Source organism: Melampsora larici-populina (assembly GCF_000204055.1).
Source record: "Melampsora larici-populina 98AG31 unplaced genomic scaffold MELLAscaffold_36, whole genome shotgun sequence".
Classification (NCBI taxonomy): Eukaryota; Fungi; Basidiomycota; class Pucciniomycetes; order Pucciniales; family Melampsoraceae; genus Melampsora; species Melampsora laricis-populina.
The window spans coordinates 800,103-915,102 of record NW_006768800.1 but is presented as its reverse complement, the minus strand read 5'-3'; the positions used below and the strand labels follow the sequence as shown (position 1 = coordinate 915,102).

At 41.2% G+C, this 115,000-nt stretch overlaps 19 protein-coding genes across 19 annotated transcripts; 12 read left to right on the top strand and 7 right to left on the bottom strand.

Moving 5' to 3' along the window:
* Positions 1-13,783: 13,783 nt before the first annotated feature.
* On the top strand, positions 13,784-18,364 carry MELLADRAFT_109471 (uncharacterized protein; the record flags this gene model as incomplete). Its single annotated transcript, XM_007413376.1, has 2 exons — positions 13,784-14,161; positions 18,098-18,364. The coding sequence occupies 2 exons, from the start codon at positions 13,784-13,786 to the stop codon at positions 18,362-18,364; spliced, it is 645 nt and encodes a 214-aa protein (XP_007413438.1).
* A 3,238-nt stretch (positions 18,365-21,602) lies between these two features.
* MELLADRAFT_72610 (uncharacterized protein) lies at positions 21,603-23,110 on the bottom strand (the record flags this gene model as incomplete). Its single annotated transcript, XM_007413370.1, has 2 exons — positions 21,603-22,620; positions 22,704-23,110. 2 exons carry the CDS (start codon positions 23,040-23,042, stop codon positions 22,357-22,359), a joined length of 603 nt encoding a protein of 200 aa, XP_007413432.1.
* A 1,495-nt stretch (positions 23,111-24,605) lies between these two features.
* Positions 24,606-27,501, top strand: MELLADRAFT_65752 (uncharacterized protein; the record flags this gene model as incomplete). Its single annotated transcript, XM_007413377.1, has 15 exons — positions 24,606-24,699; positions 24,783-24,795; positions 24,862-24,961; positions 25,033-25,075; positions 25,141-25,158; positions 25,385-25,438; positions 25,503-25,609; positions 25,678-26,051; positions 26,147-26,163; positions 26,232-26,297; positions 26,371-26,465; positions 26,570-26,629; positions 26,717-26,774; positions 26,868-27,173; positions 27,266-27,501. The coding sequence occupies 15 exons, from the start codon at positions 24,606-24,608 to the stop codon at positions 27,499-27,501; spliced, it is 1,641 nt and encodes a 546-aa protein (XP_007413439.1).
* A 583-nt stretch (positions 27,502-28,084) lies between these two features.
* On the bottom strand, positions 28,085-29,773 carry MELLADRAFT_49575 (uncharacterized protein; the record flags this gene model as incomplete). Its single annotated transcript, XM_007413369.1, has 4 exons — positions 28,085-28,751; positions 28,848-29,119; positions 29,183-29,547; positions 29,644-29,773. 4 exons carry the CDS (start codon positions 29,771-29,773, stop codon positions 28,292-28,294), a joined length of 1,227 nt encoding a protein of 408 aa, XP_007413431.1.
* Positions 29,774-30,705: 932 nt separating this feature from the next.
* On the top strand, positions 30,706-32,821 carry MELLADRAFT_90334 (uncharacterized protein; the record flags this gene model as incomplete). The annotated part of the gene is made up of 8 exons (XM_007413378.1): positions 30,706-31,035; positions 31,162-31,193; positions 31,275-31,387; positions 31,438-31,588; positions 31,658-32,144; positions 32,253-32,419; positions 32,485-32,740; positions 32,813-32,821. The coding sequence occupies 8 exons, from the start codon at positions 30,706-30,708 to the stop codon at positions 32,819-32,821; spliced, it is 1,545 nt and encodes a 514-aa protein (XP_007413440.1).
* An 8,563-nt stretch (positions 32,822-41,384) lies between these two features.
* Positions 41,385-44,204, bottom strand: MELLADRAFT_90333 (uncharacterized protein; the record flags this gene model as incomplete). Its single annotated transcript, XM_007413368.1, has 3 exons — positions 41,385-41,561; positions 41,633-42,780; positions 42,878-44,204. 3 exons carry the CDS (start codon positions 44,202-44,204, stop codon positions 41,385-41,387), a joined length of 2,652 nt encoding a protein of 883 aa, XP_007413430.1.
* Positions 44,205-45,099: 895 nt separating this feature from the next.
* Positions 45,100-47,624, bottom strand: MELLADRAFT_72609 (uncharacterized protein; the record flags this gene model as incomplete). The annotated part of the gene is made up of 11 exons (XM_007413367.1): positions 45,100-45,497; positions 45,570-45,747; positions 45,817-45,949; positions 46,018-46,122; positions 46,189-46,728; positions 46,804-46,884; positions 46,970-47,053; positions 47,128-47,226; positions 47,295-47,307; positions 47,377-47,423; positions 47,503-47,624. 11 exons carry the CDS (start codon positions 47,570-47,572, stop codon positions 45,399-45,401), a joined length of 1,449 nt encoding a protein of 482 aa, XP_007413429.1.
* Positions 47,625-61,000: 13,376 nt separating this feature from the next.
* Positions 61,001-62,162, top strand: MELLADRAFT_90330 (uncharacterized protein; the record flags this gene model as incomplete). The annotated part of the gene is made up of 2 exons (XM_007413379.1): positions 61,001-61,136; positions 61,219-62,162. 2 exons carry the CDS (start codon positions 61,001-61,003, stop codon positions 62,160-62,162), a joined length of 1,080 nt encoding a protein of 359 aa, XP_007413441.1.
* A 2,024-nt stretch (positions 62,163-64,186) lies between these two features.
* MELLADRAFT_49568 (uncharacterized protein) lies at positions 64,187-66,243 on the top strand (the record flags this gene model as incomplete). The annotated part of the gene is made up of 3 exons (XM_007413380.1): positions 64,187-64,413; positions 64,481-65,463; positions 65,527-66,243. The coding sequence occupies 3 exons, from the start codon at positions 64,187-64,189 to the stop codon at positions 65,799-65,801; spliced, it is 1,485 nt and encodes a 494-aa protein (XP_007413442.1).
* Positions 66,244-66,729: 486 nt separating this feature from the next.
* Positions 66,730-67,423, top strand: MELLADRAFT_29060 (uncharacterized protein; the record flags this gene model as incomplete). Its single annotated transcript, XM_007413381.1, has 4 exons — positions 66,730-66,824; positions 66,895-66,955; positions 67,052-67,199; positions 67,338-67,423. Coding segments are annotated over 4 exons (390 nt in total), but the record flags the coding sequence as incomplete, so codon positions are not given.
* Positions 67,424-68,808: 1,385 nt separating this feature from the next.
* On the bottom strand, positions 68,809-69,018 carry MELLADRAFT_90327 (uncharacterized protein; the record flags this gene model as incomplete). Its single annotated transcript, XM_007413366.1, has 1 exon — positions 68,809-69,018. One exon carries the CDS (start codon positions 69,016-69,018, stop codon positions 68,809-68,811), a length of 210 nt encoding a protein of 69 aa, XP_007413428.1.
* Positions 69,019-70,156: 1,138 nt separating this feature from the next.
* Positions 70,157-71,473, top strand: MELLADRAFT_90326 (uncharacterized protein; the record flags this gene model as incomplete). Its single annotated transcript, XM_007413382.1, has 5 exons — positions 70,157-70,270; positions 70,476-70,853; positions 70,942-71,004; positions 71,074-71,145; positions 71,246-71,473. The coding sequence occupies 5 exons, from the start codon at positions 70,157-70,159 to the stop codon at positions 71,471-71,473; spliced, it is 855 nt and encodes a 284-aa protein (XP_007413444.1).
* Positions 71,474-87,118: 15,645 nt separating this feature from the next.
* Positions 87,119-89,444, top strand: MELLADRAFT_78613 (uncharacterized protein; the record flags this gene model as incomplete). The annotated part of the gene is made up of 2 exons (XM_007413383.1): positions 87,119-88,558; positions 88,631-89,444. The coding sequence occupies 2 exons, from the start codon at positions 87,119-87,121 to the stop codon at positions 88,844-88,846; spliced, it is 1,656 nt and encodes a 551-aa protein (XP_007413445.1).
* A 434-nt stretch (positions 89,445-89,878) lies between these two features.
* MELLADRAFT_65742 (uncharacterized protein) lies at positions 89,879-90,421 on the top strand (the record flags this gene model as incomplete). The annotated part of the gene is made up of 4 exons (XM_007413384.1): positions 89,879-89,966; positions 90,008-90,054; positions 90,127-90,279; positions 90,341-90,421. 4 exons carry the CDS (start codon positions 89,879-89,881, stop codon positions 90,419-90,421), a joined length of 369 nt encoding a protein of 122 aa, XP_007413446.1.
* Positions 90,422-90,723: 302 nt separating this feature from the next.
* On the top strand, positions 90,724-91,407 carry MELLADRAFT_65741 (uncharacterized protein; the record flags this gene model as incomplete). The annotated part of the gene is made up of 1 exon (XM_007413385.1): positions 90,724-91,407. The coding sequence occupies one exon, from the start codon at positions 90,724-90,726 to the stop codon at positions 91,405-91,407; it is 684 nt and encodes a 227-aa protein (XP_007413447.1).
* Positions 91,408-92,695: 1,288 nt separating this feature from the next.
* Positions 92,696-93,746, top strand: MELLADRAFT_117376 (uncharacterized protein; the record flags this gene model as incomplete). The annotated part of the gene is made up of 1 exon (XM_007413386.1): positions 92,696-93,746. One exon carries the CDS (start codon positions 92,934-92,936, stop codon positions 93,744-93,746), a length of 813 nt encoding a protein of 270 aa, XP_007413448.1.
* Positions 93,747-94,862: 1,116 nt separating this feature from the next.
* MELLADRAFT_78612 (uncharacterized protein) lies at positions 94,863-98,467 on the bottom strand (the record flags this gene model as incomplete). The annotated part of the gene is made up of 3 exons (XM_007413365.1): positions 94,863-95,403; positions 95,491-97,237; positions 97,319-98,467. The coding sequence occupies 3 exons, from the start codon at positions 98,442-98,444 to the stop codon at positions 95,358-95,360; spliced, it is 2,919 nt and encodes a 972-aa protein (XP_007413427.1).
* Positions 98,468-105,861: 7,394 nt separating this feature from the next.
* MELLADRAFT_117373 (uncharacterized protein) lies at positions 105,862-107,784 on the bottom strand (the record flags this gene model as incomplete). Its single annotated transcript, XM_007413364.1, has 2 exons — positions 105,862-105,955; positions 106,056-107,784. One exon carries the CDS (start codon positions 107,748-107,750, stop codon positions 106,152-106,154), a length of 1,599 nt encoding a protein of 532 aa, XP_007413426.1.
* Positions 107,785-109,049: 1,265 nt separating this feature from the next.
* Positions 109,050-109,601, top strand: MELLADRAFT_109455 (uncharacterized protein; the record flags this gene model as incomplete). The annotated part of the gene is made up of 2 exons (XM_007413387.1): positions 109,050-109,154; positions 109,299-109,601. The coding sequence occupies 2 exons, from the start codon at positions 109,050-109,052 to the stop codon at positions 109,599-109,601; spliced, it is 408 nt and encodes a 135-aa protein (XP_007413449.1).
* Positions 109,602-115,000: the final 5,399 nt, after the last annotated feature.

Sequence of the window (115,000 nt, the reverse complement as noted above, 5' to 3'; positions counted from 1 at the left end):
GCAGACTGTTGTTTGGATATGGAGGAAGACCTTGATGTACCTCTTCAGAAGTCAATCCGCCCCAGCTGGCAGAGTGAGACGTATGGCAACTGCACTACAAACATTATTCAACTTCCCCAAGTGGGCAGGAAAAAGTGACTGGGAGTATGATTTGTCATAAAATGATCTATCACTCCACACCTGAGCCATAACACCCACATTACATATGTGTAGCAGGCTCAGTGAATATGTGGTTATCATGTACATACAGTTCTGCTCAGTTATCTGCTCATCAGGATAAGTTATTCATATGTAATACATGCTGTAACTTTTTTGAGATCAAAAAAAGCATTCCAAAGATTGACTACATACACTGACTCAATGTTTTGGTGTAATCTCATCAACTCAACTGCGTGTAACACACTTTCTGTTACTAAGAAATAGCTTCAACAATATTGCCTGAGCACCTACAGAATTATACGTAGTGAATTTTGGGCACAATTTTTTCAAAGTCAAAAAAGTTACATGTGGTATAACATGTGATTTATTTCTGCTGGTGGGCAAAAAACTGAGCAGACCTGTATGTACATGATAGCCAACTATTGACTTAGCTTGCTGCACATATGTAGTGTGGGTGAAATGGCTCAGGTGTGCATTATTAGATTCTTTTATGACAAACCGTACTATTAATCATTTTCCTCTTACAATTTGGGGAAGTTGAATGATGTTTACAGTGCTGGCTTCACCTAGTGGACAGGCTTTACTATGAGCATCAATTGACTTTTATGCAAAGACTACAGGCAACAAGGTGGTTTGACACACACCGTGAGCCAGGGAACGCAATCAACCCTTTGGCTACAGCTTGTACTAAGCTTCCAGAAAGCTGCTATGATAGTTCCTTTTTGATTCAATATGGGGAGGTCCAACAAGTGATGTTGGGGATCCAATCCAACTCTTCACACCTTGATGATGCAGTCACTGTCATTTCTGCACTACTGCCTCCATCCCAAAATTCCTAACTCAATTCTCATTTTTTGTACGGCTTGTGGTGAGTATGCTAGTATTAAATGTGCACCAATTATTGTAATTTGATGATATAGTTTGTTATCTTCTGTGCTCCCTTCACTATTATTTTATTGTTGACCATACATAATTATTGACGTTCACATTGATTGTCTCTCAACTATGCTTCACTAGCTCCCATAAAATTACAGCTGCACAGCCTTATGAGGTTACATTACATCACATATGTGCTATCACCAGGCCAATTGTAGGCTTGAAACCCTGCAGCTTCCTGTCCAATCTCAGGGTGCCGCACCCATGTTTCTTACAGATGCACCTGGAATGTTGTCAAATGTTTGTCATATGGTAGGAGACCAGCGTTGGAAGTTTATCAAGCAGACATCAACTGTCAATCATCGAGTTATGAAGCAGTACCTACAGTCTGACCTGCGCAGCTGCATAACCCGTGATGATACATAGAAAAATCCTGAATCTTGATGATTCATGATAGGTGGCAAGTATGGAAGAACGATTTGGAAATATCTGTCAGACTCTTAGGCAGTCCCCTGAATGAGGTACAGCCATATTTTCATTGTAAATTGTACAAGTGTTTTCAAACAAAGATGGTGCCTTGATCAAACCCCTCTAGAATCAAATTTTAAGTCTTTGGTAACCTAGACTATAATTCCTCCATATCTGTGTCATCATCCAGTGCTTGTACAAATCCATGAATGAATTGCAAAAATCAGTATACATCAGAAACTCATCTTCAACAAAGACTCAACAAATTCATCAATTCAACTGTTGAGATTGTTGGGTGTTGAATATCAAAAGTGCCTGTTTTGTTCTTGATGACCACTAGCTGCCCAAAGACCTTGTTGCACTCAATGACATGATATCCTCCATGCTTGTTGTATAGCACTGAGGTGTTCAGCAAGTCTGGCAACAAATAGTACAGATTTTTGTGTTTGTTTTCATTGTCAGAAAGAGGTATCAATGAATTGACAACAAGTAGTGGATGTTCAGAATTGGGAAGCTTGATAATGTCAGTGATACATCCCTTCCATTTACATGAGTTGTGAAAAATACAAGATGTAGCTATTTCCAGGCGTCTTCTTGTAAGTGCTATGTGGCTTTCTTGAAATGAGGATGCTTGTGGTGACATCAAATTTTGAGCGTCCAGTTTACTCTGCCCCTGTATGACCATTCTTTCAAAGTGTCTCAAAGGTGATAGGACTAAGTTGTTTTTCTATCCACTTTGTCAAGTGCTTCCTGAAGATGTATTTTCCAAGAACTGGATCATTTTCAAACACCACATGATTGTTATTCATCATGGCTTGGAAAAAGCTATGCCTGGAATAGTACTGAAGTAATGACTCGCCCTCCCGTTCTGGTCATGGAAAAAGAATGTCAGCTGATTGTTTATACGACTAAGATTGAGATAGGGACAGACTCTGATTTCAATTTTTTTGTGCAGCAACTAGGCTTCCAATTATCCGCTCCCCTGACCAGCTAGCCATATAAGCAGGTGGCCCAAGAAGTGTTGAGATGGAGCCAATGTGTTCAGCAAAATGCAAGTTAGGCTTTTTCATTATATGAGGCCATCCATCTCCCGGGCTGGCTTGGTGCTGTTCCACCAACTTTGTGAGCTCTGATAAATAATCAGAAGTTGTCTCATATATTTCCACTAAATATTCAATGATTAATTGTTAATTTTCCAACATATTTTCAATAAATGACCAATAAAATCCTGATTTAGTTGGTTGCCCTGGCGTGCCAGTGACCTGTGATTGGGGGCTGTGATTAGGGGGTTTCAAGTTAAGATTTTTTGCGTCTTTTTACGCTACAACAACTTGCCCGTTGTTGTAAAATATGCGTGATTTTTTTTACAGCAGGACACCTTTTTAGGTGTCCCACATTAAAAATATGTTGTTTTACAGAGATTTTTTACAAACAACTTGTCCAAATTTATAAAAATTACGCAAAAAAATGAACATGAGACCCCCTATTGGTGAAGTTACAAACGTTACCGCGCTGCTAACGCAAACAAGTGCAAGATTTGGTTGAGTTAGGTAATTTTTTGCTTAATGTAGCGGTTGTTACCGCACGTTGTAGTATTTAAAGCTCAACAAGAGCTTTACAACACCTAAGAAGGGATAATCTACTACGTGTAATATAGTAGAAGTTGCCTAAAGACTGCCTTCTTCAAGTAAACCAGCACAAGGGCACTTGCTGACCACTTTGTGATAACAGAGAAAAAGATAAAGGCACCAGAGAAATAAAGCAATACTGTTGTGTAGTATTATTCCCAGATTTTAAGCGCAAAAAAGTCCACACACTATGTTATTACTAGCAATACTGTTGTTAAGTATTATTCCCAATTTGACTTATAGTCTTTAACACACGTAAATAAATTTCTCCTTGCTTTGAAGGGGCAGATTTAAGTGATCTTAGTACAAATATAGTAAATAAATGGTGATTTATAACACTACAACAAAGGTATAAGATGCAGAAAGGGGAAAAACAATCCCAAATTCATCAAGGAGTACTTGTATCCACATGTAACAACCTTTACAATAGTCAACAGCTTCAAACACCAGCCAAATCCGCCTAAAGAACCCTAAAAACCATGTAATGACGCAATGTAATGATCTTATTACTAATGTATGATGTAATTTTCACAGCCAAAAGTGACCAATGACGCAATGATTTAATATACAGCACTTCTTAAGATGAATACAGGTGATTTTTTCCTTGTAAACTAGCTGCAGACCAATTTTTAAGATTACAAATTTTTTCAGATGTGGTCCAATTTTGATCTACTATGGTGCATCTTGTAGCCCTCGGGATACTGATCATTTATGACACCCATATGACCTATTTCTGATGAGTGATGAGTAAGATATTTCATTGTGAAGTTAAGGTTTTTGGTGTTACATGTTGACTTGTGACTGTAAATTCGAGAGTCACACCAATTTCCTATTTGCCTTATAACTTTTTACATAAACCTCCGTTACCAATGATTTAAAGTTTGTACATTATGTAATACACTCTTCTGCATTGAATGAGCTATCTACCAACCTAATCTGACGTCATTTGACATATGTATTTAGCTGAAAACCTTCATTTTTGACAAAATTCAATTATTTTCTTCACTTTCCACAGCTGCTACTCCTTTTTTCTTGCTCATGTAATATGACATCATCTCCCACAACCTTAAAAATCCCGGAAAATCCTCTTGGCAACCTTAATTTCCATCACTACCACCATTACATATGTAAACTACACGTATAACCCTTGTTTACCATCTTTGAAAAAATACCTTTCTGCTAATATCTTCTGTTTTCCCTTATCAACCTTCAGTATTAAAATTGTTACTGTATAATAAAGTGTTGTTCTTTCATATTCTAACCTTAATAAACCCATAACTTAATTATCAATATCCTTAAAACCATTTTCCAACCTGTATACCTATTTTATTGAGTTTTTCTTATCTTCTCTTTTTCTGTATTTTTGTAACAACTTTGCAAGTAAACTATAATGATCTTAAGAATATGTTTGAAATGAGATGACATAATATTGAACTAATAAGTCTACATAAGCCTCTAAGAGCTTCAATTGATCTGAAAACCTGCATTTCGAATTTCCTGCTATACTGAAGTTTCCGAATAACTTGATAAAGTAATGATGATTAATTTTCTTGATTGATTTCATAAATAGATCACCACAATGTGACCAAGTTAACAACCGCAAATGAGTGCAGATGCTCATAATGTATGCTCTTTATTAGTGGATAAGCTGTATTCTCAGAATCTCACAAAAGTCTCACTCTCAAAATCTCAGACACAATCCCCAGATTCTCCACTTCTCTGTCCACCAAAAGGTGGTCTGCCTGTGGCTCTGTGGCGTTACAGACTGGGGTGCTACATAATCTCACAACTATTGCTGTGGTGCTGACCAAAAAAAGCAGTGCACCACGGCAGGGATGCAGGAGCAAGTATGAGTTTACTCAGTAAAGTGAGTATTAGGGCAGTTCAAGTTCAAAATTCCAAGCAGTTGAATAAAAGCAGGCAAGCAGGCTTTTTGAGGCGCGAGCATGCCTAAAAAGCCTGCTCGAATTCCTTAAAAGGTTGCAAGTATAAGTTTTGAAGCCTTTGAGACAAAGGCACAAAAGAGTCCAACGGACATTTCTTTTTTTTACCAATGATCAACCATGGAGTCTCCACTGGTAAAGGGATCAGACTCAGACCCAACTTTCTTTCTGAGCTGACAAGGCTCTGAATCTCACCACCACACCCTCATCTTGGCAAAGCGCCTAAAACAAGCCAAATCACACCTTACCTACCTAAAACGTCCTGAATCAGCAATGCCTCAAATGTCAGAAAGAGCAAAGATACTCTGTGACCTCACCAACTTGTGTATCTTTGCACATGCGGATTCAAACCTTTCAATACCTGGAAAAGATGGAGTCGAAGATATCGAAGATTTCGAAACCAATGGCAGCTTGTTCTACCTGGAAAATCCTGAGATGGCTGAACTACATGATGATCTCTTTGATGAAGAAGACAAATGAGCTGAATGCCTCGTATTAGTTTCAAACTTGAGATATCTAGTCCCAAGATCTTGGGCTCCTCTAGAAAGTCCCTTCAATTTGAAGGATATGTTACGCGATTGACGTACGGATTTTCAACAAGCCCTGAGAACATGTCCCGAATGCTTTGACACCCTTCTTGCGTTGATAAGAAACCCACCCGGTTTTCTTTTCAACTAGTCGAAATCCGCCACCATCTGTCAAACATCAATTAGCCATTACCTTGGAGTGTTTAGGCAGCAACGGGAATGGAGCTTCTGTTGGTAGATTTTCTCAAAACTACAAAGTTGGCCGTGGGGCTGTCATTAATTGTACCCTGTAGAACTCCTACGCAGTGTAGCGTAGGCTGAGCCGGAGAGGGGAAGAATCACCACTTGTGAGAGCGGATGAAACTACAGGTGCTGCAAAGCTGCCCTTGTCCTTCAAAAATGATTTCAAGTTTTAAGATGAGGCTTCTCAATTTTACTTCTTTGTCTTTTTAAGGTTTTCTGAAACCTAGTTTACACCACACGGTTGGATGTGCAGCGTTTGGCAGAGTCTAACAATACTACACACCACCCTACACAAGGTGGTAATGCAAGGATATGTGAATTGTGGTTGATTGTTGAATGTTACGCTGGTGTAACACAGCTGTACAGGACTGGAATAAATTCCCGAACCTGACTTGACCTGGCCTCGACTTGGATCAAGAGGCAGGTTTGGCGAAACTTGATGTAAATCACACACAAGTGCAATTATGGTAGTAAAGAGGGGGAAGAGGCTTTGTCGGTGGTGGGGTTTTATCCGGAAGGTATAGTACTTGGACTCGGGGCCAAATTTCGATTTTTGAGGTAATAAAATATAATAATTAAATAAAAATAAGACTCTAACAAAATTTATAAGACTATACACTTCAATCACCGAGCTCAGCGAAAAAAAAGAAAGAAAGCACACAATAACACCTGATAACAATTAAACTCAAGGTAGGAGTAATCTTCTTTGTCTCTTTTATCAAAGAAGTTCTACTACTGAATCAAAGAAAACTATACTCTTATTAAATAACTTTTAGGACTATTTCAAACACACAACACAAACATAGACACTAACAAAAAAACACTCGATAACACACACATAAAACAAAACAGACACACAAGGACACACACGCGACTTGATCAACTGATGGATTGATTCTCCGCCCTTCTCCTCTCAAGTGAAGCCCTCTTTATACCTTTCCTCGATCCCAAACCCCAACTCGATCATTCACATCTCAACTATCTCAACCCCAACCTGTTCTTTTCCTCAGACCGATCATTCTCAAAGTAGTTTTATCATCTCTTCTACTATGTAAGTGTTTTCTCTTCCTTCTCTTATTTGTTTTCTTATATTGTTCATCATCTAATATTGATTGTTAACTTTTCGATCTCCAGCTCTGATTTCATTCTACTTTAATTATGATTTCTCTATAGGGATTGTACCCCAAAATCGATCATCCTATCAATACCATCTTCATCATGCTCTATCCAATTTCGATCTCGAGTTCTGATATCAATTTAGTTTCAACTCTGGACCTCAAAATCGAAGTTTCTATTATCTTTTAATTTCGATTTTGATCTTTTGATGAAGGTATGAACTAAGGTGAGTCTTGGCTTCATCTCTTCATAGATGCGACTACAATCAAATCGATCCCAGCCTCTTTCTAACTACCACCTTCAAACTTTCTCATCAAACTTCCATATCTGATTTGTTTCTTATTTCACATCCCACTAACACTTCCTAATTGTTTTTTTTAGGTATATACCCCAAAATCGATCCTCATGTCAAGTATGTGGACACTCTTCAATTAATGTATAGCTTCACTTCATTCTTAATCTTATTCTTGACACTAACACTACTTGATTTTTGATTTTGGTCTGTGCATTAGGTGTTTATTTAATGCATCTTATTGTCTTATTCAAAGCTTCCTTGTAATTATTTTTGTTTCATATGTATCTTCAAATTTGCCTTGTTATAAGCTGTAATCAAACAATAAAAGCTATAATGAATGAAATGAATGATACTAATAATCTGATTGGAAGTGCCATTGTGAGAGAATGGATTGAATATTGACTCTGTTCTCTATGTGTTTCATCTTATGGAGATCTTTTGTTGATTTGTAAGTTAAAACACAAAACATTGATGTTTATGTGTTGATGATTCAAGTAACTAGAAAAAAATGAGAGTAGTGAATAAAGATGCCGGAATCTCATCAAGATCCTTGAATGATCTAAAGAGTCTTGAGTATATCTCTTGAAAGAAATTCAACTTGTAGATATTTTATAAGATTAAAGATTGAACCCTTCTGACATTTTGATTTCCACAACGCGCTGGGTCATCAAAGCCATTTTAGATTGAGGTAAATCATACCTTTGGTGGCCAAACAGTAAAAGGTGTAAGGCCATCTCTCACGTAATTGATGGTGAAGGCTTCCCGGGATGTGTTGCCTTTGTTGATGGGACAACTATCCCCTTATGTCAAAGACCTGGAGTCGATGGAGAGGTTTTCTTTGATCACAAGCATAGATATTCCATCGACATTCAAATTATTTGTGATTGTGATCAAAGAATCACTTACATCTATGCTGGGTGGCCAGGATTGTGTTGTGATAGTACGGTTTATAACAAATCCAACATTGCCATCAATCCAGAGCGATACTTTGATGAAGGTACATAGTTTTTGAACTCCTATCCAGGTATTTTGCACTCACATATTCCTCTTCATACGCGGCAGGCGAGTACCTCATCGCCAACTCTGCTTATACACCAACCAAGACAGTTGTGCCATCTTACAAAGGCCAAGCTGCAGAGATTGACAGAAATCGTGACTTTAACTGGTGTGTGGCAAAAGTACAAGTATGTAACAAGCACTCCATTGGAGTTTGTAAGCTTTGCTGGGCCTCGCTGCAGTGTTTACGCCTGGCCTTGAACAATCCGGAAGATATGGAACACATTCTTAATTGGATTCAATTCTGTGTGATACTTAGCAACATGCTAGCAAGCTTGGGAAATGTGTGGGATTGTATACAAGACATCATCAATAATGAAATTGACCTGCCGGCTGTCACAAATTTGAATTACATGAGCTTGAATGCTGATGTGGTGGAGCGTGGAAGAGCAATGAGGGAGGTTGTGCCTGATCATGCTGTTGCTTACAGCTGGCAAAGTGGTGTCCTTCCCATGTTCTAATTTGTTTTATTTTCACTTCTGTTTTGATGTTGATGATGCGTGTGAGAATTCTCAATTAAACACAATTTGTTTATTCACTTACTATTTCATTGGTCTAATTGAAACTCACATTTTCTTTAATTTCTCTCACTCTCAAAAGTTCATGCAAATACAAAATTTCATTTACAATCAAAAGTTTTTTTAACTCTACAAACACAATGGCAGAAAGAAAATGTACATTTGTTGTTTTTTAATGAAGTATAAAGTTTTTTTTGTGTTTTCAAGGCTGGTTTTGTGATTAAGCAGAAGATTTTTTTTGACTTTTGAAACTTTTTGCACTGAGTGAAGGAGAAAAAAGTGGAAGTCTATGAAGTAATAACTTGTGCATCATTCTGCGATATCCTCAAATGACAATACTGATCAATTAAATTTACTAGGTGGTGATTTCAGATTAGCTAGCTGGTTTAGATGTTTTAACACAACACACATTTGTTTTGCAGGTGATTGGTCGTTTTTGATGTTTTGACTCGATAAATCTGACCAAATATGAGGTGCAACTAGAAGAGGATAGTGATTCTTTTACAAATTCATGGTTTTGACTTGATTGATTGAAAGCAATTGTTGAAAGCAATGTGATTTCTAGAATTGCCAAGGATTGGTTGATTTTGATAGCACTGGGTTTGAGACTGACAAGTAGTTCAGTAGATTGGATGTGTTGAAGGATTTGATTGAAAGCAATGTGATTTCTAGAATTGCCAAGGATTGGTTGATTTTGATAGCACTGGGTTTGAGACTGACAAGTAGTTCAGTAGATTGGATGTGTTGAAGGATTCGATTGAAAGCAATGTGATTTCTGGAATTGCCAAGGATTGGTTGAGACTGGGTTTGAGACTGACAAGTAGTTCAGTAGATTGGATGTGTTGAAGGATTTGATTTTGACAGGACTGGTTTTGAGACTTGAAGGATGAAATCAAAAGAAAAACGCTACATGATTTGATAAAAGAAACACTACATAAAACATTTGTAAATAAGAAATTGGAACTTTGAAGAAACAAAACAGCATTCGATTCATTGATTCATTTGATTTAATTTGATAATTTCAATTTTGTGTTTGAAGTTTTGATTGAATTGAATTGAATTGAATTGGTGCAAAAATTAACATCATGAATAAATTGAAAACTGGTAAGTGAAATAATAAAATTGACTGATCAATGACGATTGAATGAGAGCTAAAACGTTCAACTGAGCAGTTGAGTCTTGATTTGATGAAATGAATAAAAACATAAAGACATTGATTAAGACAGAATCAAATTAGAAACCTGTTCAAACTGAGATAAAAAAGTATCAAAATCAGAAAACTACATCACCTGGACATTATGAAAAAGAAGGCAAACCTTGGCTATTGGGCTCTTTGGGAGGTATCTTGCTATTGGGCTCATTGGGAAAGATGATTTTCAAGTAATTTAGAACCTCTGCTGGTGTCTTGCCCACTAAAGCAAGATCTTTCGCTAGTTGATTTCTCTCGTGTTGTTTGATGGCAATGGTCTGTGCAGCAGCTATCTCTTTGGCTTCTTTGCGCTCAAGGTAATACTTTTCTCTACTCCAGTCCAATCAGCTTGTTAACTTGAGCTTGGCTTCCTGGTACTTCTTGTCCTCAAAATCATGTCCCCAGTCTGGATTTTCCTTGAGGATTTCCAGCTTCTGTTGGCTTCCACTCTGAAGGGCTGATGCTATAGGATTCTTGAAATCCCGACTTCAAACATTTGCTGGATCAATCAATGGTAGGGGATTCATTCCACAACTGGCCAAAGGTTTAGTAGTAGATTTTATAGTGCGGTTACCCAAAGCAGTGGAGGTGGAAGCTTGTGGAATTGCGGGAAATTGAATCTCGGACAAGTCGGCTGGTTTGGATTTCTTGCTAGGCTGATTATGACGGATAGCAGGAGTGCAGAGTTTACGTGCAATTTCACGTGCAGGTGCTTTGATATCAGTCGATTTCAAAGGTAATTGAGGATTCTTCATTGGCTCAAAAGTTTTAGATCGTTTAGTTTCAGTCTCATCACCACCAGAGTCGTCTAGTGCAAGTTCAGCCGCTGTGAGACCTTTCTCTCTTCGAGACTTGATGAAGGTAATGGAAAGATGAAAAAACAAAGTAGAAAAAAAAAATAGAAACAAATCAAAAAGAGTAGAAAGAGTAGAAATAATCTTACTAATCTACTGTTCCTCTTATGTGAAAGAGGTGGTGGCTCTCTACCTTCAACATCATTGAAGTTGGTACAAGGGGGTGGGAGGCCATCATCAGAGCTAACAGTGTTTGTTTGATGCTTCAAGAGTTGATTATCTTCAGAATCCAAAATCACAACTTTAGAATCCGAAATCACAACTTCAACTCCACAATATTCTTCATCGTTTTCAGATTCTGAGATAACCATTTCCAGTCCACCTGCAAATTCTTCATCTAAGTTTTTGTTGTTGTCATCTTGATCCCATTCGCCATCTTCATCTATCCCCTCTTCAACTTCACCATCATCATCTTCAATAAGGCCACTATCCATAAGGCCAAATGCATTGACATTTCCTTTGTCTTTGAAGATGTTGTCCATCTGGGTGTACCAGGGACACATAAACTCAAGCTTGTTGGGCACAGTCCAAATACCACGCTTATTGTCCTCCTTGGTAGTTCCAAAACCGGTAACTGCACTTTCACGCTTAGCATCCATATATCTTCCTTTCCATTGGTCCACTCGCAGTTTGAGTGGACGACCAGTAAGTCTCATTTTTGTAGTGTCGTGTCAAAGATTGTAACTGTTATTGATGGTACTTGCTAATTCATTTAATATCATTTTTGGAAGCATCAACTGTCCGGTGATCTTTGTTTTGCCGCCACCACCAAAAATTGCATTCCGGAAATTAGGACAATCCAAGTGGGCCAGGATTTCTTCGTAGTTGGCTTTTTGGAGAACTGGGCCTTGGTATGATGTGGATGAAGGGACTAATGGAATTGGTTTAGATTTGGGAGGGGGTTTAGCGCCAGGAGTTTTTGCTACAAGAGGGGCCTGAGTATTTGATGCCGAATTGATTGGTTGGACTGATTGATTTCGTGCTTTGGCGGCCACAAGTGATCTTCAAACTTCGGCAGGTGTAGCCTTGCCCTTGCCTGTGCGTCCACTGGCAGCAAGATCCGCCTCAAGCTGAGCTTTAGTTTGGCGAGGTGTACAGGAAACCTGTGATGTTTCCAATGTCAGCCATGCATATCTGAGATTTGGGAAGATGGGCAGGGAAAACTTACCAAATTATCACGTTCACCTGATGTGGCCATTGTTTGAAGTTGATCAAGATTTTGATTGAATCATATAAGTAAAGATGAAAGTAATCAGATTGGGATTTGGATCAAATCAAATAAGTAAAGATGAAAGTAATCAGATCAAGAGAGAGAGAGACTTGAATCTGATTTGATTGTTTGAAGTTGATCGACATTCAGATTGAATCAAATAAGTAATGACAAAAGTAATCAGATCAAATGAAATGAGTTGATTGAGAATGAGATCAGATTGAATAAAAGTTGATTGAGAATGAGAGGATGATTTGAAGTGGAAGAGCCACGACAAGAATGAGAGGATGATTTGAATAAAAGTTGATTGAGAATGAGAGGATGATTCAAAGTGAAGAGTGGAGGATGCAAAGTGGAAGAGCCAGGATGATTTGAAGTGGAAGAGCAGAGGATGCAAAGTGGAAGAGCCAGGATGATTTGAAGTGGAAGAGCCAGGACGAGAATGAGAGGATGATTTGAAGTGGAAGAGCGGAGGATGTGAAGTGGAAGAGCCAGGATGAGAATGAGAGGATGATTTGAAGTGGAAGGAGAAAGGGTACGAAAGAGAGAGAGAGAGAGAGAGGGTATGAGAGAGGGAGAGGAGGGTATGGGAGAGGGAGAGGAGGGTATGGGAGAAAGAGAGGGCAGGTGAACGTCTTTAAACCTTGTCTCACCTGCCCTCAACCGATTTTTTGTGTATGGGCCAAAAGACTTATAATTTATAAATCACCAAGCCACCTCTAGAGGTGGCTTGGTGGTCTTAAAATATAAGTTTTGTTTTAAGGACATCAAGCATGTCTTAAAACCTAAAAATGTGCCTTAAAAGTCAAACTTGAATTGCCCTATTAGGGGGTGTCAAGTCAATTTATTTAAAACAAAAAACCGTAAAAAAGATTGCCGTCGGAGCATAAACTTAAGTAAATTTTACAAAAACGGGATGAACATAAAGGTGTCCCGTTTTCGTAAAACACATACTTATGACTACAGCGGAAAACCCAAACATAACCCGGAGGTTTTAACCCTCTAAATCTGGTGATAAATCAGACCCGTAAACCACTCAAGCCCCTTTTCTCAATCGCAACCAACTCAATCTATTTGATCGATCGATACCTACACTGTCTACCTCCTTTTACGTTTCAACCATTGTGATCATTAACATCCCAGTTGCTTTGCTTGACCCTGTTTGTTTGACTCCGTTCTACGATTCGGGGTCTCGCGTTCTGCTGGGAGGTTTTTGCTTCTTTGGTTTGATTTGACACATCATACTCGATCACAACCCACTCAATCAAACAGATCGACTCGATCGACTCGATTGATCAATACCTACTCGAACCACACCCTCTTTTACCTTTCAACCATTCAATTCAACTCCTTCCCAGTTGCTTTGCTTGACCCTGTTTGTTTGACTCCGTTCTACGATTCGGGGTCTCGCGTTCTGCTGGGAGGTTTTTGATTGTTTGGTTCGATTCGTTCATCGTGGTTCTTGTGGAAGCTTGTTTGATTTTGCTCTTAGTGTATTGGAACATCATCCATTATCACTCAACTCCCAAACATATCAATTTTGAAATCAACATCGAGGTGAGTTTATATCTTTTTATCCACTGTTATCGACTACTTACCTATGATTCTATGCCATCAGTCAAGATGAAACCTTCATCATCCAAGCCAACTATCACTCGCAATCGTCGCAGTAACGCCGAGGTCAAGGAAGATAACGCCAAAATGCTCGAAGAATTGAATCTCCCGCCTGATACCAGAATAACGACTGCACTCACTCGCAGGTCTAAAGCTCAAAAAGCCAAGAACGTACCGGTTTCAACTCAGAATGTTCCTGTGATAGCAACTTCTGTACTTCCACCACGAGCTCCAGCAACTTCTGTACTTCCACCACGAGCTCCAGCAACTTCTGTACTTCCTCCACAAGCTCCAGCAACTTCTGTACCATCCCAAAACCGAATGAACTACTCCAAATTTCGAGCTCAAAAGCAAGACGAAGCTAAAAACCCCCGATTGGATGATACCGACCTCACTTTTCTCATCGATCATATGAGTGTGCCGGCTAATCATGCCAAGTTGATGGGTTCTGGCCCTAAGACACAGGTTGGTGGTCTTAGCCGTGGTGCTGAATGGAACGCACTGGCTGCAACAATTAACATCAGGCATAATGATCGACTTCGACTCACCACCACATCTAGTTCAGCCAGGTTGAGTATTGATGGGAGCGAATTGGCCAAGAGGTATGGTCGTATCAAAAGCAAATATATTGAAACAAATAAGTACTGGAAGGAAACTGGTAAAGGATTGACCGATCAAGACATCGCTGACGGGTTCATAACAGTCGAACAGAAGCAAGAGGCCCAATGCCCGATGTACAAAGAACTCGATGTTATCTATGGTAGCAAACCAAATGTTACGGCCATATCTAGTTATGACAGCACATCAGCACCTCCACCCAAATCTCGATCACCCAATAATCAAGCATTTCTATCAACTCCTCAACATCAATTGCCTTTACATCGAGAAGAAGCCTTTAATGAATTAAACCGAGATAATTTTTACTCCCCTATACTAAATGAAGATACAGTCGACTCCCTCGAAACCCATATCCCTCTAATCCCATACTTCCGGCTAACCCATAGAAATTTGGGTCCATAAAATTTATGGGCGGGGAAAAGTGGCCCAAAACCCATACCTCCCACTATTCCCTTAACCCATAGTTTTTTTTGGGAAACCTGAGGTCAAAAGCCATAACCAAAATTTGCCAAAGCTGAAAATTTATGAAAAAAATCTGCATCCTTGTGTATTTTTCAGCATAATCAGTCTCAAAATGCTTCCAAAAGACCTTTCACAATTCAGCGTAACAGATATTGAAACCGGTTTCAATGCCCTACAAACAGAGAACAACAAAAGACTCAAGCCTCTCAAGCAACTTATGAGTGAAGGGAAAAAATTGTCGGAGGCGGATGAACAATTCATAGACTGTGCTGGAAACTTAATAGATGAAACACTTGTATTGAGGAAGATCAAAGACAAAGAAAATGTGGCTAAGGCTGCCAGTCAATTCAACAAGGATGAGCTGAACAGACTTGAAGTTTTGATTTTGAAATTCAATCTGACAAAGGAAGCAGTGATTGCCAAAAAACCAAGTAAGCTGTAACCTTCAAGCTGTAATTGAGTTGTTCACTTGCTGAAAAGATGTGTTGTTCAATGTTTTAGGCTCCAAGAAACGTGTAGCTGAGGAAAGTAAAGGCGAAGATACCCCACCAACAAGTAAAAAGAATAAATCAACAAAGTCTCAATCAACTCTGGCTCAGCGAGTTGAAGTCCTTGATTGGTACGAACGGAATGGTTGCAATCAATCTAAGACTGCGCGTCACTTTGCTTCAATCTATCCCAATTTGAATATCAAGCAACCACTTGTTTCAGAATGGGTCCGAGACAAGGACAAGATTCAACAGAATCATGGAGCTGGTCACACTGGATCTCAAAAGAACACAGCCGAGCATCCACAGGTTGATGAAGCACTTCAAGCCTGGGTTCAACAGGCTGTCATTGCAGGCTTAACAATCACAGGCGATGTGATACGAGCCAAGTGGTGTGAATTTGCTAAACTCTTCAAAATCTCTGAACAAGACTGGCTTGCTCTTAGTGAGGGATGGCTCACTCGATTCAAGACTTGGAACGGTTTACGCCACATAAGAAAGCACGGAGAAGCAGGCTCCGTCCTTCCCGATACTGTCGCTGCCAAGCGTCAACGCCTCCAAGAAATTACCAACCTTTACCATCCACGAGATATTTGGAACATGGATGAGACTGGTCTCTTCTACGGGTTGGTTCAAATCTTATCTCTTTAACATATGTATACAGTGTAACGTTGATTGATAACAATCACCTGCTTATGTTTTAGCATGCCCCCAGACAAAGGTCTTGCATTTGGTCCAACATCAGGGGTTAAAGGTGATAAGCGAAGATTGACTTATGCCCTTGCTGCTAGTGCCGAAGGTGAAAAGATTGAACCTTTCATTATTGGCAAGGCAAACAAGCCTGCATGCTTCAACAAGAAAAGTGGCGAGAGTCTTGGTTTTTATTACCGCAACAACACCAAAGCATGGATGACTTTTGAGCTGTTCAGTAGCTGGATAACGAAGTGGGACCAAGATCTTGCGGTTCAAAAACGACACATACTCCTACTAGTTGACAACTTCAGTGGGCATGGAGAGCCTCCCAAGTACAAGCTCACAAACATCCGTTTAGAATTCTTTGCACCCAATTTAACTTCTCATATTCAACCCTTGGATGCTGGAATAATAGCCACATTCAAGTGTCGCTACCAATCAAACTTCATCAACTATTCACTGAAGCGTTATGATTCAGAGGTCCCGATCGCCGAAATCTACAAGATACATCAACTCGATGCAATGAAATTGGCTCAAGATGCTTGGTTCTGTGTCACTGAAAGCACAATATCGAATTGCTTCCGTAAGACTGGGATCATCTCACCTCGAAATCCCGATGGATCGGTAAAGGACGGCCCTACTTGCCTCCAATCAGACTCCGACATGAACCTTTCAAAGGTCTTGGATTCTGAAGCCAAGGCTCTGTTGGCTGAAGATCTCGACCAGCTTGAACAGCTCAACCTTGTTAATCAACGGAATCAAATGTCGATTGCTGAGCTTCTCAATCCTCAGGGAGAGCACTCTAGTGGATTAGAGCAATGGACTGTAGATGAAATATTTGAATCGATAACTCAACGAGACACTAAGGAAGATCACGATACCGCGTCCGATATCATAGAGGTTTCCCCTCCTCGCCCGAGCTACTCCGCCTTCAAACAATCTCTTTCCGTTGTTTCCGAGTATGTTAAGCATGCAGATACATCCGAAGCGAAGTCTTTTGAAGCTGCCATTTGTGCTGCTACCAGACATTTTTGTGTGGTTCATACACGCTCTTTAAAGCAGGCTTTGGTATCTGACTTCTTTAATAAGAAATAACTACAATAGTCTTCAATGTTATTACTGCTGTTGTATCACACAACAATATAGAAATGAATTTTCTGAGCAACTCTTTAAAAAAAAAATCTCCCTCTCAACCCATACTTTGCCTGCTAAACCCAAATCTATGGGTTATGAGGGAGATCCTCCAAAACCATACTCCCATAAAACCCATAGTTTTGGGTTTCCATAAATGGGTATGGGTTTTGAGGGAGTTGACTGTATTTCATTTGGAAGTCTTATTAATTCAAACCAAAACAATCTCACCTCGACTGGACTTCAAGAAGATGTCACAATGAATTCCTTTGATTCAGACCGACTCGATCTAATTGGAACCGATCACGAATCACATCATCTCAATCCTCAGTTCAACCCAGGTGATTTCAAGTCTCAATTCAACAACTCCAACATTTCAATCACCGGTAATTCATTTTAGCTCTCCCTCAGTTGACTTTTGTTATATCTAACAATCTCAATCTCTTTTCCTTTTGTTCAAACCTAGATGAAACCACATTTGATTTTGGTTACAATCAAGCTGGCTTGAATCGAGTGCAAGATCAACTGGATCAATTTAATGAACAATTTGAAGAAAATTGATTTCAAGAAAATCAACTTCAACAAAATCAATTTCAACAAAATCAATTTCAAGAAAATCAATTTCAAGAAAATCAATTAGAAGATAATCAATTTCAAGAAAATCAATTTCAAGAAAATCGATTTAATGAGAATCAATTTAATGAGAATCAATTAGAAGAAAATCAATTTAATGAGAATCAATTTAATGAGAATCAATTAGAAGAAAATCAATTAGAAGAGCAAGATCATCAATTAAAAGATAATCAATTTAATGAAAATAAATCAGAAGAAAATCAATTAAAAGATAATCAATTTAATGAGAATCAATCAGAAGAGAATGAAGTTCAAGATGATCAATTACAAGAAAATAATCCTCAACCAAAGAACCAATCCAAAAAGGCTCGACAAGCAACTTTGAATTTGGCTAAGCGACCTGCAAAGCCTCTACCAACTCTGAATGCAAATGAAGTTAAAAAGAAACAAACCGTCGACAGTGCACTCAAGCAAAGCAATTCCGAGCAATAATTTCTCCAAGGAACAAATTGACCTTGCAAGTATCAAGCAGGACAAACGAGCTCATATTGCAAGTACTTCAGCAGCAGACGCATTAGCATTTGAAAAAGAGAAGTGGGAAACTCAGCAGGTACGCGAAGATGCAAAGAGTGCGTCTGAGGCAGCTCAACTTTTCAAAATTTCTCAGGCAACTCGTGTTCACAAAGATAAGAAAGCACGGTGAGAGGCAATTGAGCGTTGTCGCAAGGAAAAAATGCCTATGGAAGAAATCAAGGAGTACATCGATTTTCTTTTTCCACCTTCTGAAACAGCTTAAAAAACATTTATTACAAAAAGGAACCTCACTCAGCCAAAATGTTTGTATTTAACAAATTTTATTTTCTTTACTCTTATTAAATAAAAATGTACAGTATCTTTTCAAAAAAACAACTTTTTTTCCTTTACTCTTCAGAATTCTTTTACTAAAAAGCACATATTTTTAAAAACTCCTGGTCCTTCAAATTTGTATCAGATTGTCTCGTTCTTGTTTTAGCAATTGTATTGAAGTAATACAGATCAAGTATCAATGTTGTTGAAAGCAACTGCATAATCACGTACTGCCTCTCGTCAAAGGTACCCCAAATCGTCCTGACCAATGCCTGCATTCACATCAAGATGTAAATTTGGTAATCCCACAGGTTCCTCATCCTCTTCGTCATATTCATCTTCCCATGCATCTCCAAGTTGAGCAAGCATATTGTGTAATAGAATACAACATCGGATCCAATCAATGATTGGATCCATATCTTTTTCATCATCTAATCCCAATCGAAGACCTCGCAATGATCCAAAACGCAATTTTAAAATACCAATTGCATGCTCGTTACGAACTCGAGCTTGTGCTACATAAGTATTGAACTTGCAGTTTCGTTCTTGAAGTGCAGCGGCGCCTTTGTAGGTTGCTACAAGTGTGTTGCTGACTCGATATGCCGAGTCAGCAAGCAAATATTCATCTGAACCAGAGGTCAGCTGAGTATTCGAAATCAAAAGTGATTGATTTGACTAACCTTCAGAAAAATGCTGCCCAGGATTGGTAGCAAGATTCATCAAAGAATAGCACTTGTTGTCGTGGCAAGATCCAGGCCAACACGGTATACAGAGCTGTGATCCTTCGATCACAGTCGCAGATAACTTGAGCATTGATAGAGTAGCGTTTCTTGCGGTCAAACCAAGTCTCGCCATCTATCCCAGGTCTTTGATAGAGCGGGAAAGTAGTTCCGTCTATGAATCCTACACAACCAGGAAAGCCTTCCAAGGCCATTACCTGAGAGATTTCCTTTTGCCGGTCACAATCAGGCCATTTGAGATAATCGGCAGCGTACTTGTTGATGGCCTGAATGCACCGGCGTGAGCAATTAACTACCACTCCAGATGAGAGCTTATAAGTTCGGGCTAAACGGCCTAATGAAGCGCCATTTCCTGCACTGCCCAATCGCTCCAAGGTAAGAGTAAGCTGCCTGGCGACAGGCGGTTGTGGATTGTTAGATGTTGAGAAAAAGATCGGGTGACCAATGATCAGATCCAAGATTGCATCATAGCCAGCTCTCGTGGTTCGCATGGCTTGTTTAAACTCAAATGGGCGATCGCGTAGGACATCATTGATATTAAAGTCATCCTCAAATGGCATCTTCCATCGAGGTTTGTGATATCTCATCTCGGTGACCAGCTCTAAAAGGTCTTCAAGCTCATCTTCTGCATTGAAGACAAAGTCAAATATCAAAGCTGAGACTTTGTCATCCGGATAAATTAAACCACCCATTGAAGGGATCATTCGTTGCCCAAATATCACCTCTTGCATTCTGAACTCATGAGCTTCTTCGCAGGCTGATTGATACCATTGCTCTATTACATTGATTGTTCTCTGACGTTCGGAGATTCTAACCATGGTGATGGATCTGGAAGTTGCGGGAAGTTGTTGTTGACCGAGGAAGGTTTGAACCTTGTTTGTTCAAGCGGGTGCTTGGGTTGACTGACTGTACAAAACCCGCAGAGTTCTCATTTTACTGCTTGGGTAGCCTACAGCGGCAAGAAGTACATTAATTTTACTTCATTTTTACGACAGATTTTTACTACAGCGGAAATCTTTTTTTACAACAAAAACATAAAAAGATTTCCGCGTTAAAAAAAATCTGTCGTATTTATCTTGACTTGACACCCCTTATTATTGAGTATACTGAGTATTTTTGCTTATTTTTGGCCCTGTAAACCCGTACAAAGTGAGTATCAGTTGAGTATGTACTCATACTTGGTACTCATTCCTGCATCCCTGCACCGCACCGCAACAGCCAAAGGCTGCATTGCTGACCCGACGTTGGACGGGGCCTTCTCCACAACAATCAGAGGCCTTTTGCCAAAGGGTGCCTTCAAGCCTTTTGCTTGATGCGCAATGACGCTGGGCTTGACCACTTGCACACGCAAATTGCCTAAGCACAGGCTGAGGTGAGTATGTTTGCATGGAAATATTTGCAAGTGAACAAAATACCAATGATTTGCCAATAGTGCAAAGTGGGGTGAAGAACTTGGAATATTTGAGTGGGATGCTGGACTTGGCAAGTTGACACCGAGTAATTGACCAAAAGATGCATCTTATCTTTTTCCAGAATGCATTTGTACTGGTGACCTGCACACAGCTAATCATGTGTCCCTGTGCAAGAAATTTCTCAAAACTGTCTCTGAATGACCTGAAAAGATTAAAGCAGTTCAAAAGAAAAGAATTGCAAAGTCAATCAAAAGCCAAGCTATTTCAAGTCACACACATCATCAACAAAACTACATAAATTGCTCTGATCTCAAAGCATGATTAATTAGTCAAAAGAACTAAAAAAAGAAAAAAAACTAAATAGAGTGCCAAATGAAACATCAAACAGATTACAACTTCACGAAGAAAGGAAAAAGAAAAACTGATTTCATTACTCTGTCAATGACAAATCTCCTAATCCAAGTTGTGTTCTATAAACAATATGTTTGGTTGGATCGGCTGGTGTACTTTGGTTTTTAGGTTGAATCCCTGTCAAGAATTCCGCATCATCAAATGATTCATTCACTGTCACATCACCTCCCAAAAACATTGGTTGTTCCTTTAAACATGATACTGTCTTGTCATTTGAATCTTCTTCATCCATTTCATTTCCATCAGGTGAAGTGACTCGATCCCAATTAAAAATTGTAGGATCTCGTGGTCGAACTCGATGAGGAATCCCGATCGGCGTGTTAAGCGTATTCTCGATCATCGTGTTATCGTGAGTATTCTCATCTACATCATGATGATTATCAAGACGCATGCGCTTCTTGTCCTCAGGTCCGTCCTCGTCAGCTTCCTCAGGATGATTGTCCTGCTGATCAGTTTGGAATTGGTTGGCTTGATTCACTTCTTCTTCCTCTTCTTTCCAACGACCGAAGTCAAATGAAAGACCTAATTGTGCCAAGTCGCTGTTGACCTTTGGAGGTAATGGCATCCAAATAGTATCTTCGTGGTCAAAGTCGACGAGTAACTGGGTTGGTCCACCACTAGCCGAAACCGAGCGACTTGAGCTGGCTGTTGGGTCATTGACGCTTCTTCCTCGCTGACCTGGTGTCGCAGAGAGTGATTGTGATAACGAGGTAGTCTTCATTGGCGTCTTTTGAGCCGCCGAATGGTACTCGGACTTGCTTATCGTCTTGGATGTTGTAGCGTGAGGTTTTCGGTGCGGCGTAGCTGCAGGGTAAGGTCGTCTAGGCGTAGCAGATGAGTTGGATTTCTGGAAGGCAGGGGTCTTGGGTGGTTTCGACTTGGCAAATGTCGGAGGATTTGATGTTTTAAACAGATAAGGCGAGTTGGGTGATGGGGGCAAGGGCACACTCATGGGTACAATAAGATCATCAGGCAATCGAGTACATATGTTAGTTGAGGGAGGTTTGGAAGCTGGGGGGTCAGGAACTACGACCCCTTTTTTAGTTGATCGAGAGACGGGAGGAGTCGGATGACTATCAGAAGGTTGTACGATCGTTGGTGAAGGTTCCGCAATAGGTGGTGAAGGTTCCTCAATAGATGAAGGTTCTGCGATGGGTGGTGAAGGGTCCACGATGGGGGGTGAAGATTGCACAATAGTTGAAGGTTCTAAAAGAGGTTGTGATGGTGGTAGTAGTCGTGATGGCACCGATTCAGGGAGTGCGGTAGAAATTTGTTCAGACTGAGGTTCATCGGAGATTGGCGAGGGGACGGAGGGCTCTAGTGGCGGCTCGCTTGACACGGGGGCTTCGTTTGATTCGGGTGCAGGGGATGGTGGAAGAGGAGTGAGGACAGGAATCCGAAGTTCTTCGGGTAAGCCAGACACAAGAGTGTGAGGAATCGGTTTTGATGATGCAGGAGCAAGCGGTCGACTGGGGACTGACTTTGGATTGGATTTGAGAGCTGGCTTTGAAGACTTTGAAGGCTTGAATGCCTTTCGATAACCGGTCTGACTGATCGGATTCCCAGTGGTGTCTTGTTGACCAACCTTGGTAATCGCACCCACCGACTGTTTGAGATTTGCACTTTCTTGTGACTCTGGAATTGCACGTCTGGGAAGAGGGCGTGTGGGGACCGGATGTGAAGTAGGGGGTGGGGCAACTTGGCTCGATCCAGAGGCAGTTCTTGACGGCTTGAATCCACGATTGGGGATCATAGGCTCACTGGAAGACAACACATTGACTCCATGAGGATGAGTGGATGGTAGATGCTTATGAGTAGTGTTGGAGTGCCCAAGATTCGTCGTCTTAGAGAACCCATCAGAAGGACCATGATTGGTAGAGGCGATGGGATTGAGTGGTACCCTGGTGGCAGTCCTAGTAGTACTATTGGTAGTCGGATCGGGGGGAGGGAGAGCAACACGCTGAGCTCTCATGGTTGAGTTGGATCGTTTCTTGAAAGCAGCGGATCTACTTTCAGTCGCACCGTGAGAAGGAAAGGTTGAAGTGGTAGGGAGAGGTCCAGATTCTACAGTCTGACGTGCTTGTCGTCGAGATGGTTGAAGAGGATGATCGGGTGGAAGTGGGACAGAAGCAGCTAGACGAAGCGTGGCAGAGTCAGAAGATCCAACAGCATGATGACTTGAAGTGGGTGCGTGAGATCTAGCTTGTTCAGGCGCGGTTGGCTGTGAGCGATTAGTGGATCTAGCGAGGTGATTGCCAGCCTCCTTGGATCGCGAAGGTTGAGATGAGTTTGTTGTCTTTTCATTTGCTGTGCGCTTGTTATTATTGCTCGGCGGAATAGGACGACTAGAGGAAGAAGTAGGTTGAGGCTCTTCAGGCGGAATGGACGAAGATCCAGGTGGCTTGTTAAGACCGAGGTAACGCTTGATAGTAGGAGTGAATGGTTGGGACAAACTAACAACAATTGCAAAGAGGTTAATTTTCAAGACGAAAATGTGAGTCATTGGATTGTATGAGAAGGACCAAACTTACGCAGAAGCGCGTGATGGCCATTGTTTTTGATAGAGAATCCAAATCCTCTTGAAGATTGCTCTCACTTTCGGATCACGATCTCGACCGCCTATTTTGATAGCAGATTCGATATCAACAAGCCGTTTGTTCAAACCTTCACGTGTAACAGTAGGTTCTTTGATGAGCTCAAGCTGATCGCGATCACGTTCAGGACTACCACCTAGACAACATAATAAACCATCTGCACATCCTATCCTAAGGGAGATTGATTTATCAGAGAGACCATCTAGTAAAAGAGGGATGAATGAAGCTGATCTTGTTCCACGAATGAGAGTATTGAGTGCTATTGAAGCTCTAGTGACATAAATTTTCGAAGCTCTTGCCAAGAGTTTGACGATAGTAGGAATGTAAAATGGTATTGCACTATCCCAATGAGATCCTAAACGAGAAGTTGAACCGATCAAATCGAGTGCAGTACCCGAAAGACGCGTTCTTTCAGTCGAAAGAGCTGAAACGATACCACGGACGATATCACTCTCTTTCCATCTACGTAAAAAGTCGTCTGGAAAATCGCAAGCACCACCACGGATAGCAGCAGTGAATTGTTTTAAACTTGCATCAATCTTCAGCCAAGTATCTTCAGTTTCATCGACAGAGAGGGCCGTTTTGAGTAAATCGAATTGATGATGGCACTGTTGAGGAGAAGTGACCTGTTTGATGAATTGAGATTAGTTATTTGTTGAGAATGAAGTGTAGACTGTTGATGGAAAGACTTACTGATATTTTCTCATTAACTTCTTTGATTGGCATTTTACTAATCTTGATGTGATTTGGTGTTAGTGGTCGTTGTCTTGTAGAGAGAGAGAGAGAGGTCATTTAACACTTGACTTAATATTAGAGCTTAAGTAGTTTTAATGTTGAAAATTTAAAAGTTAAAATTTGATTATGGGATGTGAGTCGATCCCATTCACCAATCCACCGACGCATTCATCCAAGAAGTTTTTCAAAAAAATCCAATTCAAATCATGACCACTTCCAATGGAAACCCATCAACTTCAGCACCATCAACAATACCATCAAGCACTTCATCAGATCAAGATTCCGACAGAGCTCCATTAGGTTCATCTTCAATCTTCAATTCAATATCTTCATCTCAATTTATCACTTACATGATCTTAATACCTCTTAATCTTCATCGTTAGGATCCGGTGCCAGGTTAGTCCCTTCCCTTGATTCAGTCCAATGATGTCCAGACTTTCACTAATCTACAAATCTTTTTAGTGCCTATGATCCTTCTTTAGATGGTACTTCTGTGGCTTCTACAGATGCTGAAGATGGTCCAAAACCTACTCTTGATGAACTTTCAGACGAAGATAAGGCGGTCAGTCGAATCTCAATTCATCATCATCATATCTTAGCGCGCCCTAATACATTTTGAACAATCAAAATTAGGATGCCTTGAGGTTGAAAACAGAGGCAAACAAATGCTTTGTTGGTAAGTCTTCATCTTCGTAACTAATTTTCACAAAAACTGATCATGCATGGCTCTTTCTTTTTTAGCTTCTCAATACCAAGAAGGTACCTTTGATTTCAAACTTGAATAAAACATAATCAACATCATCATGTTTATCAACTCTCATTCTCATTTTCGTCTCATCTAAGCCCTCGATCTTTATACCTTATCCCTCGGACGCAATCCCTACGATCCAACGGTATGGTGTAACCGTGTGTACTATTCACCTTTTCCCAACTGTGATCCAATCAGCTCATGAGCCTCACAGACCTACTCACTTGATTCTTACAGGTTCTGCTGTTAGACTTAAACGTGAAGAACATGGATTAGCCATCATGGACACCTGTAAGGCATTCGATAGTTTCAGGTATTCACGGCTTAAATTAATATATCTCTTATAATTTTGTAGCCCGCGCCATTGATCTCGACTCAAAGTACGTCAAGGCTTATTTTCGAAGAGGTACAGCTCACCTGAGTATCATGAAACCTCATTTAGCAATCAAAGATTTCAAATCGGTTCGTTTCTTTTCATCTCCTTCACTTCGTATATCTTCATCGCTCACCTTTCACTTCGTATTCATCAGTGCCTACAATACGATCCTAAAAACCTTGCGGCTCAAACTCAACTTGCCGCTACCGTCAAGCTAGTCCGTCGACTTGACTTTGAACGTGCGATTGCTTCCTCTGATGATGAACCAGTGTCATCTAAAATTCGAAAATTGATTGCCGAGGGTGGATGTGAGTTGGACCCCTCATATACCGGTCCAATGCTCTCAAAGGGTCCCAATGGATACCAGCCCAATGAAACTTTTATCAAAGAAATGTTAGAATGGTTCAAGCAGGGCAAGACGCTGCCCAAAAGATGGGTTTATGAGATCGTACTTGGTTGTTATGGATTCTTGAGCCAGGAACAGAGTATGACTGACTGTACCATTCCAGAGGGAGAGACGGTAGATGTGTAAGTCTTCAAGTTGTCCAAAAATAATCTTGTAGACTTTAGGCTCAAAGCTGGGTATACACTCTTCGATACATACTTGTTCTCTTCTCCTTCAGAATCGGAGATACGCATGGTAAGGTCTTATTCACTCTCATTCGATATCGAAGGGTGTTATTTACTGTCCCATCTGGTTCACAACAGGACAATTCTTCGATGTTTTGCATCTTCTTACACTCACCGGAATGCCGTCAGAAAACCATACACTCGGTGAGTATATTTTACTGCAACTCGTTAAGTTTCCTTGGTCGGCTCACTTTTGGTCTTTGATGTCTATCTATAGTCTTCAATGGAGACTTTGTTGATAGAGGAAGTTGGAGTACCGAGGTGGTGTTGACAGCCTTTGCTCTCAAATGGTATCTACCAAACAAAGTCTTCGTAAGTCGGAGATATCTTCTTCATGTTATTGATCATCATGTCACATGTAACAATATTTTCAAGAATACATTCTGACGAACCCTCTTTTTTGACATCTCTCATAGCTGAATCGTGGCAATCATGAGACAGCAGACATGAATAAAGTTTACGGATTCGAGGGAGAGGTAAACGCCCTCTTCTTCACTCTTGAAAACCTTCCCCTGGTTTATCAAAGAGACTTGAACTGATAATCATATGTCAACAAATTTTAGACCAAGAAAAAATACAGCGAAATGGTTTACAAACTCTTCGAAGAAGTGTTCTGTGCCTGTGAGTCTCTTATTCTTGATCTCCACAGACATCTCTCCATGATTCTGACAATCTTTGCTTGGATCATAGTACCTTTATGTTGTCTTATCACAGCAAGTTGTCCGCCCGCACCTACCAACATTTCACAAATCCCAGCCGAGCCATTCTTTTCACCAGAGGGTCGAAAACGATTCTTTGTAGTCCATGGAGGTTTGTTTTCAAGAGATGAAGTCGAATTAGATGAATTAAGAAAGATTCCTAGAATGAAAAAGAAACAACCTGGTAATGAAGGATTGATGATGGAATGTCTTTGGACTGATCCTCAAGATGGACCAGGAAGAGGTCCTAGTAAGAGAGGTGTTGGACTTGGATTTGGACCGGATGTGACTGAACGTTGGTGTAAACATGCAGGAATCACTGGTTCGTTTGATCTTTTGAATTATCAACCTATCTTCGATGTGTGAAGAAGAAAACGACAAATGCTGATTAGATGATGATGAGGTGATCTTTAGCTGTGATTCGATCGCACGAAGTCCGAGATGCTGGATACTCAGTTGAACATGCAGGAAGATGTATCACAGTCTTTTCAGCACCGAATTATGTAGATCAAGTTGGAAACCTAGCTGCATTTGTTAGGATCGATGATCGAGGTACACTAAGCTTTACATCATATAAAGCTCAATCACATCCAGATGTGAAACCTATGGCTTATGCTGGAGGATTTATGGGTCTAAGTGGACTGATATGATTCAAAAGAAATATTTATGAAAAAAAGATATGAAATTCGAACGATATTGATCAAATGTTCTTTTTGCTGTTATCTATGAAAGGAGCCAGGCTGACCTTCCTGTGCCAAGAAAAGTACAAAGGTTTCAATTGGATTACATGTCTTGTATCATGAATAGTGGTATCTAGTCACATAGACTGAAATAAAAGAAGCAAAGGAATACATTAGCAAGAAGTGATCTTTGATCTGAGTCAGTTGTGATGCCGACACAAGGATGATGTGAAATTTGATAGTGAAGCCGTGTCCTTACTCTGGTCTGCTAAGGCTCTTTATCTGGAACAAGAACTCAGATCTCTTGGTATAATGTTCATTTTCACATTTTCCACGAATTGGTTCTTGGCAATCTTCCTTTGAAAGAATGATTACTGGGTAACAAAGTGTTTTCAGTTCACTGAAATGCTGTCTATTCAAGCTATGATCGATGTCATGGGGAAATGTAGGCCAAATTGTGATGTAGGGTTCACAACTCTTGGTCTATGTCCACTGGCAACATGTCGACAAAATCTTTTACAAAACACAGGAATACCATGGTGTATTTTTCTTTAAACAGAATTCACTGGCTTTCAACTGTAAGTGTTCTGGAGACTGAAGAGATGAACAAAAGACATAAGGATACAAAAGTTGATCGACAAGAAGAGCTCATGGCGAATATTTTGAAAGAGCGTTGCGCAATAGTCACAGCACAAGACAGGCAGTAATTGACATGAGATCAAAGGGTATATTTCTAGAAGAGATGAATGAACGCGAGGGCTTAAGGGATGATTGCCAAAGTTGTCCTCAGCCGTTCGATAACTTTCTTACACTCCTCTTCTGTCCCAACGGTGATCCTTAAACACCCCTCACATCCAAACTCTTCACCTCGGAATCTCACAACAATGGCCTCTTCTTTTTGTAAACCTGCCATATGTTGATAAACCTTCTTGGCTCGAGCGCTATCTGGACCACCACCGCTACTTGCCAACACTTGAATCAAGATGAAATTGGCCTCTGTCTTACCCAGGATTTGACCCATATCAGTGATCTTCTGCAATTCTGCTGCCAACCAATCTCGATTCGATCGGATTTGTGACAGATTTGTGTGCGTTTGGTTTAGGGCTTGAGGTAAAGTGGCAACATAAGCAAGACTTGCAGTAGGAGATGATATGGTATAAGGCGCCTTTGTATTGTTAAGTACTTGGATCAATTCTTCAGATCCATACGCGATACCCAAACTTTGAATATAGTGTAAGAGAAATGATCAGTCTATCCAAAAGAGGACTTGACATTTTTATAATGAATAACAACAAGTGAGTATTTCAAATGCTCACCGTATTCCAGCCAGACCGAAGCCTTTGCTTAGGGTCTGAACTACGACCAAATTCTGATACCCTTCACGCAAGAGTTGTAAAGCGCTTTGGTCTTGACCAGCGAAGTCGATATATGCCTCATCGACCACGACAAGACCTTTGTAGCGTGAATCGGATAGAAAAGTTTGGAGGAAGACTAGGGAGATGGTAGTGCCGGTAGGATTTCCAGGAGAGCAAAGAATGACAAGTTTAACTGGCCGAGTCGGAGGTGAGTTTTCAATCGCTTGAATAATCTGTTATTAAGACAGCTTCAGGAGTGAGATCAGGCCAAGTTGAATGATGTTTTTACTGCATACCATCTCGTAATGTGGAGTAAATGCACCAGCTGTGACATTCAGTGGAACTGGAATCACTCCGACATCATTGACTCTAGCACAGACGGTGTACATTCCATACGTCGGAGGAGTGACAATCACCCGATCACCTTGATCTTCTGTGTCGCCGGGTTTGCAGGTAATTCGAAAGAGTAGGTCCAAGACTTCATCGGAACCTACGCCAAGAAACACATTCGAAGGCGATAGTAATGGTAATGAAGGAGCAAATTGGTTGCGATAGTTGCACAGGTTTTGTTTGATTGGGATATGCAAGGGAGACGGATATCGGTGTAAAGATAAAGAGTCGAGGTCTAGTCCATTTTCGTGAGTCACGGCCGAAGAGGTAGCTGTGATAAAAATCAAAAAAGTCAGTTCAAGGCTTATGCAATAAAGAAAAAGTGGAAATGAAGACTGACCAAGTAGAGAAGGGGCTGCTAAAGCACTACCCAAAGAATTTTCGTTGGCATCCAAAAGGACACCCTGATCATAATCATCTCGAGCGCAGCGATAGGGCTTGAGTGAAGCTATGTTCGGTCTGATGAGACTTTGAAGTGAGAAATGAGATGAAGCCATCTTGTCAATCGCCACAAGAAATTTTAAGGAAAGTCAGAATAAGAGTTGTCCAAAGCTGTATGTATGCGCCCCAAAAAATTATCAGATGAGACTTTCAAAAACCCGAGTTTCGGAAATCAAGCTCAGCACCGCGAATTTCGGGAACCCCGAATCGTATGTACCGAAAAAACCCCGGACAGATCTCATCACATATCTCGTCTTTTAAGTTTTGAGGCTTCCTCATCCTCTCCTTCATCCTCTGCATCTGCTTTAAGAGCTCATACCAACAATGCATATTGACCAGGACAGAAAATCTAAGCATGCTTAAATATGCTAGTGTCTTAGATATTGACATTTATCCAAACCGTGGTATCAACTGGAGATGGACCTATTCATCTATGCCGATGTCACGTTTTTTTGCAATCTCGCCTTTCAAACCAGGACGTCTCTCAAGAGATCAGGTAGCGCTAGAATCATTGGCAGATGTTTGATATTTTCAAAGACTGTTGCAGAGAAGGCAAAGTCTAAAAGTGGTCTAATCGCCGATCGACAAACTCATCCTAACTCATCGTCCTTGAGACCCTGAGGCGCCCTACTCCAAGCGGCGTTGGGACTCGCATTTTTCCGCTCCCGATGGGACAGATATGATCACAAGTCAAGGCCAGTACCTGCAAGCGACTCCCCAAAACTTTCATGATCTGGCTCAATGCAGAAACAACTTTCCTTCCCTCAAACTCAAACTAGAATCCCTCATCAAGCTTGTGTTCTCATCTTGCCCAAGCCGCCTCATCTGCACTTTCATTCTACCTATTGCCCATCGTTTTTGCACTTTTTAATTTTCATCCTTCACGCTTGAGGTCTGCTTCGAAAAGCATTTAATATCACCAATACTTTATTCAATACGGCGTCCTTTGATTTATTCTACACAATCTTTCACCTTTCATTTCGTCGTGATGAAGACTCTGACTCGGACTCTCTCTTTTATCAAAACTTTCGCTTTTGTTTTACTCATTCTATCATGGACATGTGGTGTGGCCAAAGCTCATTGGCATCCAAATGCGATTTTAAGGATCTCCAAAGGCTTTTTGGCTGGAGATTGCACCGTGAGACCTTCAGTGATTATCAATGGTACCTCCCCTGGACCAGAGCTTCGGTTCAAAGAAGGACAACGCGTCTGGATAAGAGTCTACAACGACCTTCCGGATCAAAACACAACTTTACACTTCCATGGATTGAGTCAATTTGGCTCACCCTTTGCAGATGGAACACCGGCCACTTCTCAGGTTAATTTCACAATCCTTAAAACGCAATGATCACATCACGCTCGCACTAGAGTCTCAATTGATGTTTTTGTTTGCTCTTATTCTGTCTAGTTTCCAATTGCTCCTCACTCGTATTTTGATTATGAGTTCCAACTAGAATCTGGTAGCGCGGGGACATAGTAAGTGATACTCATGTGGTCTGGTATCTTCTACTTTTCAGGATCTAGCACACTGATGTTTTCTTTGGATCCGATATCAAGCATGTATCATACTCATGTTGACTTTCAACTTGTAACTGCGCACGGCGCTTTTATTGTTGAAGATGAGGGCCCACCGCCGTACTCCTATGACGAGGAATTGACTTTACTTTTTGGTGATTACTATCATCAGAGTGACTATCGGATCATGTCATGAAACTACAAGCCACACCTTTTCAGTGGCCAGGTGAGCCTTCGAGCTTGACTGTGAACGGAAATGCACTGGCGCACTGTGATCCATCTCGCGGCTACCGCTGTAGTGGGGAATGTCATCAGCACGTAATGAATTTAAAACCCAGCCGAACGTATCGTGTGAGGTGAGAGTTATATCTAATTGGTCTGGTGATTAGACAAAACAACATCTAAAGTATCTGTGTGCTTCACAGGTTCATTGGAATCACCGCCCTGACTTTCCTCTACATTGGCCTCGAAGACCATCATGAATTCGAAATCATAGAAGCTGATGCAGCTTACCTAAAGCCTACGCGGACTGACCACCTTGAACTGCATTCGGGACAGCGTTACTCCTTCTTATTACGTACCAAAAGCAGGGCTGAACTTCGTGCGTTGAACAAGACAACTTTTTGGGGAAGAATTGAGTCACGATGGCGGCCAATTCGTGACAAAGGATCATTCGTAATTACGTATGACCGTGGATATGAACAAGAACTCGCGACTTTTCCACCACGCAACTTGGCAAGAAGAGTTTTCCTTCCAGATGAGCGTGTTAGTTGGGTCAACCGGGCCTTCGCGCCTCTCCGCCAACATGATGTCTCACCCACAGAACAGGAGGTGACCCGGCGCATCATGATCCGTGCTCAACAATTGACAACAGCAGGTGGTGGTTCACAATATTTTGTCAATGGACAAGCGGTTCGTGATGAAAAGTTTCTTTAGATGCCACTCTTACATAAGAGAACTGAAGTCCTTGTGCATGATTAGTACTCCGAGAAATTTCCAAAAGTGCCATTCTTGGTTCAGGCATACTTGAACCCGTCCTCTTTGCAGCCAGACTACGGACAAGCGGAAGTGAACCATGGATATGACTCGTCTACCTCATCATTTCCTTTGCGACTAGGGGAGACTGTGGAAATTGTAATCTTCAATTTTGCTTCAAGCTTAGGTGAAGCCGAAGCACATCCATGGCAGTGAGTCATTAGTCCATGACTTTTACAAGAGACATTTCTTAACCTGATCTCGTCGCTTGCAACAGTTTTCATGGACAGCATCCGTTTATGGTCGCCCAAGGATATGGAAAATATAGTCCTGAAGCAGCGCGCCGGATTGAGGCCCAAAATTTTGTCAAGTATGGAGGTTTGCCACATCGACGAGATACTCAAGTCATCCTTCCCGGTCAGGGCGCTACCTATGAGGACGAGAAAATTGCTGAAGGAACACTGTCAAGTTGGATAGTTCTACGGATGCGAGTTTCAGTCAGCGGAGCATTTTTAGTGCATTGTCATATCCAGGTAGGCCCAATCTCCTATAAGTCCTCCCTCTCACCCCGCCATCTCGTTCCCCGGCTGCGCATCGTATATCAGCGGGTGTGAACCAAATATTTAAGCCATTTTGGTGTACGTCGATGTCTACTCGCTCTGGCCCGTCGCTACAGGTACCACGTCCCTCCTCGCTGCTCAGTCGATGACTGAAAGAGTTAGAATTTCCAAGCATACGAGGAAGAACGCACGAAATTTCAAATCCCACCCCCGTTAAAGAACAAAAAACCCTCCTACATACCCTGTTCCCCAGCTCTTAAAGCTGATTAAGACTAAAGAAGTTGCGATATTGTTGTCACTCCAAGGTCTTACTAACCTCTTGTTATCCTCCATTATTGAAATACCGAAGCCGCATGCAATCATGGGAATGGCCACTGTCTTTTTGATTGGAACAGATAAACTCCCCCCTCTACCAACTAAGTTTATCCGCCAACATGCGTAAGTGGTTTCCTAACTGCCAAAGACTATACTGCAGTCATATCGTCTCATATCATTTTCAATTTTAGAACTTATAACGCCACTACACCAGATACACCAACTTCTTACTTTGATCTAATGCAGATTAAAAATACATTGACAGAATCATCAAAACACGAGTATCCAACAGATGCAAGTATGAAGGACTGGCTGTAGTAGGCTATCTTGATTATGACAATTAGATAAATCTGCTAGAAAAGTGTGACATTGAGTGATCACCTGACTGGGAGCATTTAATGGCAAAAGATAGATCCAAGGAGTTGATGGAATTGGTGATTTTCCTCAATGCCCTCTTGTGTTGGTGACCCTGGGCAGGACCTTACTCACACAAGCTGGGCTACCCCCTGGTGAATTTGAAATGCCACTTTAATTTCTTAAAATGTAGCACCATTTTTCTTACCACCATGCAATTTTTTTCTCCAAATCTTGAGAATGGGAGCTTTCCCAGGTGTAACTTGTCACCTTATGTATACAGCCAATTTGAAATGAATGACCTCTTTTGTGGAAAAAAGTTGTTGCTGCAGTGGTCAAAGCCAACCAAAAAACTTTCTTACAGGTTTTATGTTATGTATATTCTCAAAATTAGCAGAGAAACCAAACTTGGTCAAAAAGAAAAACAGGTTTTACACCATGATGCACTTTTCAAAATAAATCAGACATTCTCAAATTGGCTGTAATTCATGTAAGTATTGTGCCACCATCTACTTGTGTACCTGGTAAAATGTGTATATATGGGAAACTTACCTGCCGTTAGCAGGCGTGCTGGCGGGTATTGTAGCTCCACAAAAGCTGTTCAGGGCTGGATTTGAACCAACGGCCAGGTGCTGGGTCTGCACACCGGACCCAATTCATGTCAGGCCACTTTATCACTATAGGCTACCTGGCCAGTTACAATTTGAGGTGTCACTATTTTGCTACAAAGTATGACCTACTACCACGTGACCGCCATTAAGGTCACAACTGTGGGGGTGGGATAGGATCATGTGGGGAGGTGGTGGGTGTTGGATTATTCAGAAGAATCAAGAATCAGGAACTGGCATTTGAAGCTATCAAAATGAATTGACATGCCTCAGGTTAGTGCTGGGCTCATAACCTGATGATGCACAGAAGCTGCAAAAAGATGTCAGCACTCCAATTATGATATGAGTAAGAGAGAAACAGAGTGTTGGCACAAAGGATAGTGCTTGAGATACAAATGAACAAGATCAACACTCGCACAGTAGTAGGATCCGAAGAGTACAAGTTTATATATGGGATCATACAAGCATTACTTTGTGTATAAGCCTAACATTAATTTGATATTGTGAATAATATGATTTGAAATGATCTTGAGATATGTGGGATTAATTGTTACTAATGTATAAATGTAATATGAATTAATGTGAGTTAATATATATGTCAACATTATTTCTGCTTCCCTAGCCGGATTTCTGAAAGGCAACTCCTGCACTCCATTGAAACAAATCCTGACATGAACCATAGATGGATCAGGTGATGAATTTGTTACTTTACAACTTATCCTCTATTTTGCAACTGTATCAGCAATATTCCACTTGGTTCATTGAACACCAGACACACCTCCCATATGTTACATATAGGAGGTATCTTGATGACTACAGTCTGACCTGCGCAAATGTATACCCGCGCAACTGTATAACCCGTGAAAATGCATAGTTCAGGGGTTCTCCCCACGTGGTGCGGGCCAAATTTTATGCTTATTGCATAATTATGCCAAAAACCATAATGCATAACTTTAAAATGAAAAAACTGGGTCTTGAAACCCATAATGCATAGGTCAACTGGGAGCAAACAGAAGCAAACAGACCAAAACATCAAGCATGCCTGCCAGTGAAGAGCCCTCTCTGGGGGTGGAACCCCTCAAATACAACACCAACGATCCAATTCACTTCACACGTATTGGTAACATCATCTATCTTGCACCTTCCTCAAAAATCCCGGCAGACTTTCCACCCGATTTAATTTCAGAGGAGCATGATCTTCATTTACTAGAAGCTGGACTCAAAAGCCTTGTGGACGCTGCTCAAATACGCACCGACAAACTTGAATCACAACAAGAAGCCAGCGAAAAACTCTCGAACGAAGACGAGGATTGGCTGGACAACGGAGGTAATTACGTGACTGAGAAAGTTCTGGTAGATCTGTTCCTCTCCAGTGAAGAAAACGAGCCACGAAGATTATCAAGCCGTTCAACAATTAATTTCTTCTTATCAATTACAATTATTGGAAGCCAACAAAAAAAAGATGAATCTAAAAACTAAAAAGATACAATCCCGACCCCGCTCTTCTCGGTACTCCGGATTTGTTCCTCAATTCTTGGTCCGGTCCACCTGGAGGAGATGGAGACCCACCCTATTTATAGTACCTACTGATTGCTTTTCTGTTGTTTCTCTTTTTGTTTGATTGCATTTCCCTCAAATTCCTTTTGTTGGTGGACTTTTCTTCTGTCGTCAATTGATACCAATCATGTCATACACATTCTTTTAGACCATTGGGCAATATTCTTTGTGCTTTTTGCTTTGGCTGCACACATTATGATTACTTTTCCTTTGGCCAACACTCGACTCACAACGAAACACATAAAAGGCTCATGTTTTTTGGAACGGGGTCACACCAACCAATCCCTTTCCAAACTATTTCTCACCACAAGTCCCTGATTAAACTTATTTTGCAAACCACTTCGAGCCAATCTTCAACCTTTGCCGTTGTCCTTTGTCTGGTCACAAATGTAGATGATGCTTTATACACGTTATTCATAATGCACACATATGCTGACACTGCAAAGCAACCATTGATTGTTGAGAAAACGAGGAACTGGCAAACTCATCTTGAAGATGGGAATATAATTTTCTGTAGGAATTTCGATTTCAATTGAAGGTGTGATGTGTTTTTGAAACAGAAATGACACATGAGTCTGCTTTTTAAGGTTTTTTGGTAGGAACACTGAGGCACGAGTTAACTGTAAAACATCAAAAGTAGAGTCATGTAGGAGCCTTCTCGCCCTTGGAACAGGAAGTATGCAATCAGGACTGTCACATGCGCCTGGTCTCAAAGGTTAAGCTTCAACATTTCCAAAAATGTCTTGAAAACCGGATTGACAAAAGAAAGTGTACGGGCAAAGATTGTTCAACTTCTCACTGACTTAAAAGCAGGTGTCCAGTGCTTCCTGAGATTATTCCACTTAGTTAGCACTATTGAGATGGTAAATAAAGTGGGGTAGGTAGTGTGTAATGTGAAATCTGGTTCAACCGTGTGCAAGTCTGGTTTAATGACACGTTACATCTTGTAGTTACTTTACACCAAATCAACTGCACACCATGAGGTGCTTTTGAACTGTTGCGGGCTTGCCCGCATGTTCTCTAGTAAACGTAAAAAGTCCTCTCTCACCAACGATAGTGACAATAAAAGAGCTCGCCCCCGTTCCTCTCTCTCAAAGGCTGTACAATCAAAAAGATCAAACCGAGATCCTTCAAGCCAGAAAAACAGTCTCACCTACGGTCAGCGCCTAGAAGTAATTCAATGGTTCTATGCAAATGGCAAAACTCAGACTAAGACTTTTCAACACTTTTCAAAGATTCATCGCAACATGAGCATCAGTCAACCCAACATCAGTCGTTGGCTCAAGGACAAGGACAGAATTCGAGAATTAGCTGGTAAAGTCAGTAGCCAAACAAAGCGAAAGGCAGATGTCAAGTTCCCCGAAATTGAAGAACAGCTTGTGACATGGATACGTATGTTCAAACAGCTTGGCCAATCTGTCACCGGTGATCAGATCAAGGAGAAGTGGCGTCACTTTGCTCGGCTTGGAAAAATTGACAGCAAGAACTGGCTCACTCTTTGCGGCGGGTGGCTCGACTCTTTCAAGGTTCGACATAACTTGCGTGAATTCAAACAACACGGCGAGGCTGCATCTGCCGATCCTGAGACTGTTGAAGCCGAGAAGGAGCGAATGCTTGAGATCACTGCCCAGTATGAACCAGTCAATGTTCATAACATGGATGAGACCGGCTTATTTTATGCGTCAGTCTTGTTCTTTGTATCTGCATCTGTTCTCTTTTTGTCTTCCGATCTCTTTTCTCATCTCTTTCTTTCCCTTCTGAAACAGCATGCCTCCAGACCGAGGCCTAGCAAGTGTAAGCACTCCCGGTGTGAAAGGCTCAAAATCTAGGATTACTGTTGTGTGTGTCTGTAATGCAACTGGATCCGACCAGCGTCACCTCACTTTCATTGGCCGATGGAAGTCTCCTCGAGCATTCAATAAGAAGACTGTGTCCGCTCTAGGAATTGATTATCATAACAACAAGACATCATGGATGACATCCTTTATCTTTGACCTTTGGATTCGAGCATGGGATCGACAACTCCGAGTTGATGGCAGGAAGATCTTGCTCCTACTTGACAACTTTTCGGGTCATAAAATAGGCGATAACATCCTCACCAACATCCATCTGGAATTTTTTAAGCCCAACCTTACCGCTCATGTTCAACCACTTGATGCCGGTATCATCCATGCGTTCAAGGCACATTATCGTAAACGATTCCTTACCCGTGCTTTCCGACGTCTCAATCATGATGTTGCCGCTAAAGACGTTTATGACATTGATATACTCACTGTGATGCGCCTTGCTAAAATAGCTTGGCATTCTGTGACCAAAGAAACAATCAAAAACTGCTGGGGTCACACTGGTATCATAGACTTTAAGGACGGAGTCAAGTATGCTATTTTACTCCTTCTTTATACGCTTTCATGTCATAGCTAATACATATGATCTCATTCTATTCTCTGATCGATAGACACCATTTAACCGATGCTCAGCTATCCAATCTCAATCCGGAGAACATTGATCTTGATCAAGGTTTACAGAACCTTGTCAAAGCTGGTCTTCTTTTGCCAATCAACCGCATGTCAATCAGCGAGCTTCTGAATCCCGAGGATGAGACACCTGTTATTGACAGAGTTCTGAGTGCCGAAGAAATTGTTGAGCAAATGAACACGGCTGAAGAGGAAGCGGAGGCCGAACCAGATCCCGAACCACTTCCCTCAGCTGCTGAGGCTTATAAAGCTACATCTCTCCTGATTGCTCGAATCGAGGGTACTGGGGATATGGAAGGACTCGAATTAGATCACTTATTACAGAAGTACCTGACTAAACTCGAGTCTGAAGTTGCATTTGGGAATAAAAAGCAATCATCTATCACAGAATATTTCAATTAGTTGTTATCTTCTTTTTAAATCTATGAATTCGTTGTAGGATACAATAATATCAATAACTACATACTTATATACTACCTACATAACCAATGAAATTGAAAAATCCCCACTCTTCTCGCTTTCTCACATAAAACCTGTCAAAATGTATAATTTTATGCATTTAGGCCATTTTGCATACATTATGCAATTGTGAGTTTTACCCCTCTGTGCATAACCCGCGTAATTGCATAGCTTGGCCTTTCCACCCAAATTATGCATTTGCGCAGGTGCGACTGTAGGATATTGTGGTGATGTATGATATCCTAGTCCACCTTGTTTAGATGAGGTAGTGTGCTCAATTGGGTTAAGGGTGAGTATTGGGTACAGATAGGGGGGCACACTTGAGTACACAATACTCATACTGTCTCTTGTGCAAGTTACACAGCTGGGCTGTACAACTCAGTCACTGAATTTTGAGATTTGGGTAAGTAATCAGCCACAGGGGGAAATGGTCTGAAGTAGGTATGAGCTGGGTACACTCACACTTGTTATAGATGAGGTGACAAGGCACTGTATGTGGCTAGGCATCCAGCCTGGTCTCACCTCTTTTTGTTTCAGCCTAGATGGAAGATAGAGAAAGATTTAGATTAGAACTGGTATCACTATTGCTCTTAGTGCCATTGTTGTAATGCTGTGCCAAACTTGCCTTAAAGAAATATTCTGTATTTCTTCCTATCTTGTGTTTGTTCTCTATTGTCACAGATCACTTTGTTTTAGTAGACTATCAAACTGGCACTAGTTTACTACATTGATCCTTATCTTTCTCTTATGCAATTGTCACAAATCACTGCGTTTTGGTAGAATTTTAAACTGACACTAGTTCACTAACTCTGTTCTCATTTTGTTTGTTCCAATAATATTTACACCTGAATTTCTGCATATGTATTTCAATATAGCTCAGGCATCCATTACTTGGGAGTAAAAGAAGGGTTGGGAAACTTTGTAGTGGCCACTGCTACCCATTACAATATGACTACTTTACAACACATAGCTCTCTCACTTTGGAAATACTCCATAGACCTAACACAACAGCAACCAAAACAGATGTCTTCCTTGAATTTTGTTGTTGATAGTGTGGATCCAAATCTTCAGCTTCCTTTCAAGGCCCATTCTCCTTATCCACCCCTAACCACACCCACACCACTCATTAGGAGAACTTATCAAGCCCCACTGTGGACTGCGAGCTGAAGAACAACTCTCCATTATAGAGCATTCAATGCTTGTGCATCAATTAAATCATTCACAAGCCTTCAAGTATTCTGGTATTGGCCAAGAAAAGGCCTAGGAAGTTAACAATGGCTCAAGTTGAGACTCTTCCATGATTTTGCGCTAAACATATGATAGCTTTGACACAAGTCTGCCGTGGCCTTGGTGTGGGGACCTGTGCCATGATGACTATTTTATAGGTTTGCTGAGAATGTCTTGAGCCAATTTTGTTGAGATCCCTTGGACCAAATATTTTGATTTCAAATTCCTGATCTTGGAAAAGGAAATGTTGTGTGTAGTTGATTCTCATCTTGCACTTTGGTAGAATGCTATGGAGTAGAGCATTTAAAGGGATAGATGCCATCCAGGTCCCAGACTTGTTCAAGGAGATCAATATAATCAGATCTTCACTTCTCCTTCTCCTTGCCTGGACTATCCAAGATCTCACAAGACCTCATTTTTATGTGTTCCTCTCATTTTCTTGACCTTTTCATCTTCTCTTCTCTTCAAAGGTTTGGAAATGTCATTCTGACAAGGTCTGATTCAATGGGATTGTTGATTTTTGGGTTGAACAGGGTGGAGGCCAAGCTTGGGAAGGATCAAGATGGTTTTGTTTGTGGAAAGGTTCTGCGCACACTGTACAAACAGACACAGAAAAGATATGTCACCTTCAGGGCCAAAACATTGCTATCACAGATGTATAATAACACCCAAATGTAAGCCAGTTTGGCCCCAAGGATGATGTATCTTTTCTGTGTCTGCTTGTACACTTAGGTCTCACAGTTGGACAAATACAACACCTGCATGTCAGAAAGGGATAATCATACATAGCATATTGAAGCAGCTCCTGGGTAGCAGCTACTTTTGCTTCACAAGCCTTTGAGTGTTCTGTGTTACTTGATTTCTGTGATACAAATAGTCTTTTATTGTATTGCAGGCTTCATGTCAATTTTTAGATGAATTGGTTCTGTGTCCCTTCATGACGGTTGAATCAACCTTTCTTGCCACATGTGCAACCTACAGACACTGCTTTTGGAGACCTTCTTTTCATATTTCTTTCCATTCATCTTGTGTGTGTCCATGCAATGATGATGACAAGGTTTAATGAGAATGAGAGATTAAGAAGAATACATACAAACTCACTTGAACTTACTCATTCAATGCATGATTGACTTCGCTAAAGTATGGGTACTAGTAGGCTCATCACCCTATTACTTTTCAAATTCTGATTTCCTATTGAACATCTCAAGCTCTCCTTCAACAACACCTTCAATCATTTATTTAGGCAAAAGTGTTGAAAGGTCAGAAATCATCACCCTATTTTCAAACACAAATCATTGTAGCTTCAAGGAGGTATCAATTCATTGTCTTACCTTGGGCTGTATCATAATGAAGTCTGTCATCAATCACCTCAAGATTTGTAAGCCTCTTCAAATTTATGAAAGGTGATTGAAGTTCACAGTATGGGAATAAAATAAGCAGACCAGAAAATTCATTGTGATATGGTTCAAGAGGGTATACAGAATTCATGCTCATACAATGTTCAATAAAAAAATAAAAAATAGGTAAAACTATAGCACAGTCAACAATCATAATCAATAGCGCGCGTTTTATAGAAAATCGAACGAAGAATGTCCATGTGAATAAGGAGGTAGAGATTAACATTCAATGCTTTCCCGGAGTGATTGCGCCAACGCCCCATGACGTGAGAACCTTTGAGCACATTGCCCGTAGATGGCTTGCCCTCTCGTCGTCCCAAATCCCCAGCGATATGAACTCTCGCCCATATTGCATGCAAGCTTCCTGGTGAAACTTGGTGTATAGCCTGGAAGAGATTGAATCCTGTATGAAGCCAAAAGATTTGGTTAATGACTGTTTCAGTGTGCAACGGTAATGAGGTTATCAATACTTACCATTAAGCGCTGAGCGTCGTTTAATTCCCTAGCCTTAACGTGCATCCTCTCCAGCGTAAAAGCCCATCCACGCGGGGTGACCCACAGCTCCGCTCCACTTAGATACATCTGGTAAACACAAGCTGCTTTGTTGACTTCGAAGCGTTCAGTACACCACGCCTGACCCTCCCGTGACATTATGAGATTCGGTGCGTAGTTCAATTCGTAATTAGACACTCTGTAGAGTTCATCACCTCCTCCTACTTTACCTGGCGCTACTCCTAGGCCAATTCCACCACCTTCTTCAGCAGACCTTTGAAGAAGCTCATCACCTTTCAATATTTTCCATAATGGCCAGTTTGTTGGGCCCTTGGTCGGCTGCCAAGAACGGTCAAAGAGAGAAATTGGAGTCTCGTGTGGTTCGTCCGTATCAGCTAGGCTAACTAGTCCTTCCTTGCTCGTAGGCCATTCTGAACGAGGCAGTTTTAGTGAGGTGAATTCGCTCTTCAAGTATTCCACTGCAGTCTCCGTATCAATATTTTCTTTCGGGATTGGGCTAGCCTTTCTGTTGCGCTCTATACCAAATGTAGGTACAACGATTGCATCGCCGTAGTCGAGCACTCGACGACGAATTGTGGCGTCATCCACCAGACTCTGGTAAAGACCAGCGCCAGGCGTGACCCGAGCATCTCCAACTAGCCAAACAAGGTCAGTTCGACTGAAGAAACGTGCAAGATTGAGGTGAGCATTTGTCGCAAGCGGGGCGGTGAGCATACGCTGAAGTGTGTGATCGCGGCGTAGATCAGAAACGGCATTAAAGACGAGATGGAAATCAACGAGGGCTCGGATAGCTGGATTATCGACCCGTAGACGCTCAATAGCTGAAATCAACTCGTGGCGATCAGATGAGGTAGATTCCACAACCAGGCTGATGGGACCAGGCCACTCAGTAAGGAAATCGGGTAGCTGAGCAAGCCAGAAGGAGTTGGTGTACAAACACGCAGTGATTGCAGAGGTTTCCACAGGGTTAGTCGACTTGAAGAAAAATGGGCTGATGTCGGAGGTAAATTCACTGCCAAGCTTAGAGTGCATCTTCGCAAATCTTGCAGCATGTGGAAATATACTGAACGGATCTGCGTTCAAGTTGAGCTGACCAGATAGACGACCTCCTGTGATACAAGAACAAAATGTTATAAGTAGAGCACTCAAATTTACTGATGGCAAGTTTACTGATGGCAAGTGAAAACCTAGGAGAGTATGACTTACCCGAGCTACTATGATTGATCTCGACAGGTCTCCTTTTGAGAGCTACGTTTGGATCCCAAGCTGTATCTTGTGACTTGACATCCTCGACTGATACCGGAGAAGGGTTCACCAACGAGGTAGCATTTTCGTTTGTTCCAAACCGAGCTGAAGCCCAGTCGCGTACCCAGGCTAGTTCTTCTACTTTTCGAATGACCAGGCGCGCTTTCAAGGCTTTGAATTTCCCTTGACTCTTACTGGTGACCAAGCCGAATCTCACGCACATCTCTTGACTGAAGATTGTGATAGAAAAGAAAACATATAAGAGCGCGAGTAGATTGGGGAGCTTTCTTCCGCGAGGTTTTGAATGAGGTGAGAAACCAGAGCTTTTAGAAATCGTTGAAGAATGTAAGAATTCTGGAATAAAAATAAGTGATCCAAATGGAGCAAGTAGGAATTGAAGAAACCCGAGCGGTAAGAATAAGAAAGTGCGAATTAAATAGCGGAAGGAAAGCGAGTCTTTTTTATCGGAGTGACTAGCGCTATTCTCATAACCAGAACTGGAAGATGGCCAACCACGAAGAAAGGTGTATATAAAGCTTCGAGGTGGATCAGAAGATGACGAGCCGCTAGAGGATGCCGTGAGAAAATCTATGGGCTTTTCAGACCAAGTAAGTGCAGGCACATTGATGGGTGGAGGAGCAGTTTTCCGTAGCGTAAATTCCTGTGGACGATTGGCGTTGTCAAGACTAGTGAGTCGGCGGTGAGTAGTTGGTTGACCGGTGCGAGAGAAGCCAGCGGGAGGAACAGCGGTGCTGGTTATTGTGACCGTTGCTGTAACGGCAACAGATGAAGAAATCCCGGCAGCAGGGGAGCACGGTGGATTGCCAGAACGCTCAAATTCAATACGAGTGTCTTCCCTGCGATCAGGGGAGGAAGATGACTTGGCTGAGCAGTTCATGATGGAGAAGGATTGATCACTTTGGCTTGGTGAAAGAAAGTGACGACCTGATGGTGAGCCGGCGCGAGCGCAACCTTGCCCGAGTTCATACTCGAAGAAAGTGTGAGAAGGGCTGTCTATCGTACTACTAGATAATGTGCTACGGTTTTTTTCATTTGAAGCTATTCTGGAAATTCTAGGAGTCGTCTCTGGCGTACCAAGATAAGGTGGAGTAGAAGGGTTTGATGAAGAATGATCGAAGCCAAAGCGCTGAGACGCCCATTCAGTCGAAGACGGCAAGGCCTTACTGCCTGATCCTTCTGTTGTTGATGTCGAGTCTTTTTGTTGCTTAGAACTGGGTGAAGGATTGATGGAGTTGGAGCGCTTTCTGGGACCAGGGCGTAGAGGCATTTCGGCTGAGCTCAATGTTCGAAGATGGAGATGGAGACTCAGATTGGGTTTAGAGGTGCAAATGTTTAGAGGCAGTAGTCGAGACGAGTTGACAATTGTGATGGGCAAAGAGGTCGGAAGGGTGGGGCCTGGGTTGGACACGGTCAGGAAGAAATGATTGCGCTCGAGGATTGGCGAAGCGCAAGGCCCCTCTGAATGGTGAATACTTGTTTGATTAACCGTCCCCAGGCCAGGATGGGTTGAATGGTCAAGCAGGGCACGTTGACTGTCATTTGTGAAGGCGCACACAAAATAGGTTATTGGAGGTGATCACGGGTTAGACCGCTAGTGACTCATTAAACGAAACATTTGATCAGTTTTGAACCACCGCGTCAATACGGCATTCGACCTGAGAGGCAGTAGATAGAAAGGGACAAAGCTGAACCGGCACAGGGGAAAGCATTGAAAGAAACTCTAACACATGCTGTATCACGGTGCCCAAGCGGACAGGAAAACAAAACTGATCCAAGAAGGAAATAAAATCGATACCAAACTAACATCGCCTTGGAGAGAAATCTGATCGGACCATAAGGCGGGATGATATATCCTGACTCTGTTGTAAGTCGACGCATCCAATGTGATGAAGAACATGCTTCTTGAATCGTTGAGGATGACTCCAACAGTTAAACAGCAATGTTGAAACTGCCTATGCATAGTACTCTGACCTTCAAAGTAAATTTCCCGTTGGTGGCTCCAGCGGCGCAATTCCATCACAGTCACACTTACGACCTCACTAGCACATCTTATACCCTCGAGTCGTGCGTTTTGCTCCAAAATCACTTCGAGTTGAACAAACATGTCGAATTTCTTCATCTCACTACATAGTCACGCAGAATCGGAGCGCAACTACCGAGATCTAAGACATTGAAATTTCTCGGTGGTTTTCCGAGTGACTATCCCGTGTCTGGCAGACAGCCATAGAAGTCAATAATTTCACCTCTTCAGGCCAGGACTATAAAACACGCTTTATGAGGTAAACGGCAGGATAGCAGATCTGCAGAAATCTTCTGTTGAGGAAGGATGCAAAAAAGTGGAATGAATTACATAGCAAAGTACATACAAGCATTAAAAGTTTGCTCTTGAACACTAATCAAAATGAACGAATAAACAAACTAGACCAACAAAAGAATAGCATTGAGAATGAACAAGAAGATATTAAACTTGCGGAGGAGGTACAATGATTGAACCAGGCGGACAACATGCTTCTTGATCACAAGCTTCATCACATTGAATCAAACAACCCTCTTCTTCCTCCTGGAAAAAGTTTGGACATGCAAGATTAGCTTTGTTTGCCCACAAATTTGTGATATCAGACTAAACACGTACAGTTTCTGGTCTAGTCTCTTGGGTGGAGTTTTGCCGTGATAGAAGGAAGGTTTTCACTTTCTGGCCTAATCCTGTAGGTGTAGCAGGTGGAATTGTTTGCTGCTGTTGTGGGGTTCCATTGTTGGTCGGTCGCAAGAGATGAAGCTGATCTTCTTGTAGTACTTCTGGCTGGATTGTACTTTTTTCCCCAGGCATGTCAACGAGTCAGCCCCATCTGCCCAGCGAAGGTTGACGAGTCAAAACAAACCTTGAATGGATACCAAAGCGATGCAGCCGCTTGCGGATCTCCTTGCTCACTCCAACAAATTCGTTTTGTTTGTCTATTAGAACATGGACAGATGCTACCAACTTCGATTCTGACAAACTCCATATATGTAACTCTATTGAATGAATTTGCTTTATCAGTGTACAGTCGCTTTTTCCGTATGTAAGTGTAAGAAGTCCTTACCATGAACTTGAATGACGCCCTTGACATCCAGTAACGATTTTCGTACTCTCCCTAGATTTACATTCGCAGGTGTACCCTGCAATAAGATCAGACTAGCGGATCTCACTGTGAGGCGCAGCTTGTTTTCGTCAATCTCATGCTGATGAATTCAGTCGATAGAAATTAACGTACCGAGTGGAATAGCCGAAGAAAATATGATAGCAGTGATGACAAGACTGATGACGGGATCAGCATACAAGACCCAACGATTACCTACAATTAGACCACCGGACTTGATAACGGGGATCACCCAGATCAAGATCCCAGTCACAATCACACCTACATTGCCCAAGGCGTCACCAAGCGCATGTAAAAAGATAGCATGCATATTCATATGAGAGTGTGAATGTGAATGTGATTCGGAATGCGAATGCTTTTGGTCATCCACTTGTTCTGAAGAGTGAGGATGGTGGTGATTTAATTCATCACGACGTTGTTCAGCGGCTCGCACTATGTTATTGCGTGTTTGAGCGGGATGAACACAGAGTTCGTTTCTCAACGATTGAGGATCGGAATCGTCATTGGACACTATCGAAGTTGATGAGGATTGATTTTGACTGCTAGGGTTCAAGAGTGGAGTTTGTTCATGAGGATGAGAATTATGATGGTGTGCTTCATGATCTATATCATGAGAATGGCTATGATGGGAGTGAGAGTGACCATGACCATGCTCTGTGTGGTTAGGAGCAGTGTTAAAAAACTCATGTGAGTCAGAATATCATATCCGCACATGGATAAACGGCTTACCATGGAAGAGGACTAGACCGACGATATTCGAAGCTAGCCCTAAGCTACCTACTATAACCACGAGTTTAGGGTTTTGAACCTCTATTGATAAAGTCATGGGAAAAATCAAAGCTGGTCAGCAATGGAGGATAGGGCAATTGACAGGTTTTGTACAAAATAAACCCACCTGATGGGTTAAAAGCTCTCTGAATAGCTTCTAAAAATATTGAGAAACATAGAGCAACCAGAAAGACTCCATTGACAAGCGCGCCTGTAGGTGAATATGAGACAGTAGTTAATTTGATAGAGTCAATGCTGCAGATTTGATAGAAAGAAAATACCAGCCTAAAATCTCAGCTCGTTGCCATCCATAAGAGTATTCTTCGGATCTTTTAGATTGAGAGGCAAGGTTGATAGCGTAAAGTGCGACGAGAAGTGAACAGACTGCAGGATTCGAAAGAGGATGAGAAAAATTCTTCATGACTTGGTAATGCAATTGATATCCGACTGACCATCGTTGAGCATCTGGTATTAACAAAAACTTTACTTTAGCGTGATAGATTTATAGGTGAGAGGCAGATAGAAAGCACTCACATGAAAACTATCGGCTATGAGTGCAAGACTACCGACTGAATAGCCGACTGTAATCAAGAAATGAAATGATTTATTGTTCAGTAAAGTTGCTTGAAGTGACTGTGGTTATGAAGGTAATTGGCTGACCTATGAGTTCGAGAAAGAAGAAAGCTAAATCGATGACAAGCAAAGTCTTGATTCTAATCGATCGACTCATCTTGAAGGTATTATTGCATGAATTGTTCAAGGTCAAGAGCTCAGCAATTTATCAGATCAAAGCCGCGGTCAACAAGGGTTTGGATTCTGAAGTTTGCATTTTCTAAAATTTACACAGCAAAACAGCAAGTCCGACCCGATCATCACAAGTTTGACCCCGATATTAATCAGACAGCTCAGCCTACAAGTATCAGCCTGACAGCCATGCGCAATTTTAATCTGATACATCAAATTCCCCAGAGTCCAGACTCCAAAGTCAATTCTCAAAACACCCTCAATTAGTTGATATAGTGAAGCTTTGGATATTTTCATTAGACTAGATAGGTTGATGAGAATTACGTGAACAAAGATAGCAATGCTAAAGTGATGGTAAAAACAAGAGGATCACCACAAAGACATTGTAAGACCCCAATATGCAAACAGTCATCAAACCAATTTATTGTATCTTGATGTGCTATTGGTGATGTGACAGTAGGGGACAGGTCACAGCCATTTCAACAATAGCTCTATTGCACATTTTTCTCACACGCAGCCTGCCAGATAGGGGCATGTGACTAGACCAATTCAGACAGTCAATCATGAGACAGCCCCACAGAGCCCCACACATTGTGGTGCTGTACAATACTCACAACTTGCCGTGAAATGGGGCTCATGGATTCCATGAAGCTCAAGATTTTTTGATCAGATTGATTCAATTGTGTCCCAGCTGCTTGCCACCAATGATGTGTTCATCAATAATTCATGCAACCCCAAGTTGGGAATTGATGGACATCTGTGGAACCTGAAAACAGGATTCCAGAGGTGTGCAGCTTGCGCACAGGAAGGGGAATCCAAGATACACCCAGGTGAATGTGACATGCCTTCTCTGTATGGGGTTTTACAGATTGTGGTACAGTGTTCATGCTCTTAGCAACTATCCACAAACAATTTGGTATTGAGGCTTCCCAAAATTGTCCTCCAGCTGCTCACCATCATTCCACCCAATCAGACTGAAACAAATTCACTTTTCCTGATACCTGATAAAACCGGAAGACTTCAAACAAGAACTTGTTCACCTCTATGATCATGCTACTCTGCTTAGATGCCACAAAAAATCAAACATAAACAAATAATAGTGATAACAAGCACCAACAATCTCTATAAATTTGTTTTGCAAATGTGTTTCAGGAAAAGGAGATCCTGGTCTATATATCTAGGAGAGTGTTCAGGTTAATTAAGATCCCATGATAAGCTCGTGCAAAATATGAGTACTGTCATGTGTGAAATAACCAATGGAGATATGTTGAAGTTATCAATTGCAGTGGCACACCTTCACATAAATGGGTTGTGTGTGGTGTAGCATATTCTTAGTTATGTATAGGCAAGTTGTTCAATTGGACGCACAATGGTTGATTTTATAAAAATGGAGGGTTGTTTGTCCAGTGGTGGTGCACTGGTTATATGTCTTACGGTGTCGTGTATGGAAGCCAAAGGGGGTGGATTGATGGCAATGGAGAGATGTTGTCTGTCCATCCAAGCAGCCCACCAAGAGGGAATCTGACTGGGTGTGGAAGGTTTGGTGCAATTATTGGATCCTCCAAAGGAATGTGAGGTTCCAGATGGGTGTTTTCAACAACAAAGATGGATGGGAATATCTATTTTGGTTGGGGTTGTGTGAAGTCTGTGGATGTTTTCCCAAAGGGGAAAGCTATGGGGTTTTTTTGGTTACAGTAGCCAAATTGTAGTGGGTAGCAGTAGCCAATACAAAGCTGCACAACCCTTTGGTTGCTCCCAAGGGGCTGTGGATGCAGAGAGATGATCTCATATTGAGAGTGAGAGCACTGCGCAGTCTTATGGTTTTGAAATTAGTAATCATAAACCAAATTTCCCACATCTGCATCTGTCACTCTTCACCAGAGCATTCACACACATAACAACACTTTACAGCATATCTTGTCCTTTCACCCAATTTCAATTTACCCTATCTATAGTGGGAACCATCAAGAGCCACTTAATTGGATAATTTTTCAAAAAAGATTGCCGAAGTCACAAATATCACTCAATTCACAAATCAAGATATTTTTGCTTGTTAAGGGCTATTCAAAGATATCCTCAGAAGACCAATTTTTGAAGTTCTTGTTTTTTTATTCCTGATGGTGTAGAACTCCTACGCAGTGTAGCGTAGGCTGAGCCGGAGAGGGGAAGAATCACCACTTGTGAGAGCGGATGAAACTACAGGTGCTGCAAAGCTGCCCTCGTCCTTCAAAAATGATTTCGAGTTTTAAGATGAGGCTTCTCTACTTTTCACTTCTTGTCTTTTTAAGTTTTCCCAAAACCTAATTTACACCACACGGTTGGATGCGCAGCGTTTGGCGGAGTCTAACAATACTACACACCACCCTACACAAGGTGGTAATGCAAGGATATGTGAACTGTGGTTGATTGTTGAATGTTACGCTGGTGTAACACAGCTGTACAGGACTGGAATAAATTCCCGAACCTGACTCGACCTGGCCTCGACTTGGATCAAGAGGCAGGTTTGGCAAAACTTGATGTAAATCACACAAAGTGTAATTATGATAGTAAAGAGGGGGAAAGGGTTTTATTGACGGCGGGGTCTTATCCGGAGGATTGAGTACTCGGACTCGGGGCCAAATTTCGATTTTTAGGTAATGAATGTAATAATAATAAGGATCCCGGTATCCCCACCACCCCCCCTTGGTAGCCCCACCACCCCCTCCCTTTCACAGCTAGTGAAAGCCTTACTTACCAGTGACACAAGCTGTGACAATTGTCCAGCCACACTGAAAGGTCCCTGGATTTTGTTTTCTCAAGTTTGCTCGGTATAAATAGCACTTAAAACAATTTTAAAGCACACATCAGCTAATCAACCTTCCCAAAAGCATTTAGCTTCTACTGGTTCACTACCTCCTCATGAATCAAAAAAATTGATACCAACTTCTAGAGAATTTGATGCGACTACTAGTTTGGGTTACTAATTTCCTTGGTCTTGGATTGGTCGTGCATATGAAGATTTTTAAGATTTGCATCATGCTGTGGGTCTTCAAATGTATCACTTGAGTTCGGGCCTCTTACTTCAGTAGGATTCTTTTAACTTTGTTTACAACTTTCTGTCCTTTGTCTCTGATAGCTCTTTTTAGCTGGCACAGTTGATGACACTCTAAAAAAATCGATCGTTCTGGTACATCGATTTTGAATTGGTCTGACTCACTGATCTTCAATCTTGGTTTTCAATTGGTCGTCTTTTTCAATTGGTCGGAGTAATATTGATTCAAGTCATCCAGTTATTCATATTCAATACTTGATTCTAATTGAATGATGGAATCACTGAGCCAAGAGGATCTTTGGTGAGCAAACTTGAGAAAACAAAATCCAGGGACCTTTCAGTGTGGCTGGACAATTGTCACAGCTTGTGTCACTGGTAAGTAAGGCTTTCACTAGCTGTGAAAGGGAGGGGGTGGTGGGGCTACCAAGGGGGGGTGGTGGGGATACCGGGATCCTAATAATAAGACTCTAACAAAGTTTTAAGACTATAGACTTCAATCACCGAGCTCAGCAAAAAAAGAAAGACAGAAGAGACAACAAAACACTTGATAACAATCAAACTCAAGCTAGGATCAGTCTTCTTTGTCTCTGTTATCAAAGAAGTTCTACTACTGACTCAAAAAAACTAATACTCTTATTCAATAACCTTTAGGACTTGAACTTCAAATACACAACGTGAACATGACACTAACACAAAAGCACTCGATGACACTTTATTATAACGCACACACACAAAAAACACACACTGAAGGACACAAAACACACAAACACACAAATTGATCTATAGATTGATTGATGGATTCATTCCTCTTTCCCCTCCTCTCAAGTGAAGCCCTCTTTATACATTTCCTCGATCCCAAACCCCAACTCGATCATTCACATCTCAGCTATCTCAACCCCAACCTGTTCTTTACCCCGACCGATCATTCTCAAAGTTGTTTAATGTCTATGTACGTATCTTCTTCTCATATGTATCTCTTCTTATATTTCGATCTCCAGCTCTGATTCCAATCTATAACTACTTCATTATAGGTTCTGCACCCCAAAATCGATCCCCCTATCAATAACATCTTCATCATGCTCTATCCAATTTCGATTTTGATCTTTGATGAAGGTATGAACCTTGGTAAGTCTTCTCTTCATTCTCTAAGAACTGTGACTCCATTCAAATCGATCCCAACCCCTTTCTAACTACCAACTTCAAAATCTCTCATCAAACTTTCATCTCTGATTTGTTTTCTCATTTCACATCCCACTAACACTTTCTACTTGTTTCTTTTAGGTATATACCCCAAAATCGATCTTACTATATAGTTATTCATTTCGATCTGGACCCTTCATTTTGATATCTTGAATCTAGAACATGTTCTTTTTAATCTTTCATGCCAGGTATGTGGTCACTCTTCAATCAATCTATAATCATATCATTTGAACTGACTGTACACTACCCTCTTTATCAATTGTATGGGCTTTTAGATCCCCAAAATCGAACCTCTTATGTATATGTCTTGTTAATTTCGATTTTGGCCTGTACTTTAGGTGTTTATTTAATGCAACTTGTTTTATTATTTAAAGCTTTCTTGCAGTTATGTTATCTATGTTTGATATATATATATTCAAATGTATTTTGAGTTGGAATCAAATAATAGAAACAATAATTGATTGAAATGAATATTACTAATCATCTGATTGGGAGTGAATGTGCCATGGTGAGAAAATGGATTGAATATTGACTCTGTTCTCTATGTGTTTCATCTTATGGAGATCTTTTGTTGATTTGTAAGTTAAAACACAGAACATTGATGTATATGTGTTGATGATAAAAGTAACTAGAAAAATATGAGAGTTGAGTATAAAGAGGCTGAGAGCTCAACAATATCCTTGAATTATCTGAAAAGTCCTGAGTAACTTCTTGAAAGAAATTCAAATTGTAGATATTTTGTAATCTTGAAGATTGAAACCTTATGACATTTTGATTTCCACAACGGTCAAGAGTGTACCAGAGGAAAATAGATGTTTGTTGTATGTAATTACAAACTACCCGGTCCGTGGCTTCTTGTGTCTTGATAGTTCCCACTATACTCTATCCTTACTCTTCTTTTTGGCTTCCTTCCCATTCCCATCTGTGATTTCCATTGATTACATGAAATGCTAGTCAATTCCCTGATGGACCAGCTATGGAAGTTGGACCCCCAAGTGCATGTCAGTTGAACCCTGAGTCAGCTCTTGATGTTTGCCACCCTGGCCGCTGACTTTTTCAAGTGGACCAACAGCACATTCATAACCTTGCCAAATCATGTGCCATACTAATTCCTCAGTCAATTCCTAGAGGCAGATTCCAAGTGGGGATGCCTCTGGAACATCACAAAATGTTTCTTAAAAACGGTGATACTTACAAACTTGAGTGAAACAAACAGTCAGTCGGGTGTGGTAGAAAGCTCCTGGGTACATACAGCCCAAGGGACAGTGAATTTCAAAATATTTCCCAACCTAACACCCCATGGGGTAGCCAGAAGAAAACACTACAATGTTTAAGCACCATACTAAAGTCAATTGTGAAATTTAGATCCTAATAATATAATAATTTCGTAAAGAAATACAATATCAAAAACAATCATGTAACAAAACAGAATAAAAACCGCTAAAAAAGCAAAAACAAATACTGGTGATAATCATGCCAACATCCTTGAGCAATTTTCAGAGGTCATTGGGTTTACGTGCCGGACCTGAACTCACACGGTTGGGTCACAGCCCTACACTACACCACAAAGACGCCTTTTTGCAGGAGGATCTCTCAACTGTCCTACATCAAGACATTGGGCTGGCATCCAAGTTGGGACATTATTGAGACAACCCAGAGGTGGGACATTCTTACTTCATCCCTTGGATGCTGTGGTGGTGTTGTCAGTTGGAGGACATCTTGGAAGGGTCCGTGATGGTGTCCAAGGGGGATATCCGGTGGACGTCTTGCAGGAGACCGTGTCAGGATGTCTCAGCCACTGCAAACAAAAAGGACATCCTGAATGTATCCTGGTGTCCTTGTGGTGTACCTACTAGTGTAATACACAAGAAATCAATCTTGCACTGGGGGTGTCAAGTTTGAATTTTTGCAACAAAAAAAATCAACAGTGGAAATCTTTATACAATTTTGCCGTAAAAATGATTTCTGTGGTCCTATATTATGCAAGGCCTTGCATCCACTATCAAGCCCACCAGTTGGCAAGAGTGAAACAATGAAAGTGAGCCCTTTGATCACATTTTGTAAGCTTAACTGTTGAGGTTTTACACAAACAGGACGCGCAAAAGCTTTCCTGTTCTTGTAAACTATGCGTAGAATTATGCTATAGCGAGACAGTTATGTCCCCCACTTCTCTCCTACGTACTTCCTTGCTGTACCATGAACAGCTGAAGATAACTATAGTTGTAGGTAACTAGTTATTTACTGATTGGAATATCGGATATAGGTTCTTCGAGTATGAATGTTTGCAATTCGGGTCGGGTCATTGTTGTCTCTTTACTCTCATGTATAGATGACATCATCCTGTTTACCACAGAATTCGCCATTCATCTTTCCTTTACCTATATCTTCCAATCTTCCATTCTTCAACTTCATCGTCAAGTTTCAGCAAGTCAGCAAGTCATTTTTGAAGCTTACAGACATTTACACTCTTCTTTATCTTTGAGCTTTGAGAAAATTCCAATTTCTTCTATTTTACTCAACGGTTGACCGTTTTTCAACCGTTTCGATTTATTTTTATCAGTCCCCGTGTTATGACTAGTGAGAATGGCAGTTATTTGGAAGCTGCGACTGTTGCGGCCAAGATTGACGAGCTTAGAGAGTCATATCTCTCGTCCGATGGTTTGAACAATACTCCCATGCTGGAACTTAGAAACAAGTTTGCTAGAATCTTACCGTACAATTCGAAGAATTGGTACAGACATTGGTCAGAGTTTGCATACGACCTCGTTCGAAAGGATAGTGCGGCCAAAAGACCTGTCTTTGCAAACCACGGCAACAGACCTACTACGACCCCTAGATCTGACGAAGACAGATTGTATATCTTCGCGCCTCCAACAAACCCCGTTTACCCTCCAGACCTATCAAGACCTGCTTCTCCGGCAGGTGATCTTACCAATACCGGCAATCAAAATCGTGGAGGTCCAGCGGGCTCGCCTTTATCTCAAAGGGGCGGTCCATCTGCGGAAGACAGAATGGCAGAATTGTCAAGAGTTAATGTCGAAGCTCAGAATCGCATTAACATGTTGTTGGATAATCAAGAAAAATCATCCGGTAAAAAGCGTTCTCGTCGTCGTCGAGACAAGGATTCTTCTAGTTCTTCAGATTCCACTTCTAAGTCTGAAAAAGACAACAAGAAGTTCGCGTTTATTACTAAGAAGATCGACACCATCGAGGCCGACATTGAATTCACACCTGGTGCCAAGCTGTTTGCGGCTGATGTCAAAGGTTACGAATCGAGCATCGCTGCAGCGGTTAGAGGCTTCAACAGAAACGGTAAACCCGCACATTTTCCCGAAGTTTTATCAAAAGAGCTTCTCTTGGGTAAATACATCGACTTACGTCGTATCAAAGCAGAATTGCTTAATAAAAAGAAAGGAGATGCCACGTTTATGGCATCTGGTAAAGAGAAAGGATTGGAGGTTTCAAAATTTCTTACTCAGGAAATCGAGGATCTGGCCGAGTGGGAACACTACTTTAGGATTTACAAGAAGGCCATCAAAATGGCGTTTCCAGATTGTGGAAAGTTCATCTCTGACTATTCAAAATACATCAAAGGTCAATTTTGGTCAGGTGGGATTAGAGCTAACTGGAAGAACATCGCGGATTACGACGCAGCGTTTAGGTCTCAAGTTGCTGATAGAAGATACGTTTCTTTTGCGGATTGGAACCACAAAGATTTCGATGTCCTTAAGACACAATTTTTTGGTGGAGCTTATAATCAGCCGGGTTTTCCTATGGCTGCTGTTTCTTATTCTCGTCCTATCCAATCTTCCAGAAACCCAGTTGCATCTGCTTCTTATTCTCGAGTAAGTAATCTTATTGATATTTTTCACTGTCCTAAGACTTATGTAACGTCTATTCCAGCCTGCTGTTCAAGCTCCGTTTCGTCAAAAAGGAGCTTCTCAAGCAGGGCCTTCCTCTTCGAAGCTTCCTAATGCTCCTGGTATTCATTATACGAGTGAATTTAAGCACAAGACTGGTCTTCCGATTACTAGCGCAAAGGGTGTCAAGCACGCTGAACAATACTGTTTTGCGTATAATCACCCGGAAAACTGTCCGTTTTCCGATGCGGATTGCAGCCGGCTTCACCTTTGTGTTGGTTTTTCATTCTTCTTCTCTTTTCTACTTCATTTCCTGATATGTGGTGTACTAATGTTGAGTACACTTCAGAACGTCAGGGGATGTGGTCAGAAACACCGCGGATGCGACCACTCCTGAAGAGTATACGTCAGAGAGATATTTGCGAGGTTATCAATGGGATGGTTCCAACCCTCTTGGTTTCTCAGCAGCTATTGAATCTAGTCGAACAGCATTACCTTTTCCCGATGCTCCCCCTCTATCGGTTGATGAAGACGCGGCCTTTGCTCTTAAACGGTTTCATTATCTCTTCAAAATTACTACTCCTTTCAATGTGGACAAGATGGAACAGCTATTGAAGTTCCATCCAAACCAATCTTTCGTAAAATCAGCTATGAAAGGACTGCGCGAGGGTTTTTGGCCTACATCTTCTTTACCGACTTCAGAAATCTCGAACCCGCCAAACCATCCTTCTTGTGCCGAACATCAGGAGTTACTAGAAAAACAATGCGAGGAAGAAATCGTCAAAGGGCGTTATTCTGAGGAATTTTCGACCCTTTTACCAGGAATGAAGGTTATACCTCTCCTGATGACCTCGAAAAAGGACTCCGATAAAATGAGAGTCTGCTCAAACATGAGCTTTGGAAAGCCATCACCAAACGATCTGATCGACAAAGATATAATTAAAGTATTTTACGACTGTCTCCAATCATGGATTCCTTTTCTTATTGAGCTCAAAAAGAAACATGGGAACGTCACAATCTTCAAATCCGACGTTGAGGGAGCCTTTCGAACTCTTCCAGCTCACTTGCAATACCAACTCCGACAGATCTTACGAATTAAGGAGAAATTCAGAGTGGACCATAACTTAACCTTTGGTTCATCGTCGTCTCCTCATATCTGGTGTGGCGTTTTTTCGCTCGTTCTCTGGATCGCAGAGGAAGTCTTTCATATTAAGTACTTGAACTGCATGATGGATGACGTCTGGTCTGCCGCTGCAGCCGACGATTGGATTACATTCAAAGGCCATCGCATCCCAGGTCCTCAGGCGAAACTTCTTATGGTTTTCGATATCTTGGGGATTCCTTGGGTGTGGAAGAAGCAGGTCCACGGCTCCGTTCTAGAAATCATCGGTCATATTGTGGATTCGAAGAAAATGAGCATCTATCTAGAAGCAGATAAGAAGCTCCTGATGACTGAAAGAATTAGATCATTTGTTTCTATTCCGAGCCATACTCTTAGAGACTGGCAAGCTTTACAAGGCTGGATCTCTTGGGGGTTAAACTCGATGCCTTTAGGGAGATTTGCATTACAGAGTCTTTATGAGAAAACTGGTGGAAAGACTGAACGGTTCCTGAAGATTCACCTCAACAAAGAAAATCAGGAGGATTTACGTTGGTTGTTAAAATATTTTGAATCTAGCAACAGGGTCTTAGTCCTGAAATCGTCGTCCTGGTCGGCTCCTCAGGCAGATTCCTTGTTTTTTGTTGATGCTTGTCCAACGGGGATTGGCGTTTGGAACCCCGATCAAAGAAAAGCTTACTATCATAAGCTTCCTCTTCCTTCTCGCCACATCTACTGGGCTGAACTTTTAGCTGTCCTTGCAGCTATTGATCTTGGCGTTAACGCTGGTTCCAGTAGGATCTATGTGCATACCGACAATAAAAACGTGTTTCATCTATTTAATTCACATCGCCCTAATCAACTCGTTCGACCCCTCTTTCGTTACATCGTACAACGTATGGTAGATTGTCATGTGGAAGTGAAAGTTTCTCATATAGCAGGCCTTACCAACACTTGCGCAGATATGTTATCTCACGCTCTAGTAGATTCAGTTCAGAGGAAGTTTCACCCTCTTTCTATTTCTCTTTTGGATATCGATCCTGTCCTCGGTGCGGGGGGTATTGAAATTAACTTAGAATTCTTTAACAACCCGGCTTTATCATGGCGTCGAGAGCTTTAAAGAAACCTTCTTCCTCTATCACTATCTATCAAATTAAGCAACTAGTAAAGAAAGATCAAAAAGCTATTATTAACCTTTCTACTTATCAAAAATACAAATCATCTTTTAGAAGTTTCTATCGGTTTTGTCTTCAATTTGGGTATTTATTTAATCCTAATTGTGACACTTTATGTGAATATGTATCTTATACGTGCAGGAAAATTTCTCCTCGATCTGTCCGAATTTATCTTAACGGTATCAATTTTATATTTAATCTCAAGTTTCCTAATCTGAAGTGTGATACAAACAATCCGTTAGTGAAGAAAACCTTAAAAGGTTGTCTCAAGTCGTTATCTAGTCCTGTTAAAAGAAAAGAACCTCTTACTATTACTCAAATCGAGTCTGCGGTTTCGAAATTAGGAGTCACTCATGACAACCGTCTCTTCTTGGTCTTACTGAGCGTCGGTTTTGGTGGTCTCCACCGTCTGGGCGAAATTACCATTCCTGATTCAAAAAAGTTATTTGATGAAAGGAAGGTCATCAAGCGCTGCTCCTTGAAATTCTCAACCTGCGGAAAATTTATAAAATACTCTCTGCCTTACTCTAAGTGCAATTCGGGTTTCACCGGTGTTACTGTTATCGTCCAATATTTCAAAAACTCCTCAGCTTGTCCTATCTCTGGGATGAAATCCTATTTGAGATCTAGGGATTTATTGTTTCTATCAAAATCCGAACTATTTTTGACTTCAAGTGGCTCTATTCCGATGAGATCTTGGTTTTTATCTCGATTTCACTCTCTATTCGATAAGTCCTTTTCCGGTCATTCTCTCAGGTCCGGTGGTGCTACAGCTTTGGCTCAGTCAGGTGCTTCAATGGAGTATATTCAATCTGCCGGAAGATGGTCTTCTGAGGCTTTTCGTATCTATGTTCGAGGCCACGTAGCTTTAAGATTACCAGATTCACAAAATCATGTGATTGGTCAACCGGCTCACGTTGGTGCTTCTGTAGTTTTTGTTTGACGTGAGTGCTTGATTGAGTTTTAATATTCTTTTGGATTTCCTCTACACTTTCTTTTACAGAGGAGTGTTATACGCTGGAAATTTTTCGTTATTGTGCTTTTTCGGATTTCACAAACTGACTGACTCTATGCTCTTTTTGTTATATTTTATTTTTTTCCTCCCTTCTTCACCACTCTTGAAATACGCTTTATACATAGGCGGGTCGGAGAGGGTGTTGTTAGGTTTTTGGACATGATAATTTATACAAAATGTTTAGCCTAGTGTTGTTTATGTCAGTGTTGAGTGACTTCCGTAAGTACTTGACGATATTTCTAGTTGTAGGTAACTAGTTATTTACTGATTGGAATATCGGATATAGGTTCTTCGAGTATGAATGTTTGCAATTCGGGTCGGGTCATTGTTGTCTCTTTACTCTCATGTATAGATGACATCATCCTGTTACAGTTTACCACAGAATTCGCCATTCATCTTTCCTTTACCTATATCTTCCAATCTTCCATTCTTCAACTTCATCGTCAAGTTTCAGCAAGTCAGCAAGTCATTTTTGAAGCCCTCCCTTTCCCACCCGTATGGTTTTAAGTATATCTATTATTCTTTCTTACTTATTTAAAAAGATCATTTCCTATAATTTATCTATATTATTTCATTCAATCAACAATATAAAAAATTTGATTCATTTATGTTTAATCTTTCTATAGTTCTTTTTTGTTATAGCTAAAAGCAAAACAATTTTTATGTATCCTCTTATCTTTTTTATACAAAAAAAATGTATGGCATACAGTAGTTATTTTAAAAAACTGTTTTATCTTTTTTTGTTATATTTCTACACTTCTTTTTTATATTGTTGTTTCATATTATGTACCGCTAGCCACCCCGTAGGGTGTTGTTAGGTTTTTGGACATGATAATTTATACAAAATGTTTAGCCTAGTGTCGTTTATGTCAGTGTTGAGTGACTTCCGCAAGTACTTGACGATATTTCCTACTACATGTTGTCCAGGTGAAATGGTCAGATTGTTGCTATCCACTTTAAAAGCCAGGTTCTCAAAATGACTGATCATGATATAATCACAAATGTTTTGCTGGATCGAACTGAGTTTCAACCCTCGTCATGTCACGCTTTGACCGGACATCAGGAACATTGAGCCTCTCGAGGTAAACAAATTGCCCTACGTATTTGACTTTTTTCGAGTTACTTCAAGTGGTTTGTTGGGATTCCTTTGTTTTGCAATAGACTTATCAGATCATTAGTCTGTCTACCTTGAAGTTGGCGCTTTGTGAGTTACACAAAAAATCTGGGTGTACCTCTTTACCTGATAGTCGGTCACAAGTCTAACATTTTCAACAGTATATAATCAATATGGACCGATCAGCTTAGCCGTTGGCTACTACTTGTGACTTGTTAAACGAGCTTTTGGGGTGTTGAAGAACTCTTCAAGGACTGTGTAGACAGTTGCGGCAGCATAAAGTTCTACCTTTTTCGATCCGATCCGTCTTTCATCCTGATCAAGCATCAGTATTATATGTGAAGCAGTTGTGATGAAGATCCGACGTAGCAGATACCCTTCAGAAAATGGCCGAGTCTTTGATTCACTGCGATTGCTGGATCAAAAAAGAACCTGAGCTATGGAATTCAGGACCAAAACGAAGACTAGAACGGATGGCGAGCTTCAGCACTGATCACTTGTGAGCAGGAGATTTTATTCGGGCCTAAGAAATGTCTCGGTGAGGCACACTGCTTTGACGGTAGACTCAAGGAATGCAGACCAACTCACCTATCTGGCAAGGAACAACAGCTGAGATGAGGGCGCGATGCGAATCATGACCCAGTCGCTTTCCACTGGAAATCGTATAAAAAGTCCTGCTCCCCCCAGGTATTCTTGTCTTTCTTATTCACCCATCACGCTATCTATTCACAAAGCTTCATTATCAAAATTTCACAATACCTTTATAACCCTTTTTGATAAACAGCTTCATCTTACCCTGCTTCCTTCACTTTCTCGGCACATTCACCAGCCTACATACTCCTAAATCTTCTTTCTACGATCCTCCTAGATATATAAATATATCATCACCTTTACATCTTTCAATCCTTCTTGAAGTCGAAATGGCATACCAATCTACCTCTTACCTCCTTCCTCAAGTTGATGGTGTTACCCATCGCAACGCGGCGCTCCCACCTATGTGCCCCAGTCGTAAAAGCTTTACGGTTGCCCCAATAAGGAATCATCCCATCCTTAAAGGTGAGAAGACTTCCTTGATGTTTTGACTTATTTTTTTGCGTGTGCTGATTTTTACTATCTCTTTCACTTCTATCTTCTCTAGATTACTTGCATTCGCCATCCAAAAACGGCATCCCCGGACCTGCTCGTCCACTCCCAACGCGTTATACAAAGCAGGACCCAAAGCCATATGGTGACGAAGTAATCTTAGACCCTTACTGGCATGCTGCCCGAATGTCTTCAAATTGGAACGCTAGAAACGATCGCGCCACTGCTTCCGCGAGTCCTAAACGGGACTTATTTCCGAATCTTTGTAATCGATTCAACGACGGCCTCATTGGTCGGAGGCAATTCAGGAATGCTCCTCATGATCTCTCCCGAGTCAACGGCTCTTTACTCAACAATGAACCACGAGGGCTTCTTCCGAGTGGATTCAAGACGCCAAACCGAAGCCGGGCATCATCATTTGATCAACATTCACAAGACTTGTCGGACGAATCAGACATACTAGAGGAATCTCGAGATTTTGAGCCAGAAGGCGCTCATGTTGACGACTTAAACCAACATTCATCACCTTCCGACGATCTTACTCGACATCATTATCGATCGAATGAAGACATCAGGGAGCTTGAGGATGGTGAAGGCGTCGAGGCTGGGGATGGTAAAGGGGATTCCGGATATTCGTCTCATGATGAACCAGCGGATAACAGCCGACAGGAGCCGGCTGAAGACACAAATCCGCAAGCATCTACTTCTCGATCATCGGCAAAGGAGAACGCTAATCCGGTGCAAGAGAGTATGGAAGCTGGACCTTCGGTCAAAAAACCCTGCCCGCCTGTCGATGAGATTCCACTCCAAAAGATCTTGTCGACTTTCCGGACTAAATCGCTACACGTTATGTCAGACCGGATTTGTTACGACTCTAAGCACGATAAACCTTTAAAGGCTCGAGTCCGACTAACAACGAAACGACCACTAACGGAGGCATCTGGTCAAGATTTTAGTAAGAAGATGAAGATCTTGTTGAGTCATGACAAAAAGCAATGATGTGACAGGGGTTTTGTGGAGGTTCACTTGGTGTTCTAGCATTTGTGTTCTTTATTTTTTTTCTTGTCTCGTTCTAGTTTTCTTGTATCCTTGCACACATTTCTTTATTTGATATATCAACAGTAATCTCTTCTCTCGATGTCACTTGTAGTAGTATCTATTTTCATTTCTTGCATTTCACGCGTGATGTTTTGTCTATTGCGCCTCTATGGTCTCGACCACATCAATACCTGAACATCCCGATGATGAAAACGAAAAATGCTTCGCGCATACCTTTCATACATACATACTCAGACTTTCCAACAGTCTACTTGAGCATATCTGCTTTGCGCAAATTACCGTGTGACTTTGTCATTTGCCTTGCATATGATGGTACCCCCCCCAATCCTAGTAACAGATTACTGCTCTCACAACCTATGGGTTTATGTGTTAAACAGTTTTTGGTGTAAGGTGGATAGCCATCTCTCACCAAGTGGACATTCTGCCGATGCAAAAATCAAGTTGAGATTAATAAACACATGTCATTTTATGTTTTCCGCATCATAGATATGAAAGTTTTCAATTCTGAACAAATCATTTTCATCTTGCCAGTGTATCCAATCTACTATGTGGTATGTACATTATGTTGAATGTTTCTTCTCATCAAACTGATACCACATTTCTACAAATACCAAGGAAACTTTTCATACCAACGATCACAGGTGCATGTGCCATCAATACTTCTAATGAGCCCTATATCACATATTCCTTGTGCAACGCGTACTAAGAGCCTATTTATGTATGCAATGTATATCCAACACTTATTCATATGACCCTTCTATCCAAGGTACATCTTGGTGAGGAGATCTAGGTCCCAGAACTTAGAAGGACAAGTATTTTAGTGAGGTATGTATCACAGATAGGAAGTAATCATTGAAAGTCATTTGACTCTATTTCACTTGGGACTTGGTTAAGTTTATCTGAGATATCTTTCTTTAACAAACCAGAAAACTACAAATGAACTCGAAAGTTGTTGAAATTAATTTTGGCAATAAAAGATACATCATTTGCCTAGCTATGTATCTAGACTTGCCTGGAGAGATTGGGTCATGCCTTTTGCTAAAGAAGCCTATTGATTGGCTATCGCTATCTAATACCCATGATTATGATTTGAGTGTTTCCAATAGAAACCAGTTTCTTGCCGCCGACAAGCAAAAGGAACATGATCCAATATGGAAAATTCGGCGCCCACGGCCACAGTGCGTCACAAGAATCTTTGCGAGACAGAATGTGTTTGGGAAGCACTGTGTTTTTGTTGGATGCAAGGACTTGTGTCCAAGTTTTTTCAATTGCCATTGGTGTATCTTTTTGTCTGCAGCAACCTAAGTCCACGAAAGGCTTCGGTTTTTGTCGATTTATCTCTTGCTTGTTGAGGACGCAGCTTTATTCACCAAAGCTCTTTCTATGCCATATGCAGATAGTCTTGTTGTTTCTATCATTGTATTTACATTTTATGTTCGAATGTGCTTGCCTGATCGATGTTCCCAATACTTTTGTTGGGTCCGGTACCACCTCAGGCTCTTAGGCATGTCACATGGGAGGTCGTGCGGGATTTTTGTCACCAAATGTGTTGGTTCTTTGTAATTAAATTACCAGTTTGTCCATCGTTTATGAGCGTTCATTTGATGTACAAGTACTGTGGTTGAATCTAAAATGTCATATGGAAAGGAGACAGGCGGAGGAATAGGGGCATTGTGATGAAGCGAAGAAAATGAACCGGCTGTATTCAGGAGAATGAAGTGGACGATTTGTTTTGGAGTTTCTGCGCTGGCTAATTGTTTTGTCTTCTGGATCAAACCTGATAAGACCTCATCCCAAAGGCTCAAGGATTGGACTAGTCCGAGCGGGCTTCAGAGTTGCAGCATATCAGACTCGATAATTTGGTGTTGACTCAGCATAAAGTCATTCGTCCATTTCTGAAAATATAAAATCTCAAATCCAAGCTGAGAACTTAAATTTTGGAAAATAAAATCAAACTTAAAGCGATGCCACCATCCAACTTCTCACCATCACTCATCGATTTAAATGATTATCTTGGTCCATCTCAACTATGTATCAAACCCACTGAATCGATCGAACCAATTATCAAAGAAGAAGTTCCATCTGCTGTTACCGAAATCAGGCTAGATGAAGTACCTATCACCCTCTCAGCACCAGAACCACTTCCGCAGAAGAAGGCTGAAATCAGTTTAACGGACTGTTTAGCTTGTAGGTCAGTTGGTTTTTGATGCTCTTTGATATCTCACTGAAAACTTACGATACCATTTTAAATTCCACAGTGGATGTGTTACTAGTTCCGAATCAGTCCTCGTCGCATTACAATCTACATCACAACTTTATTCAACCTTGAAAGCAGATACAACACTTTATCCCATCATCTCAATCTCGACCCAATCACTCGCCTCCCTTTCGGCATATTATAAGCTATCCATATCCGCCACATTCGAATCTCTCAAGACTTTTTTTATTGAAATCATAGGCTTTCATTTAGTCTTTGATTCAAAGTTTTCACAAGCGCTCAGTTTGTATCAAACGAAACTAGAATTTGATCGGATCCATCGTCAAAAACAAGCACAAGTCAAACCTAAAACCATCTTATCAAGTTCATGTCCCGGTTGGATATGTTATGCAGAAAAAACTCAAACAGAAGATATTTTGAACATGATTAGTAATGTGAAATCACCACAAGCTATTCAGGGATCAATCATCAAATCTACACAATTTTCCAAATTGATCAATGTTACACCGAATCAAATTTATCATGTTACTATTATGAGTTGTTATGATAAAAAACTTGAAGCTAGTCGGCAGGATTTCATCAATTCCGAGAGTGGGGTTAAGGATGTCGATTTAGTTTTAACAACGGGAGAAGTACAAAAGATGTTAGAAGAACACCATTTTGATCTTCTTTCTGCATCATCATCTCAACCACAAATAACACAGACTAGCAACGCACCGAAACTGAGTTCTGAAGTAACATCACACACTCCCTCGACTTCCATCATCCCAACTTGGATCGATCGACCCGAAAGCGAAAGATCAAGTAGCGGAGGTTATTTGCAATTCATCATTCAATCTATTCTCGATGAACATAAATCCGCCGATGCCACTTTGACCATCGAGCGCAAACGTGGTAGAGATTATTGTGAATACCTGATCACGACCACCGACCAAGACACAAAAAAGGTACTATTCAAAGGAGCTCACTGTTATGGATTCAAAAATTTACAAAACCTAGTACGAAAGTTTAAAGGCCCTACTGGTCCTAGCAGCAATCTCAATCGGAGGAGAGTCAAGGATACATCACAGGATGGTCAGAGATTAGATTATGTTGAAGTCATGGCTTGTCCTTCAGGGTGTTTGAATGGTGGTGGTCAGATCTCGAAACCTGATCACTATGAAACTCGCGACTGGTTGGATGAACTTGAGTCAAAGTATTCGACTTCTGGTATCTCTCCTCCTACTATGATCAGCCAAGACGAAGAGATTGAGGATTGGTTGAAGAAATGGTTCCCTGATCAAAAGGATCATCAAAACCTATTCAAAACACAATACCGAGTTGTGCCAATCGAAACAAATGGGTTTGCGGTTCAGTGGTGATCTTGTCTTCTTATGATTTGCATTTTCAATTGTTCCACTTATTTTTCTCTCATTAGCTGTGAATATCTTTGTGGTAATTATTAAGCAAACACGTACTAGATCTTCTCTCCTTGATTACTTTTCATCTTAAACAACTTATCGCTTACGCCATATGTCATCAAATGTCAACCATTTGTGTGTTCAACTTTTTTTGCTCCTAGGTCTCTTGGTAAATACAACTATATACACCATGAGATTTTGTAAACTAGTTGATATTAGATGACAAGTGATCATCTTCGCATCTCACCCAAGCGGATTGTACCAGTGTCCAATTTTCCAACCAAGATTTGATCCTATTGAAATCCTTCTCATTCTTGTATCTGTTTTGCTTATGATAACCATGTATGTATTGTACAAGTGAGCAGTCCTCATCCGATGTAGCAATACAAATTTGCTGTCCTGCACAAGGCAACACTTTTGCCACCCCATTGGCAAGTCTAGCTTCTTCCAGAATGTGCAACCACATACAGGGACTTCTGCAGTACATCCCTTTCTGCTGGATTATGGACAAGTCTTATGAATCGACATAATTGGGAATCAACTCATTTCGCGCGTGCTTCTTCATACATACCAAAAATATGAGATTCAACCTTATCCATAGGAAATTAAATCCAGCTAAATCCATCCCGACGGCATGATACAAAAGAATCATGCGATGCAAACCCTGCAAGGCAGAAGACCCGGTGTCCGGGTCGCAGGCGTGTCTAGCCCCGACGTGGTACCGAAATGCCACCAGAAACGGGTATTGAGAGCAATCGAGACTCGCTGCTCACATTTGCTGGATGCTCAACGGTATACGCGCCTTCAACTTCAGCTCTAAAGCATGTCAGCTATCCCAGTCACGCAGGCGCCCAACGCGCCCAACGCGACCAAAGCAACCGAAGAAGTCGATCTAGGAGACCGAGCTGTTTGGTCTGTTTCTAGTGCCAAACCTGGCTTTGGCGTTGCTCAACTCAGAGATGATTCTATTCATACGTTGTGGCAGTTTGGTGGATTTCTTTTCGCTTTCAAATCATTATTTAAGGATCCTGATTGGTTTGTCGAATGGTTCCAGATCGGAAGGTCCTCAGCCTCACTTTATACGGATCGAATTCCCCAAAAAGACTGCTGTTTCAGTAAGTTCACTTTGAACTCCTGCTACAAGAATAGAGGGGCTGTTTGATCTCTCATCAGTTCGTTGAAGTCTAATTTATTATGAATGCTCTGAATAGCGTATTTCGATATTTGTGGATGTCTCGATGGATGACTCCTACACGCCTTGTCGCCTTTCGATAGCCGTTGGCAGTTTCAAACAAGATCTACAACAGATCAAACAACTTGATTTACGAAACCCACGAGGATGGCAGGACATCAAGCTCGGTAACGAGGATGATGCCAATGACAAGGATGAGGATGAAAGCGATGATGATGACGATGAATCGTAAGTCACTCTGGACTATATCATCTCATTAGCCTAATAACTCAACAGACGTTTCGATCTTAGCGTTGCTATTAAAGGCCACCTGTTCCAGATCGCGGTTTTGGCCAATCACCTTAATGGAAAAGACACCCACATCAGAGCACTCAAAATATTTGGCCCGCGAACGTGAGTTGAATTTTATGTTATATCTACCATTCAGTCTCGATCCGGCTAGGGTCTCAACACGACGTAAGCTTTCGAATCACTTTCGAACTCTGATACCTAAATTCTTTAATCTCGTGATGTTCGTCACAACAACTAGTCAATCAAAACGGAGGCTGGATGGATATGGTCCGATGACTCATGAACTCTTCTTGATGCATGAAACTATCCGGTAAGCAGGAATAATATGTTTCCTATGCCTCCCCGGTGGCAAAGGAACGCAAAAGTACCGTGGAACTCTCGTGTAAAAAATACTGTGAAGTCGGTGTGATCTGAAGTCTGTATTCTGCCAATGATGTATCTATGAACATCCACGACGGTCTCTGGGGTTTGGGGGGGCAATTAGGCCCCTTAACCTGACTCTCACAAGAAGGGGGTAACCCCAATGTGGGGTACATACCAATGGCATACTAAAATGTGAGCATCCGAGGCAAGTTTGTAGTGTTCCATTTAGAACATGGCTCCAATCTCTTGCCTTGTACTTGATGTTCCAATTAGAGCATCAGCTATTGTTGGGTTTCACAGGTGCTGGACTCATATGCAGTGCCCGACAGCCTAGTGGCTTTAGTGACACTCGAAGCATCAGTGGCTCTCAAAGTTGACTGGGTTAACCCAGTTGCTTTTTGGCAGTAACTTTGTGTATCAACTTGACATTTCTTGACAGCTCACAGCCAAAAAGTCAACTGGGTCAACTGGGTTTTTTGAAACCGGGTCTACTTTGAGAGCCAATGATGAAATTAAAGAACTATTTACGGGATACAAATAGGGGATACAAAGTACAAGTCCGGGCACGCGCCCAGAAGTCCAGATCTCCCGACACGAGTCACGCTCACACCCGGGGCCCCGAAGCCACGAGGCGCCCTGGAGGGGCACATGGCCGTGGCCAGGGCTTAGGCCACGCGTGGCCCTCACCACCAGCCCTTCATGACCTTCATAGTGCATGAAGTTCAGCTTAATTCCCCTTCAAACAGTGCCTTAAGCAGGGAGTAGCACCTGAAGATGAGTTGGGCTATGATCAAAAGTTGTTTCAAGGGCAGGCCACACAGGGCTGGGCAGGGCTGGGCAGGGCTGGGCAGGGCTGGGCCACGGCCCTGGCCACAGCCCTGGCCACGAAAAAGGTGCCGGGTGTGAGCGTGAGACACGAGCTGAAATCTGGGCAAAAAAAGACTTCCCAGCTCAACGCCCAGTTCTCCGCCCAGAAACCCCACCCTCATTTCCATGCTTTCAGACCGCGTAATTTCATGTCTTCCTCTCAGGTTTAAACTCGGATACCATCAATTCCTCGTTTTCAATTGTTTTCTTCTGTGTTTCCTGAAACTGATCTTTTTTTATACTTTTCAATCGTGTTTAGTTTTTGATTGCTTTTTTGATTTTGATCGTTTCTGTTGATTGTTTTGTTGGTTTCGCTTGAAACTGATCATCGTTATGTTTTTTGTTTTGCTTATGATCGTTTCCTTTGTTTGATTGTTTTGTTTTTTTGATTGTTTTGTTTTTTTGATCGTTTTGTTTTTTTGATTGTTCTGTTTTTTGATCGTTTTGTTTTTTTGATTGTTTCATTCTTTTGGGTTGTTTTGGATTGTTTTGTTTTGTTTCTGCTTGAGACTGGTCTTTTCCCTTATTTAACAAGCATTGTTCAACCATTTTCTTCACAATTCAACTCATCTTCCATTTATTGAATGTTTTCTTTTCTTTCTTTGCAATTGTATAGTGGTTTCTCTTACTGAGTACTTTTGATAATGTAGTCAATTATAAAGAGCAAGTTTTTAGAAATCATCCCACAAGCCATACAAGAGAGAACGAAAAAAATATGAAGCTTAGTATATGTCTGGTCTTCGGGTATGTTGTCACAATAGTTTAATGTCTTGGTATATAGTTAAACGAGCTGCAGGGCCGTGTTTTATTGATTCAAGGACTCTATCGTTCCACGGTTTCTGGCTGACTGTGGGTTCAAAGTTGCAGGCGTGCCCGGGCACATGCCCGCAAGTCCAGAATCCAAATTTACAGCCAAAAATGAAATCTGGACTTCTGGGCATGTGCCCGGGCACGTGCCCGGACTTCTACTTTGTATCCCCTAAAAGTACAAGCCTGGGCACGTGCCCGGGAGCATGCCCAGAAGTCCAGATTTTTGGACCCGAGCTAAAATCTGGGCAAACAAAATTCCCAGCTTGACACCCAGTTTTTTTGACCAGTTTTTTAATTTGTTAGGGGACAATCATTTTTGGCTCATCTCAAAGAATTGTAGGGTATCAATCAGGACATAATGGATCAAGCCAACAACCAAGATAAGAATACTACTAAAGTCCAACTCCTCCTTCAATAGAAAACATATTGATCTGAATAACAAACAAGAGTACAAAAAGACAAGTAAGCAATGTCAGGCCGGTTACGCTACCTTCCGCCGTTATTGCACTGTACCGTAACATGGTTACGCTATTGGTTGGGGCCGATTTTTAAATCCTACATACCGGTGTGTTATCATTTTATGTCACAAATTTTATTTTGGAGTAGATACGCTGACATACTTGTGACAGGTATGTTATGTGAAATAGGTACGTTACACATACTCTCAGCAGTGATCTCCGTTATCGGCGATATCCTCATGCTGACCCAACCAATTCAATAGGTCAGCTAGAGATTCTAATGCTGAATCAATCCCAACCAATCCAATAGGTCGCCTTCTAGCCTCATCAACATCATGGACAATGATGATGTGGCCCATTGGTTACATCATCAAGTCCCCAGACCAACAAGCAACCCCCATGGAATTCGATGGCCAATTGTTTTCAACTTTGTCACCCCAACTTCTAATGTGAGTGGTCTCGATCTTGACTCCAGATTGGCATTTCTCTTACTTCCCTCATCTCGTAATCGCCTTCCTTCTTATTGATATATGTATAACCTATTTCTTCTTTCCCTTTCCTCAGTTTTCATCTTTTATCTTTTTATTATTTTTATTGGTTCAGTTTCAATTACATGAACTGACTTATATTATCACACTTACCACGTCTATTCAGCTATTGCACTTGGTTTGTTCCAATTCTCCACTCGATTCCTTCAACAACATGTGTCCAGGTTCTGGATACGACACCGATGAAACCCCAAGTCAACCTTGCCAAACTTTTTGGATCACAACCCCTCTCCAATTGGATCCTGGGATGATCCAACCATCCCAGGATAGCCGCCGCGGACTCTTTAATCCCTCTTCACTGACACAACCACCTTCTTCATCTGGCTTCAAACGAGCTCGTTCAACTTCCAGATCCAAATGTGACCTGGTAGGGGGCCACATTGTCCCAAACCAGGGTCAATTGTCCAAGAATGCGAAGCAGAACAAGGCATCCAGTCAGCAGCAAACTGTTGTTGCCAAACCGACAGGATCGAAAGGATCAACTGTGAGTGCTTTCCACTGTTTCTAATCTCAGTTATCATCATCTTCATTATATATATTCTTTTCTCTTTTGTTGATACAATGTGGTTTAGAAACCAAACTTTGTTTCCACTGCTTCTTCTGTTCTCAAAGCGTTGGGATTGAAAGGAAAGACTGTGAGTTCTGTCGTATTCTTCTATTAATTTATAATCTTGTTTAATTTGTTTTGATGTGAAATCCTTTAGAAATCAAATCAAAAACCCAAATCCACTGCTTCCTCTGTAACCAATGCGTCCGGTTACACAAATCAAACTAAGGTGAGGCTGACCCTTCACTTCACCTGTGTCATCAAAACATATGCTGACTCACTCGCTCCCCTTCAATGACTTGGTATTTATTCATGTCAAATTGTCATAGAACAAGGCTTCATCTGTTTCAGAAAATCAAGTCCAAGGTCCTTCCATCAATTTGCGCCAAGACTCTGATGACGACAATGCTTGGATCCGCAAACGATCAAAGAAATCTCACCACGATTTGAAGGAAGGCAACGATTATGATGATATTGCTTTATATTTTGATGAACCAACTCCGGGCCATGACAATGTAAGTGTTGCCAATTTGTCTTTCTTATCATGTTTCCATTAGATATATATATTATTTAATCTTACAAAACATTCAGCTGACTGATCGTCCTTTACCTTTAGGGACCAGGATGTCCATTGGACTTTACATGCCTTTGGTGTGGCAAAGTCTGCCGTGGCCATGGAACGACTTGATCCAATCTCAAGATCCATCGCAATGGATCTAATCAGGCCGGCAGATCTAAGACTGGTTGCCCCCGTCGTAAGGAAGCCATTGCTTGAGGCTGAAAGCTCCCTCCGACAGTTGCAGAGGTCAACACCAAGAAATTAGCAGAATCACATAAAGTATCAACAATGAACAATTTTGTTACAGTTATGCCCAAGTTCAATATGAAAATCTCCAACCGCCTTCTGATGCTATGGCAGGTCCGGCAAGTGTTGCCGTGGTCCCGGATTGAAGATCCGCTTCTTCAGGCTGTGTTTTATTACGCTCGACCCAATGCTTGACTTTACCATCGGCAGTGGACAGCTAACAAGGCCAAAGAACTGCACCTGAATCTAAGAGACACTGTTTATAGAGAACTTGAAGTAAGTTTTACTCGTTCTTGTTTATCATCATAATCTATCTAATTCAGATGTTGATGGTTTTGTGTTCTAACTTGTTTCGTCATTCTTTTTTTTCTGTCTATGTCTCAGTCAATTCCAGGAAAGTTTACATTGACACACAATGTTTGGACGGTAAAAGGTAACTTTTGGTCTTTTGTTGGTGGGGTTGCCAGCTTTATCGACAAAGACTGGAACTATACTTCTCGCCACCTCACGCTCAAGCGAGTTGCTCATCACCATAAGGGAGCTTGGCTTTCCAAGCCGCTGGTGACTGTACTGAAGAAACATAATATTTACCAAAAGATAAGTAGTTTCCTCCATATGTAGTCCTGTATCTCATATTAGTATTTATTCACACAATTCAGTTGCTGACAATCTGTTTGTTGTATTAATACATGCTAGGTCATACAACAGATTCAGCGTCAAACAACATGACTTTGGCAGCTGAGATGCATCAACAACTCCAGGAACACAACCAGCATTCATCCAATTATTCTTGGGATCCTGAGACCATGCACGTCAAGTGCATGTGTCACAAGATTGGTCTGATTGTCAACGCCGGAATCGCAGCCCTAGGCCACCAACAAGTCATCAGCGCCACACAGTACTTGGTTTTTTCCCCTCACCAGAGGACTTACCGACTATTTCTGAAGCTGGCAATGAAGAAGAAGAACTCAACCAGGCCATCCTTGTGGGTTCCTTGAACTCGGACACCGAGGATGATGTTGAACATCATCCAGATGAGTCGAGTGATTCCAAAGACAAAAGGGAACAGGACAATGTTGAGGACAACCACTGGGACATGGAGGCCATCAACATCATCCCTAAGCCAACCAGAGCCAAAATGAATGGACTTAAAATATTAACTCAAGATGTTTGTATTCCATCCCATATAACATCTTTGTGTCTGATCTTGACACTGACATTACCTTATAAACAAATTTCAGCTTGACTCTGTTGTGAAGAAGATTACACGATCTTCTGCTTGGCGCGAGGATTTCAATGCGCGTTGAATGAACCTAAGGAGGAGGCAACCGGATGGCAATGGTCCTGGCTGCTCTTTGATTGCCGGCCATGGTATCCGTTGGAATATCTGCCTCGACAGATGGGATAGAGCATATGAAAATCAGGATGTCAGTGTACCTTATTCTGTAACAAATTTCTCCCTGAAACTGATAACCCAATTTGTCAAGCAGGCTATCAATGAAATGTTGAAAGAAGATGCCTCAAAGTCTCAAATGAAGAAGTCAAGAAATTATAAAAAATTGTCAAAAAAAGCCTCTGGGTATTTTCAAGAAACTTTCTTCTCCCTTTCATACTGGCAAGATGTTAGAGATTTACTCGATGAGCTGCGAGTAAGTCCTAATAGTAGATCATCTACCCTTTTTCAGACTACTAACATGAGTGTGTCAAATAGCCGTTCAAAACTTTGACTAAGCGAATGGAGGCCAATGCACCCACTGGGTGTATGGTACTTGCCAAATATCAAACTCTACTCACCTCTTTGACAGCTCAATCGGCAGCTATTCCACCTGATGACCGCATGCAACCGTTTTTTCAAGCTTGTATCAAACATACAAAGGTTTACTATGAGGAAGCTCTTGGCTGTAACACCCTTCTCATGGCGGCAATTTGTCACCCTGCCCTTCGCTTACGATTTTTTGAACACACCCTTGGACCGGAGCATGAGCAAACCTTCCACGCCACTGATCACCTTCACACCAAGTTTTCCAAACACAAGTCGGCACTCAATATTCCCTCCAATTCACCGCAAAGTCCTAGAAGTGAAGCCCCGGAAGCTAGTGTGCCCGTTATATATCAACTTTATGAGACTGCAACCCCTTTGGTAGCTAATGAGCTGGAGCTGTATTTGAAGGGTGAGGACCCCTTGATTTCACCTGGTATGGAGAACAGTCCTAAGCCTGTTCTTCAATGGTGGAAGGTATGTAGTTTACTTGACTATTTACATATTGTGTGTTTCACTGATCACTAATGTAATTGCCCCATATCCAGGAACATGAACATAAGTATCCTGTCCTGGCATCATTAGCACGGCACTACCTTTTGGTTCCAGGTTCTTCAGCTGCAGCCGAGCGGACCTTTTTGGCGGCTGCCGATGTGGCAACTGCCATGCGAGGATGTTTGAAGCCTTGCACCATCGAGATGTGCGTTGGTAGTCGCTTGTGGCTACGTGAGGGGGTGCCAATTACTGATGATTTGGAAGAAGTCGGCTTGGTGTTTGAGGCTTGGGAGGAATCTGTCAAGAAGCAATCTAAAGGAAAAGAGAAGGCTCCTACTTAGCCTTTGCTTCCTTTAAATTAATAATACTTGATAACTTTAAGTTTTCCTTTCCAATTTTTTGATATGTCTTTGCTTCGCTTCTTAAATAAAAACATAATAATGAAATCTAAAAAAAAATTCTTACTCAGTCTCTATCAAATTTCAAATAAATGCTGTTAACTTCTTTGTTGTTGAGCAAAGACAAAGTTTCTTTTTTATTAGGGGTATTCAAAACTCCAGAAACGTGTCCCAAAAGTGTCCAAAAATGTCATCCAGAAAGTTCTGGGAGACTCCAAGTTCAAACTTGGAACTATAGTTCCAAATAGACCCAGATTCAAAACTTTGTATATTTGTCTCAACACAACGATGCCCTTCCCCACCTAACCCCCCCTCATTCACTCATTTCACATGGCTGATCCACCTTCTTCCCACCATCTTTCTCGCACTTCATCAAACTCGTCGATTGCGGGTCAAGTCCCACCAATTCATCCCTATCCGTATACCTTTGTCTCACCCACCATCAACCCACATATCTCGCCAGTTCTCACCCCACATATCTCCCCAAATATCAACGCTCATATTTGGGGAACGATGCCTGTGACACCTTACCAACCATCAGTTCAAACTCCAGCTATTCAAGAAACTCAACAAACTCAATCCGATCCAGAGCCCAAGAAAAGAGCCCGAAAGAAGGGTGCTCCGAAGGCCAAGGCCAAGACCAACCAACCATCGTCTCCTGCCCGTTCTCGAACCCAGTGGCGTGTAGACCTCAACAAGGATGGGAAGACTCCTTTGTGGCTCATAGTGGAATGGCTAACAACTCCTGTTGGTGATGGTTTTCGTCTTGACTGGTGGAGAACCAATGGAGGCACGATGAAGAAAGGCAAGATAGCTCAGGATGTTGCCAATTACCTCGCTGAAAATGGCTTTCCGAATATAAAACCTACCACAGTCGAGCAACAAGTACGTTGATCTTCTCCTTAACATATGTATACATATGTTCATTACATGTTTTTTTTCCTTAGATCAGAGATCTCGAGAGAAGTTATCGCGATGGCCGAGACTTCCGCAAAGAAAGTGGCGAAGGTGCGAAGAAGAAACTCATGGAGGATGCACTTGCTGAGAAGGAGGCAAATGGGTATGCATCTGATAGCGAGGCATGGAAGGAGCGACTATCTTTGGTTGAAGATACATTTGAAGGTCAGTTTCTTTTTAAGTTTGTTTGTGTACTTAGAAATAAACCACTAATTTATATTCATTATTTTAAAGCAATACTCAAAAAGAAATGTCTATATTATGAAGAAATGGTCGACACTTTCGGAAGGCGAAAGGCAAATTCACCGGACGACGTACAGGAATCTAATGTTTTGATCGATGTAGATGACATCTTACCCAATCAAAACACTATTGATTCACCGTTGACATACGACAATAATCAACTCAAGGGCAACGACCGAGCTGATCAAATCAAAGCCAACAGTCAACCCAATGGTGATGATGAATCATCATTTGAACAACTCTTTCGTGGTATTGAGAGTCCCCTTTTGGAAGATTTAGAGGAAGGCGAAGATAAGCATGAAGGCTCCAATGACGTCGGCCTCAGTCAATCATCAACCTCAAGGGTTCATAAATCAACTCATCCTAACAAGTCAACACCTCGTCATGCTTCCCCTCGAAAGAGCTCCGATGGATCTTTAGATAGATCGACCAAAAGTGGAAATAGGAAATCATCTCAAGTTAATTCAGGTCCTTCCTCTTCAATTTTAAGTAATCACTTACCATCTCGAGAAGAACGCGATGAGGAGTGGGACTTTAAAAAGAAGCATATGTTAGCCAAACAAGCAGCTCGACGGTCTGAAGTCACCTCGAACAACAAACTGACCGATGCAATCACAAAGTCTCTAAACCCAGAAACTAATGAGCACACTCAATCGTTACAAGCACTCCAACTCAAAAGGGAAACTTTGCAATTTAATCAAGATGAGTTAGAACTTATGGAAAAGAACTTAGATGAAACAAAAGAACTCAAGAGGCGCCGGGAGAGACTCGAATTAGACAAAATAGAGAAAGAACTGGAGACTCATAAGAAGAAAGCGAAAATGGAAGACATTTCAATGCAAGGAAGATTATACAAGGAATACATGGATAATTTCAATATGAGCTGGGCCGAAGCGAAGAAGACTGTCTATGAGATGCTAGAAGTAGATTAAATTTTTAATCATGTTTCATGATTCAAAAAAAGTTTCATTTGTATCTTTCCATTTTATCTTCTAAATTTTATGCGCAGATGTTGTATGCAAAGTTGATTGACTTGTGCTTTTGAAAAGAATCTTATGTGAAACTTGTGCTTTTGAAAAGACACTTTTGTGAGACAAACGAGTTCTCTTTCCATTTTGTCTTCTCAATTTTCTGCGCAGATGTTGTATGCAAAGGTGATTAACTGGAGCTTTTGAGGTGCACATAAGATTCTTTTGAAAAGAATCTTATGTGAGAAAAACGAGTCCTTAGGTGAATAACTTGTGCTTTTGAAAAGACACTTTTGTGAGAACGATTCCATCTTTTTTGAGATAAACGAGATCAGAAGACTCGTTCTCACTGTCTAACTCTCTTATGCAACTTGTCTCAACACAAAAAGATGTATTTTCATTTCTTTGAGTCATTTGGCAGCTGGAAACATAAAGGTAACATGACTAGAAAGTGCAGCGGGTGATGAATCGAAATGAGTTTATTCTTTGCTTTTTGAGCGGAAACAATCTTTCAAATCAAATCAGAGCGGCTTATCATTCGAAATGAGTTTAAATTTTTTTTTCGAGGGGAAACAATCTTTCAACAACAATCAGAATGTGAGCGAGAGGCAAAATACATGAGGGAGATGACACTTACCAACATCATATGTCTTCTTCTTGCATAAGACGACAATAGTCTGTAAAGACTTGTCTGCGTAAAGAGTCGTCGTTGTCGGCCAAAACCGCGTTAGCTACCGCCGGTGTTTCTTCAGCATGATGTCGCTCGGCTTCACGGTCCGCTGCATCAGGAAGGCCATAAGAAAATGAAGTTGGATCCTCCTTCAACAGGAAGTTGTGAAGCAGACAACACGCCATCAAAAGGGCGTTTATCCGTTTCATCGAGCGTTTATCTCGTAAGATTAATCTACATTCCTTCAGCATCTGAAATCTTGCTTTGAGCATCCCGTTGACGTGCTCAATTACTGTTCTTGCCTCACTAAGTTCTTTGTTAAAAGAATTCTTGAGTCCGGGAAGATCGCAGGTGGAATTCTTTTTGAAAAGAGGAACCGTGTAATTGGACGCACTGTATCCGGAGTCTGCGACTAAGTACTCACCCTCGCTGAAGTAACGAGTGGGGTGACACCAAAGCTATAGGGGCAGTCAGCTTCTATGTGTTGTGTAATGATTCTTAGAGGATTGAAAGAGACAGTCTTACTGAGGAAGTCCTGAGAACTCGCTGGTCATGAACGCTCCCGCACCATCCATGACGGGCAAAAGTGATTTGCCGGCGATGATCACACACTATCATCGAGTTCAGTCCGTAAAAATACTTCCGCGTCCAATAATCTTCTTTACAAAAGACTGGCCCAAAAGCTAAGGGAATCAGTGTCCCGTCAACAAAACCCACACACCCCTTCAAAACTGGGTGATCCTGAGCAATCTCGTTCCGGATTTCTGCACGCTCATCTCCGGATGGCCAGCTAAGATACTGAGGTTGTAATTCAAGGATCGCCGCTATACTTCGCCAGGTGTAGTTTTCAACACTCCCGTCTACAATTTTTAAAAAACTCAATAAGAGCAAATAATGATGTTGTTTATGTAAAAGCACGGACCTGAAACACCTAATAAACGGCCTATGATTGAAACCTGTCCGCCGTTTCCCGAGAGACCCATATTTGCTAAAGCAACCAATAGTTGGACTTCAACCTTTGTTTGAGGATTGCTAGAAGTGTTACGGAATACTTTGCTATTCTCAATCTTATGATACAGAGTAATGAAGTTGTCCTTTTTCATTCGTGCCTGAACATACCAACCAATCCGATGTTACCAAAGTTCCAAAAGAGCGTAAAGAAAAGGACACCTTACCACTTTTAAGAATAAGCCCTCTGGAGCGTTCATAAGACCATTGAAAATCTCATAACAATGGTCTCGATCACGGAGAGTTCGTGAAGTCAGATATCGCTGATTTTCAACCCGTTCCAGTTCGGCCAACCATACTTCAACCTCGCTCTTCTTCGATTCAAAGTCCTGAAGTCGTCGGATTCTTCTACTTTTCAGCATGAGACCCAAAGTTAGACGAGTGGCTGGTGTAATTGGAAGTTCCGGTAGTAACTGAGGCAGGAGGAGAACAGTTGATAACAATCTTGTGGTGCTTGAGGGATGAGTTGCTGATGAAAGAGGAAGTGTGTCATCTGCCGGGTGAGCGAGGAGGTGGTGTGATACCCCTTTCAGAACCTGTAGGACTTGGTGTCTGGCTGAGACTCGCGGCATCTTGAGACGTGAGGCACAGAGTACCTGGAATCGAGGCTCAAGAGGTGCTTTCAAATATTCCCAAAAGTGTCCACAAGTGACATCCAAATTCGAACTTGGAGTGTCCCAGAACTTTCTGGATGACACTTTTGGACACTTTTGGGACACGTTTCTGGAGTTTTGAATACCCCTATTCTACTTTTGCTGATTTTGTAGTGGCACAGCCAAAAAAACGTTGCGTTGTCGCTTTTTCTGCACTGATTCCGTTGCGTTTTTTTTGTTTCCGGCCGTCCAAAGAATGTATTGTTGCGCTGAAATTGATATTTGTGAATTGTGTGTTGTGTTAGCATCCTGGCGGTGCAGCTTCTGAATTTGAGCAATATGTTACCCAAAATGGTCCGAATAACGTAATGTAGCACAACGGCCCGACATTGAAGTAAGCAATAAAGGTAGCAAGAATAACAAAGGTTATCAAACAGTTGAAAGAAGAATGTATGAAAATAAATCCCTTTTATCTACGTAAACTGAATCCATTCCTAAAAGTAAAGCAGGAAGAAAATGAGGACTAGAGGTGTAGGAGTTTATGCACCAAAACCGTAAAGAGTTTGTCCTTGACGTTTACTGACTCAGTGCAAGTAATGATAATGTTCTCAAGGAAGATTTTAAGTAGATTGCAGCAATATAGACTCCAAAACTTGCCCACTTGAGTTGAGTGTCTGAGGTCTTTCTTCCGAGTGAAACAAGGCATGGAGTTGCTGCTGAGGTCTTTGTAGGGTTGGAGTTAGAAAAGGCGGCTGCCATTGGCTGACCGAGGATTCAAAGCTGCAGACGTGCCCAGAAGTCCAGATTTCAAATTTACAGCCAAAAAAGAAATCTGGACTTCTGGCCATGTGTCCGGGCTTGGACTTTGTATCCCGTAATTGTCTCTGTAAATGGCCTTGGTGCAGTTAATTTTACTGAAATTTATTGTACCAAGCTTTGAAATCCCCAATTGCGTCCAAAGTATGTTCCAGGTGCCCAAAGACACAACTGTAGTAAACAGTAGCAATAGAGAAAAACACATAAGTCTGAGAAATAGGCTTTTAATTCCACAAAGATGATGTCAAATCTCAAGCAAGCTGTGAAGTGATGTCTGTGCCGTAGTTGTCCTCAGGATGACAAACTTTCCCATTGGCTATAGCTCAATTCCCAGATGAAAGTAATAGTTCATCAACACCAGAAAGTCAAACCACTTCATCAGGAACATTGATTAAATTATTGAATCCACAAAAGCCAACAAAGGGAAGTATTGAACACATAATTAACACTCTAAAATCAGGAGATTTCACTGAAGAGCTCAAAATTGATAGACAAGATGTTGCTGCAAGTGACACCTTAAGTGGTGAAGATTACTTGAAGATATGAAAACCATCAAGGTTGTATGCCAAAGCAATGAGGTCAAATGAGTCTATCAAATGGAAGGACGCATGTGATACAGAAATGAAAATGATGGATTAAATGAAAGTGTGGAAGGTAGTGGATGAACCCAAAGGACTGATACCAATTGATCTCAAGTGGGTGTTTACGTATAAAAATGTAGATGAAGATGGAAACCCAATTAAATTCAAAGCTAGATTTGTAGCTAAAGGGTTCAAACACAAGAAGGAATATATTATACAGAAACATTCACACCTACTGCAACATTCACTGGACTAAAAATAATGTTGACAATTGCTGCCCATGAAAACTGACCAACACATTCATTTGATATCACATCAGCTTATCTTCATAGTGATATAGATTCTCTTATTCACTTCTCATTACCCACTGGATATCTATGCAAGCAAGAAAAAATAATAAAGTATTAGAAGCCATCAAAGCTCTGTATGGAACAAAACAAGGTGCAAGATGTTGGTGGAAACACATTGACAAGATTTTAACATCAATGGGATTCAAGAGTAGTGAATATGATCAATCATTGTACATATATCACTGTAACAATGATACATGTATAATCTGGCTGCATAGTGATGACAGTGCAGTAACAGGAAGTTCAGAAGAATTACTGGAAGAAATTCATGAACAACTCAAAAATCAATTACTCATCAAGTGGGACAAGACTTTAGATCAAATCGTAGGTGTGACTGTATCACAAAATGAAGACAGAAGTTTCACATTATCTCAACCAGGACTCACCAAGGAAATTATCCAATCGTTTCTCCCCAATCAAAGATCAGCATAAACACCTAGGAATTGTCAAAAAATACTGACTTGGCCAGTAGAAGATGAAGAAAAGTTGATAATGAAAAGTATTTATTGGCTATAGGAACCCTCAATTGTCGTGGTATTTGATACCGCATCAGTTTTTTTTATTCTATGTATGTGTGTGATGTGTGTACGTTTTTGTTCTGTTTCCATTGTTATTTTTCTCATCAAGTTATCCAAGTTATGTAATTGTCAAGGAATTCTGGTTGTTTTATTACAAAAACCATCAAGTTCAAGTCAATCATGAAACTAGTAATCAAGTTCAAATTATCGTGGCTAAAGAACAATTAAAGAAGACTTATTCTTAACAGGTTCTGGTTCAAATTTGTGAACATCTTTACTATTTGGAAATAGGTCTTGTTTGACCTGAGTTTACTTTCATTTCAAATGTTCTATGGTGTGATTTATACATATAAACTTTGTTTGTTCCACTCAGATTTCTTTTTCCTGATTGGAAAGAAATTTGTGTTTTACTATCATCCATCCATCTAGAACTCTCTAACATTTTATTTATCTTTGTTATTAGATTTTTACTATTTGCTTATCATTCTCATAACACCCTTTGCCCACAATCCTTGTTGCAACATGCCCAGGTTTGTTTTGTCACTTTTATTTCTAACTTTCCCCGTAACTAACTTGTGTGTATGTGTGCTTACTGCCTTTTGTGCAGGTTTGTTACTTTTATCTCTTTGAAGCTTTTATAGGTATGTTGCCGTTTTACTTACCTGATCCTGATTGCCCCAGGTATTTTACTTTGAGCTCTTTGAAGCTTTTATAGGTGTGTTGCCGCTTTACTTACCTGATCCTGTTTACCCCAGGATCTTTCTGCAACAGCTGCAATGTTACTCCCCTTTGCTTCTACAAGCTCAACCTGTTATTGAACTTGTCATCAATCTTCACATCGATTATTTATCAGTAGCAACTAAACCTGACATTACTTACACCATTAATCATCTTGCAAGGTTTTCATTTGATGCAAGAAAACAACACTGGAATTCTATTGAGCACATCATACAATACCTTAACACAACCAGAGTCAAGAACTTCCTCATCAAATTGATCAAATTAAAAGTGGACACACTAATTGGGGTAGTGAAGGAGCAATATTGACACATGGTTTCATCACTTATTTTCTCAACTGTCCAATATCATGGACTTCAAAAGAATAAATGTGTGTTGCTACCTCTACCTTTCATGCCAAGTACAAGTCTATTTGGAAAAGATACGACACATTTACTCTGCTGGCCCCAACTAATGTGTCGTATCTTTTCCAAATAGGCTTGTACATGGCAATGGGGAACACTTGTCGAGACACTCTCTGGATAAGAAACCTCATTGAAGACATAACAGGTGAGCTTGGTGCAGTAAATATACATTGTGATAAAACATCAGCAACACATGTAGCCAGTGAAATTCCTCAAATAAGCAAACCAGACACACGGATAGAGAATATTACTACATCAACAAACAAATTCATAAAGGATCATTATTCTTGCATTGGATTGACACCAAATCACAGAGAGCCAATATATTAACTAAACCACTTGGACCTCACTTACATGAACAAGGCATTCAAAATCTAAGACTCAAATAAATAAAAAATCATCATCAAAAATTTATCTCTATCTTTCTATCTTTCAATTTTTTTCTATCTTTCATTTTTTTCTATCATAAGATGTAAAGGTTTTTTGTTTCTGGCAGAGATAAGTCCAAAAATGAGGTGGAAAATTCCAATGGGTAGTACCAAGATCAAGAAGATTTCCCACAGTAGTTCAATGGAATTCAAAAGCTCCTTTGATAGAGACTAATACTCCCACAATCATTACCATCAATAAGCAATAGGTAACAACACCATATTCACCTTTTATTCAGACATTTTACTTTTTCCTCCCACCTGCCCCTTCACCCTACCTTTCAGAGATGCTAACTAGTCACAGGACTTGTGGCATGTCCCCCCACAAAGGCATTGTAGCTTTAAAATATTAAAACAAAGTTGCATTGCTCAATGTCCTTAAGACTAATGTAGACCCTGAGCACAGTAGCTAATTGTAAGTAGAAAAGTTAGAACACAACTACAATCCAAATATCCACTTAAGAAACATCAGTGGATCTCAGAGTTGACCCGGTTGCAAAAAACCCAGTCAACCCAGTGACTTTTTGGCTGGGACCTGTCAACAAATGTCAAGTTGATACACAAAGTTACCGCCAAAAAGCCACTGGGTCAACCGGGTTTTCTTGGAACCAGGTCTACTTTGAGAGCCACTATTGGAACTGAACAATAAAAAGAAATCTGAATGTGCCTAACTAAAAGTGATTATATTCCAATGGAACAGATTGGTACACACAGAATCACTCATGTTGTGGGTGCGGTGCAAAAGGCACAAAAAGGGTGTGTCTCAAAAGTCCAAAGCATGGGTGCGCCCCTAGCTAATCTATCCTTCAGATAGAAGGAGAACTTGATTCTTGAGGTCAAGAAAACACTCTCATCTCCATAATTCTGTAACAAGGTATCATCCTCAATAATCAAAGAGCAACAGAAGTCATCTGAATCTGACAAAAACTCCAATGAATGGGTCTTGCCTGATACACATGTTTGCTTTTCTGGATAGGACTCTTGATGTTGGCAATGCCCATGATTGCACAAGCTTAATTTAACTCCAGGTGTCAGTATTGAGGGACTTTGTTAAGCAAGAGTGTTCAGTGAATTTATTGATGTACCTTGGGGTGCCTTCAACTATGTTGGCAAGCTCATCTCACATTTACCAATGTAGGGTATTCAATGGCTAGATAAGTTATACATACTTACAAGAGCAAGGGACTTCTGCCATCTAATACTGCCACAGCCACAATTGCTACTGGTACAAATAAATATATCCAACACATTCCAAGGTGTCATGACATGATGGGGACCTGGATCTTGGATGTATGTATAGTAAGACCGCGGCGGAAGGAACAATTGATTGCACAGCTTTCTTTGTGACACATCTCACAGCTTCAATGCTCATTTTGGGAGACCTTCTGACTGAGAAAGTTTGGAAGAAGAGGACATGTTTGATTTCACTAATGTGATTCATTGTGGTTTATGAACAGCACTTCCGTTACCACACATCATGACTTGTTTTGTTTATCACACCCCAAAAGCTATACTAGTTGTCAACCAGACTTACCTCAGTTTTTGATCAAAAGTGGGTTGGTGTACCATTTACCCAGCACCCCTCCATCCTACCATGATAATGCTGTCAAACCCCTTTCACCCTCTGCCGGTGTCGCCAGCGCATTACACGCACAGCGAGCGAGGGTGTCAGCTAATCGGGCTATGCACTCTACAATTGCTAGATTCACTCTCGCGGCGTCAGAGCCAGAGCCAGTTTTTGAGTCAAAAATGAAAACTCGCTCGCTAGAGAAAACTAAATGTTGTTATTTGGAAAAAGATGTTGTTGCCTTTCATATGTGCTACCTGCCAACTCAGCTTCTACATAATCATTGTCCCAAGTCTGGACACACGTAGCATATAATTGGTATTTCCCCTAGGCTTATGCTTTGTCTAGGAACAGCGGCCCTCAGCTTCCTTACTCCATGTTCTTTAATTATGACCATCCAAATTATTGCAACTCCATGCCCAATGACATCTTCAAACGAAGTCTAAATTCAAATACAATGGGTAACCCAACCCTTGATGTACAACAAGCAGGCCGTTGTTACAGCTTGTTACTCATTTCACCCGTAAGTTAGACCCGAATTCAGATGCTGATTTGTTCGTCTTTTGTCTGATGGCATGCGACGGTGCAGAGAGCAGGCTGCTCCACCCTCAAGCGGTGCTCCAAGCTCGGCCGGAAATTCCCCGAAGCGGAATTTCGAAAATTTCAGCAACATATGTCATGAGTCCTCATGAGTCTGCCAAGCCAAGATGGGCCAAGATTGTGGTTGGGGGTCTTGCTGGGTCTTGCTATTTTGAACTTCAGATATAGTTGATTGTAATTTAGTACAAAAGTGATTTAGTGTTGTAGTATCTAGTACAGTGGGTAAACCCGAGTACGTGTTCCGACCTGCCCTGCAAAATCCAATTTCACCTTTTGGGGCAATGTCGGGGCACTCAATCTGAATGTTTGAGACTGGCACCCAGACCATTGAAAAGGTATTGCTTTGATGAATCTAGGAATATGGTTTTGGAGACCAAAAATATGATTTTACTCTTTTAGGGGTTTGGATTTTCGGACCTAGGCCTCAATTAGGTACCTAGCTAGCTACTTAGCAACGCACTAGGCCCATAATTTGATGAATATGGTGGCTCAAGTGGCAAATAACCTCCAAATTTGCCTTTTTTTGAAAAAAAAACCAAACTTTTGCAACCTAGCACCACCCCTCGACCTTCTTCTCCCGCCAAAAAAAGCAGAAAAAATGGCAAAAAAATCTCAAAAATTTCGGACCCAAAGCTCTATGCAGGGTGGCTTGGAACACGTACTCGGGTTTACCCACTGTATGCCACGGGTGAAGTTGAAGGCTTTGTAAGATGGAGGACTCGAGGAGAGCTGAAGCTGGTGGAAGCTCTCGTGATGGAAGTCTATAAATGTGTGCAGTATCACATGGAAATCAGATGGACTTTACCTCGACTAGATCTGATGTTCAAATACGTGTTTGCCATATGTTTAGAGTTCACCAGAGTTCACCAGAGTTCATCTCAGTCCACATTGATTTATTGATGGCTCTCGAGCTCTCTCGAGTCTCGATGAACTCTTGATTTAGGGTGCTCCCTTTGATGGCCTTGATCATGAGTCACAGTTCACTGGCGTCATGATCAGCTCGTCTTAGTCACACACCGTGCAGTCACATTATTTTCTTAATGGCATTTTACTTAATAGCGAAGTCCTAAAGCTGCCTTCGATGTCACCAAAACATTTTTTACGTTGAAGCTCACTTTCAGACTCTCATGACCTCGACCATAAAATCAATTTATTTTAACTCCTCGAATTGAATGATCGGTATGTATGTACACGAAAAAACTTGGAAGAGAATGTCCGATGTATTGTATATCGTGTGCAAAGAATCCATGTTCAACCCGACTCATTTCTTGTTTGTAAGCCTTTTAAACTCTGGCATCATCAACACATCCCTTGCCTGCTGCAGCCCGCTTCTTTCTACAACGTCATTTCCTCTCACACTGTTTTTACTCTCTGTCCCCACCAAAGCTCAACGAGGCCCAGCATCCTCAAAGTTTTTGAGCGATCAAATTATCGCTGCCCTCCTTTTCCTCTGCGACTTTGCTCGCAAATACCTCCGACTCTTGCGTCTATACCCTCGGCACCCTTTGTGTGAGAAAACCGTTGTCATTCGTCCGGTCACGACCTCTTGCCCCCGATTTGCTACCCTCGGCCAGGCCTTAATTCACAACACCTCGACTCGAATTCTCAGTTGTTTGGCGCTGCTGGTTGATTGGACCCATAACTTGAGAACATTTTCACCGAACATCAGCTAGCTTCGGCACATTGAAAGTCCCTACCTTGTAGGTAGCAGACAACAGCAAATAGCAGGTCATCAATGTGAGCACTGAACTCTGAATGATAAAGAATTTCAGACACTCGCTCATTCACGCATGATAAAACTTACCAAAAGTTTGGCATTGATCCAGCCTTTTGTCACACTACAGGACAATATATCTGATCGAAGGAGATCTGTTGATTGCATTGTGAGTTGGTTTTGCATGAGGGCTAGAGACGCATTCATTTCAAATGCTAAATGATTCTATGTAAGACCGTGCCTCGTCTTCTCGATTAGGCTCCAGGCACGCGCGTCAGCTAGTCTCTCGTCCATCAAGGAACTTTCTCCTGATCAGTGTGCGTGACTGCTTCTTTTGTCTTTTATGGTGAACTTTCCGTGGAAATAAATATTCCAATAGGCTCCGCAACTCGACTGCAACAGAACCCAAAATTGATTGTCAATCTATGCTTTCAGCTTCCGTTTTGCGTCTCCCACTACTCGATTCTCTTGGTACCTCAAGTCTGTTTTCCTGATCTGCGGACCTGCTCGTTCACACACTCATCGAGCACGCGCGCATTCTATCCACGACACGGAACCAGGATCCTTTACCTTTCATCACTGGTCGCAAAATGAACGAGGGTCTGCCACACCAACTCAACGTCCGGGATCCGCTCAGCGCACACTTGTTCCAATTTTCACCTTCCGTCCCTACCCCTTCACTGCCCAGGACTGACTGGAAAGGCACGAATCTCTCGCCCGCTCTTCCCTTTCGGACCGGAAATTATGTAGCCTCTTCAGCCTCCTCTTCAGCCTCGTCCTCGTCTTCGGAGCTATATCGTCATCCACTTCCTCTGAATCTTTCTTCAATACGCGATGCCGATCCTCCTACTAGCCTGACACCCTCGCATTCAACTCGATTGCCACCTCTAAGTTCTGATGTTGAGCGGTGTTATGAAGGTTTCCAGAACCAGAACTTGCCTATACCCGAACGTCAGGAGAATATGCCCACACAAGCTGTGGGCACGCAGGCCACTTTTGGACTTGATCAAATGTGGGCATTGCAACCCGGTCGCTCGCAAGCGACAACGCCGAGTCTAGGGGTTGAAGCTCCTTCGATGGAACAGCTTTCGGGGATACGTACAAAGAAACTGAGGATTTCAGATGGTGGAGGTCTCGACATGTGTTTTCCAACTTCAGCACCGCATGATGGCAGTCTTCCCAGCTCAATGACACCCTCCACATCACCTGTTGAATTGTCTAGAAATCATTACACCCACCGGCCATCTTATCCTGCAACATTTTCTGCAAATGAAGTCTCTCCACCGCAGGGACAGCGACTGAGCAGGAATGACAACTGCGCTCGCACATTTTCGATGACAGTGGGCGACGGCTCCGCTTTGCGGGGCAGTCGAGCGCCCCCTCCGCCGGCCTTGAACGCGCAAGCTGGCTGGCAACATCGTTCTACGCATGCTCCTGAGTTCTCGCCAGTATCTGCTAGCTATCATCCCTTTTCGCCGTTCGCTAGCGCGTTTTCTCGACCTGAGTCGACGGCTTCACCTCACACGGCACCACGGACTAGCGAGCTCTTTGACGCTTCCCAATTGGCTCATCAATTGCCTTCCCAGCTCTCTCTTCGAAGCCCAGTGCAGGATCGGGCCCAGCGGCACTCATTCGAATCCCACAGCGAGCTATCCCCCATTACTCCACACTCGTCTCACCCTTTTTCGTCCTCTGGATTTGATCATTCAGGAACCAAGCATGCTTATACGCCATCTTCGATGGGACCGTGCCAATCATCAGATCCCGCGACATTACTCTATGCGCTCTGCCGTCCTTCGGATGTAGCGGGAATCCATGGCAACGTCGCCTCGTTCCTTGGAAGCTTATCTGGTCCTGAGTGGCCTTCGCCCCCTAAAAGCGCCCCACCGTCGTGTGATCAATTTGGAATCTCGCACAATTTTTCGCTACAAGCTCAGTCACTTCGTCCCATGGGTTTAACTAAGAAAGGCAATCCTCGACTACCACGACAGCTCATTAGTTGTGACTTCTGTCGGATTCGCAAGCTTCGGGTTAGTAAATTGATCCACTTGAAAACTTTCAAAAAGCTAATTGATCAACTGACTTGTATCGTGTTATAACAGTGTGACGGCAAACGTCCGTGTGCACACTGTTCACGACGCTCGAGAGAGTGCAATTACCAACCCTCGGTACGTAAACGGGGGAAAGGCAAAAAGAATAAAGAAAACGAGCTAGCATCGTCTCTTCCTCGACAAAAAGCTGAGCTGAACCACACAAACGATCAAGCTCAGCCGGCGGAAACGTCGAGTCCTTTCAGTGGCACGAGGAGCGGTGACTAGAATTCCGGCATGTGGTGCTTTCCCTTTTGACTTTGGAAGACCCACCATTGCGATTTTTTCTCTCGGTTTGATACGTAGTTTGCATTTCGTTCCTTCCTCTGGCTGCATTATCTTTTTTTGGATCGTTTATAGAGTTTTTTTGGATCATTCATCTTTTTCTTGTCCGCTTGCTTTATCCTTCGTTCACATCTTTTTTTGCTCGTTTTTCTTTCTCTTCTGGAACTCCATAGTCTTCTCGAGTCAAGTTCGTTAGCCCAATTGGGCTATACCTTTTCACTGCGGTTCACAGATGATTATTTTCACAGATGATGTTCTTTCCAGAGGAAAATGTAAATGGAAATGCTTTGTACAAAACTCGACACCTAACATAGTCTTTTTGCATTAAGTATCTTTTGGAAGTAACTGTAAAATCTGTTCTAGTATTATGCATTTCTCTTGCTTGTTTTGTTTGATAATTGGAGGTTTTTGTGCCTGGCGCCCACTGCTCCCTTCTTGTCCTTTACACGGTGACTCGTTAGATTTTAGTTTGCGGAAAATGTATATAAACATGTTGAAGATCATTCTTCCAACCGGAAAATCAATTTTGAGGCTACCTACCTATCTTTGAGTGCCTCCTTCAATGTTGGTGTCTTACAAGGGAGATCTTAATTGGGACTCATCTTGATATTATACCTTTTGAATGAAGATCAGCCAGCTGCAGGGGCAAGAAGTGTTTACTTGACTCTTCATCCTAAGTGAAGTAATTCCAAACTGAAGCATGCTGTTAAATCTTGCTTACTTATTGGCATGCTAGCTCAAAAAGATGCAAATCAGATCGTGCTTCAACTTGGTCTTGGTTTAAGCCATGATTGCTAGTCCCACTCACGTGACACAATCCTGTATCTTGTTCAAGAAAGCGATACATGTGTAAGATCATTTCCCCTCAGACTAGACTCACCCATAAACTGCAAGCAGGGGTTTTCCCGTCAATATGAGTGACATACAAATCCAAAATTTGAGGGCAATCCTTCAAGGTACTCCAGATTTGCCGCGATGTGCATGAACTTTACCAAGGAAACAAAGAAACACAAAGATGGGGATGAGGATGATAAGAATGTCCAAATTTCTGAATTCCCCCGAGGTAAAAGAATTGAAGAAAACTAGAAACCACTTTGACCCAAGCTTTTGATTTTATGGATCTAGTCAAGGTTGGGCTGCACGATGGCTTGGTATGTATGACGGCAACCTGGAAACCCCGAGAGTGCTTTACATTTTTTTTTGTTGATTTTAGAATTCGACAGAGAACACTGATCAAGAATGCAAGGATTCGCAAACAGCTAGCAAACAGATTGCATAGATCCATTTCGAGCTACATACGTGAGGCCGCATGGGTGATCAAGAAGAACCTGAACTACAAAACATCTGAGCCTCAGCAGTGGTGTGGTGTAGCACTAGTGTGTTTTCATCTCGATGACAACTTGGCTGGTGTGGCTGACATACTAACTCGTCGCTAAGCCTATCACACACGTTTCGTTTGTCTTCGATCCTACTGGCGCTTCTCCTCATGAAGAATCACGTCGTGAAGTTGATGTATAGTTGATCAGCTTCCTAAAAATGTCCAACTTGACTCTTTCCCTTCACTCAAGGTTATTCATCCAAACTATCAGCTATCAAGTTCACATCTTCGGAATCAACTGTTTGTATATAACGAAGCTCAAATAATCTTCAACAAGTTTGCATTTCTTGCGTACTACTTGCCAGACCATCAATCCGACTTTTGCGACATCGTTCAAACCGGCTTCTTCAAGTTCAAGTGTGTTCAAGATAATTTCTTTTCACTGCCGCATAGCTGACCATTTGTTCATCTTTAGTATACATTGACACCTACCACACGCGTCATGGGTCGTAGGTCACCAATGAGAACGTCCAAGCGTCCCTTTCCACCAGGATTTACTCCTGTGCCTGCATCTCATGCTCTTTCCATCGGTATTCCTCGAGAAGAATGCGAGCCGATCTTTTTGTCACCAAGCTTACGTTCCCCGATCCTAGAGCTTGAACCGTCAGAATACCCTTCACTAGAAACCACATCTGAGCATAGTTGTTCTTCAACTTCATACTCTAAATCTCAAACAGAATCTTATTCGCGTCCTTCAGCCCGAACGATCAAGATGATTTGTCAATCAGTTCTCAAGCTCAAAAAGTCAAGGTCTCGTCCTGATCTCAGTAACGCTCTGATAGAACATACTCCTACCACCCAAGAAAAGCTTCCTATGTTGGGTTCATTTAGTCAACTCACACTTTGCCGTACTTCAACACCAAGCTCTATATCTCATAAACCTTCATTCTCATCACTACAATCTAATCTGAACCAACCAATCACATCATTCGAAGCACCATTCTCAAGAACAGAACCAATTGAAGTTGAAGAAAGTCGATTTCAAGAACCAATAGAAGAATTACAAGCAGAAGCCATCCGAAAAGCTGAATGTGAAAAAGGACATCGAAGACAACGTTCGAATGATTTATTACAAAACGATCGACCTTTGTTTTTTGATAATCCTATTATCATCTCTGCTATCTAAACTTTTTTTATAGCTTTCTTCTTCCAAGATCATCCTTTGTTTTACATTTAAGTCAATAAACTTATCTATGATAATCTTTCAACTTTAATCCTTTTTTTCTCATCTATACTCAATTTAATATTCTTCTTTTCTTTGTTTCAAACTTCTTGTTCTCTTCTTCAATTAAATCCTTTTTTTAAATATGTATTGCTCAAGACAGTTTGATAAAAAAACAAGAACCACTCTGATATCTTTGTACATTTATTTTCTCTAAACCTATCTGTGTATGTGTTGTGAATGTTCCTAAGATTGATTGAACAAGGAATCCCACTCTGGCTTAGTGGGAATCTAATGGAACAAAGTGTGCATAAATCGTCACTGAGAACAATCAAGTGACGATGCTACGCATCCTCATGAATTTGTGTCATATTTCAACCAATATCCCCTTTAAGTCATATCAGTTGACTAATTATCAATCAAAACCTTTTATAAAAGAGAATGTGCTAAAGTGAAATATGATAGATATGTAAGTCAGGATATATTTCATCTTAGTCAATATTTTGATCTGTGTGATACAGATCAGATGATCAATGAAACCAGCGATTTGTAGTTGAGGACAAATATAAATCCATGTCTAAAGCCAGACAAAGAGAGAGAGATAACAAATATAAAGAATGAAAATAAAGTATGTTTCTAGGATGGTTCAGATTGGCAAGTTTTATGATTTGGTCTTTTTAATTTACTAATTGGATTTTCTCAAGATCAGCTACAAATAGTGTCTCCTATTGATCAAGCTGCTCAAAATCTGGAAATCTGGGCGGCATTGTAAATATTCTGGAATGTCTTCCATCTTACAAATTACAAACTTTTTCTTGAGAAAAGGCTTTGTACGACATCTATTAAACTTGTTAACTCAATCTACAAAGGCTTGATTGTTTTTGACTCTCATTTGTAAAAGCAGCTTGACCCCTTGTCCAGATATCCAACTCGGTTTCTCAAAACCAATCTCCAAAGATTAGAAGTTAAAGTTTCCTAGACAACTCTTACCCTAAAGTTGACCTGCCTTGGTCATTCTCATCATAGGGAAATGAGAAAACGAATCCCACAAGGGAATTAACGCTTGGATTCAAAGTTGGTCAAATGTTTCTGAGTTTTCCAAAGAATCCAACTTTTCCCTGAGATCAAAGTATTTCCGCGGGACTACATCACCAAACTTCAAAACCGTACTGAAGAAAGTTAATGATTTTGTTTGGATGGGATCCTACTTAAAGGGACCAAACGGATGATCAGATTCAGGGCAACGGTTCTTCAAAGGAAAAAGGAACAAAGAAAAAAGAAATCGAAAGTTACATAAGATTAGAGATAGGGTTTAGAAATTCAAAATTTAGTAGTTTAAAACCAATTAGGAATATATGCACACAGCACTTTAAACTGCTCTCACGGTTTTTTGAAGTTTACCATCCAACAAGCTGATTACCATTCTCATCATTTACCATTTCATCCATCATCATTCTCAATCTATCATCATCATCATCATCATCAGCAAAATGTCATCTTCAACAAAACCCATCTCAACAAAACCATACTTTAATCAGATTCATAAATCAAGACCAAAGAAATCATCACCATTAACCACAGAAGTGATCTTTAATGAAACCGAACGATTATCAAACAAACACATTCATCTTAACAAGATCAATTCAAACTTTCAAATCTTCCTGACTCTTCTCATAGATGGAATCATGTTTACCTTCTTATGTTTTGATTTATTACCTCGTATACTTAATCTCAATACGATCTTAAAACTCAATCATCAATCTCTATCGAATTGTTTACCATTCTGTAGTCAACACTTATCAATCACATCAAGCTTAATTTATTATACTGAGAAATTCACTCCTAACCTACATCTCCAAATCGCTCTGATTGGATTCCTACTCTCATTCAAACTCATCTACGCACTCATCACTCTCACTTCATCACCAACATCATCATCGATCACACCTTTAAAATACTTACTTCGTACAACAGGTGCTTATCTAACTCTAACAGCCATTGCAGGAATCCATTCCCAAACCTCTCAAATCACTCCAAGTCGATACTCAAGCCTTGCATCGATCACCTCAGCTACGATCCTCTTGGTGATCCTAACCATCAGCTTGATCATCCTTTTCTGTAGTCCGATTCTTTGGTTGATTCATCAAATCATTGAAGAAGAAGATCGATCATCGATCATCACTACCTCACTCAAACCTTCTCATTCTAATCCTATTCCAAATTTACCAATGAGATGGTACCCTAATCAACCTGCTTCTGCTATCTCTCCTCATAAAAGAGCTTTGATCGGTCCTGGGTTTTGATTACTTTTTTGGGGGGACTTGGAATCTTTTGTGAATCAGATGAATACCTTCTTACATCTTGATCATCTCTACCTTTCAATTTACTACTTCATTGGCTTATTTCATTCAATACGATAAACACCAGATCCTAAGTCGAAATGATGATCTCAAAGCCCGATCTCTTGTTTTACGATTCTCCTATACTATATATATTTACCTCTCAAACCCTAACGTAACTCCTTCCACGACCATTATAATTATTCAAACCACGCTCACCTCTTCTTCAAAGCTGGACTTTTTTCCCATCGGGTTTCCAACACTTATGTAATCGTTAGTGAAATCCTTGTTCTCTTCAGTCACCTTTTTAGATCAACCAAATCAAATCAGTAGTAGTAGTAATCACAGTAACGAATATGTGTGTTTGTCTTATTTAGTCGAATTAGTCGAATTAGTTCATGTAAAGTAACAATCAAAGTCTTTCAGGGTCAATCTGTCATCATTTTCTTTTTGGTCTTTGAGATATTCTTCATTATATATATGTAACAAACCAATCTATCTAATCTTATCTTTTCTTTCTGGTCTCAGTCTTGGTCTTAGTCTTGGTTCTTTTTTGTTTTTATTTGTTTCTAAATTTGTTTGGTCATACATTTTTCTTTTTTCTTTTTTTTCTTTTTTTGGAATTATGGACAAGTTTGGTGTTGTGTTGTGTTTGTACAAAGAAGCAAAGAGCAATCAAAGTGTAACGTGTGATAATCTGGACAATTTCAATTTCAATTTTTTTATATCTGATTTTATCTTTTCAAAGTACATCTTTTTTATAATTGAGACCTTTTGAGAGTTTGATTATGTAGTCATGAATGAAATGGTGTAACCTTTGATCTATACATAAACCTATCTTAAAGGTTTAAAAGCTATCTAAATCAACTTTTATCAATTTGATTTCATACTTTCATTATAAATGATTGAGAGGTTCAAAGGTTATCTCATACCAATCCTCAAGTAGTGTTATAAAGAAAAGAACTTGAAATTTGTGTAAGCTTACAATTGTTTGCCTTCTTCATACATCCAAGTGATCAAAAAGAAAAACCAACCAGACTTTTTCTCAAAAGAACTTTTTCATTCAAAGGAGAATGATTTCAAAACACCCAATCAACTATTTAATTTCAATTCCATGTTTATAAAAATAAAAGAAAAATACACGAAAGAAAAAAAATTACAACATCTTAATCTTATTAAATCCTTTACATCAACAATCAATCAAAAAAGCAAATCAATCAAAAAAACCAAATCAATTTTCTGTTTTTGTTTTCTTAAATAATCCTTTTAGCTTACAACCAAATAATGCTCATTTTTTAACATACAACTTTTTATTTGAAGCGAAAAAAAAGTACCAAATCAGTTTCGGGCAAGAAAATGAGATAAAAAATAAAAAAAAAGAATACTGATTGACTCAAAACTGATTTCAACTTAAAAAAAGAAACTGAATCAAAAAGAAAGAAAGAAAGATAGGTGGTATTCCAAAAGTTCTAATAAACTTAATTCAGTTCATCACAACTAAAAAAAACATGATACAAAGACTCAAAAGACCTTTGATTTTTCTCAATAAACAAACCCTCCCTCCCCGCAAAACGTTTACTCTTCCATTGGTTCTAAAAATTGATATCCAGTACTATGATTCCTATTTTTAAAAAAAACATCAAATCAACTCATCAATTCTTCATTCATCATTCAACAAACAAACAAAAAACAGAAACCCTCAACCCACTTTTTCTTAATCCAAAGTCTCCAAACCAAAAAACTCAAAGCCCCAACAAACCCCAAAACAATGATCCAACCCACCAGACTTTGACCCCATCTTTCCCACCAATTCGGTTCATAAGGTTCAAGTACTTTATTTAAACTTAAGACCCCTCCAGCTAATGAAACAAAGACTTGATCATCTTCCATCAAGATTGGTGTCACTCTACCATAGTTTAAGATTCTGGCTGAATCATGATCTCCATTCGTACCTCTTGCTCCTTTGATTCCAATTAACCATTTGGCTTGATCCTCATTCGTCTCTTCTGAATTCTTTTCTAGAATCGTATTCATTCTTAAACTTACATCTCCATATCCACTTGGTCCACCTTCACTACGACTCAAAAGAGTACTATATACGATCCCATCACCTAAGACCAAAGGATGAAAAGGTGCAGGTTTAAGATCCGGTCGTGATTTTACGTTACCCGCTGAAGGCGGTTTAGTAGGAATAATGTGTTGCATCACCAATGATTTCAATAAGATCGGACTTTCAAGATAATAAGTCAAGTTGATCTTCGTAAAGGCTTCATCAGTTGGACAAAGCACAGTATAACTATTTTCAAATCTTGCGTTTCTTTCTTGATCTTGATCAGGAAGACCACTTAAATTCTTATGTAAAACCCAACTCATATTACTAGCTTTGATCAAATCTACCATTGTTGAGGCTTTTGCTCCAGCCATCAATTTCGATATATCAATGTCAAGACTGGCCGGAAGTTCAACTTGATTAATCACATTCAAACTTCCAGTTTCGATAAGTCGATCGTGTTTGTTCACCACTTCCGAATCACGAATTTCACCATTCAGTGGTAAGCCATGCGATGTAGGACCATGCAAAGTCACATTATCTCCATCAGGCTTTGATATATAAATCTCAGTTCCTTCCAAGGTAGGATACCGATGACTATCGCCTACTGGAATCTTACGAAGGTACACAACTTCTTGAATAGCATGATATCTCAAGAGTCGAGCTAAATCCGATTTCGATTTTCCTAAGAGTAAATAATCCATGATCAGGCCAAGTGATTCGAAAGCCTTGTTAGTTGGAATAAAGTAACTCAAGCCGGGAAACGTCTTCAATTCTTCATCAATTCCTGCCGCAAAGATTGAGGCAACGCAAGTTGAAAGTTTTAAATCTGATAACGCGACTTCTAACAAATCTGAAGGTCGTTCAATGATCTGGGAGATCAGATAGATCAATGAATTGCCGACCCGAACCGGTTCGACTCCAACCACGTTCACGCCACCAAAGCCAATCAGAGAGCGCTTTTTGTCTGACCTAGATGTGCCTTTTCCGTCGCTTGCCGAAACTGAGACTAATATCTGTTGCTTAAGACTACCGTTGGTACGTTTGAGGTCGAGCTCGGTGCTGAGTAACATTCCATCGCTCAGCTCTTCAGGCGGATGTACGCCACGGACCACATGATACTTGAGCACGTCACGTAAGTCTTGGGAGTCATTTGCTGGTAATGTAGCCCATCGATCAGACGGTGCCCCGGAGAGACTCGGATCAAAGCCGTCAAAAACATCGTCTCGTGGAGCAAGGATAGTGTAAGGTTCGACAGTTGAGTTGCCCAGATATGTTGTAGAAAGATTGGCAGATCGGAATAAGGAGACCAGTTTGGTACAATTCAATGCGAGAAGATATTTTTCGAGTGATAGTGTGACGGTACCGTCAGGAAGGAATAGTTGAGGAACGAGATGTAGAACGCCTAAAAATATCCAAACCAAGTCAGAAAGGTGCACCAAGCTTTAAACTACTAAAAATAAAAGAAAAGATAATGAACACTGACCATTGTTGGTAAGCAGATCATGGCCAGTGATTTTGGTACCATTGACTGTGAGAGTCTCGGTGCGAGGGTCGACATCTACTGAAAGCTGATGACCTTGAGTAGTTGTAACGGGGACCGGCTCATTGGCTTGACGGACGGCTTGCAATAGTTGATGATAATAACCAGGCTGATCTTGTGGTAAGCCAGCAGGAGAACTGAAACTTTGAAAGACCTTGATTGCGTCATCGGAACTAAAGTTTGTCTTCAGATAACTAAGTTCAATAGGATCCAAACTGTTCCAGGCTTCATTCTCAGGAGCAAAGATGGTGAGATGTGGTGTTGAGTCAAGTTGATCAAAAAAATCTTCAGATAAGACTTCGGCCAAAATCGAAAGTTGAGGCGTAGATCGAATGAGAGCAGAAAGTCGAGGTGGAGGTGTCAAGACACGATCGAGTGGGATGAGAATTCCATTGGAAGCCAGTTGGCTTTCATTAAGCCGGAGCAAGGTACCGTTTTCACCATTTGAGTCAACTTCTAGATAGACTTTTTCGTCACGCTGGATAGCCCGCAGCTTTTGGCCTTTTCCACCTAGCAAACTAGGTGGAGATTCAACAGGTGTTTCACCAGGGTGGCGAGGGACGATGGATTGATTGACTGGAAGTGGGAAGAGAAGTGTTTCGAGCATGGCCGGCGTATCACTTGGAATTGATGAAGGTAATGAGAAGTTAAGGAAGTGATATAGGAGTGTTTGTCGAAGTTCAAGTTGAATGTTATCAGGATTTGAGGAAGCTTGATGGGATTCAGGATTGAGTGCGAGTGAAAGTAAAGGATGAGTTTCGATCGCATCATTTGTTGGTGCAAAGAAAGTTGAAGAATTGAGGAGGTTGATGATAGGTACCAAACGAGCACGCTGAACTAGGTAAAGTAAACTTGAATATGAGGTTGAATTTGAGAGTAAGTCGATGAAAGTGACAGTCTGAGATGAAAGGGGCGGTGTTGTTGTTGTTGTTGTTGGTCTTGATGAAATTGATGATAATTGAAATGGTGATTGGATTGAAGTCGATGATGATGAATGATAGAATGAAGATAGTAATAGACTGAAGAGAGTAGTAAGAGTTGAGATTGATATTTTATGAGTTGATGACATGATGAAGGAAAGTTGATGGTGTGAGGAATCAGTGGTTGTTGACTGGAAGAAAGGTAAAGAGGGCATTTCAGTTTACATGCTGAGTTCAAAATTATAAGCAACTTAACACTAAGTCACTCTATGTCATAAACTTGACAAAACTGCATTTCAACTTGGCAAAAACTCGATTTTCATCATCATGCTCATTTTTGGTACATAGACACCACCTCCGTGATCACCAACCCAAGATATACAAATAGGAAACAGTCCCCTGAGCTTACCTTGTGACTCTCATGAATTATTTGCTTTCATTTTCAATATCAATATCATGGAGACTTTGAGAGACAATTCAATTCTTATTTCATCAAAGAAAATGTACAGACTTCTACACTTTATGTTTTGAAAAGATTTCATACATAATTGAGAAGAACTCCTATGTAGAATATGACTATTGGGTGATACATGTATTCCCATCAAAGACTATTTCAAATTTGATATGGTTTGGGCTGTTTGACCTGACCATGTAAAGCAAAACAAGAGCCTAACACTCAAGATCTGAAAGACTAGCAAACACAGCAAAAATGGGGATGTAATTGTTCAAACACAAAATTTCATATCAAGAAAATCGGACAACGATTATTCCCCCAAGACATACATAACACAAAAGAAATTGAAACAGGATAACATGAATATTTTCTGAAATTGGATTTACAATTGTTAGTGGCAATCAATTGTAGGACGATACCAAGGATTCACATGTGTTTTTGGTTTGGGATGATAGATGGAGAAAAAAGACGAAAAGAGATGGTGGAAAAAGGGGATGTGATTGTTCAAACACAAAATTTCTTATCAAGAAGATTGAACAATAATTTTTTCCCCAACATACATAACACAAAAGAAATTGAAACAGGATGACAAATGAAGATTTTCTGCAATTGGATTTGAAGTTGTCAGTCACAATCAATAGCACGAGACCAAGGATTCGCATGTGTTTTGGATTTTGGATGATAGATAGAGAAAACGAATCAAAGAGATAAGATTATGGAAACCAGACAGTCATCAAGGCATTTTCCTTCTTCTATGACATTCAAACAACGTGTATTCAGTGTGGTTGATTGTTCCAGTGTGGTTTTGGTCTCGGAGGTAGAGCGTGAAAATTGGTCTGCGCGGAATTCCTTTGCGAAGAATCAAAGTTTGTCAAATTTGGACTTGGGCGAGAGCCGAAGTGCAGAGGTTGAGCAAATTCTGAACCAGGGGAGTCTCGCATGCCTGTGACACCCAAGCCAGGTAAGTGACCATCCTGATTGATGCGATTAAGTCTAGGATGTACGTGATTTCCAAACAAAGTCCCGACCGGATCTACGGGTGTCGGTCTCGCACTCTGCCCGTTATTGTTAGACATTGTCGACGGAGTGGACGCGTTGGCGGTGTATCTAGTGGATTGGGTACCGGTGGAGTTGGCAGTGTATGACGAGTCGGCAGTGGAGCTGGCCGGAGGGTTCATTTGCGATGATTGAACTGGTGCAGATTGTCGAGGTCGCTTGTTGGGTGCACTCGGTCCAGCTGTTGCCCCGGTAGAAGGAGGTACTGCGCTACACTTCCTTTTGCTAGACGGGGGAGATTCGACTCCTGTGGCGGAACGATTGACAGAGCCAGGCGTGGTGGCTTCAGAGCTCGGGGGGCCGGCGCTTAGAAGAAGGGGAACCTTATATCCACTGTACTTTCCTTTCACACGTCGAACATTTGCAGGGTTCAGGATCCACTCGATGATGTAGCGAGTCACCTCTTTGTTATTTTTCACCTCTCGAGGATATTTCGCACGAACTGAAATGAGAAACACACCTGTCAGCTGTGATGATTTAGAGGAAAAGACGAATGAAATAGGTTTGAGCGACTCACTGTCGACTTTGAAAAATTGGATAAGCTCTAAAAGCCTGCCAGTAGACAGCTGACGTCCATGCTTACTGATCATGTAAGGAATCCAAATCATTTCTACCGGTGATATCATGGCTTTGCGGCCTCGTCTGATGGGTTCGAAGATTGCTTCCGGAGTGTTCAAAGGGATGGTGAATTGAGTAGCAGGTGGCGCTAATAAAGAGATGTTCATAAAGTTATCTAGCAATACTTTGATTTCGCTCTTCAATTTAGCCGGAACTGGTGTATTTTGCAAAGCGTCCAATTCTTTCTGGACATGTATAGATGTGAAATAACTTGGAGGGTCGTGCTTCTCCTTATCACGAAGTAACATGACCATAGCGCTCATAGTTTTGTAGTCCTGAGCAAAGAGTCAGTTATGTACTTCAATCGCATCCCGCAAACAAAATCTCAACTTACAGCCCCTCTAGTCATATTGGTGATTCTACCCGCCCAACCGTCAGGATGATTCTCATCACGAGTCATATACGTGGTGGTGAGCTCATTGATATACTGAGCCCAACTATTAGCAATGGATGACAAAATTCAGTACAGCGTCCTTCTCTGCATAAGACTCGTCTCAAATGATCTACTTACGGCCCAGTTCCGGCTGCCATCTTTTCTCCGATGGTTAGAGGTTTACCCTCCTGCACCAATCTGAAGATGTCACGTTCTTGCATTTCGTCCAATCCGTGATATAGCGCAGTGGTGATACCACGGCTGAAGAACGTCTCTTTCAGCTCCTCACTCAGTATCAAACGTGATGGGCTGGGTGGATTCGATTGTTTGAAGTACCAGGATTTTCCTGGTTGTCTGTGTATAGTCGAATACCAAGTATCTCAGATTACGGATAAGTTGATATGCATAGCGCTAAAGAATGCTTACCTGATCCATGGAATCTGACCGTTGATGAACCTGAAGTTGTGTTGTAGTGTGATACATGATTAGGGACGTTGGAATGCTAACGGGATAGAATCATAGGAGCGAAAGATGTGAACTCAACAGCTTGATACTTGTTAATCGTTGTTTGCCGTCCATGCAGACCCACGTTTTCTTAGTCTTAGTCGTCTGTGTTTCGCTTGTACCCTGGTCTTTGAATGGCTTGACATTCACCGAGTGTTTTCTCTCGCTGAAAAGCAGAGTTGGAACCCATTTGCTATAGAAAACACAAAGAACGTTAAAATGGAACAATCACAACGATAGTGACAGGAGTGAGCAGTGGACTTTACTTTTTGAAAATCGAGTCAATGAGGGAAGATTGGGCCCTGTTGTGAAGTCAAATGCATTAGAAATATTGCGTCGAAATCATCTTGAAATTCAAGCCTTACGCTTTGACCCAGACCACATCCCGTTGATAGGGTGGCTCTACATCTATCAAACCTCTGCAAGACAAATTACAATGTGGATCAAAAATTAGAGAAAATTACGTAGGACTGATACGAGAAATGAAGAGAACTCACTTGGACATTTGCTGGTAGAGTTCCTGTTGAAATACATAGGAACCAAAGGAAGCGCGTACGAAATGGTTTGGTTAGTAATGTTTTAGGTTACCTCACCTCAGCAGTGGCGAGTTAAAATGATACGAATCTTAGTTTGACGTACCCTGGTAGACATAACTCTGCAGTTCGCAGATTGAATTTCTCCGGGAATTTCATCGACTCCCAGTTCGTCAACGGCCGAACCAGTATCGTCTTCGTCATCGAATTCCGAAAGATCTTCGCTAGGTAATCGACGTCGCGGGGGCATGTTGAAGTTCAGGTATGTTGGTTAGATTAATCACGAGTTACTTTCGAGCGGATAGCGATGAATCGGAATCTGGACAGTGCAGGATAAGGAAGAGCCGCAAGCTGCAAGGTAGACCGAGGCAATCAGTAAGCAGGCGTTCCGCTGTATCAGAAGCAGCTATTTTGCTGAATGTATCGGACACGAAAAAGAAAGATGAAATCGATGTGAAGGCATCATGGCTGTGACCCAAGAGAGCGTAAAGAGAAAGAATTGCATGTCACAATCTAGGCGCCTGTGTCAAAAGGTGACACACGCAACCCAAAAAGTTGCTATGCTTGGATCACATCAGAATTGGATCGCGAACTGATCGAAATGATCGATGTCATATCTGATGTTGAAATCCACATCATGAGTGGTGAAGATAGCCACGATGAGGCTGACTGATGAGCGTCATCAAATGATTCATCTCATGCAGTCCGCAGTGTTTTGATGTTTGTTCGCCGGTCGCGTCGTGGCCCGCATGTGGGCCGCCAATAGGTGTTTGGAGAGGATAAAGATAGAATGAGGTGATTAACATCATGATCGCTTACATTTCGAGTTACAAATGTTCCTGAGCCGCTCAATCGATGAGCTGATGTTCGCGATGAGGCAGCGGTATGTACTTTGTCCTGAACAAAAACTGCAGAACTTGGCACAGATCGACTTCAAATACAAATCGAACGTTTGGATGAACCTGTACTGTACAATGTGACAGATTGTCAACAAACAATCATCTGGGTAGAGAGATTACATAGTGTGGGGGTGGTTGAGGAAGTGGTGATGTGGAAGGAACCGAAAGCCGAACGACTTGTAGCGAGCGAAGGAGGTAGGCAGAGTGGACTACACATAAGTGGAAATTTGTCTCACCAGGTGTAATGAGATGCGGTCGGACGCGATGTAGATAGGTTAATAAGGATGAGAAACAGACAATGGGAGGATGAGAGTGAGAGTGGAGCAGACCAGGGTAGTGCTGAGTTGAAGGATAAGAGGTGTTAAATGAGATGGATGGGGTGAGGTTGAGGTTGAGTTATGGATGTGTATAAATTGATGATAGATAAGGACTACAGTAGTCTGCTATAGGTTATGTTTGAAGTGGATCTAGTCAGATTGTGAGGTGAAACTGATGATTTGAGGCAGAGAAGATAGAGAAGATGTCAAGTTGATGAGTAAGAAGTCTGCTATAGAGCTGATGGAGGAAGACAGGAATAAAAATGAAACATGAATGAGATTTGTTGGGGGGAAGGAAAAAGCACTGAGATGAAGACAAGTATTTATACCTTCTGGGCAACTGAAATCAAGGTGATACAGCAGATGAACAAAAGATTGAGATTGAATTTACCCTAATCAGGTTTGAAAGCAAGAACTTAGAGCAGACTAGGCTTATGAGATTAAGCTGATATCAGAGCTGATGATGTGTTGATTTTTTTACATTAGGTCAAGCTTAAAGTGAGAATTAAATTCAACATAAGCCACATTATCTTGGATGAGAAATTTAACCTGCTGTAACTTGGATACAGGACAGGAGCAGTTTAATTAAGTGCCAATATAGTCTCAAACATGAGTTTTAATTAAGTGCCAATATGGTCTCAATCATGAGTTTTAATGTACCAATATGGTCTCAAACATGACTCAATGACTCACTTCATCAAATGACTCTCAAACACACCCCTAGATTACATACACAGATGTATGTAATATTGCCACATGACTCCATATGTAAGTACTTAAATTGCCAATTTAACCATAGTAGATTAAACACAGCATAACACTGCCCTAAACACATAAGCTTTCTACTTAAATGCATCCCAAGGATACTCTCACAGCTGTCTATGACATCATTCCACAGCAAGGGAGTGATTGAAAAACTATGACATCATTTGTGATTGGAACACTATGACATCATTCCACAGCAAGGGAGTGATTGAAAAACTATGACATCATTTGTGATTGGAACACTATGACATCATTTGTGATTGGAACACTATGACATCATTCCACAGCAAGGGAGTGATTGAAAAACTATGACATCATTTGTGATTGGAACACTATGACATCATTTGTGATTGGAAAACCATGACATCATTCTGCAGCAAGGGAGTAATTGGTAAACTATGACATCATTCCACAGCAAGGGAGTAATTGGAAAACTATGACATCATTCCACAGTAAAGGTGTGATTTGCAAACTATGACATCATTCCGCAGCAAGGGAGTGATTGGAAAATGTTGACAAAAATTCACAAACTTTACTCACATACACAGCACCAGGGCAACCAAGAGAGTATGTATGTGGGGTTAGGGTATAAGAAACTCAAGATTACAAGCTAGAAACTCAACTTGTGTAATTGTTTGTCTTGACTTGAAGCTAGATGTGTATGTAATGGGGTGTAAACTAAAACAGGTGGTCATCTGATCCAGATATCACATATGAGTGCCCCAATTATCATCAAAAAAAGGCTTGAAACTCACATGATTTGATTTTTCTCAGCTTGAAGCTAGATGTGTGTATGTGATGCTGTGTAAACTATGTGAAACAGGGGATCATCTGATTCAGGTATCAAATTTCAGTGCCCTCATTGTTCACCACTGAAAGGAGGTGAAAACTCACTTGATTTATTTTGTCTTAGCTTGAAGCAAGTCTCAGCCTGAAGTAAAAATGTGTGTATGTAATACCAGGTGATCAACTTATTCAGATATCAAATTTGGGTTGTTTGATTGTTACCCTTCACATCTAAAAGTGACTTGACCTACCAGAGCACAAATCATGAATGAATTCAAGATTAAGCAGACATGCAAGGATCTGGCTATAGAGCAAAACCTATCACAAATGTATTAACAGTCATATACAAATCATTGAGGCCATGTGAGGAAATCTGGTACCATCATCCACGAAGTTCAAGCAAACATGCAGCCGGATCTATTTCGACCCGGATACCTATCAGGCAGTCTACGCTATCATCTCTGGTATAATTTGAGTTAACGTCATGAGCGCTGATGCTCCCATGTGTGTTGCTGATTTTCCAAATCATACAATTTCCATCAGTCGCCTTCGAAAACCTTATCGCCATCCTATAATCAAGTTTGCTACCGAACTACGAGAACGTCTCAAGACCAATCGAGCTAGCAAAAGATAACTGGGGTATATAAGGGTATATACAAATCGGGAAAGTTCAGAGTATATGTATTGGGATTGCTTGAAATCGCTTTACAAAGCTTATCGATAAATGGAGCACTTCTGTAGGGTGCTCCTCAGATGTCCATATCATGAAAACATGCACCTAGGCCTGAGCGTGTGAACTTATCTCTGATTTATATAAGGAGCATGTGATGGATTCAGATGAAGTCAAGAGAAGAAAAGTATTAGAGTTCACCTCAAGATGAAAATGGGTTTCAACCAGTGAAACACCTGTAGGGTATGTAGTTTATGTAGTTGTTCCTTTGTCTAATTCTTTCATCTCAGAATTTCTAAGCTGAATATGATTCTGCTGCCTACACAAAGCAGTTAATCTCCAGTACACCTTGCTCTGAGTGTTTTTCTTGCTCTTAGCATAAGTCAATCTGTACATCTCTTATATGGTCAGATCACTACACTCCAAGCCTGAATTCCTTCGTTGCCGACTCAACTGACTGACAAAAACATCATGAAATCTACTGCCGAGTTCACGTTCAAGGTGTTCGGACTTTGGATACCTCGCATACCTTAATCAAAAGCTAACTGCGATGAACTCAGTTTGGTATGTTACAGAAATCCGTGTTACGTTCAACATCGATGGATAATTTAATTAGCAAGAACATCGAAAACTAAAGTGCTCATGTAAAGTACATATTTCCTCGTGCAACATGTCCTCGTCACTCCTAAATGATTCAAGAACTTAACGTCAGAAACGGTTCACATGTGTTTTCTTTGACAAGAAAATCATTCAAGTCAGGGTGACCAAAAAGAATACTCACGCACTTTTAGATTCTCAACATTGATGTCCTTCTTGAGAGTAATTGGTGACGAGTTTGAGCGATGAGTGACCCACAAGAAGCGATCCAGCGCATGCAGAATTCACATGTCTTCCGTATTTTCAATGACCTCATTCAACTCATCCTTCCCAAGGACAATCCATAACCATTCATCATCATCTTCCATCATTTCCGCATCATCTTTCTCACGTTGATCGCGTCCATTAGGGGCCTCCCGGCGACCCGTGATGATGCCATGATCTCTAAATTCGACCAGGAGAGCTGACATCTGACTTTCCACAGACGCTACGAAGTCTGTTCTAGCTACTTCAAAGAGTGATCGACTAGCCATGGCCACTAATGGGGTCTCATCCAATGGAATTCCTTTTTTAAAGTGTTGATCGAGGGTGATTTGTTGAGCCGATGTGATACCCTCATAAGCTTGTAGTTGATGTTGAGCCAATAAACCAAACAATGACTTGGCTTTTTTAGTGAGGGAAGACAAGACATGCATGATGGATTTCGAAGTTGCTGGACCATTCTGACGTACATCAGACCGAGACGTATTTGAACCAGTGACAGTAGGTGGGAAGATCGTAGATGGGAGTAAGTCGGATAATGTACCATCCAGGATACTCTCAAACGTATAGGGTAAATACGTGGGAAGATGATGATAAAGAAAGTTATAACCACATGCGCCTATTCCAAGATGTCCGACAGTGCTGGCAGATGTATCGGGGCGAGCAGAAGCAAGGGTAGACGGAAGGATCAAAGGCGCATAGATGTGATCGATTGTCGCGAGAAGATGTATGTTGGGTTGAGCAGCTAGCATACTGAGAATAGACTGAGCGCGGAGGTTTCGAAAGCTGCGTCCATCTAAATTATGGATCAAGACACATATCGGTGTATGGGTTGTGTTGAGACTTGCGCATAGCTTACGAGCACGTGCTTCTAGGACTTCGAATGAATTCAGTCGACCAGATACTAATCCATCACTAGTCTCATCAATTTGATTGACAATCTCTTCAATACCGATCAACACATCACCAACTTGTGATCCAGCCTGAAATCCATTGATCACCAAGCCTTCCCAACCGGCTTCATTGACGAGAGCTTCTTCCATAAATTCGTTCAAAGCAACACGCTTGCTACCAAGACCGTGAAAGATCAAAGAAAACCCATTCTCAAGTTCTTTACGCCATTGAGGCCAGCGCTGGGTATGTGAAGTATGGATAGTGTTGGAATTGTTCTTGTCGGGTGTATCGTCGAGTGCTTCAATGTAACTTGGGATTGTAAAAGGTTCCCAATCCGGCCGAGATGAAAACAGATTGGACGAGGTTGGATGAATTTTACTGTGTGCGATAAAGTAGGCGTCCTCGGAATTTTTCGAGCTCAGGAATCCACGTTCAATTTGTTTACCATCCTCCATCTGAACCATCAGATCAGCATCAGCATCCTCCTCCTCATCAGTAGAAGAATCGGCTTCTTCATTTAACTCGAATACTACGCTTCGTTTGGTACGTGATTGCTTTGGAGTTTCATCTTCGTTAGCAATGTTGATATAGGATTCCTTAGCAGGAGTTAAATTGCTAGTAGATTTCTTCAATGGACTAGAACGCTTTCGAGGGCTTGAATGAGGAGATGGGATATCGAGTTGACGTTTTTTAGACTGAGATCGAGTTGGAGTTCGACTACTAGACATGATGTACTCACGAAGAATCAGTCAAAGTTCAGATTGATCATTGCTGAGAAAGAAAGTGGAAGAGTGAAAGAGACTGAAAAGGTCACAGAAGTTGGCAATCACGTGATCTGGATGGATACTATCACGCACGATTCACAGATTGGTGACAGATTACCATATGACTCTTTGAAATCTATCCAGGAAAAGCTTTTGCAAAAACAACCACCACGTTCTGTTCTTCAGACTACCCAATCATCTTTTTTATCTACTACATGTATAGTGCTGGCATTTTAATCATCAAAAGATCGCGACACACTTCTGAATCAAGCTTAGTTCAACTCATGATAACAAAATCCAATTTATTACAACATCAAAGAAAAAAACATCTTCGAATTCTCAATGCTCTATACATCTCATACCATATGAATAGAGCTTGATAGTCTATGTGGTGCAAAGGAATGTAACGGAGAACGCTTCCATTTTGACATTGTGATCAAAATTATATACTACAAACTTTGAGCCAAGTTAAATTACGCTGCGATCACGAAGACATGCCCCTTCGGAAAGAAGTGGCGAAAATTATGGAAATCGAGAATCTAGGTGACTTAAAGCAACAGAATAATATGTTGGTCCTGATGAAACGGTTGATAGGTTAAACTAAAGAGATTGATATCGTCCAAGTGAGTGAACCCGACGTGGTTAACCTCTATGACTACGTGGAAAGTTACATTTCAGCTTTCTGGCTGGCCTGATATGATAGGATGATCGCCATTGAGGCATAAATTCGGTTGCTCCCACAAGACTGTGTATGTGGTGTTCGTGATCTGATGCAACTCTACTAATCAGTCACAGTGCCATCCGACAATTCTGCATCTTTATTTGCAGTTCTTCTTGGAAAACTATCTTTTATCATAGCTCCGTGTTGAACATCATTTGGTGACCGTACTGTAACAACAATAGAACGACGACGATTGCGAGTGATGCTCAATAACATTATTGCACTTCATATCACATGGAACACAAAAGGCGCAGAGGGGCCGAGGTCCATATCCCTGGACAGTGCTTTGAGAAACACGGCCTAGACTTCTCCAACGCTCTTTTACATTCGCGTGCAAATGAAAGTACTTCAAGGGTAAGGGCAAATGTATCAAGATAGGAAACATGGATGATACTATTTCGGCAGGGAAAAAGAAGAGTTTGTTGCATTGAAAACGCAGCACACATGAACGGATGCTGCATTTAGCGATTCGCGGTGTTGCTCTCAAATATTGATAGTTATTTGCAGTTGTTGCCAGAGATCAAATCGTGTAGCGCCCTTCCATGTCCAAAGGGAAGACTCAAGTACATTGGGTACATTCTATAACAAGATTGGCGGAGTATTTAGCAACAATTCATCAAGTAGATCAGGTCACATTAAGGAGAAAGGTGACGTACTACTAAGAGTTACGAGGTCGCTTGAGACTACGTGCGTCCCGTCACCTTGAATAGTTATCTCTATGGTCGTGGCGGATTTTCTTGTATACCCGAGGACTGTCTTTTTTCTACTTTCTCGGTCTGTGTAATACGGAGCTTGACCTAAAGACAGTGGTGATGGTCAACATATCGGTGTGGTACGACGGAATTTTGGAAAATGCAGATTATAAGTCACTTACAAAGCGTGCAGATCTTCTTGCCTTGGGGATCTGTACAACTATGCGAGTGACCTTTGTGATCGGGGCCACTTATACTATGCCATTCCACAGTACAGATGTGGCTGGTAGTATCTGCTTGAGTAAATGCGATAGAGGCGAGCAAACTGATCACGACAGTGAGGAAGAGTCTCATTTGATTGACCGTGTTAATCTAGCTGCGAAATCAAGATTCAGAAGATAGGTCATCAGCTTGTGAGTGGCAGAGCCTTTCGAAGCGCAATTATTAGGATTGGGGATTTACATTGGAATGTGGAGAGATGTGCGAAAGATAAAGTGTGTGAGACGGATACGATGACTTTGGAGCCTGGTAAGAATGGGTACTTGTCGATGTGGGCAATGTTAAGGCTTGTGAAGATATAAGTGGAGCAAAATTGAGGCGGACGATGGTCTGGTTGAAACGCGCTTCAATCCGGGGGCGAGTCCCAACTCGGATCTATATTGCCAAGGGTGGTGTCCACTCCCAAAACAATTGGATCGTGGACATCAGGGCAGTTCTCATTCTGGTTGGTTGTAGGGGCGCTTTTCTGGGTTCTTCCGTACTGGACACGTGAGGAAAGATGATGACGGTAAGTTGGAGCGGGTTGGAGCATCCGACCTCCAGTATGACTTAGAAAATCTTGGATTTCTTCTTAAAGGGAGGCGCTGCAACTTCAAGGCGTCCGTTGGTGCAGTACTATACAACCCTGAAAGACCTCACTGACCCTTTCCAGCCCTTTTGCTTCCAAATTAGTGATAAAAGTCAAACCTCTCAAATAGCCTTCACCAATTTGCAGTCTTTGTCAATTTAAAGTCTGGTATATCCATGTTTTACTCCATCACGGCATATGTACAGCAAAGAATTGTCTCAATATCATATTCATCAATTCTAACCATTTAATGATCAGTTTTGATACCAGTTCTTTGTTCAACATAAGAATTTCCATCCTTTCCGTTATTATCAATGGAAGGATTTGGGAAGTTTGTATTGATTACCATATGATAAAACACAATTGTCAAGAACATTCATCAATAAACATTTATCAATACTCAATCAAGCAAAACAACACTTTCAAATGATGTTATTCAAAGTAAAGAGCTATTCCTAATCATAACTTTGTCGGCAATATCAATCATCACATTGGATGACATCGACCACAACAATTCATAACACTGATTTGGTTATCATGTGAGCTATCATTTCTGAGAAAGTACTTCTGATAAAGAAAACAAAGCTCTAAGAAAATGACTGTGACCTCAGTCTCAAAGAGACAAACTACAATAAAAAAGTGAACAATGAAAAAAAATCAATGGTGGTAACATATAAGCAAATGATGACAAAAAGTTGATAACAAAGAAAGCTACAATTGCAAACAAAGAGAGTGGTAACTTAGGGTGGTTAGGGGTTTGGGTTTAGGCTTAGGGCAGAGGATGTTCTGATTCTCATGTAGGGAAGATTCAGGAAGAGTGACACAGGATGTATGTACTTTATTTTCAATAGAAATACAGTGACATACTAGATTTTTGAGTAATAGGGTTTGGGCAAAAGGCCAACCAATTTGTAGCCAGAAGTTAGAGCATCCGCAATCGTTGGGTTAAGTCGCAGGAATAGCTAACTATTTAGCTCACCAATTTTGAAATTTCCACAGTGGTCAAATTTTTACCGATTGTTAGTTAGCTTTGCAACAAAAAATCAGGAGGCTGGGACAAAGTTATCCCAGCTTACCAACGTGTTAGCTAACTCTGAGTCCCAACCTCACACCAAGTTGCAACAACACTTGATCAATCATCCCGTGTCTCATCCCCCAATACATAACAAATCCTCAACTCTGTATGGAGGACAAGAGTTGCAAGCAAGGACCACCTCGAATTATGCACTATGCATTGTGTGCTATGCACTGTGTAACATATGACTATGCAGGACTACATATGCACTGTGCTCCCAGAGTCCAGACGCATCTGGAACCAGCGACTACGGATCTTTGATGAAGCATCAACCGACAAACATCCCAGAAATTTCTCTGAAGGATTTCTTGAGTCATGCCTTTTTCTTTGAAGTCATCACTTGGAAGACAAGCCTTCAGGGTTGGGCCACCAGTTATCCAAAGTCACATTATAAGGTCGGTCAACTGCTTAACTACCAGGATCTAGAGCTAACGAATCTGGTTTTTAGATGAAGGATTGATTGTAGGCCTCCAGGAACCACTCACACCCTTCTGGTCATTCAACCGCTCAACTTACAGTGTCTGTAGCAAACCTGGCTTATCACTAAAGGGCCACCAAAACCACCGTCTTGGAATGTCTATGAAGTCATCACATTGATGGGTCAGCTGATCAATCATTATATATCTTGTAATATATCACAGTGAAGGTGAAGTGGTCTTTTGTCGATTTTCACAATCATCAAACATATTATGTGTCATACAATACATTATAAACCGACTACTTTGATGAGCAATTGGAGGTATTCATTGCATTCCAACGAAGAGACATGCACTTAAGTACAACCAATGGCGGCCAAAGAACAAGTTAAGTTGAACAATTGAGCTACATATCATGAAGTTAAGGAGAGTCAAAGAGGGAGTTCAAAAAGGAAAGGTATGGGTGGATAGCCTTGTACAGAGCAGATCTCAAATTTGTACAGTTTGTCTGCCCCCCAGCATCACCAGCAAGGTGCACAGTGCGTAGCACACAATGCATAGGGCATAATTTGAGGTGGTCCTCGCTCGCAACTCTTGTCCTCCATAACTCTGACTTTGATTTTCATTTCCATCTCAATTTTCACAACGTTACACTTTTTGATATTGACTTCAATTCCATTCCCCATCATAATTCTCATTTACCCACCATTGATTCTAGCACTAATGTATACATATTATCAATCTTACAGTGTTGATGTAGCTCTGCAACAATGAATCTATATACATGTTGAGCCATGAATGGAAAATGAAAACCCAGATCTAAGTTGATTGATCTTACACGATACAAATTGAGCACTGGAGAGATTCAAAAAACGGTCGTTTGATGATAAGGAAAAGTGGTTATATGGTGAATTTGACGCTGATGAGCGTGTGAGCAATGAAAAAAACACAAATCTGTGCTTTGTAGCTCCAAGCTAAAGCGGATGACTGTGGGCCAAGTCTTTAACTCCAAGTTAAAGACAACGAGTGTGGAATTTGGGGTGAGTTAACTTAACCCCGGTTAACAATCTGTAACTTTAGCTTAGCTAAAGTCAAATTTAACGCAAACGATTGCGGATGCTCTTAAGGCGCCATAGAAGTTATTGGACTTTGGCTGAATTCAGCCAAATCCTATCAACTAGATGCCACAGATTCACCTAATTCACTTTGCTGAGCTACCCAGGGCCAACATACAAATCTATAGTGTGACCCAATGGATACCTGTGACAGGAATTAAGCCAGCCAAACAAAGAGGCTTTTGAAAAGGCTGCTTGTTTGGCCGGAAAAGTGTTTTTGAGCTGGTAGGCAAATAGGCTCAAGAAGGATGCTGATCTTAGTGTCAAGCCACACAGCTTTTTTTTCTTCCAAAAAATGAAAAATAAAAATTGCTGGCTTTGATGTTGTTTGAACAGTGGCTGATATTCAGTCACTTTTGGATTGAATGTGATGTGAACTGCAGCTTGGGTCACCAACAAGCAGTGTCCATCCAATCCCTAATGTCTTGGTTTGGGTCTCATTAGGGGTTGGGCAAAAAACTGACCAGTCAGTTTCTGGAGTGCATCAAGTTGTGATTAATTTTGAGGGATGCTCAGGGACAATTGCTAAACAAATATCAAAGCCAACAAAAAATCACCAAAATTAGACTGGTGAGAGGTGTTCTTGATCATTCTAAAGCCCAACCAATTCAAAAACAAAAAGCAATTTGTGTCACTTAGGCCACACAAACAACACCTTTCCACCTTTTACAAAGCTACCCCAGGTACCTCCTAGGCTCTCTCGGAGTTCAGCTTAGTTGAAAAGGCCTGTCTTCAGACTCAAACACACTGTAAACATCATTCAACTTCCTTAAGTGGCAAGGGGGAAATGATTAGAAGTACAACCCTTTGCATGATTGACGACTGTGGAGAAAAAAACCCTCAAGTTTTTTCAAAGAGTGACTGAGTTTTTTCAAAAAGCTTCTGAGTTTGTCAAAAAGTCTGGCTCAGTATTTGCAGAAGTCAATGAGTTTTTGAAAAAAAGTCATACAAAATTGGTGAATACAAGCTTAATAGTAAATACATAGCAAATCACCAGATCAATTGATCAATTGATATTGATCAAAACTTGCCTTTGTGACCAACCAATATCACCTCACCTCACCTCATAATCATGTCTTTCAATTCACTCAATTTCCTCAGGTAGTCAAAGTATGAAGGCAGCATTGATGAATCAACTGGAGATTTATGAGTGCTGAAATATTGAGGGTAGAGGGTCTTGATTGACACAGCGGGAATTAATTAGTTCAACCCTCAATTGAACCAAATTTTGGTGTCTGGGTTTGAAAGTTCCTTGAATCGTGAATTTTGTTCACAACTTGTTTGCAATATGTTTGCCAATTTCTCTTGGGTGGGAATTTGTTGGCCCCGTGTATGTATGTCCAGCTACATCATACAACAAAAAGCCCATTTCCAACCATTGAGCTGTCTTTCCTTTGTCATGCATCCTCAGTCTTGATACTCCGTACATTGGTGAATCTGTGGTGACTAATGTTGAAAGGTTTTGTTGTTGTATGATGTAGCTGTACATACACAGGGAGAGCAGAGTACCCCTTGAGTGAAATAGACAAATGTATTGCAAACAAGTTGTGAACAGAAGTCACAATCCAAGGAAATTTTGAACCCGGACAAGTCTGGCTCACAGCGCAGACGGAAGCGCGCAGCGCCTGGCGCTGGCGCCTCGCTGCCCCGGCAGCGCGGTCCACGGGCGTTGCGCCTTTCGCTCTCAATTGAGCGCCCCGTTTGATTGGGCTGCGCTTCGCGCTTCCGGGTCCGGGTCAGCCACACCCTTGCTGCGCTTCTTCTCGAACTTTCAGCATACCAACCCCCCCACCCAGTTCTCCCCCTTTTGGCACTATGGATCCTTTCGATCTAGATCATACGCCAATCTCTCTGATTCACAGTCCAACAAACAGTGGACGTATCAAATTCAATTCAAACTTTCATCTCCTTCTCTCCAGTCGTCAGGATAATCCAATATCACAATTCAAAAACCTCTGTTTTGATCTTATTCGATCAATTAATCACTTACGATTTAGGGCGTTCTCTCTCCAGATTCACCTCTTTCTCTCCAGTTGTCAGGATAACTCTATCTCACCATTCCAAAACAATTGGTACGATCTTATTCAATCAATTAATCACTTACGATCTATGGCGTTCTCTCTCCAGATTCAACTCTTTCTCTCCAGTTGTCAGGATAACTCAATTTCACCATTCCAAAACAATTGGTACGATCTTATTCAATCAATTAATCACTTACGATCTAGGGCGTTCTCTTCCCAGATTCATATAATCATGGGTCAAACTATCGTGGGGGTTGGGGGAACCTTGGACATGACTAAAAAGGTAAGCATCTCCCACCCGTTTTCAAATCTCGACGACAATTCCGT